Raw genomic sequence first — 144,179 nt, 5'->3', positions numbered from 1 at the left:
AAATGCACTTTTGTTCCTGGGAAAACCTCTTTAAATGTTAAGTTTTACTTATATGGGACTGCATTCTCCACGCTGGATCCGTTTTGATGGTTGGCTGATTTTTTAAGAGTATATGCAATACATATATAATCAAAACCCTCAATAACATCACATTATAAATCAATCCATACATAAAATTGATAAAAAACAACAATTATAAACAGCAAATCAAACTAAGTTTTTAAATAGCTAAGCTAGAAAGAATTCAGATCATCAAAATTTCATACAGTTAAAATTTACCCTGCATAGTATATAATCAGGCCTGATAATTCATAAGCATATGAGTAAATTGTGTGCTCACTAAATATATTTCTCACTCAGTATGTAATTCAGTTTGATGTAATTTACTAGAGTTAATCTTTTTTTTACAAGTAACTGTCATTTTTTTTTCATAAATCAGTTGTACACATGAAAATAAGAAACTTTGTAATCAATCTTGTTAAATAAATCTGATCATTCATTTTCAAAATTCACCCATGAATTGAGAGTGAAAAATCGGTCCAGGAGGAAAATCTAATGTATTGTTCTGTGTGTAATATTGTCAAGTGTTAAGTCCTTCAATTCCTTAGCATCTCTTGAACATTTTAGAACAATTTCTAGATCGTCTTAGATATTGCCCAACTTGAACATCCCAGATTAAAGAACTGGGGTAATGAATTTGGGAAAGTCACAAAGTGTTATTAACCTCTAGTTTTATAAAGATGAAGATTATTGACAATTTATTCAATGTATGTATGAATGTAATGTAATGTATGTTAGATGAATATTAGAATTATTATTGTTCAAAACTCAACAAAGTTATGTATAATGTAGTTGCTGCCACAGGCCCACCCAAATCACAAGCATGCTAATAATATAGCATATCCATACAGGTGAAGATTGCATATGACAGGGCACGATGACGTTATCACAGTGCTTTCCACCTTAAGATAAAAGTCACAAAAGTTTAAAAGTTTAAAAAAAACAGTTATGTATTCGGATAGAGTCAATGCACCTTGAAGGGGTGGTCTGAAGCTAATAATGATTTTCATCCTAAATAACTATTTATTGGAATAATTTAATAGCTTTTCTAATATGCTTTATTTCCTTTTTGATGATTTTCCATTTGAAAATCCCCACTGCATGCTGGGATACTCAGTGCACAACCTCGCCAGCTCTAATGAGAAGTGGCGAGCCAGAAAGAGAGCTCATGGTTAGTGTGCATAGTAAGGAGCAAACGGGGAGAGCAGAGGACAGCCCTGCACATAACAGTGAAGTCACTTTTGTTGTTGGGCCTGGTGTATGCTTGCTGCATTGTTTCCTTGACTGACAGCCAGTAGCTACTGGGAGAAATAACATGTATTTTATCTTGGGTGCCGCACTTTCAGTAGAGCGGCTGGGCACCTCCATAAAGCTATTAACCTCTAGATTAACCCTATATCTGCAGGTAAATAAAGTTATCTGACCTGATCGGTTCCTTTTAAATTTCACAGTGTTATTTTGGCTTCACAGAAATGTCATATATATGACAAGCGATCCACAAAAATCAACGAACATGTATCACAATCATTTCATAGCAAGTGGGCCTGTGTGCTCTCTAATGCCAATGGGCCAGTCCCAGTCCTGCTGATGATTCTATGGATCATGCTGATTCTGCGATGGTTGTGCTTAGGCTACGTTCACACTAGCGTTGCGCCGCCCTGCGTAGGCGACGCAACGCGCGACGCACGGAAAAACGCGCGCGTTTTGCGACGCGTGCGTCGTTTTTTGACAAAATCGGACGCAAGAAAAATGCAACTTGTAGCGTTTTCTTGCGTCCGACGCTAGCGTCTAAAACGACGCACGTGTCGGAAAACGCGTGCAAAAAGACGCACGCGTCCCCTATGTTAAACATAGGGGCGCGTCGCTGCTGCGTCGCCGACGCAACAGCGACGCGACGCTAATGTGAACGTAGCCTTACCTCTAGGGCAATCAATGCATTAATACTGTGGTCCATTCCAAGTCTACTATTTGCTCAGAGAAAACTAGTATACATCTTATAGTGGCTTGAACTATAGCCCAGAAAAGGGGAAGCCACCCTGCTCAGGGCAGGTTTTACTCTTGGTTTCTTTATTCAATTTGCTTATTCCAATTTTCTGTTTCATTTGATTGAATCAAAGATGAGTTGCTAACTTTTTTGCAGTTATTAGGAAGAAGGTGCTCAAGGAGATGGTGCTGGGATACATGGCCAATTATTTTGATGTTTTGTTTTCTCTAGGTTTCCTCTAGGTTTATTTACTCAATAAGAGACTGAAAATTTTTGGTTGATTTATCACATTCCGCACCCTAAGGGAAGTTTAGTATTAATGGGATTGCCAAAGAACTGTCATTCATTTCCTATATGTCCATTGACAGGCCTGTGTCACTGGTTTGTGCATTATTAATAGTGCGCTAATGACAAAATCAGATATTGAGTCAGACTTTTTCTTTGTTTTTTATACATGCTGGCAATGGTTTTGATTTTTGTCATGTGCTTGCCTATGTTGGTTCAAGTTCCTAAAATTTTTCGCAACCTTCTTGAAATGGGTTGGATGTTTTAAGCTGAATTGCTCGTCCCTTCTCTACTAACTAGATAGTTTTTCTATGGTCAGTCCCTTTGGTATCCCACAGTGGTTCAGTTTGGTGCTTAGCTAAGCACTTTTTGTTTCAATTTTGGTTAACAAAACCAGAATCCCATTTATAGTCTTCTCCTTCTTGGGCATCAAAATTTACCCAAAACCACAGTTTTATTTCCATAGGTCTGTTTTCAACCTATGTAAATATGTAGTTAATAAATTACTCCTAAAGAGAATAATTTTCAATAGTCAGTTATCTTAAGCTACTGTAGACGTCAACCACTTAAGCCATTTTATACATTTGACTAAACACCTCAAGGAATGTTTGGAGGGTTTGTCAATACTTCCTTTTTAGTTGCAATGGATATATCATTTGAAAGGCAGAGGTCACTACCAATGCTTATTGAATCTTGTTTTCTGAAGCGGCTGGGTCAAAAGGTTTTAACCCCTTCCCGACCTGTGACACAGCGTATGCGTCATGAAAGTCGGTGCCAATCCGACCTGTGACGCATATGCTGTGTCACAGAAAGATCGCGTCCCTGCAGATCGGGTGAAAGGGTTAACTCCCATTTCACCCGATCTGCAGGGACAGGGGGAGTGGTAGTTTAGCCCAGGGGGGCTGGCTTCACCCCCCCGTGGCTACGATCGCTCTGATTGGCTGTTGAAAGTGAAACTGCCAATCAGAGCGATTTGTAATATTTCACCTAAAAACTGGTGAAATATTACAATCCAGCCATGGCCGATGCTGCAATATCATCGGCCATGGCTGGAAATACTAATGTGCCCCCACCCCACCGATCGCCCCCCCAGCCCCCCGATCTGTGCAGCGCTCCCCTCCGTCCTGTGCTCCGCTCCCCCGTCCTCCTGTCCGCTCCCCCCGTGCTCCTGTCAACCCCCCCCGCACTCCGATCACCCCCCCCGCACAGCGATCCCCCCCCGTGCTCCGATCACCCCCCTCTGCACAGCGATCCCCCACCCCGTGCTCCAATCCACCCGCACTCACACCGATCCTCATCCGTGCTCCGACGCCCCCCACCCCGTGCTCCGACGCCTCTCCCCCCGTGCTCCGACGCCCCCCCCCCCGTGCTCCGACGCCCCCCCGTGCCCTGATCTCCCCCCCCCCTTATACTTACCGAGCCTGCCGGTGTCCATCTTCTTTCCTGGGCGCCGCCATCTTCCAAAATGGCGGGCGCATGTGCAGTGCGCCCGCCGAATCTGCCGACCGGCAGATTCGTTCCAGAGTGAATTTTGATCACTGAGATATAACCTATCTCAGTGATCAAAATAAAAAAATAGTAAATGACCCCCCCCCCCTTTGTCACCCCCATAGGTAGGGACAATTAAAAAAATAAAGAATTTTTTTTTTTTCACTAAGGTTGGAGTTAGAACTAGGGGTAGGGTTAGGGTTAGGGTTAGGGGTAGGGTTAGGGGTAGGGTTAGGGGTAGGGTTAGGGGTAGGGTTAGGGGTAGGGTTAGGGTTCGGGATATGCACACGTATTCTGGTCCTCTGCGGATTTTTCCGCAGAGGATTTGATAAATCCGCAGTGCTAAACCGCTGTGGATTTACCGCGGTTTTTCTGCGCATTTCACTGCGGTTTTACAACTGCGATTTTCTATTGGAGCAGTTGTAAAACCGCTGCGGAATCCGCAGAAAGAAGTGACATGCTGCAGAATGTAAACCGCTGCGTTTCCGTGCTGTTTTTCTGCAGCATGTGTACAGCGATTTTTGTTTCCCATAGGTTTACATTGAACTGTAAACTCATGGGAAACTGCTGCGGATCCGCAGCGTTTTCCGCAGCGTGTGCACATACCTTTAGAATTAGGCTATGTGCACACGGTGGCTGAGGATTCACAGCGGATTGGCCGCTGCGGATTCGCAGCAGTGTTCCATCAGGTTTACAGTACCATGTAAACATATGGAAAACCAAATCCGCTGTGCCCATGGTGCGGAAAATACCGCGCGGAAACGCTGTGTTGTATTTTCCGCAGCATGTCAATTCTTTGTGCGGATTCCGCAGCGTTTTACACCTGTTCCTCAATAGGAATCCGCAGGTGAAATCCGCACAAAAAACACTGGAAATCCGCGGTAAATCTGCAGGTAAAACGCAGTGCCTTTTACCCGCACATTTTTCAAAAATGGTGCTGAAAAATCTCATACGAATCCGCAACGTTGGCACATAGCCTTAGGGTTGGGTTGGAATTAGGGTTGTGGTTAGGGGTGTGTTGGGGTTAGGGTTGTGATTAGGGTTACGGCTACAGTTGGGATAAGGTTTAGGGGTGTGGGGGGGTTAGTGTTGGAGTTAGAATTGAGGGGTTTCCACTGTTTAGGCACATCAGGTGGTCTCCAAACGCAACATGGCGCCACCATTGATTCCAGCCAATCTTGTATTCAAAAAGTCAAATGGTGCTCCCTCACTTCCGAGCCCCGACGTGTGCCCAAACAGTGGTTTACCCCCACATATGGGGTACCAGCATACTCAGGACAAACTGCGCAACAATTACTGGGGTCCAATTTCTCCTGTTACCCTTGAGAAAATAAAAAATTGCTTGCTAAAACATAATTTTTAAGGAAAGAAAAATGATTTTTTATTTTCACGGCTCTGCGTTGTAAACGTCTGTGAAGCACTTGGGGGTTCAAAGTGCTCAGAACATATCTAGATAAGTTCCTTGGGGGGTCTAGTTTCCAAAATGGGGTCACTTGTGGGGGGTTTCTACTGTTTAGGCACACCAGGGGCTCTGCAAACGCAACGTGACGTCCGCAGACAATTCCATCAAAGTCTGCATTTCTAAAGTCACTACTTCCCTTCTGAGCCCCGACGTGCGCCCAAACAGTGGTTTACCCCCACACATGGGGTATCGGCGTACTCAGGAGAAACTGGATAACAACTTTTGGGCTCCAATTTCTCCTGTAACCTTTGGGAAAATAAAAAATTCTGGGCTAAGAAATTATTTTTGAGGAAAGAAAACTTATTTATTATTTTCACGGCTCTGCGTTATAAGCTTCTGTAAAGCACTTGGGGGTTGAAAGTGCTCACCACATATCCAGATAAGTTCCTTTGGGGGTCTAGTTTCCAAAATGGGGTCACTTGTGGGGGGTTTCTACTGTTTAGGCACACCAGGGGCTCTGCAAACGCAACGTGACGCCCGCAGACCATTCCATCACAGTCTGCATTTCAAAAGTCACTACTTCCCTTCTGAGCCCCGACGTGTGCCCAAACAGTGGTTTACCCCCACACAAGGGGTATCGGCGTACTCAGGAGAAACTGGACAACAACTTTTGTGGTCCAATTTCTCCTGTAACCCTTGGGAAAATAAAAAATTCTGGGCTAAAAAATTATTTTTGAGGAGAGAAAACGTATTTATTATTTTCACGGCTCTGTGTTATGAACTTCTGTGAAGCACTTGGGGGTTGAAAGTGCTCACCACATATCTAGATAATTTCATTTCGGGGTCTAGTTTCCGAAATGGGGTGACTTGTGGGGGGTTTCTACTGTTTAGTCACATCAGGGGCTCTGCAAACGCAACGTGACGCCCGTAGAGCATTCCATCAAAGTCTGTATTTCAAAACGTCACTACTTCACTTCCGAGCCCCGGCAAGTGCCCAAATAGTAGTTTACCCCCACATGTGGGGTATCACCGTACTCAGGAGAAACTGGACAACAAATATTGGGGTCAAATTTCTCCTGTTACCCTTGGGAAAATTAAAAAATTCTGGGCTAAAAAATTATTTTTGAGGAAAGAAAACGTATTTATTATTTTCACTGCTCTGTGTTATGAACTTCTGTGAAGCACTTGGGGGTTCAAAGTGCTCACCTCACATCTAGATAAGTTCCTTTCGGGGTCTAGTTTCCAAAATGGGGTCACTTGTGGGGGGTTTCTACTGTTTAGCCACATCAGGGGCTCTGCAAACGCAACGTGACGCCCGCAGAGCATTCCATCAAAGTCTGCATTTCAAAACGTCACTACTTCACTTCCGAGCCCCAGCATGTGCCTAAACAGTGGTTTACCCCCACATATGGGGTATCAGCGTACTCGAGAGAAACTGGACAACAACTATTGGGGTCAAATTTCTCCTGTTACCCTTGGGAAAATAAAAAATTGCAGGCTAAAAAATCATTTTTGAGAAAAGAAATTTTTTATTTTATTTTCATGGCTCTGCGTTATAAACTTCTGTGAAGCACTTGAGGGTTCAAAGTGCTCACCACACATCTAGATTAGTTCCTTTGGGGGTCTAGTATCCAAAATGGGGTCATTTGTGGGGGATCTCCAATGTTTAGGCACATAGGGGCTCTCCAAACGCGACATGGTGTCCGCTAATGATTGGAGCTAAATTTCCATTTAAAAAGCCAAATGGCGTGCCTTCCCTTCTGAGCCCTGCCGTGCGCCCAAACAGTGGTTTACCCCCACATATGGGGTATCTGCGTACTCAGGACAAACTGGACAACAACATTTGTGGTCCAATTTCTCCTATTACCATTGGCAAAATAGGAAATTCCAGGCTAAAAAATCATTTTTGAGAAAAGAAAAATTATTTTTTATTTTCATGGCTCTGCATTATAAACTTCTGTGAAGCACCTGGGGGTTCAAAGTGCTCAGTATGCATCTAGATAAGTTCCTTGGGGGGTCTAGTTTCCAAAATGGGGTCACTTGTGGGGGAGCTTCAATGCATAGGCACACAGGGGCTCTCCAAATGCGACATGGTGTCCGCTAACAATTGGTGCTAATTTTCCATTCAAAAAGTCAAAAGGCGCGCCTTCCCTTCCGAGCCCTGCCGTGTGCCCAAACAGTGGTTTACCCCCACATATGAGGTATCGGCGTACTCGGGAGAAATTGCTCAACAAATTTTAGGATCCATTTTATCCTATTGCCCATGTGAAAATAAAAAAATTGAGGCGAAAAGAAATTTTTTGTGAAAAAAAAGTACTTTTTCATTTTTACGGATCAATTTGTGAAGCACCTGAGGGTTTAAAGTGCTCACTAGGCATCTAGATAAGTTCCTTGGGGGGTCCAGTTTCCAAAATGGGGTCACTTGTGGGGGAGCTCCAATGTTTAGGCACACAGGGTCTCTCCAAACGCGACATGGTGTCCGCTAACGATGGAGATAATTTTTCATTCAAAAAGTCAAATGGCGCTCCTTCCCCTCCGAGCTTTACCATGTGCCCAAACAGTGGTTTACCCCCACATGTGAGGTATAGGTGTACTCAGGAGAAATTTCCCAACAAATTTTAGGATCCATTTTATCCTGTTGTCCATCTGAAAATGAAAAAATTGAGGCGAAAATAATTTTTTTGTGAAAAAAAAGTACTTTTTCATTTTTACAGATCAATTTGTGAAGCACCTGGGGGTTTAAAGGGCTCACTATGCACCTAGATAAGTTCCTTGGGGCGTCTAGTTTCCAAAATGGGGTCACTTGTGGGGGAGCTCCAATTTTTAGGCACACGGGGCTCTCCAAACGTGACATGGTGTCCGCTAAAGAGTACAGCCAATTTTTCATTCAAAAAGTCAAATGGCGCTCCTTCCCTTCCAAGCCCTGCCGTGCGCCCAAACAGTGGTTTACCCCCACATATGAGGTATCAGCGTACTCAGGACAAATTGGACAACAACTTTCGTGGTTCAGTTTCTCCTTTTACCATTGGGAAAATAAAAAAATTGTTGCTGAAAAATCATTTTTGTGACTAAAAAGTTAAATGTTAATTTTTTCCTTCTATGTTGCTTCTGCTGCTGTGAAGCACCTGAAGGGTTAATAAACTTCTTGAATGTGGTTTTGTGCACCTTGAGGGGTGCAGTTTTTAGAATGGTGTCACTTTTGGGTATTTTCAGCCATATAGACCCCTCAAACTGACTTCAAATGTGAGGTGGTCCCTAAAAAAAATGGTTTTGTAAATTTCGTTGTAAAAATGAGAAATCGCTGGTCAAATTTTAACCCTTATAACTTCCTAGCAAAAAAAAATTTTGTTTCCAAAATTGTGCTGATGTAAAGTAGACGTGTGGGAAATGTTATTTATTAACTATTTTGTGTCACATAACTCTCTGGTTTAACAGAATAAAATTTCAAAATGTGAAAATTCAAAATTCAAAATTTTCGCCAAATTTCCGTTTTTATCACAATTAAACACAGAATTCATTGACCTAAATTTACCACTAACATGAAGCCCAATATGTCACGAAAAAACAATCTCAGAACCGCTAGGATCCATTGAAGCTTTCCTGAGTTATTACCTCATAAAGGGACACTGGTCAGAATTGCAAAAAACGGCAAGGTCTTTAAGGTCAAAATAGGCTGGGTCATGAAGGGGTTAAGGCTGGAGTCACATTAGCGTTTAAAAAATAGAGTCCGATGTTGATTCAGAAATGTAGGAAGAGTGTCATGCCAGTACAATGCCATTTTTCTCACCTTGCATCTGGATCGCCCCCACGTAAGGGCAATGGGGTACTCGGTACCGGGTCCTTCAGTTCCCTCAGCGAGGATGTCACGGTGGCCCGACCGGGACTGTGGCCCTATGAGGGGCGCCCAATAAAAGGCAGAGTTCGTAGATAACGGTAGTGTTTGTGACACCACCTGTGGTATTCGGTCAGAGTGACCGATGCTGCTTAGGCGTCCGCTGGGGTGATGGAATGGCAGCTAGATGGTATACCTTCCCACAGGTGAAGTATATCCCCAGGGCTTCCCAGAAATGTAGATGTTGATGGTGGATGGTGCAAGGTGCGGTAAATAACGAGGACACAATGGGTGCAGTCTCTTTACCTTTACTGAAGGCTTCAGCATCCACAGTCCAGAGTGCCGGATGACAGGGTAGGCAGGGTCCGGCCGGTCTGATGGTAATTCCAGAGTCCCCTTATCCAGGTGGAAATCAGTAGCCTTTCCCTTGCGCACAGTAACGTAGTAGGTCCCTACTTGCATTAGCTACCATAAGGTCCTCACTGTTTCTCTCTCTCTGTCCCCCAGATGGATAGGACATACCCGTATGATGGTGGTGGCCTGAGGCTATTTTATAGGGACCCTAGTGTCGCCCCTCCTCCGCGTTGCCACCTTGTCTGCTTAGGTGTTTAGGTCTGACAGCCAACTTGGAATCGACTGCCCTGCCGGTCTCTGAAGTAAAGCGTAGAGTCTATTACTCCCTCGGTGTTCCGGCCACCGGATCTGCGCTTCAGATGGAGGCAGCCTGCTTCTAGCTGGTCTCCCACTGATGTTTCACTCCTGTTGCTATGACTTCTGTGCTCACTCCCTACAGCACACTTCCTTTCTTGTCCTCTCTTAGGAGGCTGCTGCATGGGTTGCAGGCGCAGCTCCGTGTCCTTCTTTCCCACTGAGCCGCTGATGTTCTTGCTTTTTCCTCTGTCTGCCTGACAGGAATTCCCTGGGCCAAGCCCAGTCTACTTCTCTCCCTCTCCTTCTCCTTCCGACTCCCCGACTCTGACTGCCTGACTTCCTAACCAACCCACCAATTTTACCCTTTGTGAGGAGTAGCCTAGTACATAGAACCCTTAGCTCCCCCTGGTGGACCGGCATGTGAAGTGTGTGTGTGGCTGTGATACCTGGCAGGGTGAACTCCTTTGGTACCATCAGACGTAACATCGCTCCCCCTGGTGGAAGAACGACATTACTGCAACGACCGGGACTCTGGGGCGCTGCACATCCGTATCACATGCGTATGCAATCCGTATGCAATAGTTTTTTGGGGTGTTTTTTTACCACGTTCACTAAAGGCTAAAACTGACCAGCCATTATGATTCTCCAGGTCATTACGAGTTCGTAGATAGCAAACATGTATAGTTTTTTTTTAATTTAAAAAAAAATCCAAAGTTTGTAAAAAAAAAACCCAAAAAGACTTGTAGTGCTTCCATTTTTCGGGATCTGGGGTTGGGTGAAGACTTATTTTTTGCACGCCAAGCTGATGTTTTTATTTATACCATTTTGAAGCAGATACAATGTTTTGATCACCTGTTATTGCATTTTATTGCGATCTTTCGGCGACAAAAAAAGTAATTTTGGTGTTTTGATTTTTTTTCTTATCACACCGTTTACAGATCAGATTAATCTTTTTATATTTTAATAGATAGGGTGTTTCTGAAAGCAGCTATACCAAATATGTATATTTTTTATTATTGTTTAATTTTGAATGGGGTAAAAGGGGGTGATTTGAATCTTCACATTTTTTAAATGTTTAATATTTTTTAAAAACTTTTTTTCACTTTTTACTTGCTTTAATACTTTTCATAGGAGACTTGAAGCTGCGATCTTCTGATCACTTGTGCTACATATAGCAGGGCTTCAACCCTGCTATGTGTAGCAAAACTGCTCATCTGTTGACAGGGGCGCCGATGGGCGTGTTGTTGTGAATTCTGTGGTCAAGCTCCCTCCTGTGGTCATGAGTGGTACTTCGGCTGGTTCTGTCTATGAGCTTCCGCTGGTGGATGTGAGTGGGGCTGCGGCTTCTGAGTTTCCTTCCTCAGGTGACGAGGTTAAGTCGTTAGGTGCTGCTCTATTTAACTCCACCTAGTTCTTTGTTCCTGGCCTCCAGTCAATGTTCCAGTATTGGTCTTGCTTTCTCCTGGATCGTTCTTATGGCATGTCTGCCCTGCATAAGCTAAGTTTTGCTTGTGTTACTTTGTTTGCTATATTTTCTGTCCAGCTTGCTATATTGGTTTTTCTTGCTTGCTGGAAGCTCTGAGACGCAGAGGGAGCACCTCCGTACCGTTAGTCGGTGCGGAGGGTCTTTTTGCCCCTCTGCGTGGTTGTTTGTAGGTTTTTGTGTTGGCCGCAAAGCTATCTTTCCTATCCTCGGTCTATTCAGTAAGTCGGGCCTCACTTTGCTAAATCTATTTCATCTCTGTGTTTGTATTTTCATCTTAACTCACAGTCATTGTGTGTGGGGGGCTGCCTTTTCCTTTGGGGAATTTCTCTGAGGCAAGGTAGGCTTATTTTTCTGTCTTCAGGGCTGGTTAGTTTCTCAGGCTGTGCCGAGTTGCATAGGGAGCATTAGGCGCAATCCACGGCTACCTCTAGTGTGGTATGATAGGATTAGGGATTGCGGTCAGCAGAGTTCCCACGTCTCAGAGCTCGTCCTATGTTAGTAACTATCAGGTCACTTTGTGTGCTCTTAACCACTAGGTCCATTGTGGTTCTGAATCACCTGTTCATAACAGCGTGTCTTATGATATGCTTCTGGCATGGCCATGTTAAATTCCACTGTTGGAGATTGACAGCGGCATTTAACATATTAACAGCCACAGGTGGACCGCAATTCCACCCGTGGGTATTAGGGGCACATGACAGCTGATGAAATCAGCTGTCATGTGCCGGAAAAACTGCGGGCTCAGCGCCGAAACCTGCATCAAACAGGGGGTGATGACCTATGACGCAAATATACATCATAGATCGTAAAGGGGTTAAACATAGTTTTCTAACAAAATATTCTTCAATACATATATAGATAGATAGGCAGATAGCTAGAAATATGTGAGATATATAATCATTGCTTTGTGTGTGTAGCTTACTTTACATGTATTTAAGTAATACAGTGGGTACGGAACGTATTCAGACCCCTTTAATTTTTTCACTCTTTGTTTTATTGCAGCCATTTGGTAAATTAAAAAAAGTTCATTTTTTCACATTAATGTACACTCTGCACCCCATCTTGACTGAAAAAAAAACAGAAATGTTGAATTTTTTGCAAATTTAATAAAAAAGAAAAAGAAAAACTGAAATATCACATAGTCATAAGTATTCAGACCCTTTGCTCAGACACTCATATTTAAGTCACAAGCTGTCCATTTCATTGTGATCCTCCTTGAGATGGTTCTACTCCTTCATTGGAGGCCAGCTGTGTTTAATTAAACTGATAGGACTTGATTTGGAAAGGCACACACCTGTCTATATATAAAGGTACCTTCACACATAACGATATTGTTAACGATATCGTTGCTATTTGTGACGTAGCAACGATATCGTTAATGAAATCGTTATGTGTGACAGCGACCAACGATCAGGCCCCTGCTGGGAGATCGTTGGTCGCTGAATAAAGTCCAGAACTTTATTTCGTCGCTGGACTCCCTGGAGACATCGCTGGATCGGCGTGTGTGACACCGATCCAGCGATGTCTTCACTGGTAACCAGGGTAAACATCGGGTAACTAAGCGCAGGGCCGCGCTTAGTAACCCGATGTTTACCCTGGTTACCATGCTAAAAGTAAAAAAAAACAAACAGTACATACTTACCTACCGCTGTCTGTCCTCCAGCGCTGTGCTCTGCACTCCTCCTGTACTGGCTGTGAGCCGGAAAGCAGAGTGGTGACGTCACCGCTCTGCTTTCCGGCTCACAGACAGTACAGGAGGAGAGCAGAGAAGCAGATCGCAGCGCTGGAGGACAGACGGCTGTAGGTAAGTATGTACTGTTTGTTTTTTTTTTACTTTTAGCATGGTAACCAGGGTAAACATCAGGTTACTAAGCGCGGCCCTGCGCTTAGTTACCCGATGTTTACCCTGGTTACCGGCATCGTTGGTCACTAGAGAGCGGTCTGTGTGACAGCTCTCCAGCGACCAAACAGCGACGCTGCAACGATTCGGATCGTTGTCGGTATCGCTGCAGCGTCGCTAAATGTGAAGGGGCCTTAAGACCTCAGAGCTCACAGTGCATGTCAAAACCAAATGAGAATCATGAGGTCAAAGGAACTGGCCAAGGAGCTCTGAGACAGGATTGTGGCAAGGCACAGATCTGACCAAAGTTCCAACAGAATTTCTGCAGTACTCAATGTTCCAAAGAGCACAGTTGCCTCCATAATGGAAGAAGATTGGGACCACCAGAAGTCTTCCTAGACCTGGCCGTCCAGCCAAACAGAGCAATCGTGGGAGAAGAGCCTTGGTGAGAGAGGTAAAGAAGAACCACAAGATCAGTGTGGCTGAGCTCCAGAGATGCAGTAGGGAGATGGGCGAAAGTTCCACAGACAGAGACAGAGTGGCCCAACGGAAGCCTCTCCTCAGTGCAAGACATATTAAAGCCCACATAGAGTTTTCTAAAAAAACACATGAAGGACTCCCAAACTATGAGACATAAGATTCCCTTTTCTGATGGGACGAAGATAGACCTTTTTGGTGGTAATTCTAAGTGGTATGTGTGGAGAAAACCAGGCACTGCTCATCACCTGCCTAATACAATCCCAACAGTGAAACATGGTGGTGGCAGGATCATGCTAAGGGGGTGTTTTTCAGCTGCAGGGACAGGATGACTGGTTGCCATTGAAGGAAACATGAATGCGGCCAAGTACAGAGATATTTCTGGATGAAAACCTCTTCCAGAGTGCTCTTTACCTCAGATTTGGCCAAAGATTCACCTTCCAATAAGACAATGACCCTAAACACACAGCTAAAATAACAAAGGAATGGCTTCAGAACAACTCTGTGACCATTCTTGACTGGCCCAGCCTGACCTAAACCCAATTGAGCATCTCTGGAGAGACCTGAAAATGGCTGTCCAACGTTCACCATCCAACCTGACGGAACTGCAAGGAAAAATGGCAGAGGATCCCCAAATTCAGGTGTGAAAATCTTGTTGCATCATTCCCAAGAAGACTCATGGCTGTACTAGCTTAAAAGGGTGCTTCTTAATTCTGAGCAAAGGGTCTGATTACTTATGACCATGTGATATTTCAGTTTTTCTTTTTGAATAAATTTGAAAAAATTACTACATTTCTGTTTGTTTGTTTTTTTCAGTCAAGATGGGGTGCACAGTGTACGTTAATGTGAAAAAAACGAACTTTTTTAAATTAACCAAATGGCTGCAATGAAACAAAGAGTGAAAAATGTAAAGGGGTCTGAATACTTTCTGTACCCACTGTAAATTTTTTAAAAAATGGCTTGGGGTCCCTCATGATTTTTTATAACTAGCTGAGGAAAAGCTGACAGCTGGAGGCTGATGTTTAAAGCCTTGGAAGGGAGTAATAAACATAGCGGAGCTAGACTTGTCAAGGGACAAATGGATTATCTTCTCTTCGGATAGGTGAGGAATATGGATGTTTGTTATTTTTTGTCTTTTCCAGGGGACATGGCCATCGGAGGATTATCTTCTCGTCGGACAGGTGAGTATAAGTTTGCTTTTTTATTTTTATTTGTATAAAATAAATGGGTAATAGAAGGGGGGTATTTATTTCAAACAAAGGACTTTATTCAGGCTGTGTTTTTTTACAGTTTGACTATGGGTTAGTAATGGGAATGTCTTGTAAAGCCTCTCTATTACTAACCCCTGGGCTTGATGTTAGTTGCCAATACAAGCTGACATCAACCCTAATACTATTACCCCACTTGCCACCGCACCAGGGCAAGTTGGAAGAGTAGAGGCTAAGAGCCAGAATTGCTGCATTTTATGGATGCGCTATGTCTGGGGTGGCTGAAAACTTATATGTTTAGTCTGGGAGGGGGCCAATACCCTTCCTAGGCTATTAATATCAGCCTGCAGCTGTCTTCCTAGCCTTTGCTGGTTACTAAATATAGGGGGACCTCACTTCATTTTTTGGGGGTCCCCATTTTAATGACTAGTAAAGGCTAAATATACAGCTATGAGCTGATATAAATAGCCTGGGAAGCTCCGTGTTTATTACCTCCTTCCCAGGCTTTAAACATCAGCGCCCAGCTGTCAGCTTTCCCTCAACATTTTGAGGGACCCCGTGCCATTTTTTTCTTTAAGTTATTTATCTAGTAGCGAGATACATGAACATTAAACTACACATGCACTGCCCTAATTATATACGGTATGTCACTGACATCTTTTTATCTATTCAATGTGCAGTTATATATTCTATTTTGACAGGTCACACAGTGGATTTTCTGTACTCGGTTGATGAAATGTCATGTTTTCTAGGAGATGGGTGAGTAAAAATCAGATGGCACATGCATGGTCCGTGTGCCATGCGATTTTTTTTGTCACACCCACTGATATGCATTGGCAATTACGATCCAAAATTGCATCATTCACAGCATGCTGCGATTGTTTTTTCAGTCTGATCTTGATCCAGTCCGAGCTGAAAAAAAATCCGCAGATGAGCACATAATCAATGACTAACAAACATTGGTCTGAATTCAATCCGATTTTTTAAGTAAAATGTATTGGAAAGAGAGTGGGCTCAGAATTTTGGGAAGTGACCATTCCCTCTCCCATACTCACATCGCTTTTTCTTTCACCTTTTTCCCGCTTGATTTTTTGACCCATGTAGGGTCTCTCATGTTAATTTCTGTTGCCAATATTGGGGTGAAACTGTTTCTTAGAATATGTCTTATACTAAAGACCAGCATACCTTAATTTTAAGGTGCTCCTTCCTCTCTAGCTAATATAATTTCCACTTATAGGGGATTTGTAAAAGTGTAGCCTAAGGCCGGTTTCACATTTGTGGTTGTGTCCGCAACGTTTCTACCGGATATATCCGCATGCGTTGTGTATTCCTATAATTAACATTAGGGACGCATGCGTTTGTGATTGTTTGTGTTTTGCCGCGTTTGACGACGCATGCGTCGTTTCGTCATCTGCGGCTTGGCGCGGAAATGCAACATATAGTAATTTTTAGAGGCGTCAATTTGCCGCCTGGAAACGTATGCGGTCGATTGCGCAAGAAATGCGCCAAAAAAACACATTGCTGTCTATATGAACGCATGCGTTCACAAGCACATGCGTTTGCTTGCGTTCGTGAACGCATGCGTTCCACAAGAGAAAAACATGTCTAGACACTGATAAGCCACCCCCCACATAATAGGTGATAAAGGAAGGGAGTGGACATTTGCAGGTCACTACTCAGCAGACACTGAAGCAGACGAGACACAGGCTACATCTTGGAGGAAAACAAGACACTGAACAATGTGAGTATATCCTATCCAATGCCTTTATTTTCTATTTTCTTTCTCTACATGTCCTAATTTCTTGCATTTCTTTCTTTCTACATGCATTAGAATGTCTTCTTCTTCTAATGAGGAGCAACGTCCTGGGCCTTCGGAAGTCGAACATGTCAGTGAGGTGAGTACTTGCCTCCTCAGATTGGTACGTATTCACTGTCACATCTACACATATGACAATTTTTCTTTTTAATTTTTTTAGAGCTCTTCTTCTACTGCGGCAGAGACTGGGCAGGAGCAGCGGAGTCAAGGTCGGGTTGGAAGCCAGCAGCGTGTAAGTATACAAGGCTGACTGTTTACTGTATCCTCAGTGTAATATTCTTGAATCTACCTTTCTTTCCATTCCTATTTCTTTACTTTATTCTTCTGGAATCCTTTTGTATGTTGACTTTCCTATTCATGCCATTTCTCAGCCTCTGTTTTCTTTCTTTTCCTTATGTTAATTGACCAAAGTTTAACGACTTTATTTAATTTTTAGGTTCCATAACGGGAGGATCTAATCGAAAATTACCTCCTCATCATCCTGGTCCAGGAGCGAGTCCCGTTGTGGGACACTCGGGATCCACTGCACTCAAACAACGTCACGATCCGGCGCTTGGAATGGGGTGGCCAAAGAGATGTGGGATGGCTGGGACAACGCCCCGACTCGGGTCCGAAGTGCATTTGGTAAGTATTGCACTGCAGTGTGAAGCAGCAGAGACCTTGGCCGTCCTCACTCGACTGTGTGTGATGAAAGAAACTCTCAGGAGTTTCTGTCATCACACACAGTTGTGTGAGCACAGCCAAAAGTCCATTTTCTGACCATAATGGTTTTTTTTTAAGAGTGGCCAAAGTCAAAACACGTTGGCGTTCGATGAAGGACCGCTTCAACAAGGACCTGTGTCAAGAGAGCCGTGTTCCCAGTGGTTCAGGAGCAAGGATCCAAAAGTACAAATACCATCGTGTTCTGGCATTTTTAAGACCGGTCCTTGCCCAGAGAATGTAAGTATTTAACCCGTGCATTAGGTTGTGTTGTATTGCCATAATCTGTATTTTTCTATTCCACAGTATTTTGTGTCTGGTTAATTCTGGTATTAATTTTCTTTTTCCTTTTTTCACAGCACATGGAGCACTACTGTTGGCCCAGGTTCAGGAGCGGTCCTTCATTAGACAGCCACGGACCCGTCCCAGCCATCCAGCAGCGCTGCAGCAAGTGGGCCTGCCACACTAACTGGAGACCAGGAAGCTGGTCCATCAAGTGTTCCCCTTTCGCAGTCCTCTGCCACTGCCCCTTTTTTTTGGAGCTCCTCCAAGCAGTGGCAGAGGGCATTGGACAGGTCCCTCATGCCCGAGTTTTTGTACTTGAGCTCGGTTTTTCATGAAGCAATCAAGGCTTTGGGTGACCGAATGGATATTTCACATAGCCTCTTGAATGCACGTATCCAGGAGGTCAGCAAAAGCCTTGACCAAGTGAAAGCCGACCTCCAGAGGCCAGCACATCATTTTTTTAAACAAATTGAGCAGGGCGTGTTGGAACACCTTACTCCTGATCTCCAGCTGAGTGTCGTGCAGGCCTGCAATGCTGCTTACGTGCAGGCTATGGAGCAGAGTCAGTATTTCCAGCAGACTGTCTCCACTTTTAGATTAATGGCTGATGCAAGTATGCGCCATTTAGAGACTAGAATGCCAAAGGAACACTCTACTGTTCTTCGGGCACTGGTCAGTCTGTAGTTAAAGATCCTTCTAGTGTGGTTCAAGTCCCGACAGGAATTGGGCTTCAGTAGGTTTTCACACATCTGAAAGGCCTCATCCCCAACCATAACAAATGGCATCGGTGGACCTTGAGTGTTGGGTAGCGGTTGTGGCTATGGAAAATTAAAAGTTTTGCCATACACACGGCGGCCCATATCAGAGTTCTTAAAAATCTGGGAATCATTGCCACGGCCAAAAGCTCCAATGTCCACGGCGATGAAGCAACAGTCCGCATCGGCTATTGCCATGAGCACAACCGAAAAATATTTTTTGTAATTGAAGTACTCCGACCCTGTTCTGGCTGGTTTGATAATGCGAATGTGCTTTCCATCAACCGCTCCCAAACAGTTTGGGAATTCACACACAATCCAGAATTTTTCCGCAATTTCAAGCCACATGTCCAAGGTGGGTAGGGGTATAAACTCATCCCGGAGAACATTCCACAAAGCCCAGCAGGTGTCCGCAACTATTCCGGACAGAGTGGATTTTCCAAGCCGGTATTGGAAGTGGAGGGATGATAAACTCTCTCCAGTTGCCAGAAATCTGTAGGAAAAACAAACCAAAAAAAAATACAATCTATTCTATTTATGGTGTGGTTACGCTAAAGACAGAAAGGAAAATACCCAAAACATACATGTCAGAAAACACCAAATTTGGACTGTCATTGGTTTAGGTTTGGAACGTACCTTAATGTAACCAACAGACGTTTCTCGGTTGGAATCGCTCTGTGGAGCTGGGTGTCCTGTCTCCGTATGGCTCCTTGGACACGAACAAGCAAATCCCGGAACGAGTCTTGCGACATCCTTGTATATTCATTGAATTTCTCCGGGTTGGCATTAAGCTCGCCATACAGCGTGTGATAGGCTCCACGGCTCTCACGTAGTTAGATAATGGGGTGTCTCTAAAAACGCCTACGTTGTCTCCTTCTCCATCTTTCGCGATTTCTGTCTTGCTCCCAAGCAAAAGCACAGGCAAGAAACAGCTTGATGCTTAAATCCAGGTTGAAATAAAAGCTCTCCATGCAAAGATCCATCATGACACAGGATACAGGAGCAAAATCTGAAGATTACAGCTGTTCAGGGGTCTATATAAAGAAATCCCATAATACACGCCCTCTGTAGCTGTAGTCCCATTGGCGGTGTCTGGTTATCTAGATTTTTCTCCTGTGAAATTTCTCATCATGCGCACCAAAAACGCAAACGCAGGAAAAAATGCATATAAACGCGTACAAACGCAGCGTTTTTTTTAACCGCATGCGTTCCCGCATGCGTCTAAAAAACACCGCGTTTGTACGCGTTTATATGTGTTTTTTCCACCACTTGCGGATGCGGATTAAACGCTGCGGATTCTAACGCAAATGTGAAACTAGCCTAAAAATGGTTCAGTTAAGAATTTTCTTGGAAGTGTTTAAATACGCTATTTGCTGGACACAATAGAAATATTATCTGAGATTCTGAAACACCCTAAAGTAATTCCAAAATATTGAATAATTAAAGTTCATAAAACGCTTAACTGCAAAACTCTCTTCTATTCTCCACCGTCAAACTTTACAGATTCTCTTTTCATATCATCTACATATTTATATTACCTGGTTGTCAAAATCTCAAATATAAATGACCCAAAGTTGAAGAAAAAAAAGAGTGGGCTTTTTTTATTTATTAAGCAGAAGAAAATGGAGTAAAAATGGCCCACATACAGGGTCCTCCACAAACACTGAATGAAGCCCGTAGAGATAAGTTGATTAATTTGTAGAGATAAGTTCTTCATATGCATTATACTTATCCGCCCTATGGCATAAATCACTAGTGGAAGACAGAGAGGTGGATATCTTTATTTATTTAACGCATTTTACAGATATCATCACTTTCCCCATTGGGTCTCACAATCTATATTCCCTATAAGTATGTCTTTGGAGTGTGGGAGGAAACCCAGACAAACATGGGGACATGAACACCTTGCAGATGTTGTCGTTGGTGGGATTTGAACCGAGGACCACAACGCTGTAAAGCAACAGTGCTAACTGCTAACCACTGAGTGGCTATGCCGCAACATGGTGGATCTAAATCAGGGGTGCACTACTACCTTTTTTGAGTCTGAAGGACACATTGTTATATTTTTCTACTTTAGGAGGTCACAATAAAACTTATGCCTCTTTGTGTCATACTTATATGAAATTGGTACTGAAGTGGAGCATACGAGTAGAACACATATGAAGCACACAGCACTCACACATCAGACGCATGCAGCACACACACCGCTCACATATCAGACAAATGCAGCACACACAGCGCTCACATATCAGATACATGCAGCACACACACCGCTCACATATCAGACACATGCAGCACACACACCGCTCACATATCAGATACATGCAGCACACACACCGCTCACATATCAGACACATGCAGCACACACAGCGCTCACATATCAGATACATGCAGCACACACACCGCTCACATATCAGACACATGCAGCACACACACCGCTCACATATCAGACACATGCAGCACACACACCGCTCACATATCAGATACATGCAGCACACACACCGCTCACATATCAGACACATGCAGCACACACACTGCTCACATATCAGATACATGCAGCACACACACCGCTTACATATCAGATACATGCAGCACACACACACCGCTTACATATCAGATACATGCAGCACACACACCGCTCACATATCAGACACATGCAGCACACACACTGCTCACATATCAGACACATGCAGCACACACACCGCTTACATATCAGATACATGCAGCACACACACCGCTCACATATCAGACACATGCAGCGCACACACCGCTCACATATCAGACACATGCAGCACACACACCACTTACATATCAGATACATGCAGCACACACACCGCTCACATATCAGACACATGCAGCGCACACACCGCTCACATATCAGACACATGCAGCACACACACCGCTCACATATCAGACACATGCAGCACACACACCGCTCACATATCAGACACATACAGCACACACACCACTCACATGTCAGATACATGCAGCACACACACCGCTCGCATATCAGACACATGCAGCACACACACCGCTCACATATCAGATACATGCAGCACACACACCGCTCACATATCAGACACATGCAGCACACCCACTGCTCACATATCAGACACATGCAGCACACACACCGATCATATATCAGACACATGCAGCACACACCGCTCACATATCAGATACATGCAGCACACACACCAATCACATATCAGACACATGCAGCACACACACCGCTCACATATCAGATACATGCAGCACACACACCGCTCACATATCAGACACATGCAGCACACACACCGCTTACATATCAGATACATGCAGCACACATACCGCTCACATATCAGATACATGCAGCACACACACTGCTCACATATCAGATACATGCAGCACACACACCACTTACATATCAGATACATGCAGCACACACACCGCTTACATATCAGATACATGCAGCACACACACCGCTCACATATCAGACACATGCAGCACACACACTGCTCACATATCAGACACATGCAGCACACACCGCTTACATATCAGATACATGCAGCACACACACCGCTCACATATCAGACACATGCAGCGCACACACCGCTCACATATCAGACACATGCAGCACACACACCGCTTACTTATCAGATACATGCAGCACACACACCGCTCACATATCAGACACATGCAGCACACACACTGCTCACATATCAGACACATGCAGCACACACCGCTTACATATCAGATACATGCAGCACACACACCGCTCACATATCAGACACATGCAGCGCACACACCGCTCACATATCAGACACATGCAGCACACACACCGCTTACATATCAGATACATGCAGCACACACACCGCTCACATATCAGACACATGCAGCGCACACACCGCTCACATATCAGACACATGCAGCACACACACCGCTCACATATCAGACACATGCAGCACACACACCGCTTACATATCAGATACATGCAGCACACACACCGCTCACATATCAGACACATGCAGCGCACACGCCGCTCACATATCTGACACATGCAGCACACACCGCTCACATATCAGACACATGCAGCACACACCGCTCACATATCAGACACATGCAGCGCACACACCGCTCACATATCAGACAAATGCAGCACACACCGTTCACATATCAGACACATTCAGCACACACCGCTCACATATCAGACACATGCAGCACACACCGCTCACATATCAGACACATGCAGCGCACACACCGCTCACATATCAGACAAATGCAGCACACACCGTTCGCATATCAGACACATTCAGCACACACACCGCTCACATATCAGACACATGCAGCGCACACATCATATATTTTCATCATTAGTTCATTGGACAGATGTTGGTAAAAGAATGCACATCAAGAATTACAAACATCACTTAAAAAGTTGTCCACTACTCAGAAATCCCCTTCTCTATTGTTATATTCCCCTGTGTAAAATTAAAACAGCCAGCCTATAATCACTTCCGGTGTCGTAGCCGGTGCTCACATGAGGTTGTTATGCCACTTGAGTCCTGCAGCCAATCATTGGTGCTTCATTCTCTGCGGATGTTATTTAGATTAGAAGGAAGTGAAAGTCAGAGCAGAAGCGGTTCTCACTTCCTCCAAATGTCAGTTTTGTCTGTAGGAAGTGAGAGTGAAGCAGTGATTGGCTGTAGGGGTCATGTGACAAACAACATCGCGCCAAACCACTTAGACCCGGTGCCGACGGGAGGGGAAAACAACGTTAACTGTGTCCAACATGATAAACAGGACGTTATACAAGTAGAAGAGGAACATTCCTCCTCATCTACAAGAGCAGCAAGGCGTTCCTTCCCAGCAGAAGCTCCAGGGATGTGACTTTGTGATTGGAGCCTCTGAGTAACCAATCAGAGCTCTGTATTACTATCAGGGAAAGCGCTAATTGGTTAATGCAGACTCCTGCCACACAGTTTCTGCCACTGATAGGAGCCTCTATTAACCAATGAGCGTGCTCCTTTGCAGTGAAGGAAAGCGCTGATTGGTTACTGAGCGGTAACTGCCGTCCCCCAGCGTTCTTCAAGCATTGACATAGAAGCAGCTGATTGCAGAGGTTTGGTCAGCACTACAGATCGCGGGTTGTGCACCGCACCCCTTATCTAAATGGTGCCCAATGGGTAACACTAAGTTATTGTTTTTTTTTCAGGTTCTGTCAATGTTTCCATGATTTTTTGGGCAATGATAGTGCTGTATCATCTACTTTGATTAAAAACTAACGGAAACCCCTTATGGGGCTATCGAACACAGATATTTAAATGTTTTTCATTTACTTCTATCAGACCTAAATACTTATTGATGTGCAGAACTGTTTTTTTTGCATTCAGTATACTTTTTGTCCATCGTCCAAGTATAAACTAATTCTGCCTTCTAGAACTATAGATCTTTTTAAAGCAAATTTCGAGCTGTACTTTTATGAATGTAAAATAAATATTTTTTGAATGTACTCACTAATATAAAATATTATATCTTAGCATTACAATTTGTACAATGCATGTAGGGTGCAAAGGAAAAAGCTGAAATTACTCGGGATATACTCGTAAATGCAAATAAATGCAGATCATAGCTAAAGGGAACATGTAAGACCCTAACTGTCCAAAACCGGTACTATACCATTACATAAATTCTGTGTTCTAATATAGTCTTTTCATTGGCACCGTATCGCTGCTATTTTAAAAAAATTCAGTTTTAATCTGCTACTTGTGATATGCAAATAAGACAGGACTAGTCCAGCCTCAAACTAGTCAAGGCCTTCTCGGCAATATTGACAATCTTCATACAATCCTCGTCCTGGTAGAACTGTCAGATGTCTCCCATATGCACGCAACGTGACGGGACCCTTCGAAGACGAGGCTTGTATGGAGGATGTGAATCACGCCCAGGGAGGTGTGATATGGGGAACTGGACCTCATCTGCACATCACAAGCAAAATATTAAGGCCCTAATTCATCAAGACCGGTAATTTTCATGCCAGCCTTCACTAAGTGCCTTGGTGGAGTCTGACACTCCCTGCTTCATTAAGAGATGACACCACTGTGCGCCACTCCTGATATCTTACTGTGGAACGACACCGCTGGTCATGAATTAGATGAGCTGTGGCATCACCAACCCGTCGAGCCCTGTCAATCACATGCTCCATTCATATTGGCAGAGCTTGGTGAAACTGGATTCAAAATGCACTGAGAAGCGGAAAACAAATTGTGAGTTTTCACAGCTTTTTACGCCAGCTTTCTGGCCTAAAATATTTCATGAATCAGGACCTAAAACATAATTTTTTAAACTTAGCAGCTTTACTGTACCACTTAAAAGACTTTATTAAAATGTAGGATTTGGCAATAGTAGCAGTTCTGAACAGTCAGGAAACCTGGCAGGTTCCCTTTATGTAAAATATAATGCTCCATCCTTTGCACTTCCAGGGATGACTCTTATAAAGCTACGTATTATTACAGTATCATCTGGACACAGCCCCACAGGCTGCACTGCCAGGACAATGTTGCTAGTATAACCAGTCATCCATTCTTCATTTGTATATCAGTCACTAATGCATTGTGCTACACATTTCAAGCCTCCAAGAGATCGGAGAGGAAACACCCAGAAACTTGTTTGCTGTCCAGAATATAAAAAATGACGATCAGGCAGGACACACCTCCACTTATAATCAAGTCCTCCTGCACTTCAAACATTCCTTTCTCCTGACGGCGGTAGCACATGGAACACCCAGTCTATTTTTGACCTCCCGTAACATGAGATTACACTGGAAACAGTCGTGAGACAAGTCAATGTATTACTGCAGATCACAAATAATCATGTATCCAGTGAAAAATAAAACGAAAAATAGCTGAGAGATGAATGGATCAGTTATGACATCAATGGCTATGCATCTCTAATACGCACAGCAGAGGAAGAGTACATGACCAAATACGATAATGTTGAGGACCATTCCTCGTCCATTAGAGTACAGTTTGCCAATCATTTCTGCCTTTGGGTAAAACGGGAAAGAATTACACTCAGGTCACAACAATCAAAAAATATTTTACAAATTACTAAAATAACTTAACCCCTTAACCCCCAGAGCTTTTTTCGGTTTGGCGCTTTCGTTTTTGGCTCCCCTCCTTCCCAGAGCCATAACTTTTTTTATTTTTCCGTCAATATGGCCATGTGAGGGATTATTTTTTTGTGGGACGAGTTGTACTTTTGAACGACACCATTAGTTTTATCATGTCATGTACTAGAGAACGGGAAAAAAATTTCAAGTGTGGTGAAATTGCAAAAAAAAGTGCAATCCCACACTTGTTTTTTGTTTGGCTTTTTTGCTTGGTTCACTAAATGCTAAAACTGACCTGCCATTAAGATTCTCCAGGCCATTACGAGTTTATAGACACCAAACATGTCTAGGTTCTTTTTCATCTGAGTGGTGAAAAAACATTCCAAAATTTGCTAAAAAAAAAGCAAAATTTTTCGAGACCCATAGCGTCTCCATTTTTCAGGCTCTGGGGTTGGGTGAGGAATTATTTTTTGCGTGCTAAGCTGATGTTTTTAATGATACTATTTCAGTGCAGATACATTCTTTTAATCGCCCAGTATTCCATTTTAATGCAATGTTGCGGCGACCAAAAAGTCATTCTGGCTCAGATCGCTCTTATGTAGCAGATTTACAGCATTGCTATGAGCGCCGACCACAGGGTGGCGCTCACAGCAATCTGGCATCAACAACCATAGAGGTCTTCAGAAGACCTTTGGTTGTTATGCCAATGCACTGATGACCCCCGATCACGTGATGGGGGTCACCGATGCGCACATTTCCAGCCTGATGGCCGGAAGCGCTTGTTAAATGCCACTGTCAGCATTTGACAGAGGTACTTAACTAGTTAATAGCGGTGGGTGGATCGCGATTCCACCCTCCGCTATTGCGGGCACATGTCAGCTGTACAAAACAGCTGACATGTCCCGGCTTTGATGCGGGCTCCGGCACAAGGGATCTGCCATCGGACATACTATTCCATCCGATGGCAGAAAGGGGTTAAAATATGACACATAATAACTATAAATTACTATTGTCATCAAAATTGTGCATGAAACACCAAGAGGAGTAGCTTTTCAGTGCAATACATTCTGGGCTTACTTTTTTTGCATAAGACTTGAATCTGCAGCCTGATTTTTTGAATGATACATAGTCAGTTCTTCCTCAGTAGAAAGCCCCTAATTATAACACAAAGACCCAACATACAGTTAATATTCTCTGCCCCTTATAGTATACAATTAATATGCTGTGTCTCCTGAATAATCAGAATAATTCATATAGTGTGCAGTGCACCCCTTGAATATAAAATGAACGCACTGTTCCTCCTGAAGTCACCTGAAATTTAGCAACCTACTTACAGTTGTATATACAGTATATATACATACTGTATATAATACTCCCCAACATTGAAATTGCAACACTGAAAACACTGACAAGTAAAAGTTGTAGAATGATGGAAATCACAGGATCAATAGACAAGTTGATGATTTACAGATGGTGAAAAAATATAAACAACATTTTTCAAACATCTTGATTTATTCAGTATCAAGTATGAGCACCAAGCGCAAAAAAATACACATTTACACGCTATCCATGAGGTTTTTAATGGTTGTGTTAGGTCAGCTCCCTTTGCCATTGCTAACCCACTCCCAATTCATCATTTGTTGTCCCCCATCCTCAGTCATCATTTACTGTCCCCATCCACCATTCTCAATACATCATCATTTACTCCCTCACCCTCAAAATTCATCAGTATTTGCTCTCCGCCAAATCATCATTTGCTCTTCCTACTCCCCCACTTTCAATTCATCACTTGCTCTACCCACTTTTGATTCATCATTTGCAATCCCCTGTCCCCCATCCTCACTTCATCATTTACAGGGCCCTCCCCCTATCTCCATCATTTGCAGTCCCCCTCACTTCATCATTTGCAGGCCCATCTCTAACTTCATCATTTGCAATCAACTCCCCCACTTCATCATTTGCAGTACCCTCCCCACTTCATTATTTGCAGTCCCTTCCCCATTACATCATCTGCAGTCTCTCCTCCCCCCACTTTATCACTTGCAGTCCCCCTCCCCCACTTCATCATTTGCAGTCCCTTACCCCAGTTCATTTGCAGTCCCTCTACTACATCATTTGCAGTCACCCGTCCCCTCCCTCACTTCATTATTTGCAAGCTTTATAAAATGAATTAAATGGGTGAGGGGAGAAGGTGGAGGTAGACTGCAATTCATTTGCAGTCCCCCTCCCACCCACTTCATTTGCAGTTTCCCCCACTTCATCATTTGCAGTCCCCCTCCCATCATTGCACTTTCATTTCCCCCACTTCCGCTCATTCACCCCACTTCCATTCAGGTTAGATGGCTGTGGAACTCCGAGAAAAACTCCCAGCGCTGAGGTGTGAACTTCATTGCACGATGGGGCCAGAGAGCAGACGCATAAGAGGTGGGGCCTGGGCCCCCTCTGTACTGCTGCTCACTGGGCCCCATACAGCAGTAAGTGCAGTAATGCCCTGAGGGCGGCCCTGGTTTGAAGTCAATGGAGCACCTGTAGCTGGACATCTGGCTTGTAGAACAATGTCGTGAAAATGCCTACTGATAGTTTGTATAGACCTGTTTGGTACAAAAACTGCAAGAGAACAAAATTACACAAGACCACAAGTAAAAGGAAGGTGCTCACCTGAAAAGGTTGTGTGCAGGTGCAACTTCTATCAACATCTGAAAATACCAGTTGCTGCTGCCTCGCAGCTGGGAGATAGGCTTCTACAGGATAGGTGACCAATTTGAACAACACCACGATACTAGGCTGTGCTGTTGTAATTACGAGTCCTCAGGACCAAGATGTGTTCAATGGTTTTTATTTCCACAATGCATTTCAACGTTGGACTAGCGTCTTTTTTAAGTGAATAAAACAATTGCACTTGCATTTATCATCCCTATAGACATTGTTTGACACCTTAGACTTGATAAGACAAAGTCTGATTTAACTTGCAGTCAGCATCGGCCTAGGGTGCCAAGAGCCCACCAGCAACACTGACTCTAGGGGCCCACTGTTCAGCAACAAGCAAATATTACATTACCCTCTTTTACAATTGTACATATGCTTCTATACAATAATAAGCTGGGTATTTTTTTGTTATTTTTTATTTTGGTAAATGAATGATGAGATGCTGCCTTTGTTTATAAAGGTGTATTGTGCCAGCAACTGCTCATATTGAAGAGTGGGGGGCCCAATCCTGTACAGGGGCCCACTGGCGGGATTCACTTGTTCACCTGTGGGCCATACGAGCCTGATTACCGTACTAAATTGATCAATTGTGGAACCAATGGTAATTTCTCCAAAGAGCTATTTATTAAAAAAAACAATGCTAGGCATCATGTTGCTATAGTTTTTAGGATACATACTGTTAGGGGTCAAGTTCCTGCCTCTGCATAGAAGGAATCTCGGGCCATCTCCGCTGCGGTCTCCCATTCTTCTCCTACCGCAGTGGAGCCTGCTCAGCGGAGACATCGATCCCAGCGTCTCGCTCAGTCTGACTCTGTGCTAAGAGTTACTGCTGTGTTTCCTGCTTCTCCCATTGAAGTCAGTGCTGGGCAGCGGCGAGCGGACGCTTCTGGGGCTAAGTCCTGCTTTTCACATTCTGAGCATGCCCAGAGTAAGATCTCTCAGTGGAGATCGAGAGTCACATGATCAGATACTGCAGCTAAGGTCCTTGTAGCTGCTAGGACTAAATTCTGCTTTGCACTCTGAGCATGCCCAGGGCGAGATCTCTCAGTGGAGATCTAGGGTCACATGCTCAGGTGCTGCAGCACTCCATTGGTCCTTCTTTGAAAGGTCCTAAACATGCTGCAACTATTTAAGGCTCGCATTGCCGCACGGCCATGCGCTAGTATCAATTCATATATGTGCTTTGCGCCAGTGTGGTTATGTATGAGTGTGTTCAGGGACCCGGCTGAAATAAGCCCCTAGAATACCGGCACCTCTGGTGAGGAGATTGTATGAGAGTGTTCAGGGACCCGGCTGAAATAAGCCCCTAGAATACCGGCTTCTCCGGTGAGGAGATTGCATGTAGCATAACCACTGACTGCTATCAGCTTGGCAGTAAGCTTGTGCTCCTGTGAGGCTAACAGGGCGCAGTGCTTCCCTTTCACGGCTACTCTGTGGAGTAACAGAGCTAGCCTATACCGCCTAACAGTGCCGCCATTCGCTAGCAGCAGGTTCCTCCTGCACGGTGGACCCCGGGCTGCGAACGCACCATTTATAATAAAACATCTCTATTTTCTCGGTGCGTTCCGCTAGCCCTAACATAATACTAGCGCCAGGGTCTGGCTAGTAAATGGCGGATGATCAGCGTCTACAGCGGTACATCTAGCAGCTGGAGGGTAGGTTGGCGGCTCTAGAGCGTGCAACCTCAGCTGTGGACGTTACTGCTGTCGCTGTTCAGGCTGCAAATGCAGCTGCAGCCAGTTTGTCCGCTGCCACCCCTGCTCCGACCTTATCCCATCTCCCGCTTCCAGACAAGTTTGCTGGTGACAGTAAGCTATGTCGGGGATTCGTGAGCCAGTGCTCCATACATCTCGAGCTGCTGGCTGCACGGGCGAAACTTGGATTCATTTTATCTCTTTTGTCGGGCAGGGCGTTGGAGTGGGCAACGCCGCTTTGGGAACGTGGTGATCGTGTGGTACAGAGTGCTCCTATCTTCCTGGACGCTCTAAGGCAGGTTTTTTTGGGACCCTGTGTCACCCACGATACCGCGCTCCAATTGTTGGCAATTACTCAGGGTTCGTCCATGGTCAGCCAGTTCGCCATCCAATTCCAGACTCTAGCTTCTGAGCTGGAATGGCCGGATAAAGTCCTTATTCCGGTGTTCTGGAAAGGACACCTTGGCCACCAGGGAGATTCCCGCCACACTGGAGGAGCTTATTACTATATCTACCCGCATCGATCTCCGTTTTAACGAGCGGAGGTTGGAGCGGACCCAGTGTAGGCAGAGGATTCGGCTGGCTCCCACCTTTGCCAAACCTCTAGAATCTCCTGTTATGGCGTCCGACTCCCATGAGGCCATGGAGGTTTCTCGAGCGGGACCTAGGTCTCAGACCGCTCGAGTACCTGTGGTGTGTAAAAATTGCCAGCAACTGGGACACTACGCTAATAAATGTCCACGGCGGTCGGGAAACGATCGCGTCTAGTGACCATTGGAGGAGGTTCACTGGACACAGCGGCATTTTCCTCCAAATTGTCCTTTAAAGGGACAATCCTGTTAGGCCCATCCATTCATACAGTAGAGCTTTGTGTGGATTCAGGAGCAGAGGGAAATTTTATGTCTTCTACTTTTGCTCTGCGCCACGCAATACCTCTGGTAATGCTTGCCAAACCAGTAACTGTTAGAGTGGTGAATGGGTCGACACTTCCGTTACAAATCACACATCAGACTGTCCCTTTCACGTTAGCCATGTCCCCATCCCACCAGGACATTATTTCCCTTCTTGTCCTTCCCGAGGGAATGGATGAGATTCTGCTGGGAATACCCTGGCTCCGTTTTCACTCCCCACATATTGAGTGGACCTCTGGGAGGATATTGGGTTGGAGTGAATCCTGTAAGGGCAGATGTGTGAAAGAGTGCGTTCAGGTTTCCACCACTGAGATACCCGCAGATCTCTCTTCTCTCCCCAAATACTATTGGTCCTATGCAGACGTCTTCTCCAAAAAGGCCGCGGAGACCCTTCCGCCTCACCGTCCCTATGACTGTCCTATAGATCTCTTGCCTGGATCAGAACCTCCTCGGGGACGTGTCTATCCCCTCTCTCTCCAGGAAACGGAGGCTATGTCCCAATACATCCAGGAGAATTTGGCAAGAGGGTTTATTAGGAAGTCAGTGTCACCAGCAGGGGCAGGGTTCTTCTTTGTGCAGAAGAAGAACGGAGAATTGCATCCTTGCATAGATTACAGGGGTCTTAACGCCATCACCGTTAAGAATAAGTACCCGCTACCCCTGATTTCTGAGCTTTTTGATAGGCTACGGGGAGCTAAGGTATTTACCAAATTAGACCTGCGGGGAGCTTATAACCTGATTTGCATCCGTGAGGGGGACGAATGGAAGACGGCGTTTAACACCAGAGATGGGCACTATGAGTATCTGGTGATGCCCTTCGGGCTCTGTATTGCCCCAGCCGTTTTCCAAGACTTTGTCAACGACATCTTCCGGGATATGCTTTCCACCTCGGTCGTAGTCTATCTGGATGATATTCTCATCTTCTCTCCAGATATTGACTCCCACCGGAGAGATGTTGGCAGAGTCTTCGACCTCTTACGGGCAAACTCTCTTTACGCAAAGTTGGAGAAGTGTGTGTTTGAGCAGGAGTCTTTACCTTTCCTGGGCTATATCATCTCCGCCCAGGGATTGGCTATGGATCCTGCCAAACTACAGGCTGTGATGGACTGGCAAGAACCCCATTCGCTTAAAGCGGTGCAGCGCTTTATGGGGTTCATTAATTATTACCCCAGTTCATTCCCCACTTCTCAACTTTGGTAGCTCCCTTGGTAGCCCTCACCAAGAAGGGAGCAAATCCCAAAGTGTGGTCTGAAGAGGTCTCCAGGGCCTTTTCTTCTACTAAGTCTCATTTTGCTAGTGCTCCCATCCTACATCGTCCCGATGTCGATAAGCCATTTATAATGGAGGTGGATGCCTCTTCCGTTGGTGCTGGAGCAGTCCTCTTCCAAAAGGATGCTCAAGGTCAGAAGTATCCGTGCTTCTTCTTCTCCAAGACCTTCACACCAGCAGAGAGGAATTATTCCATCGGGGACAGGGAGTTGCTATCGATGAAGTTGGCTTTCTCAGAGTGGAGACATCTCTTGGAGGGGGCTCGTTTTCCCTTTCAAGTTTTCACAGACCACAAAAATTTGCTATATTTGCAAACAGCCCAGCGGCTAAATTCTCGCCAGGCCAGATGGTCCTTATTCTTCTCCCGATTCCACTTCACCCTCCATTATCTCGCTGGGGAGAAAAACATTCAAGCTGACGCCCTTTCTCGCTCTGTTGTGTCATCTGAGGAGGAGGAAGGAGAGCCTCGGCTTATTGTACCTTCTGAGAGCCTGAGAACCGTGGCTCCGGTGTCGCTTGAGTCTGTGCCTCCGGGCAAGACTTTTGTGCCCATAAATTTGCGACCGGAGGTTCTATCTTGGGCTCATTCCTCCTGGGTGGGTGGACACTTTGGGACAAAAAGGACATCTGAGCTGCTGGCGAGGACGTACTGGTGGCCGCATATGCTCCGAGATGTCAGAGATTACGTTCTGGCATGTGTCTCATGCGCCAAAAATAAGTCTCCTCGACAACGGCCGGGTGGGTTACTCTATCCCTTGCCAGTGGCAGACAGGCCCTGGGAGATGGTCAGGATGGACTTTGTAGTGGGTTTGCCCAAGTCTCGCGGCTGTACCATCATTTGGGTTATTACCGATCATTTCTCGAAAATGGTGCATTTGGTGCCGCTTCCACGGTTACCTTCTGCACGGGCCTTGGCAGCGCTGTTCATAAGACACATCTTCCGCCTACACGGCATGCCAGACAAAATTGTCAGTGACTATAGGGTACCCAGTTTGCGTCTCAGTTCTGGAGAGAGCTTTGTCGTCTTCTCAGCATTGAGTTAAATCTCTCCTCTGCATATCACCCTGAGACGAATGGGTTGGTAGAGAGGGCCAATCAGACTCTGGTCACATATCTACGACATTTTGTTTCTGCTAGGCAGGATGACTGGGCATCTTTATTACCATGGGCAGAGTTCGCCCTTAACAACGCTGTAGCCGACTCCACCGGTCAGACTCTTTTCCTCCTTAACTATGGCCAGCATCCGCGGGTTCCTGTGCCTATGCCCGTGTCCTCTGCTGACTCCAGGGTGGCAGACTGGGCAGTGGAGGCACGGGACATTTGGGACCGCACTCAGGATGCCATTCGGGCCTCGAAGGAGAGAATGAGGTCCTCCGCCGATGCACATCGGCGCCCTGCCCCGACCTTTGCTCCTGGCGATTTAGTGTGGCTCTCCACCCGTAACATCAGGCTGCGTGTTGAGTCCACTAAGTTTGCACCTCGCTACTTGGGTCCCTTCAAGGTCCTCGAACAGGTTAATCCTGTGGTCTACCATCTGGCCCTTCCTCCACGCCTTGGTATCACCGACACCATGTGTCCCTCCTTAAGCCCGTATACATGTCCCGGTTTTCTGAGTCATCTGCCGGGACATCGGGTTCGTCTACGGACGATTTCGAGGTGAACGCTATTTTGGGGTGCAAGTTGGTACGTGGCAAAAAAATTTTATTTGGTGGACTGGAAGGGTTACGGCCCTGAGGATAGGTCCTGGGAGCCTGCTGAGCACATTCGGGCTCTGCAGCTCATTGCTGCCTTCGAACGTAGCGAGGCCCAAGGGGGGGGGAAGTTGGGGGTCGAGTTCCTGCCTCTGCACAGGGGGAATCTCAGGCCATCTCCGCTGCGGTCTCCCATTCTTCTCCTGTCGCAGTGGAGCCTGCTCAGCGGAGACGTCGATCCCAGAGTCTCGCTCAGTCTGACTCTGTGCTAAGAGTTACTGCTGTGTTTCCTGCTTCTCCCATTGAAGTCAGTGCTGGGCAGCGGCGAGCGGACGCTTCTGGGGCTAAGTCCTGCTTTTCACATTCTGAGCATGTCCAGAGTAAGATCTCTCAGTGGAGATCGAGGGTCACATGATCAGATACTGCAGCTAAGGTCCTTGTAGCTGCTAGGACTAAATCCTGCTTTGCACTCTGAGCATGCCCAGGGCAAGATCTCTCAGTGGAGATCTAGGGTCACATGCTCAGGTGCTGCAGCACTCCATTGGTCCTTCTTTGAAAGGTCCTAAACATGCTGCAACTATTTAAGGCTAGCATGGCCGCACGGCCATGCGCTAGTATCAATTCATAGATGTGCTTTGCGCCAGTATGGTTATGTATGAGTGTGTTCAGGGACCCGGCTGAAATAAGCCCCTAGAATACCGGCTTCTCCGGTGAGGAGATTGCATGTAGCATAACCACTGACTGCTATCAGCTTGGCAGTAAGCTTGTGCTCCTGTGAGGCTAACAGGGCGCAGTGCTTTTCTCTCACGGCTACTCTGTGGAGTAACAGAGCTAGCCTATACCGCCTAACAGTGCCGCCATTCGCTAGCAGCAGGTTCCTCCTGCACGGTGGACCCCGGGCTGCGAACGCACCATTTATAATAAAACATCTCTATTTTCTCGGTGCGTTCCGCTACCCCTAACACATACTGTGCCCCCTTGAGCATGTAATAAAATGAGTAAACACACTCACCTCACATGACATTTTCCTGCCCTCTCTGCTCCCCACTCAAAACGGACTGTCACCAGCATTGCAATGACATGATTGTGCCTCCAGCAATGTCATAGAGGAGACATAAGGATGCGAGGCAAGACGATGTTCGTGGCATCCTGCAGCGCCACTGCAATATTCAACATATCCACAGTTTAACCCTTCCTGGATTCTGAATTTTTTTCTTTTTGGGCTTTCTTTGCACTTTTCTTCACCTTGTTCCAAGAGCCATAACTTCTTTTTTCCATCTACATAGTATAGGGCTTGTTTTGAGGATGAATTGTAGTTTCGAATGCCATCAATTTTACCATACACTAGAAATGGGATCAGATATTTTACCCATAGGCTTCTGCAGGAAATGTAAAATGGCAGAAAACAAATTATAAATGTCATAAAATAGAAGGGCTATGAAATACACTTACATTTTTTTTTTTAAAGGGTATGTTGGTATAGCCTTAAAATTGTGGTTTCTAGTAACTTTCTAGTTTCTAGTAACTTTGTAATCTGAAGGAAATCATTTTTATCAGATTAGGTACTAAGACTGTTTGCTACAGTGTTGGCAGAGGCTTAAAGGTATTGTCACACAAAGTACATTTTAATCAATAGATCTTGGAGTAATAATAATTTCCACAAATGTGTTTAAAAAATGCTTCTGTGCTGAGACAATCTTATAAATGTGCCCCTGCTGTCTACTGTGTAATGGTTGGGTGTGACCGTGTAGAAATGCTGTAGTTCATGGTCAGCATCTACCACAACTCCTGGTCAGGGGGAGGAGCATAATTAATTTATGATAAGTGAGTATACAGACAAAACAGCAGGGGGCCACAGCTGTTTCTCTCTGAGGTAACATTTCCCTGCGTGAAGTAACACAGAAACGTTTCTGCCACATCTCCAGACCTCTTAGTTCATCATAAAGCAAGTCAGTGAAGTGGGAGCTCCAGCAGCTGCTGAGCTTATATATCACTAACATGATTTATTATGAGTTCAGGGGACTGGAGTTGCGGCAGAAACACTCAATCCTGTGATAAATCAGATGTGTATCCTCAGGAAGCAATAGCTGCGAGCGAGCCTCTGCGATTTCATCTCTTTACTCACTTATCATAAGTAAATTATGTGTCCCCCCCACCCCGCCCTGGCCAGAAGCTGTGGTATGTGCTGACAATGAACTGGAGCAGCTCTGCATGGTCATACTCATTATTACACCATGATCTATTGATTAAAATGTACTTTGCTTGAGAGGCAACACCTTTCAAGGTATTTGCTCACTGTATAAAGTGACATAATATCTTAGTTTTACAGAATTGTTGATTTTTATCCAACAAGAGTTTTCCTATTGTTATCCATTAGGGCATTCTTTGCACTACAAGCATTTTTATGTTCTTCTTTTGAAGTACCTTATTATGACTGGCACAAGCAACAAGCGCTGCAGTCAACATTAAAGCATGTCAGAGCCATTCACAGATGCCCATTTGCAGTAATATTTATTGCATCATATTGGTGAATTGTATAATGAGGATGCCACTGATTTCCAGAATACTAGGGTTTTATAGAGCCCTTAAGATCTTTTGAAGCTCTCTGATACTGAAAATCTGATTTAACAAAAGGACAGTCAGACGCTAGATTTTATTATTTACTTTCAGTAACAGAATACAATTTATTGTAAGAAAAATCTGTGTACAAGGGTCTGAGTACTCAATAGAGCCATTCCTACTAGAAATCAATGGTGGTCCTAATTCATAGACTTCACCAACGCATTCTTCTCATATCTATGTCTGACATTAAAAGATAATTTTACCAGATTTCTGCCTTAAATATGAACACCACTATAAGCAGCTATGGGGCTGGACATGAGGCCAAGAAGTTCCAACACTATGGACATCTGTACGCATGTCCCCAACATAAGTAAATATGCGGAAGTTTAACGACTTTTAATTACGTATTTCATGTTTGAGTAGCTTTTCAAACAGTGCCATTGGTTTGTGTACTCAAGTATTATTGGATTTGGAGAAGTCAGAACTGCCAAAGTTAACAATATCTTATCACTTTGTACAATATTAGCTTAGAAGTGATTCAGCTACAATAAAATATCATGACATGGAGCCTGCACTATCCATACTTTCCTCAGAAAACAACCCCATCACATTCCCTCACTCTCTCAATTGTCCCTGCCCTTTTTAGCTTTATTTGACATCTTATGTAGGTTTACATAATATCATTACATGTAGAATATGACTAGCATGGCCGTGTGCATGCCTTTTGATATCCCTACAGGGTGGTTCATAAAGGATGGTGCAAAAGTAAAGGCCTGTAGTTAAAAGGGGTATCAGAGACTTGCAAAAATCAAAAAATGTACCTAAGCACTAACAGGCAGGTAATTGAAACCAGCTGCTTGTGCTGATGCGACGGGGCGGGACTTCCAAGGTCTTTCTGATTGACAGCTGGCTCCCCCAGTTAGGTAGCGGGTATCTGGCTGTCAATCACAATGAACTCGGAAGTCCCGACCTGTCAACAGAGCGGAAAAGAAGCCTCCACTCTGTAGACGTGATGTCAGTGGAGGCTTCTGAAGAACTGCGCTGTGTACAACAGGCAGGTAAGTTTCAGTTACAGGTCTGTTAGTGCTTAGATACAAGTCCAAGATATACCCTTTAAAGTCTACAGTCCCTTTTTCATTGCTGACGATACCATCTTTGGCCACTCCTACCTGGACGTGTCAAAGGAATGTCTTTACAAAGGGGACATGGCCACGGGATTCTGTAAGAGTGTGTTTTTAGGCTGTTTGGCTTTATCCTATGAGCAACGCCCCCCTTGGCGGATTAAAAAAATAAAGTGCAGAGTAGCTGGAATAAAATAAAAGCAAAAAATGGGCACTTTTCTTGGTTACAGGTCCTCTTTAAACCATAGAGTAAAATCTACAAAAATGTAGTCTATCAGCAAGATAGTGCACCTTAACATTTCCTTATAGATGTTTATCGATACCAGAATGAAACTCCAAGATTTTCAAGTCTAACACCTTGCAACTTCGGTGTATCAGCTCCTCCCACCCCACGACCCGTCACAGGATCTGAATAACCTGAGACAATGCATTACTGAAATAGTGTAGAGTCCATATTTGAGGGTACATGCTGGCACTCATCTGGACAGAGCTGGGATTCACGATAGACATCTGAAAAATGTCCAAAATTGTGACAAGACTAAACCTTTTTTTCAACTCAGAACACAAAAGTCAAGATATTAATATAACTTTCATTACAAAAGCTTCACTTTCGCTCGAATTAGTTGATGCAAATTGAGTACACCCCACATCAAAAACTACTACATCTAGTATTTAGTATGACCTTCATTATTTTTAAAGACAGCACCAAGTTTTCTAGGCACGGAAAGAACAAGTTGGTGACATGTTGCAACATGTGTCTTTTTCTATTATTCATGAACAACCCCTTTTAGATCCTGGATGGAGAGTGATGCTCAACTTGTCTCTTCAGAATTCCCCATAGATGTTTGATTCAGGTCCAGATCAGGAGACATACTTGGCCACTGAATCACTTTCACACTGTTCTTCTTCAGAAATGTTAATGTCCTATGAAACTCAGTCTTGTCCAAATTTTAGTTTTTGCTGGCTTCTGGATTGGGTGAAGGAGGAGTTTTTTCAACTGAATGGCCAAATAGAAAAAAAACAATCTACCCATTGATTCAGACACAAGTGTAATTCAATACTGAGGTCACATTAACCACCTATATGTCCTAATTAGGGTTCCTGGCTACAATATTATTCAAGCGCATCTTTTCGGAATCTTTTAAAATGTGCAAGATACGGTAGAAAAATTGCTTAAGCCAATGTAAAGGTCTGTTGTCAGCTATTACTCAGCAGGTAATGGTTGTTTTCATACATGTGCAGCTCCCACCCACTTGACCAGCTAAGTCCACTTTGCCTTCATAGGGCTGAATGCTTTGATCAATCTTTCTCCCCCTCCCAAATATCAACTACGAATTGCAATCAACAGTGTCCTACCTAGTGTAATGGCTTTCTAAAAGGTATTGAACACTAGTGGACACCCACTGCTTATTCATTTAATGGACCCAATTAAAATATAGGGATTTTTGTGTTACTCACCGTAAAATCCTTTTCTCCGAGACGCTCATTGGGGGACACAGGACTGTGGGTGTATGCTTCTGCCGCCAAGAGGCTGACACTAAGTAAACTTGAAAAAAAGTTAGCTCCTCCTCCATCGTATACACCCTGACACTGGCTACCAGAGACTCCAGTTTGGTGCAAAAAGCAGTAGGAGAACAAAACACAAAAAATAATATAACAGCATAAATACAGAAAACTTATGTCTAGAAAAGATCCTACTGACTAATGTAATCAGATATAACCAAAGCAGCCATAAGGCTACCAGGGAGGGAGCTGTGTCCCCCAATGAGCGTCTCGGAGAAAAGGATTTTACGGTGAGTAACACAAAAATCCCTATTTCTCCTTCGCCTCATTGGGGGACACAGGACTGTGGGATGTCCTAAAGCAGTCCCTGGGTGGGAAAAAATAACTCACCAGTCAAAGACATCCAGATGATGGTTGTCTATAAATGCGCCACTGCCGCTTGAAGAATCCTTCTACCCAGACTTGCATCTGCAGAGGTCTGGGAGTGGACACTATAATGTTTGACAAACGTATGCAGACTAGACCAGGTCGCAGCCTTGCAAACCTGTTCTGCTGAGGCCTGGTGCCGAATGGCCCAGGAAGCCCCCACTGCTCTAGTCGAATGAGCCTTGATTCCGGCCGGAACCGTCATGCCCATGGAGTGATAAGCCTCCTGAATGGTCGCCCTTATCCACCTGGCCAGGGTAGATTTTGAAGCCGCGCATCCCTTCCTGCGACCCTGCGGAAGGACAAACAGAGCATCTGTCTGGCGAAAAGGAGCCGTTCGGGAAACGTACCTCCTCAGAGCCCCCCCCAGGTTCAACGTATGGAGAGCTTTTTCTACACGGTGCGTAGGTGCCAGACAAAAAGAGGGCAGAACAATATCTTCATTGATGTGGAATGATGAAACAACCTTCGGCAAAAAGGACGGTGCTGGTCTGAGCACTACCTTGTCCTGATGAAAACGCAAAAAAGGGGGACGACAAGAAAGGGCTGCCAGCTCCGAAACCCGTCTTATGGACGTTATGGCCACTAAAAATACGACTTTCCAAGAAAGAAACATCAAAGAAACATCTTGAAGAGGCTCAAAGGGAGCGTTCTGTAAAGCCCTTAAGACCAGATTAAGGTCCCAAGCTTCCAAAGGAGTCTTATAAGGAGGGACCTTATGAGCGACTCCCTGGAAAAAAGTCCTGACCTGACGATTAGTAGCAATCTTGCGCTGAAAAAGGACTGATAAAGCCGAAATCTGCCTTTTAAGGGTACTTGGAGCAAGCCCAGAATCAAGGCCTGCTTGAAGGAAGGCTAGAATGTTTGGAACGGAAAAACGCAGAGGAGGCAGCCCGCACTCTCTACACCAGGAAAGGAACACCTTCCAAGTGTGATAATAAATCCTGGCCGAGACGGACTTACGTGCACTGATCATGGTATCAGCCACTTCTTGAGAAAATCCTGCCTGAGTTAAAACCCAAGATTCAACGGCCAGGCCGTCAAACATAGGACCTCTGAGTTCTGGTGGTAGATTGGCCCTTGAGATAGAAGATCCGGCCGATCGGGGAGCCGCCAAGGAACCCCGGTGACAAGTTGTACCAGGTCTGCATACCAGGTCCGTCGTGGCCAATCCGGAGCGATCAGGATGGCCGGCACTCTCTCTGATTTGATCTCCTTGATTACCCTCGGGAGCAGAGCCAGAGGAGGGAACAGATAAGAGAGATGAAACTGGTTCCAAGACAGTACCAGCGCATCCACGGCGATTGCCTGGGGGTCTCGGTACCGAGAGACAAAACTGGGCACCTTGGCATTCGTTTTGGATGCCATTAGATCCACGTCCGGAGTCCCCCAAAGATTGCATATCTGCAAAAATACCTCGGGATGGAGAGACCATTCCCCGGAGGCTAGACCCTGACGGCTTAGGAAATCTGCCGCCCAGTTTTCTTCGCCCGGAATGTGGACCGCTGAGATCACAGAGTGATTTCTCTCCGCCCAGAGAAGAATGTGTTTTACCTCCTGCATGGCTGCCTTGCTGCGGGTGCCCCCCGGGTGATTTATGTAGGCTACCGCTGTGGCGTTGTCCGATTGAATTCAGACAGGGCGACCTGCCAGAAGATGGTGGAAATGTAACAAGGCTAGTCGAACTGCTCGAATCTCTAAGATATTGATGGGGAGGGCTGATTCCAGAGGAGACCAGAGCCCCTGAGCTGTGTGATGAAAGAATACTGCTCCCCAACGCAGGAAACTGGCATCTGTTGTGACCACTAGCCAATTGGTTGGGGGAAAGGGCTTCCCCCTGAGTAGAGATGAGCTGTTTAGCCACCAAGAGAGGGCCTGCCTGACCTGGAGAGACAACCAAAATCTGCGGTTGAGAGAGAGAGGATTTCTGTTCCATACTGATAGGATAGCTTGTTGGAGGGGTCGAAGATGAAGCTGTGCAAACGGAACCGCCTCTATAGTTGCAACCATCTTTCCTAACACCCTCATGCCAGACCGAATCGTATGAGGGTACGGTTGTTGAAGATTCCTCACTTCCCGCCGAAGGGCTAGGACCTTGTCCTGGGGAAGGATTGATAGGGCCTGAGAGGTGTCGAAGATCATGCCTAAAAATGAGATCTTCCGTGACGGCTGTAGGGATGACTTCCTTAAATTTACCAGCCAACCTAGACAAGAAAGGGTGTCCAGAGAGATGCCGACATTTTCCCTGCAAGATTGAAAAGTCGGTCCCTTGATCAGCAGATCGTCTAGGTATGGCAAGATAACTATACCTCGGGAGTGCAGAATGGACACTACAGTAGACATGACTTTTGTGAATACCCTGGGAGCGGAGGCCAGCCCGAAGGGTAATGCCGTGAATTGAAAGTGTAGACTGTTTACGGCAAACCGGAGAAATCTTTGATGAGACGGAAAGATGGGAATATGTAGATAAGCATCCTGAATGTCTACTGAGGCCAAAAACTCTCCCTTTTCCAGAGAGGCGGTAACTGACCGTAGAGACTCCATCCGAAAGTGACGAACGCGGACAAACCTGTTTAAGAGTTTGAGATCTAGGATAGGCCTCACTGCTCCGTCCTTTTTGGGCACTACAAAAAGATTGGAATAAAAGCCCTGAAACCTTTCTTCTCTTGGAACAGGAGAAATGACACCGCTGATACGAAGGGACTCTATGGAATTGAACAGGCTTTGACGAAGAGACTTGGACCTGGGAAGACGGGATGGAAAGAACCGGGGAGGGGGCAGCTGAACCAGCTCTATTTTGTACCCTGATGATACGAGCTCTCCAACCCACCGGTCGTGGATTACCTGAAGCCAGACCTGGCAAAATAAAAGTAGACGTCCGCCTACTCTGTTGGAGACACCCAGAGGAGGCCTCCAGTCACTTAGCCGAAAATCTTTGAGTCCTAGATCCTCTGGATCTAGTGGACTGGGGACGCATTCTTCCCCCCTGGCTGGCCGTATAAGGGATCCGACCGTCTCGGTCCTGATTGGGTCGACCCTGCGCAGGAGAGCCTGATGCTGGGGCCCATCTAACATTGCGAAAGGTTCTAAAACGGGCCTGAAATTGGCGACGAAAAGGCTGTCTAGACCTCTGCTGAGGAAGAAACTTACTCTTCCCTCCTGTGGAGTCAGAAATGAGCTGATCCAGCTTCTCTCCGAACAAACGACCACCCTGATATGGTAGGGATGTAAGTGATTTTTTAGAGGTAGAATCAGCCCACCAGGACCTTAACCAAAGGGCCCTTCTGATGGCAATAGCATTAGATGCAGCCGAAGAAGCACAATCTGCCGCATCTAGGGATGCGTTAATCAGATAGCTACCAGCCATTGCTACCTGAGATGACATTTCTGCCAATTCAGCTGACAAATTACCTTCTTGGAGAGCCTTTGATAACGACTCTGACCAAGAAATCATAGCCCTGGCAACCCAAGTTGCTGCAAAGGAAGGAAAAAGTGCCGAACTTGAGGCCTCAAAGACGGAAAGAACCAAGCTCTCTATAAGACGATCCGTAGGATCCTTAATCGATGAGCCATTAGGGAGAGATAGAAACGTGTTAGAGGCTAAACGGGACACTGGAGGATCTACAGAAGGATTTTCTGCCCATTTACTACAAAGTTCCGAAGCAAAGGGATACCTAGCCTTCAGAGCTCTTTGCCCTGAAAAGCGCTTGTCCGGGTGCTCCCGGTTGCGTCGAATCAGGTCCTCAAACTCAGGGTGAGAGGAAAAGACCCTATGGGCCCGTTTAGCCCGCTTAAATGAGACCTTATGATCAGAGGATGAGGCGAGCTCGTCCTCTATCCCCAAAGACTGATTGACAGCCTCAATTAGGCTATCTACAGACTCCTGAAACCCAGGATTCTCAAAATTAAGAGACCCTTCTGACTCGTAGTCAGTCTCAACTTCCCCGCTTTCTGCAGGGGAAGAAGAACGAGATACGGAACTCCAGGATGCGGAAGCACCTGAGTGCCTGGACGACGCTTTGCAAATCCGCTTTCCATGCGTCTGCCTAGTGAGAGCGTGGCCCCTGCAGGCCGAAGACTCCTGAGACCCCGAGGCCCTCTCCGAGACAGGTGGACTACTGGCCCTGACTGCCGGGGTCTGCAGAGATTTGATCGCTTCAGTAAGGGACGCCATGGATTGCGACAAGGACGTGACCTATTCTGGCGGAGTTGCCCCAGCATCTGCTTGAGGGACCGGAGCCGGAGAGACTACTGGAGAACTGGCAGGGGGGGGGCTCCTGGGCGCGTTCAGAGTCACAGGCCTCGCAGAGGCGATTGCTTTGGGCGTGCGGAAAAGGGGCACGACAAGATACACAACTGGTAAAAAGAACAGTGTGAGTCTTAACCCTTCTAGACATAATGATCCGTAAAGCTATACCCAGGGCCAGAGACTGGGACAAAATGAATGCTTCAGCCAGATGGAGGGAGAAGCACTTACCCCAGTCCTGTGTCCCCACGAGTACAGTGATGGATCCTGAAAGCACGATGCGGAGCCCAAATGCGCTGTCTTATATGCACAGCAGGCCTTAGGGGGGAGGGACCGCCAATCAATGCTGCGGCCTGGAGCAGGCCCGAAGCCGGGGCCTCAATTTTTCCCCCTCAGAGAGAGGAGAAGCCGGAACCGGAAGTGATGTGCCGGAGGGGGCGGAGCCTCACAGCGCGGTCTGCTGGACGGAAGTCCCGGGCTCCAGGAAGCTGCCCCACGCCCGCAGGAAGCCGGGCAGGGCCGAAGCCTCTGGGGGGACAGCGGCGCCACATCATACATCCGCAGCGCTGCTCCTAACGCTGCGGCGCCGATGTCCTAACTCCGCAGCGCCGGATCACGCTGCAGCGCCGGATCACGCTGCAGCGCCGCTGTACTAACGCCGCAGCGCCGGATCACGCTGCAGCGCCGCTGTCCTAACGCCGCAGCGCCGGATCATGCTGCAGCGCCGGCCCAGCTCACACCGCCCGAGAAGAAAACGGCGCCGGCCTCAGCAAAGCCAAAAAGGCACCGCACTCCCGGAGGACGCAGCAGCAGGTAATGCCAGGAGCCCCCCTTGTCACACCGCACTCAGCGAGGGGTAAAACAAATGACGGTGCAGGAACCCTATCTCCATTATCCCCAGGATAAGGAGAGGGACCATCCACCACCCCAGCTAACACCGCCGCGCAGGGGTGTAGAAATCAGGGGGGAACACACGGACATCTACGGGCACCTGTACAGCCTGGAGTCTAGCTACCTCAGGGTGGTCAGAGCCAAGTCCGGTGAAGAATCCCACGTAGCGGGAAAGGATACGTGGAGAAAAATCGCAAGTACTTGCCCGTTGATGGTTTGGGGAGATCGGACCCTCAAAAAGGTCCGTCGCCCCTTCAATCCAAAGATGTTGAAAATCGGGTCCAAAGATCCAGGACCCAGAGATGTGCCTCCTTGAGACACTAAGCATAAACTGGAGTCTCTGGTAGCCAGTGTCAGGGTGTATACGATGGAGGAGGAGCTAACTTTTTTTCAAGTTTACTTAGTGTCAGCCTCCTGGCAGCAGAAGCATACACCCACAGTCCTGTGTCCCCCAATGAGGCGAAGGAGAAAAGAACAGTCACTACTCTTCTCTTGGGGCAGCGCCATTCCAGTGACGTTGTGAAAAAAAACATTAGCAATGTTTTTTCGTCCCATATCACAAACTGTTGCAATTTTCACGGGCCACTGATGCTTTGCTTACTATAATTTCCTGATGATTCAGGAAATCCACATGTACGTTAGCAGCAATGATCAGACCCTGACAATATCTTTTGTACTGAAGCATCGCCTGAGCAGCTGTATATAGAAGAGTCACCTGTCATTGTAAACCTGTCTCTGCTGATAAGGAGCTCGCTGAAAACTCTTCCTGCAAGGACAGCAATGATGAGTTTAAAAAAGTCCCAATGGCAAGTGTGAAAATTGCAAGTTTACTATTTTTTCTTTAAATAAAACATATTTTTAAAAAATAACCTGGAACACAAAAAGCTAATTTACACAATATGTAATTTCCTGATGACACATTCCCTTAAAAGCTGCCATGGATGAAGAATGTGAAATCAGATACTTTTTTTTTTTTTTTACTTTTCAACAATCACGGGACTTTATAAAAGTCTTCTGCTAAACATATACCAGGACATAATGAAAGAGACAGATCATTGTTTAATACTTTATTAAGTACAAAAAAACTATTCAATAAAAATAATAATAATTGAGGATAAACAAACTAATCACAAAAAATCTAACAAAACAATCAAATGATATCGGTCTTGTAAATAATGTGCTGGATTAAAAAAAAAATCATACAGTGTTGTGCAAAACATAAATAAATGATGAAACAACATAAATAAAATTGAGGGGAAAAACTATTTAACTTGCGACCATCTGTGACCTAAAATCATGGCTGTTGAGGGGCACCATCTATATTAAATAATTGTCCAATCATATTTGTCTAAATTGACAGAGTATTATAACTTCCAGCATATCCGTAACTTACAGACCTACTCCTCCAACTATGGAATGATTGACACTTAATAGTGTCATATGACTCTCTTGTGCGACATCTCAGCACTGAGCAGCCACCCTCCAGTTACTGGCATTATTCCCGAGTCACTACATAGTAAGATACCATAAATTATTCAACTAAAGGGGTTTTCCATTCCAACATGATAAGTCTGCCATCACTCTGTGTAACTGCAGACTTCGCCATTTTCTGAGCCGGGAACGGCAGATACCTATGCATTACACATACTCCTGGTCAGAGCTCGTCTAGTGGGCGCATCCTCGCTCCATACAAGTGTATGATGCGAGGCCGCTCTCACAAGTCGAGCTCTGGCCAGGAGTATGTATAATGCTTACGTATCTGCCGGCAAAGTAAGCGGCAGATCCCTGCAGCGCACAGTGTGTTCACTGGGGTGATTCATAGATCTGCAGTCACACAGAGTGATTGTAGACTTATTGATTTGGACAGGACAACCCCTTTAAAACAAGGGGAGGCTTTTGAAACCTTATATAAATACCCCCAGAGAGGTGCCATTTTCACATACAGCATTCTGCACACATGTATTAAGAAGGAAGCCAACACAATTTGAAATCAAAATTTTTGCAATACCCTATGTAGGGTAAATTGAAGAAACTGCCAGACAATCATGAGTTTTCAGGTTACAGGATCCTCTACAAGACTCTAACAAAAACAGGGGTCCAACTCCGTTTATCAGTAAATCAGAAAACAATACATAAAACATAATGGAGGTTAACGTCATTATATCAATTGAGGTAATGGTGGAGTCCCAGAAGACGCGATGGCGAAACACACACTGGGATGACACGTGCAAGCTCCGATTGCCTGTATGCACTACTTACTTATGCTTTTATTACAGTGCATGGATGTATCTTACTGACTAACTTCAATGTATGCACAAGCACTTTACAATCTATTTATTTATATGAATTTTGGGTATGATATATTCATATGTAAGTGGCCAGGTGTGCCTGCACTCTAGTTGGTAAACTTATGAAACCTCTATGATGTTTTTTCTTTTATGAATTAGTGTTAGGTCATGTTCACACATTCAGTGTTTGGTCAGTATTTTACAACAGTATTTGTAAACCGAAATTAGATGTGGAACAACCAGAAGAAAAGTATAATAGAAACACGTCACCACTTCTGTATTTATCACCCACTCCTGGCTTTGGCTTACAAATACTGACGTAAAATACTGACCAAACACTGAGCATGTGAACGTGGCCATAAGCTGGATAACTTCTTGACTCATTTTAGATTTAGACCCCTGTTTTTGTAGGAGCCATATTAATTGAAATGGTGGCCATGGATGGGATTTGATGATCCTTAACGAGCAAAGTTACAATGTGACTAGAGATGTCCTTGCTGTTTCAAGAAAATCATATGTTATCTCTGAAACATCAAAAGGCTTGTGAAGACTGTCAGGAGACAGCAGGAAATGAATGGCCCCTTCTTTCTCGCGATTTTGCTTTAGAAAATCAGCAATTGCTTTCCAGCGTTCAGCTTCAGTCTCATCCTCTGCCCATCTCGGTGCCTGAAGGAACGTGGACTGTAGGAGAGGGTATGCGGTGTCATGGTACACTTGGATGAATGCCGTCTTCATAAATTCAACATCTCTCTATGAAAAAGGTAGACGTAGAGTGAGAGCAACTTAAGCTCCATAATACAGAAAACATTTTTGCGAAATGCGGTTGCAGACAAATATAATATTTTGCCCTACTTGTAGTGGGGGTTAGTTTGAAGGTGAGAAATGATATTCAATGACATGGAGATGACAAATCAGTAAATACTGTATTTTTCAGATTATAAAATTCAATTTTTTCCACTAAATTTGGAGGGAGAAAATGGGAGAGTGTTTTATAATCCAAATTGTAGCTGCGAGGGAGTTTACCAGCTGTGGTGGAGCAGGGTCCTAGGGTTGCTGCTGCTGGAGTCAGACGATGGCTGTGGGCCCCAGGCAGGTACGATAAGGTGCTTGGCGGTGCGGGGGCTCTGCCAACATTTTGTGACAGCCCAGAACTCACGTTTCGTACTCTTCCATGCAGTGGACTTTGGTAAAATGGCCACCGTAGGCGATGCATGCGCAAATTGAGATCATGGCACGGAGATCTCATCTGATATCTCAACTCCTGAGATCTCAATTGCGCATGCGTCGCTTCCAGCGACCACTTTCCTGGAGTCCCCCACATTAGAAAGTATGGAAGGTGTGGGGCTCTGGGCTGTCACAAAATGAACACCTTGTTGTAAAGGCCTGAAGACTGCAGCCATGGCGTGACTCCTACTCCCGCCAAACACCCCATCCTTCCAGCCTTGAGCTTGCAGCATCTCCTGCCTCTGCCAGCAGCGACTGTGCCACCTGGCACCCCGCTCTATCACCACTGCCCCCAGGTAAGATACTGCAAAAGCAGATTATAAGTCGCACCAGTTAAAAAAAACATTTTTTTCCTATTTTCCTCTCCAAAATTTAGGGTGCGTCTTATAAACCGGTGGGTCTTATAATCTGCAAAATACGATATATGTTATAAATAGATAAAAACACATCATCACGTCTTAAATACCATGTACTCAAAACCAACAATGCAACCACATACTGTATTAGCACCTGGCTTTAGGGATGCTGGCTCACATACTGATGAGATGCCCAGAGGGCTCACTACCTAGATGTACAGTGCCTACAAGTAGTATTCAACCCCCTGCAGATTTAGCAGGTTTACACATTTGGAATTAACTTGGCATTGTGACATTTGGACTGTATATCAGCCTGGAAGTGTGAAATGCACTGCAGCAAAAAAGAATGTTATTTCTTTATTTATTTTTTTAAATTGTGAAAAGTCTTTTCAGAGGGTCATTTATTATTCAACCCCTCAACCCACCAGAATTCTGTTTGGTTCCCCTAAAGTATTAAGAAGTAGTTCAGGCACAAAGAACAATGAGCTTCACATGTTTGGATTAATTATCTCTTTTTCCAGCCTTTTCTGACTATTTAAGACCCTCCCCAAACTTGTGAACAGCACTCATACATGGTCAACATGGGAAAGACAAAGGAGTATTCCAAGGCCATCAGAGACAAGATCGTGGAGGGTCACAAGGCTGGCAAGGGGTACAAAACCCTTTCCAAGGAGTTGGGCCTACCTGTCTCCACTGTTGGGAGCATCATCCGGAAGTGGAAGGCTTATGGAACTACTGTTAGTCTTCCACGGCCTGGACAGCCTTTGAAAGTTTTCCTCCTGCCGAGGCCAGGCTTGTCCGAAGAGTCAAGGCTAACCCAAGGACAACAAGGAAGGAGCTCCGGGAAGATCTCATGGCAGTGGGGACATTGGTTTCAGTCAATACGATAAGTAACGTACTCCACCGCAATGGTCTCCGTTCCAGACGAGCCTGTAAGGTACCTTTACTTTCAAAGCGTCATGTCAAGGCTCGTCTACAGTTTGCTCATGATCGCTTGGAGGACTCGGAGACTGACTGGTTCAAGGTTCTCTGGTCTGATGAGACCAAGATTCAGATCTTTGGTGTCAACCACACACGTGACGTTTGGAGACTGGATGGCACTGCATAAGACCCCAAGAATACCATCCCTATAGTCAAGCATGGTGGTGGCAGCATCATTCTGTGGGGCTGTTTCTCAGCCAAGGGGCCTGGCCATCTGGTCCGCATCCATGGGAAGATGGATAGCACGGCCTACCTGGAGATTTTGGCCAAGAACCTCCGCTCCTCCATCAAGGATCTTAAGATGGGTCGTCATTTCATCTTCCAACAAGACAACGACCCAAAGCACACAGCCAAGAAAACCAAGGCCTGGTTCAAGAGGCAAAAAATCAAGGTGTTGCAGTGGCCTAGTCAGTCTCCTGACCTTAACCCAATTGAAAACTTGTGGAAGGAGCTCAAGATTAAAGTCCACATGAGACACCCAAAGAACCTAGATAACTTGGAGAAGATCTGCATGGAGGAGTGGGCCAAGATAACTCCAGAGACCTGTGCCGGCCTGATCAGGTCTTATAAAAGACGATTATTAGCTGTAATTGCAAACAAAGGTTATTCCACAAAATATTAAACCTAGGCGTTGAATAATAATTGACCCACACTTTTATGTTTAAAATTTATAAAAATTTAACTGAGCAACAAAACTTTTTGGTTTGTAAGATTTATGCATCTGTTAATAAATCCTGCTCTTGTTTGAAGTTTGAAGGCTCTAACTTATTTGCATCTTATTAAACCTGCTAAATCTGCAGGGGGTTGAATACTACTTGTAGGCATTGTACTTAGCAAATGGACACTAGTCATCTTTTGGAGCATCCGTGCGACATGGACTGAGGGTTGCTCTAATCGCCATTGTGTACACGTGCTAACTAGGCTATTAGTTGTCAGTGGACCCATCCTTTCTAGGGGCATCTCTGGGATGCATTACATCTGATCCTGTGACTCGGGATCATGACATTACATATCACTACATAATTTATGCCTGCAGTTATCTATGAGTTGATAAATATTTGAAGAACTGACAAAGCGTTATTTTTACCCCTGAGGAAGCCATACATTTTAGCAGCGATACACGTGCGATTAAGGTTCTCTTCTTACGGAAGAACCAACTTTGCCTTTTTATGCTCTGTTACGTATCTAAATGAAGATCCTGTTTTTTTATTCTGTTTGTGATGTTTTGTTGTACCGTTGGATTTAAATGATAACTGAAGTCTAGACATGCCAGATTAGGCCACTAAAGATGAACCGATCGCCTTAGACAACCCTAGTCTATGAATCAGGTCAGGGCTCTCCAGCCATAAACAGGAGCTGCACGAATTTCCTTACTCTCCTGGATACCAGGCTCGCTTTATGATTAACCACCTGGCGAGATATCACCTGTGCGCCACACGCTGCACAAATGACTTCAAGCCAGGTTAGCAAATGAAAAACATGCCAGAGAACCTGAAAGCAAAGTAAATTCAAGCATCTCCTGTCCACGTACACAGAGCCCTGACCTGGCAGACTGGGGTTGGGCAAAACAATCTGCTCATTTCTACAGGCCACAGTTAATATATTGATAGTGTATTGTATATTAGTCCTGGATGGAATTGTGGACATTTTTTCAGGTATTCTCGCATTGAATGTGTACGTGGCACATCGGCATTATTATAATTATTGATGTAGTACTTTTCCTACATCTGCATACAGTAGCTGAGAGATGCGCCAGAATCATTAAGAAATGCACGCCTCTTACTGAATTTAGTGCATCTTACTTCAGCGCCACCCGTAGAAGCGCAGCAGCGTGAAACGGCCGTCGTCTCGTGACACCCACGTTCTCCTGTGAGACCTTGCTATACATTTTATGCCACAATAAAGACTGAACATTTCTTCTGGATGGTGAGTGCTCCTTTCTACTTCTCCTTCGTTGTATTGAATTTTGGACTCTGTTTTTCATAAGGAGCACCCGAACCCATAATACTGGCTGAAGAAATGCATGCGGACTTTCACTCTTGGTTTTGATTATCACAAAGAATATTTTTTAAAAAAGATTACAGAACACATGATACAAAAAATACCCAGGGGGCCAGAAAAATACCCTGCAAAAATATATATATTGTTACCACGATACAGCGAATAAGGAAATCTGCCGGATATAGATATAGCCAGATCTACCTGATGCACGCCCTTGCACATATACCAATCAACTGTGCCCCTATGGGGAATCCCTAATACATTACACAGGCGTCCACGGAAGAAGCTAAGGGCGAAACACTCGTCGGGGAGACAGGGGAATGCCGAATTACCTGATACCACGAGTCACGTTCTTCATCTTTCCACGAGTTACGGCGGTGAGATAATTTGTACTTTGCATTTTGTATTGTGTGATATTGGTATGTGCATGCCTGTGTAATGTATTAGGGATTCCCCATAGGGGCACAGTTGATTGGTATATGTGCAAGGGCGTGCATCAGGTAGATCTGGCTATACAGTATATTTTTGCATTGTACATTTAACTTAAACAGCCGCAGATTTCCTTATTCGCTGTATCGTGGTAACAATATATATATTTTTGTAGGGTATTTTTCTGGCCCCCTGGGTATTTTTTGTATCATGTGTTCTGTAATCTTTTTTAAAAAATATTCTTTGTGATAATAAATGGTAATTTTATCAGTATCTTATGGTCCTCTTCATTGGACTCAGAAGTAAATTCGACTGAGTGTCCAAATTGTTGTTATAGAGTTTGTAAGTGTTATCTTTCTTCTGAAGTTGTTCTGAACCTTGATGTGGTCATATATCACCTCTGAGAAGTTAAGAGTCACAAACTCTACCCCAGAACAAGCTCACTGACAGCACGGTGGCTCAGTGGTTAGCACTGTTGCAACGTTGGCGACCTGGGTTCAAATCCCAATAAAGACAACATCTGCAAGGAGTTTGCATGTTCTCCCCGTGTTTGTGTGGGGTTTCCTCCAGGTTCTCCGGTTTCCTTCCACAATCCAAAGACCTACTGGTAGGGAATCTAGATTGTGAGCCCCAATAGGGACAGTGATGATAATATCTATAAAGTGTTGGAAGTTAATGGCGTTATATAAGAGAGTACAATAAATAACCTATTCTGCATAGAGGATACAGAAACCAAATGGCTGACATTTTTCTAATGAAACCCAATTGCAAAAAAATATTTTTAACTGAAAACACATGCATTACATTATTTTTTAATTGCCCCCCAGAAGAAGTTTTTATCCTTATAAATATCAGTTTCATACTGAATTATATTTTAGTTTAGATAAAATTGGGCTTTCTAAAAGTTGATTCCAGGTTTATAAATAGAGATGGAAACAATCATTATTACAGGACACATTACATGCGGTAATAAAGAGCGCCATAATGAGATATTACCTTCTCTGATCTCCTCAAAGAGTTCTCTTTTTCCGCCCATCCACTCTAAAGGGTTACAAGGAAAACAATAAAGATATAAATATATTTCATTGTACATATGAATAATAATATACTGAGAAATCTATAAGATTATGACCCAAAGTGTCATCATAATGACTGTCTCAGGGAGAGGATGGCCAGTATACATTTGTATATGATGGAGTTGGAAATCTGTCATAGGAATTCTGGTCATTCTAAGGCCTCATACAGATGTCCATGGTATTTCACATACGTAAAAAAACGGTCCATGAGTTTTCAGTGTTCCATTAGTGATTTTCATGTATGAAAAAATAAATAAATTGCAAAGCTTTAAAGCTTTTCCGATACATTACAATGTAAATCATGGACAGCAAAAGGATGTCGTCTGTGTGCTGTCCATGACTTTTATGGATCCCTAAAACTTGTTCACGTAATTTTGATCTGATCAAAAATGGACTGGTCTCCGTAATTTGTTTTTTTGGAAACAAGGTCTGTAAAAAATCACGGATATGTGAACAGCTCCATAGAATATTATGAGCCATTACATGAAAAACGGTTGTCTGAACGACCTCTAAAAAAAGTGATTTTCTTAAACCGGTCTTTAGAGGAGGTTCTATACATAGAAGTGTGTGCACAATTACAGGTGTGAGTTCGGCACACCAATGAGAAAGATGTGCTCAGAGAGGTCTGCGTACTGCAATGCACACAGGTACAGGTCAATGGAATTAATACAAAACAGTGACGTGCTCCTAATATTAACCAAAGCCACCGGTCTCATGTACGAGAGAAAAATAATTGGTTTTGTTCCCATACGGTAGGCCTGCATTCCCACAGGTTCACATAGCACCAGTTCACATGTAGCACATAACAGGATGTCCAATAATAATAATAGCAATACAGTGTATTTAGAGTACTAGGAATAATAATAATAATAATAATAGTGAATGGTTGTAAGCTTCTCATTGCCAGTAAGTTGAAGATAGTCCTACACCTTCAATAACTGAGAAATCTCCTGAGAAATCCCCCCATCTCCTGTCATCTGACTGTGGGTAGGTACCTAGAGCTTAATTTCTAGGCATTAACAATTTGATGGTAGACACCGGATGGGCTGAGACAAACAATCACTCTCTTTCAATGGGAGGAAGTAGGTCATCAACATCACTTTGACGATCTGAATTAGGATTAGAATGTGAACAAGGAGGATCTCACAAGCATCTGATCAAATAATGTATATTGGTAAGACACCAAACGACAGGGCAACATATATAACAACTTAGGGTATGTGTCCACGTTCAGGATTGCATCAGGATTTGGTCAGGATTTTATGTCAGTATTTGTAAGCCAAAACCAGGAGTGGGTGATAAATGCAGAAGTGGTGCATATGTTTCTATTATACTTTTCCTCTAATTGTTCCACTCCTGGTTTTGGCTTACAAATACTGACATAAAATCCTGACCAAATCCTGATGCAATCCTGAACGTGGACACATACCCTAACACATTACAAATAATGAGTTGTCCTAGATCTGGGCTTATTTTTTTTTTTACAAAAAAATGTGATATATGGCAAGTAGCAAGTATGAGAATGTACATTAAATAATATATTTCTAAGCACATAGCCTTAACAAATCTGAAAGTGCACCCTTACCCAACTGTGTTACTAGAACCTCAAGGGCAGTACAATACGAAGCCTTATCCTTCAACACTTTAATCATCTGTTCTGCAGTTCAGCCCTTTCTTCTTTTTTTCCTAGTAGGAATTCATTATCATCGTCTGCCATATACAGTAACATTTGGAATTCAATTTGGGCATGGACACTATCTCTACAAATGTGGTAGCTCACATAATACTTGCCGCTCTTCTCCCTCTACCCTGTTAGTACATCATCTGAATAGGTGCAGAGGTTGCTGTAATCAAAGGATTTTATTAACTAGCAAGGCCCCGCTAAGAATTCTCTCAGCATATCAATCGACTTCTGCCAGTTATATAAGACACACACTTCGACATCATGTGTAAAATAACTAAAGCCTTACTATGTGCTAGACTTAATTGCAAATTTTGCAATTGGGAACCATGATCAGGTATGATCATAATAAGTTTTTGTGAGGTATAAAAATTTGAAGTGTTTTTCAAGAGAAATCCCCTTCAGGAATGCAATGAGGGTTTTTGACAAGGTTTTCAGATCCAATACATTTTTTAAAGCCTTTTGTCATGCAAAGTTTTTTTGTGGCCTTTTGACTTGAGAATGTCAATTGTCCATGAGTTCTCATAATAGAAGTGACGTCACTGCTTTTTTTTCCACTACGAGGTTTTCAAAACCTGCTTGAGAAAAAAATTAATTATATGAAAAAAAAATGTACAGGGTGGGCCATTTATATGGATACACCTAAATAAGATGGGAATGGTTGGTGATATCAACTTCCTGTTTGTGGCACATTAGTATATGGGAGGGGGAAAACTTTTCAAGATGGGTGTTGACCATGGAGGCCATTTTGAAGTCGGCCATTTTGGATCCAACTTTATTTTTTCCAATGGGAAGAGTGTCATGTGACACATCAAACCTATTGAGAATTTCACAAGAAAAACAATGGTGTGCTTGGTTGTAACGTAACTTTATTCTTTCATGAGTTATTTACAAGTTTATGACCACTTATAAAATGTGTTCAAAGTGCTGCCCATTGTGTTGGATTGCCAATATGTCCCACTCTTGACACAATGATAGCAACACCGCAGAAGAAATGCTAGAACAGACTTCCAGTATCTGTTGTTTCAGATGCTGCACATAAAAACATAAACATAAAAATAAGCATAAACAATTACCTTCAGATGACCCCAAAGATAATACTCCAAGGAGGTCAGATCGGGAGACCTTGGTGGCCATTCAACTGGCCCACGACGACCAATTCACTTTCCAGGAAACTGTTCATGTAGGAATGCTCGGACCTGACACCCATAATGTGGTTGTGCATCATCTTGCTGGAAAAACTCAGGGAACGCGTCATCTTCAGTGCATAAAGAGGGCAACACATCATCATGTAGCAATTTCAGATATCCAGTGGCATTGAGGTTTCCATTGATGAAGAATGACCCAATTATCTTTGTACCCCACATACCACACCATGTGGAGATAAGAGATGTGCAGCATCTGAAACAATGGCTACTGGAAGCCTGTGCTGGCATTTCTTCTGTGGTGTTGCTATCAGTGTGTCAAGAGTGAGAGAAGTGGGTTGCATTGACAATCCAACACAATGGGCAGCACTTTGAACACATTTTATAAGTGGCCATAAACTTGTAAATAACTCATGAAAGAATAAAGTTACGTTAAAACCAAGCACACCATTGCTTTTCTTGTGAAATTCTCAATAAGTTTGAAGTGTCACATGATCCTCTTCCCATTGAAAAAAATAAAGTTAATCCAAAATGGCTAACTTCAAAATGGCCGCCATGGTAACCACCCATCTTGAAAACTATTCCCCCTCCCGTATACTAATGTGCCACAAACAGGAAGTTGATATCACCAACCATTCCCATTTTATTCAGGTGTATCCATATAAATGGCCCACCCTGTATTCAAAGAGTATTTGAAGCTGCTTCAAAATCTATGTAAAAAACTACATGTGAACAAAGTCTAAGGCTGCAGTTAAACCCAACAGTTATATTTAGACACATTTTTGGTTCTTGCCTGAAGTATCTACAATTAATGGAAGAACCATGCAAGTTCAGTTCAGGAATACCATGTATTCAGTGGTAAAGCAGATGTCACTGACCAAAAATGACTCCATAAGAAACTATAGAATTGTTTTTGAAAATATTTTTACTCCCGCTTTTTTCTACTAGCTAAAGAGATAAGGAACAAGGCTTATTAAGGTTTATATTAAATGGCTTTTAATAAACTGTGTTGTAACTTTCCTAACAATGAGGCACTGTGTCTTCAGGTCGTTCAGAAGAACATCTGAGCTAGCCACCTAAAATGAATTCTGAGGCATAACCGAAAATAGAGATTGCCTGGGCACAGATAGAAAATTAGTGACAAATCCTTCCAGCCATCACTTACCATTTGTAGTACTCTTATCATCTTACCCATGAAAGGGGCCTTTAGGTGTGACTGCAACGTGACTGCAACCTGTGCAAACCCTACAGCCACACCACGGACTGTCAAAACTGACTGACAAAACACAAGTTAATTATATTTAAATGTCTCTTCATGAATACATCAAGACTCTACAAACAAGTCCCGCAAGAACTATTAGTACTGTAACTGCACAAGTCTCCCAGGGTGGAAGCCATACATTACCAGTTTCAGAATCATGCCATCTACTCCTTCATAAACTCATATATAGACGTTTTCAAATAAGCAAATGATGGCACAGTGCCAAGATATACCATCACTTGTTGATCAGTAGGGGTCAGATCCCTAGGACCACTGTCAATTGGTAGAAGTTCAATTGCAAGAAAGTAGTATTTCTCTGCACAGCTCCTGGATGAGAGGTGCTATACATAACACAATGACACTGATAGCTGCATTTTTGTGATTGGTCAGGGTCAGTTTGGTCAGACTTCCACCAATCAGCAAATAATTTTACCATCAATTGCTAATGTGGAAAAAGTCCCGTATAAAGCTATTATGTCACATCTAAGAAGTATTTGGCCGGATAGTTTCTGTTGATGAATATTATCTGCTGTTGCAATGGCAAACCCGAATGACCAACAATACCTGGGGATTACTAACCACCTATAAGCAATTGTTTGAGCAAGTCTTACTTCCTTCTTATTCCTGGAATACGGCAGATTGAAGCGATGAGTAAATGGGTTTTCCTATATAAGCAAATGACGATATATTACTAGGAGATGCAGTCCCAACCAGTTGCTAGAAGTACAGTTGCAAGTAGTTGATAGTATTTCTCCTCACTTCGCCTGGTTAGGTCTCAGTCACACGACTGTGTTTTTAACGTGTTCGTGATAAAAATTTTAACGGTGCCATCAGTGCTATGGATCAGTGTGTCATCAGTGTATGGTCCGTATATCCTGTTTTTACCATCAATGTGTCATCAGTGGATGGATAACACCGAGGAGCAATTTTGAACATCATTTTTATTGAGTTTAATTATTTTGCTGATTTAGACTAAAATTGGCATGCTGATTTCAAAACAGCAGTTAAGATAGTTTTCTTCTATCACGTCGTTTTTTTCTCTACAGTTTATCTTAATATGATCTCTCTAGGCTGAGGGTAGCACTAGCGCTCTCCTGTTGGCTGAAAGCGAACCGCCCTAGAGTGGAGAGAAGTGGAGGACCACCAGGGTGACCGACAACAGGATGTTATTTCAGTTACACGTGAGACAGTGTGGCAAGAGGTTGTGTGCCACTCTGTATAGTAAAACATATTCCAGAAGTCTGTATACAAGGGGTTAGCAGAATTAATTTTTTTATTTACACACTTATTTCCTTTCTTTCAGATCTGTCCGTCTCTGTTATTTCTCATCGTAAGTGCCTAAACAGCCCAGATTAATTTAGCTTCACCAATCCTAGTCAAAGGACAAACATCAACACACTTGTCAAGTAAGCAAATGCATCCAGTATTTCAGAGTAAAACTTGGTGATCAAAATAAGTCTTGGGCCCCTCACAAGATGTTCACGCAGCGTGTCAAGAGTTTACGAATGTGGATGAAGTGAATACGTGATAAGATGCCATTTAGTATACCTACACTGGTTACGAAAAGTATTCAGACCCCTTTAAATTTTTCACTCTTTGTTTCATTGCAGCCATTTGGTAAATTCAAAAGAGTTCATTTTTTTTCTTATTAATTTACACTCTGCACCCCATCTTGACTGAAAAAAAACAGAAATGTAGACATTTTTGCAAATTTATTAAAAAAGAAAAACTGAAATATCACATGTTCATAAATATTCAGACCCTTTGCTCGGTATTGAGTAGAAGCACCCTTTTGCTTGTCTTCTTGGGAATGATGCAACAAGTTTTTCACACCTGGATTTGGGGATCCTCTGCCATTCTTCCTTGCATATCCTCTCCAGTTCAGTCAGGTTGGATGGTGAATGTTGGTGGACAGCCATTTTCAGGTCTCTCCAGAGATGCTCAATTGGGTTTAGGACAGGACTCTGGCTGGACCAGTCAAAAATGGTCACAGAGTTGATCTGAAGCCACTCCTTTGTTATTTTAGCTGTATGCTTATTGTCATTGTTTTGTTGGAAGGTGAAACTTTGGCCAAGTCTGAGGTCCAGAGCACTCTGGAAGAGGTTTTCATCCAGGATATCCATGTACTTGGCTGCATTCATGTTTCCTTCAATGGCAACCAGTCGTCTTGTCCCTGCAGCTGAAAAACACCCCCATAGCAGGATGCTGCCACCACCATGTTTCACTGTTGGGATTGTATTGGACAGGTGACGAGCAGTGCCTGGTTTTCTCCACACATACTGCTTAGAATTATCACCAAAAAGGTCTATCTTCATCTAGTCAGAGCAGATAATGTTATTTCTCATGGTCTGGGAGTCCTTCATGTGTTTTTAACAAACTCTATGCGGGCTTTCATATGTCTTGCACTGAGGAGAGGCTTCCGTGAGGCCACTCTGACATAAAGGCACAACTGGTGGAGGGCTGCAGTGATAGTTGACTTTGTGGAACTTTCTCCCATCTCCCTGCTGCATCTCTGGAACTCAGCCACAGTGATCTTGGGGTTCTTCCTTACCTCTCTCACCAAGGCTCCTCTCCTACGATTGCTCAGTTTGGCTGGACGGCCAGGTCTAGGAAGACTTTTGGTGGCCCCAAACTTCTTCCATTTAAGGATTATGGAGGCCACTGTGCTCTTAGGAACCTTGAGTAATGCAGACATTCTTTTGTAACCTTGGCCAGATCTGTGCCTTGCCACAAATCTGTCTCTGATAATTCTCAGTTGGTCTGACATACACTGTGAGCTGTAAGGTATTATATAGACAGGTGTGTGCCTTTCCAAATCAAGTCCTATCAGTTTAATTAAACACAGCTGGACTCCAATGAAGGAGAAGAACCATCTCAAGGAGGATCACAAGGAAATGGACAGCATGTGACTTAAATATGAGTGTCTGAGCAAAGGGTCTGAATACTTATGCCAATGTGATATTTCAGTTGTTCTTTTTTAATACATTTGCAAGAATGTCTACATTTCTGGGGGTTTTGTCAGTCAAGATGGGGTGCAGAGTGTACATTAATGAGAAAAAATAGGGATTTTTGTGTACTCACTGTAAAATCCTTTTCCCCGAGCCATTCATTGGGGGACACAGACCGTGGGTGTATGCTGCTGCCACTAGGAGGCTGACACTAAGTGATACAAAGAAAGTTAGCTCCTCCCCTGCAGTATACACCCTCCTGCTGGCTCTCAGCTAACCAGTTCGGTGCAAAAGCAGTAGGAGATCAATAACAACATATGAGCGTATAGCATGTCATATTATATATGAGAGTATAGCATGTCAGATTATAAAAACAAGCATAAGATCAGGCCCTGTGTAACCACTACTTACAAGTGTGCCACTGCGGCCTACAGAGTCCGCCTGCCCAGATGCAATGCATGCAGCCTGGATGAATCCGCAAGCTTGCAGGCGTGCCTTGCCGACGCCTGGTGCCTAGAACCCTTGATAGACAGGGAGATAGGCTGACATGTAGTACGGAAGGACTCCAGGATGGTGAAACGAATCCACCAGGCTAACATGGCCAATGAAACGGCTAAACCCTTCCTGAAAGCATCAGGAAGCCTTCCTCTTACCATCAGGAAGCCCAAATAAAGCATCCAAACTTCGGAAGGACGCCGTCGAGACGTATCTACTCAGAGCACTCACTTCATCCAGAATATGGGGAACTCATTCCATTTTGTGGACTGGTGCCGAAAGAGATGAGGGAAGAACTATGCCCTCATAACAGTGGTAATACAATACCACCTTAGTAACAAGGGATGGGGAAGGCCTGAGGACAACCTTGCCTTGAAGGTAATAAGGGAAAAAAATCTGAAAGAACAGAGCAGCTAGCTCCAAAGACTCGTTAGGGTGAGGATATCGCAGAGAAAAAAGGGCGACCTTCCCTGATAGTAAAGTCTGCCCGGATGAAAAGGAGTCTACTGTAAGACTCCTAGGAACAGTAAGGTCCCAATGATCTAACGGTATGCGATAGGGAAGAACTACGTGAGAAAGTCCCTACTTGCAGTTTTGCTACAATAAGGCGGAAAGATACTAGCTCCGCAAACAAAAAATGACGTGGTCAGTGCGGATCTCTGAGGATCACTGGGCCCCTTTCTGCTTCCGAAAGGCTTTCGGAAGTAGTGGAAGGGGAGTTATGGAAACTGGTACCACGGAAGAACCAGAGCATGCTGTGCGATGGCTCTTGGATCTCGAGGCCGAACCACGAACTCGAGTACATTGGCATTGTCTGGATGCCATCCGATCTACAACTGGAGAGCTCCAGTGAAGGCAGATCTGATGGAAGACTTCGGGGTGAAGTTCCCACTGACTAGAGGCGGAACCCTGACGGCTGAATTTGTTTGCCGTCCAGAGTTCTACTCCTGGGATATATACTGCAGAGATCACCGAATGATAGATCTCGGCCCTTCAGAGAATGTGAGGTACCTCGGTCATGGCGCCTGACCGTGGGTACCTGCTAGATGATTGACGTATGGCACCGCCGTGGCATTATCCAATTGAATTCGGATGGGGTGACCCGCCAGAAGGCAGTGGACCTGCTGTAGGACTACCGTTTGGATCTCCAGAGCAATGACAGGGAGAAGAAGACTGGCATTGGTAGTTACTAATAACCATTGAACCGGGAGAAAGAAGGAGCTCAGAGACTATCGTCTGTTTGACTTGCTGAAAACGAGCGGAGCAAAGGAAACCGCTTCCATTGTCATCACCATTTTTCCTCAGAACCCTCCTAGCAAATGGAATGAAATGAGGGGATGAGTAATCAAATGAGCTAGCTCCCTGTTGAAGGGCCATGACCTTGTCTCGAGCGAGAATTACCATCCTTCTGGAAGTGTGCAGGATCATCCTCAAAAAGGAGGACCTTGTCAAACGTTGTTAGAAGTTTGAGGTCCAGGATCAGTCTTACTTTTCGTTCCCCTTTTTGGAACCAAGATCCCTTAGATCTAGACTTTCCTGGACAACCCTTATACAATCCTTTGTCAGTCTCCCGCTCAAAAGATTTGATTGGCCAGTTGTACTGACTTCGGGAAAAGGTTACTGGTGTGAATTAAGGTAGTTAAGGTCTCCAGCCAGGAGACCATTGCTCTAGCAATCCATGCGCCGGCTAGGGAGGGTAGAGTGCTGAACCCAAAGCCGCAAGACGGAACTAACCAGATTTGCTATCTGACAGTCCGTGGTATTTTTAACTGATGATAAATCGGGCAGGGATACTGGTAGGTATACCACAGGAGATTCTACCCGATTAATCTGCCAAGTGGCAGAATGCGCGGCTGCACCCAGCAGATCATAGTCTCTTGCCATCGCCGCTCTCTTTTGACGGTGCAGAGATAAAAAATTAGGAACCCTCGTTCCATCAACCTCTTAACAGGGAAGTGGAGAGGAATTGTCTGCCTTCTTGCATCAGCCGCTAAATAGTGGTGATGCAGAGGGGGGTGCTCGTACGCCAAAAAGGGTACCTCTGTACATCCACAGAGTTTAGGTCTCCGAGTGGACAGGACAGGTTGTTTGGCGTTAGGCCTGGATGCAGAAGAGGATACATGGAGGCGACACTCCGTGTGCTCGTTTGTTGATGGTGTGGGGAGATCGGTGCCCTTTAAAGGACCCGCCACCCTTAAAATCAGACCAGGCATGGCATCCCACGTAGAGGCTTCTGTCCAGTGAATTGCTTATCCGGACTGAATGGCAAATGCTCTACAAAGGAGTTTAGTCTCCTTATGAGGGACACTTCGTAGTCTAGAGCAGAACCAGAATCCTTGTCAATGTACTGAGATTGGTTGATGGTATAAATAGGCAAGTCATCCTTCTCTGAAGCTCTGGCAAGTCCAGGCAATATCCGATCCATATTCAGAGCCTTGTTGTCATCACATCATTGGTGAGGGAGTAGGAAACGAAAACTTCAGTTTTCTAGATGCCTGTATGTTTCTAGACGCCTGTACGTTTCTAGAATACTTGCGGCCACTGCTAGCCGACGGCTCCCATGTAGGATAGGTACTATGTATATCGATCCTGCGAGCACTCCGAGCCACATTGGGTACACGAAGGGATTCAATCTCTTGGTCAGAGAACCAAGGATTGCAGTCATTGACGAAGTCCACTGAGGGGAACTAGGTACTCTAGGATAAGCTAAGGTCGGCGGCGGAGGGCTCCTCGGATTGAACATGCGCCCTTAAGACCAGGGAATACTGGTCATGTGCCTTTAAGACCAGGGGAATACTGGTCATGCACCTTTAAGACCAGGGAATACTGGTCATGCGCCTTTAAGACCAGGGAATACTGGTCATGCACCTTAAAGACCAGGGAATACTGGTCATGCGCCCTTAAGACCAGGGAATACTGGTCATGCGCCTTTAAGACCAGGGGAATACTGGTAATGTGCCTTTAACACTAGAGAATACTGGTCATGCACCTTTAAGACAAGGGAATAATGGTCATGCGCCTTTAAGACCAAGGAATACTGGTCATACGCCTTTAAGGCCAGGGAATATTGGTTGTGTGGCTTTAAGACCAGGGAATACTGGTCATACGCCTTTAAGACCAGGGAATACTGGTCATGCGCCTTTAAGACCAGGGAATACTGGTAATGCGCCTTTAAGACCAGGGAATACTGGTCATGCGCCTTAAAGACCAGGGAATACTGGTCATGCGCCTTTAAGACCAGGGAATACTGGTCATGCCCCTTTAAGACCAGGGAATACTGGTCATGCACCTTTAAGACCAGGGAATACTGGTCATGCACCTTTAAGACCAGGGAATACTGGTCATGCGCCTTTAAGACCAGGGAATACTGGTCATGCGCCTTTAAGACCAGGGAATACTGGTCATGCGCCTTTAAAACCAGGGAATACTGGTCATGCGCCTTTAAGACCAGGGAATACTGGTCGTGTGGCTTTAGGTCAGGTACTTCCTTACACGGGTACTGATGTAGAGTCGATGTGCCTCTTTAATGCAAAAACCGTCGCCCCTGTTAAGCCGGCAGGGTGGACCAATATGGCCACCGGGAGTTGCAGAGTTGATAAAATCTCGCAGAGAGCGAGAAGCGCCAATTCGGGGGGCGGAGTCACGGACACGATGTTGAATAGGCCCAAGCCGGGGCCTAAATTTTTGCAGCCGGCAGGGGCGACACCAGCGGTTGAAGTTAGGGGTGTTGTTGCCAGGCGAGAAGCGCCAGAAAAGCGGGCAGAGCCGCCTTATTGCCATAGTGGAGGCGCGGCTTCCGGGATGCCGCCTACACATCGGCTGAACCCGGGGGGTACATTTTTGCAGCCGGCCGGAGCGTTACCTCAGGGAGGTGGGCCACAGGGAAGTGGCTGAGGCTGCCTGTCAGCATGTGGATATCCCACTGAAGATGGATCCACTCACCATCGGTGCGCGTCCCGTCATGGAGCCGCCGTGGATGTGGGTTTCAGCGCTGTTCTGTGCAGCGTGGACGGTGCATGAGATTTCAGAAATATCATTTTGCCATTTTCAATGTACAAAATCAATCTTGTTTATACACATAAAGGTTATCCTTATGCAGATTGCTGGTCAATGCAGCTGCAAATCGATTTGCTAGGTAAGAAATTAGCTTTTGATATATTTAAGAATTCGGGCATTACTTATAAAAATCCATTCATCAATAAATCAGATGGTAGAAATTGCAAATAACATTAATTCACAATTCTTTTCCTTCATTTGTTATTCAGTCATGCAAACAATTGCTTACTGCAAATTGACTTTTAAAAGAATCTATATATATAATTGTCTAAGTGTCACTTCCGTCTGTCTGTCTGTCCTTCTGTCACGGTTATTCGTTCGCTGATTGGTCTCGGCAGCTGCCTGTCATGGCTGCCGCGACCAATCAGCGATGGGCACAGTCCGATTAGTCCCTCCCCTACTCCCCTGCACTCACTGCCCGGCGCCCGCTCCATAATCCCCTCCACTCACCGCTCACCCAGGGTTAATGGCAGCAGTAACAGCCCGCGGTGTAACGCGCTCCGTTACCGCTGCTATTAACCCTGTGTGTCCCCAACTATTTACTATTGATGCTGCCTATGCAGCATCAATAGCAAAAATAGGTCATGTTACAAATAATTTAAAAAAAAAAAACCTGCTATACTCACCCTCCGCCGCCTTTGCCGCTCCTCGCCACGCTCCCGGGACCGCTCCATTGCAAGCGGCTGGGCAATATACTACGTCACTGGGCAATATACTACGTGGCTGGGCAATATACTACGTGGCTCTGTGCTGTATACTACGTGACTGGGCAATATACTACGTCGCTAGGCAATATACTACGTGACTGGGCAATATACTACGTGGCTGGGCAATATACTACGTGACTGGGCAATATACTACGTGGCTGGGCAATATACTACGTGGCTCTGTGCTGTATACTACGTGACTGGGCAATATACTACGTCGCTAGGCAATATACTACGTGACTGGGCAATATACTACGTGGCTGCGCAATATACTACGTGACTGGGCAATATACTACGTGGCTGCGCAATATACTACGTGACTGGGCAATATACTATGTGGCTGCACAATATACTACGTGGCTGGGCAATATACTACGTCGCTGGGCAATATACTACGTGACTGGGCAATATACTATGTCGATGGGCAATATACTATGTGACTGGGCAATATACTACGTGACTGGGCAATATACTACGTGGCTGCGCAATATACTACGTGACTGGGCAATATACTACGTGGCTGGGCAATATACTACGTGGCTCTGTGCTGTATACTACGTGACTGGGCAATATACTACGTCGCTAGGCAATATACTACGTGACTGGGCAATATACTACGTGGCTGCGCAATATACTACGTGACTGGGCAATATACTACGTGGCTGCGCAATATACTACGTGACTGGGCAATATACTATGTGGCTGCACAATATACTACGTGACTGGGCAATATACTACGTCGCTGGGCAATATACTACGTGACTGGGCAATATACTATGTCGATGGGCAATATACTATGTGACTGGGCAATATACTACGTGACTGGGCAATATACTACGTCGATGGGCAATATACTACATGGACATGCATATTCTAGAATACCCGATGCGTTTGAATCGGGCCACCATCTAGTGTCCAATAATTACCTTAATGCGGCTGAAAATGTATTTCCCAAAGTGGCCATTCTCACTGCGAAAGTTGGTCTGTGCGGCCACCAAACACAGAAATCAATAGGGCAATTGGAAACAATCAGTATTTCAATGTGGTCTCATTCATTTTTTGACAAGTGCAACCATTGAAAAACTAAAAAAGCTTCTTATTCTGGGTGATGATGGGATTGCCTGATGTAGGTTACCCAGTCGTAATACTTTTATGTGTTTTATTAGACATAACAAAATTATTCTGGTTTACAATTTTCTACTTTCTACATACTTTCAAGATTCCTAGCTTACGTCTTGAGGATACAAATCTGTACTGATCAAGTGATGGACACGTGATAGATTTTAGTTAGTAAAAAAGGTTACTTAGAAAGTAATGGCTTCTAGCAGGCTGATTCTGCTCTATGAGGTTGATAGAATGAAGAATAAAAACAAAATGCTGTTACATAGTATGGTAGACACAGAGATGGCAGAAGATGTGAATGAAGGGAAGGGGTACAGGTACAATTGTGTCCAGTGTCTTGTGCAAATTATTGACTGACCCTTAAAGCATCCATGACATCTGTCTGTTCCATAAGTCTGGGAAAAGTTGCCAACACAGGATTGCAAATCAAATCTGAAACAGAAAAAGAAATTCAAACTATGAACATATTCACCCAAGAATAGTTTTAGAAGTCTATCCAACTTTTTTTTTTCACATTTGAATAGTAAATCATCTGTGACGTAAGCGAAGTGATAATGATTACATATGTTCACACCAGCTATTTTACAAACATATGATTTCAATTGCAGGGACAGAGATTATCTACTTACAGCGAAGTCCACATCTGCACTATTTTTTTAAAGTCTTTACTGAACCTAAAGCATAGATAAAGACAAAGCCTATTTCTTGTCATTATGACTTGTATCGTTCATTTTCACAAGTTTACTCCTCGGCAGACTCTATGATTCAATTTTAGTTGTCTCAGAGCTGGTGGGTGGAGACTTGCTGTTATATCTCCCATAAACACAGATATGAGGGATTCCTGCTTTCCTGTCTCTATTTTGCACAATTTCAGAAGCAGCAGTAGCACAGAGCCCATTATACAGGAGTACTGAGCAGTGAAGCTGTGAGCCCAGCACTGAAATGGATTACCGTATTTTTCGGATTTTAAGATGCACTTTTTTCCCCAAAATTTTGGGGGAAAATCGGATATACCTTACTGGCCGCGATGGAGCAGGGTCCCATGGTTGCTGCTGGAGGAGGCAAGAGTGGAGCGTTGCTACAGGCTGCAAACCTGGGATGAGAGGGTGTTTGGATGTGTGCCGCTGCGGGTATTCGGTGGCGCGGGGGCTCCGCCGACATTTTGTGAAAGCCCAGAGCCACCGTACTTACATGGTTTACTATGGGGTGGACTCCGGGAAAATGGCTACCGGGGCGGCGCACGGGCAGATGGAGATCTCGGCACCAAGATCTCGGGAGATGAGATCTCAGCGCCAAGATCTCCAACTGCGCATGCGCCGCCACGGCAGCCATTGTCCCGGAGTCCACCACATAGTAAGCCATGTAAGTGCGGGGGCTCTGGTCTTTCAAAAAATGTCGGTGGAGCCCCCGCAACGGGGCATATCCAAACACCCCCTTATCCCAGCCTATGGCCTGCAGAAACCCTCCACTCTTACCTCTTCCAACAGCGACCCTGGGACCTTGCTTCACTGCAGCCACCACCCCCCGTAATCAATAGGACGCATGGATTGTAAGAAGCACCACTGTTTTATCCAAAAAAAAGTTTTTCTTTCTTATTTTTCTCTTCAAAATTTGGGGTGTGCCTTTCAATCTGGTGCGTCTTATAAACTGCAAAATACGGTAAATACTAGAAAGCAGCAGTAGTGTTTCTCGGCCTCTCTTACTTTACTATTCCCTTTTCATCCCTCTACACACTCCATAAATTTCAAAAGGCAGCAGTAATCTAATCTTCCAGTGAGCTGGCAGCCTTGCCTTGCTTTGATCAAGACAGATTTTAGTCGTTTTTGAGAGTGAATGGTAAATTAAAGGGAACCTGTCAGCAGGATTGTGCACAGTAACCTACAGACAGTGTCAGGTCGGCGCTGTTATACTGATTAAAACGACACCTTGGTTGATGAAATCCATCTTGTGGTTGTTGTTTAATCTTTATTTTCAGTTTTGAGTCAGTGACCTGTCAGAAGCCATACACATGAATACTTAATCAGAGCACCACATGAAGACTCCCCATAGGCCACCCCGGAGCACGAGCATATCATTAACTCAAAACTGAAAATTAATATTAAACAACAACCACAAGACGGATTTCTTTACCCAAGGTGTCATTTTAATCAGTATAACGGCGCTGAACTGACACTGTCTGTAGTTTACTGTGCGCAATCCTGCTGACAGGTTCCCTTTAAGGAGTCTTATAGGAGAAGAAGTTTTTTGTACCTTAAGACACAAGCATATTTATCTGATAAAATACATGACAAATGGCTTTAGATTTGACTGTACTGATTCCAGCAAAAGTTTCTTGAAAGTACATTTAATGATTAATAGTACAATCTGATATTTTTAATCAAATCATAGTGTTGATTCTATAATGTTAATGCATCTGAAACCGAGCACGACTATATAGCAAATCTTCCAGATCCACTTAGTACTGATGACTGGCTACCTTTTAATGTACTGTGTGAACGTAGACACATCTGTGATTTTATATATATATATATATATATATATATATATATATATATATATATATATATATATGTTCCTGAAACGACAGCTGATTTGGGAAAGTGACATTACCCGCAATTGACCAGGTCTGCCGAAATGAGAGCCGCTGCTTAACAGCTCTCTACGCTGTCTCCTAGGTAGGGGACCCCTACATGCCATTCATATACCTTATTAGAGCCCTTTACAATATGAGACAAGGGCTACAGTTGGAAACAATGGTTCATATATTCTGAATTTTGAAAACATTAAACTTTCTATGTAGCGATGACATATTGCACTGAGAAAGCAATGAATGAACGCCTTTGTACAACCTGTTCAACCTACACATAATTATCGGCATAATTATAACCTTCAGGTATCGTGCATTTAAATATTACGTGCATTTTATTTTAATTTTAACTGGTAGTCATTACAAATATCCTGTTAGACGGGATTGTATGTGTAGGGTAAGAGATGTCCGATTATTATGTTATTATCGGCCTTCCGCTGGAACTTATGCCATTCCCGGTGAAATAGTTTATGGCTGAACTAGCGCCACTGTAGAAGTTCATTTCTGCAAAGCCGGCAGAAGCACAATGAATTGGCTGTTACATTTACAATCACAAATCAGACACTTATAATTGACTGTTGTCAGCAAGTTCTATAAAAAAAAACACAACGAAAGCTGCAAATTGTCTGCTGAATGCATAACCTCAAAGTGGAAACCCATAGGGCTTCTCATCAAGTTGTCGATTTTGCTTTTCTTTAAATAACTGTATCACCGACCTAATTGGATAAATTGATAAAAAGTATCTGTTATTTAAAAATATTAAAAAAAATGTATCTATTTACATTTCCATCGCACTAGGGGATCATACATTTACATGTCATAATAAGGAATCATATCATAGCCACCAAAGTCAATATCAGAGGATCTGGTGCCAAATCAATAATAACAATATTAATACTCCCGAGTCCCCTGAGGTGCCACCCAGTACAGGATGGGCGAAACGCATTGAAACAGGGACACGTATCAGCATGCTAGGAAGTGTCATGTAACAGTAATGTGATCCCTTATGATGATATGAGGTGATAGTTTACATTTCAGACGCTGTCAATTTAAAGGGGTTGTCCGGTCCAAATTGATAAGTCTGCAGTCACTCCGAGTGACTGTAGACCTATGAATCCCCCCAGTGCATGCACTGTGCTCTGCGGAGGTTCACCGCTTTCAGACCCTGGACCAGAGAATATGTATGCGGTATATATACTCCCAGCCAGTGGGTGCAGCCCCGCTCTCCATACACTTGTATCGAGCGAGCCCGCGCCCCGTCTAGTGATGCGGCCGGCCAGTGAGTGTTGCACTAAAGGGCACAGTCTTGCTCCATACAGGTGTATGGAGAGCGAGGCAGCACTCACTACGGGAGTGTGTATAACGCAAACATACCTTCCAGTCCCGGTCTGAAACCAGCCAATCCCTGCAGCGTACAGTGCATGCGCTGGGGGGATTCAGAAGTCTGCAGTCACACAGAGTGACTGCAGACTTACCGATGTGGACAGGACAACCCCTTTAATATCTGGCAAGTGCAATTCCATAGTATAATAGTGGTGTTTGATAAATTTGAAGCAGGAATTATGATATTTACTTCCTATAAACAAAATCCTAAATAGAATTTCTACATTAAACTGTAACGTTGCCAAATATATTTTTGAATAAAAGATACTTTTTATCCATTCATCCACTCAGGTCAGTGATATAAAAACACAATGTGTGCACATTATTAAAACTGCTAATATACGAGTCTGATGCTTTTTAGGATATGGACATGAATGTGTTGCTTTCACTACAATATTAATTCAGGCTCATAAAAACGTCTAGCAAGTTTGTCAAATTAAAATTCAGCGCCACTCCCAAACCACCTGCTCTGCTACCTCTCCCTTTTATTAATGTGCCAGGTGGCCACAGCAGCCAAGTGCTGCTGCAGAGGTGACATGCCATCACACTAATTGGCTGATGCAGGGTCATTAAACGAGAACTCACCTTTTGCACTGCAAATACAAGAGAAAGTGGCAAAATACAATGGGAATATGAAAATAATAAAGAAAACTAAAAGCAGAGTCATGCATTTGTACCTGTGCTCTGCACGTTACTTCTTTGTTTCAGAAGCACAATGCCGAGGATTTGCCGGTAGAACACCAACAGTGGAATATGGCACATGCTGCCAACCAATGTCTCAGGAAGCAGACTGCAAGAAACGCAAGTTACTGATTATGTGTTTGTGTGCTAAGAGTCTACAGAATCTCTTCTACAGATTAATTTTTCATCCTTGCACCATCCTTATGTTTTCAGGTTAATGTTGGGTTTACAATGGCCAAATTAGGTTATAAAATGACCATTAATCAACAATATATAAGTGAATCCATGCTCGTTTTCCAGCCAGTAGACAGGCCTAATAAAATTTATGGGAACAAAACTGTCGTAACGCAATCGTTCTGTATTCAGAAAATATCATCGCTATTGGCAGCACATTGACTGTTTATATGTTTATATAGGACTATGCTGCCGATAACAATGATTTTTATGCTGGCATAGGGGATCTATTATCCAAAGCACTTTATGGGTGATTGCAGCAATATTTGCACAGATCTTGTAATTAACCTGTGTAAAGGGGCATTAAAGGAGTCCTCCAAGAATGTAATAAATTTGCCCCATCACATATTTCAAATGGCAACCCGGCCTAGTCACGCGTCAGGACAGACTTGTCTGAAGACATACTGCTCCCAGTAACTGTGTCACAACTGAAAGAAGCAGGACTGTGAGAGGAGAAGTGTTTGAAATAAATCTTCTCCTCAGCCGACTGAGCACAAATGTTTTTTTCTCTAGCTTCAGTTTTCTGTTCTTAGCCAGTTGAGAAGCAGATTTATTTCTTCTCCTGTGACACACTTCTTTTTGGCTCGCAGAGGTATGTGTGCTTATAATCTTGCTACTGTCAGTTGAGACACTGGTGCAGGAAAGAGTTTCTTCAGGCTGCAACCTGTCCAGTCACATGACTAGGACGGCCTGACGTTTGAATTATGTGAAGGGGCCATTTAATTACATTCTCGATTAACCCCTTTAACAATCAAAATTCAAGGTTAACCTAACAAATAATATAGACCTGAAAGAGAGCTGAAAGTCTATGGATACAAGGGAAAATAACAACTAAAACCATCACTCGCGGCCATAATACTTACACAGCATACCTAATCTAAGGTTTATTTTGTTAGTCCTATTAATGTAAATACTTTTATGATAAAAAAAGACAAAAGTATTACAAGAGTGATCTCTTTATTGGCTAACCAGAAAAATTATATTTGTAAGCTTTTCATAGCTTCTTTTTCAGGCGAGTTTACAAATGAACTACTGACAGACGAGCACAACATTTAAGAGATGTTACACCATAACATTTGTGCATGGGGTGGATGGGCGATGCCTAATGTTACCAAAATATAATTTTTTATTCTTCATTGTCAAACCTATTACAAATTAATAATCTAGTTGTAATAGTCAAAACAGCATTATGTGTATGCATACCATGTGAGGGACCGACTACAATGTGTTCTATGTAACCACAGACCCCAGAACCTTCTCTCCTCAATTTTGAAGTCTTTTCCCTCACAGAGTTAATTGATACATCTCAAACCTGACTAAGAGGATTATAATAAACTTTTTCACTCCCCAATTTCCATCCAACGAGTTATTCACTTACTTTAACATCTCTTTTCTTCTTGTATTCAGTGATCTAATTTTCACCAGAAGTCGGGGTTGTCTTCTCTGCGTCATTATTTGATGGAAGACGCCACTGGTTGCTAGAAAATAAATGACAGTATAGTTTCATATTCTACGGAGAACCAATTATGACACAGATTTCAACATATTTACTATTACTACCGTATTTATTATCTGAATTAACAGAAATGTAATGAAAAAATAGTAATCTTCGGTCTTCTTGTAGGCACCGCACATTTGAGATCTAATAAAAAATGTTCAACCATTTTTACGTATGGTGATATTTTCATCATATACCTCGTCTTGAAATAGATGGATCAACTTCTACGCCTCTTTCATGTGGAGTTCCACCATTTAATGTCAATTCGTATGTCCTAAACGCAAAAAGGAAAGCAGAATAATTTTGTGAAAAATGTAAATGTCACTGTTAAATAGTTAAATAGCTTAACTTGGCATTGTAGTAGTAACCCACATTATGGAGCATACTCTATGGGTGTCTTCAATGCTGCAACTTTTTCCACAATTTTCCAAACACAAGGTGACCCCAAGATATCAATACAATGTTATTCAGAACTTTACTTATTATTTGCAATGTAGATGCAGGGACAATTTTAGACAAAGTGGGGCCCTGAACAAGTGTGGCCCCACATGCTAACATATTGAACCATTTTTTGAACCTCACACTTATATTTGAAGCATTCTCATTTGCAGCATTTTTTTCACACCTTTTTAGGGTACCGCTAGTAGCTTTTTAGGAGATACAGGCCCCAGGCAATTGTCTAGCTCGCCTATTCCTCCTCCCACTCCAATGTTGAGTCTGGAAAGGTGACAATAACTAAGACCTCAAAATACGAAGGTCAATGCTCAGACCGTGGGCACTGTGGTCTGATCAAATCATAGTCTTAAAACTCAATCAAAATGCAAATTTGAACTTCTTCTTGAAACCGGTTACTATTTGTAAAGAACTAAATAATTGTATTTGAAATATAATCCCTAAACTGAGATCTCTCTCTGATCAAATTTGCATGGAGGTGCACATACTCATCTATAGGCTGTTAAGGGGTCCAAGTAGACGATAATGCGTAGCACGGTATAAATGCATGTAATCAAGAACCGATCTTCATTAAGAGGTGACCCCAGCATTAGGGTCTTTAGGACTTGGGCACACTTACAATAGTCGAGTGGGCTTGTTATACGCCCACCAATTGGATACATGAAAGCCAATTGGCCTGTTAGATAGGCTGAAATACTCCCGTGCATACAGAACTATTAAGACGTTCATTCTACGCACACGGAACATCATGTTCTCTGCAGCACAACCTGTTTAAAAATAACGATGAGCGGTCGTGAAGGATGATTAGAAAGTCTCCTTACAAATCATTTCACCTGACGAGCAAACATTGTGCTCACTCATGGTGCGATTGCAGGCCTGTTTAGCCAGTCACCAGTCTAAAGTAAAACACCCTATGCTGATAGACTTCGTCTGTATACAAAGACAGCACATGATACATCATGCCATGCTTTGGCTTGGGGTCTTAGAAACCCAAAGAAGACTGCCGCACCAAGAGGTTCTACTAAAGTAAGGGTCTAGTGAGATCACTATGGAGAATTCTAAAGTTTAGGAATGTTACACAGTTCATATGGAAATTGTGTAGTTGTGTAAAAGCCTTTCAATTATCTCCTGTATATCCAATGCCAGCTAATGAGTTGTAAAAGGCTCATAAAATATAATGGCTATAGCAGAATGTAAAGACATCACCAGTAATGAATGAGTAGCCAATAGAGAGAGTTTGCACTTAGCTTGTAGGCAATTAGCTGTGTAGAATTTTTCTGGCTTGTAGGCTCTACTTTACGACAAAATAAAATAGTCTGCCTTTAGGATTACAGACCATGTCATAAAGTTATGGGCTTAGTCATAAATCTCCTGCACACCACCTTCAAATGACTGCATTGACTTTCCAATTACCACATTGCTGTATGTTCTAAGCCACTTTCTATAATTGTAGTCAAGTTGTTCCTCTTTAATACGAAAAGTAATTTTCAGCTTTGAGACAGCAATCAGGTTCTATAGAAACGGATCATGCAGAGCTAACAATACTGGAGGGTAAAAAAAAGTATGTAGGAAATTAGCAGCCATATCTTCTCACAAAAGTCTATCATCCTTAGGTACCAGATATCTGATGCAGCAATAGATGACCAGATTTCTAATGCAGAGTCAAGGACCTAAAAGTGAACGTTGATCTCGAGTAAGTAGGGTCTGGGTCCTTCATTTGGATGGGTCAGAGGTGAAGCATACACACTGCCCACTCCAATTACAGATAGCCAAGTACAGTGCTCGGCTAAGTCCATCACACCTAAGTGCCCAACCATATACCATCTACTGAAATGGCCTGACAGCCATAACCAAGTACAGTCTTCGGCTACCTCCAGCAATTCCCAAGACATTGAATGGCCCAGATGAGAAATTTGTGATTCATTTTGGGATACTAGTAAATACTACATTTATAGCATTTATCAAGTTGAGACAAAGAAAAATGTAAAGTTTGTAATTTTGACATTGATTGCCACCTTTAGTATAAATATTTTTTGTAAATTTAATAGTAAAAACGGAAAGATTTTCATCCTACCTGGTAGATAATGGGATTCCATTCACATCAAAGAGTTTTAAAAAAGTCCAACCACAGCTCAATTCTCCCCTCTCTCCTGTTGACTGCAAAGGAGAAATTGAACCACATCATGAATTGTGCTATACCGTCACTTCTGGCAGTATATAAAAACAGCTTTTTTAAAGTGCATCTATTAGGAACTTATCTGCATGGAGTTCCATGTCTTAAAAGGGCTGTATGGCCTTTGGCTACAAGTCTGCAGCCACTCTATGTGACTACAGACTTGAGAAATCCTCACATTACACGCACGGCACGCTGTGGGGATCCTCTGGTGCCGGTGGGCCCTTGACCCCAAATTTATTGAGCGACACCGGACACAACATGACCGCACGCTACCGGCATCGACACCATGCAATGTGGGGATTCACAAGTTTGCAGTCACATAGAAGACTGCAGACTTGCAACCTAAAGTCAAACAACCCTTTTAACTTTTTCTGCATTTGTTTAGGTCTCCAAGTCGCAAACCACAGAGCTATCTAAAAATTGTCAGCTATTTTTCTGGAATGTTATGCCAGAGTCAGTGAATTTTAGCCTCAAGTATCCAATTTATATGATCAGCTTGACACTACTCATTATGCTGGATGAGGAAGTCTGAAGTTAGGAGTGGGTTCTTTATGGAAAGTTGTTGGTGCAAACTACTGTGCTGCTGGGCAGGAATGTTCATAAAGGCTAAAGTGGTTTTCAGTAGTTTTCTAACGCGTTTCAAGGTCGTACCGACCTCTTCTTGAAGACATCTACAGGACTCCTACAATCAGCACTGACAATTCTCCATAAACAAGCATATCCACGTGCAGAAAAGTATTCACCCCCTCTTCTGCAGGCTGGCTGCAACAGCTGGTATTCTGCACGCTTTTCTAAGAGTTGTGCCTTGTCACAAACAGGGAAGAGTAAGCACACACCAACTCACACTTCTATTTTTTGTTCAATACAATACTGCCCTATGTGCACGTTGGATTTCATCTAGTTTGTTCCAGAAGCTTGGAATTGTGATTTTCACCTTCAAAAGGGCAGTCTGTAAGATAACTGATCAAATTATAGTATTAACACATTACTTGCAAAATTAAAATTTTTACAAGTTCGGATTTTTCCGAAAAGGGCGTCCCAATATTCAATTAAAAATGACAATGACATGATTTCCTATTTTGAAAACATTCATTTTGCAAACAGTACAAAAAATTGGACCTAATTATAAAAATTATAAAATCTTAGTTGCTAGAAGCTAACGATTAGGCGTCCCAAAAAAAGGACATTGGTAGATAATGGGTTAAAGAGAACCTGTCACCAGATCAAAAATGGTCCTTTTTGCGCTTTTTTTTTTTTTGTTGCTTCTCACCATATTGTTTTTTTTAATCTGCTATACATGTTTTAGAGATATGAACCTTTTTATTTATTTTATGTTTTTTATCATGGGCGCGTGGATCACAGGGAAATAAGACAGAGCAGCGTAAAGTCATGCCCCCACAGAATCCTGTGAGCCACAAACCCTTGTTAAAAACCATAAAAATTAGCAATTATGGTACTAAAAAAAAATCTATGATTCTATATGGTGGATTTAAAGAAAAATAAGTGATTACTCAGGTGAGAAATAGGAATACATCAAGAGGAAAAACTGGCTACTTTTGACTTTATGACAGGTCGTCTTTAAAAAGACTGGTGATAATTGGTTTGATGGGTCCAAAAAGGGCTAACAGTACAAAACTATTAATGGTAGAAGGTTGACAGCCGACATGGACACAATTATTATGTACCAATTTACCATAATTGGGAAGTTATAAATCTTCACCAGCTTCCTCAAAATATCAGGTACTGCAGGGCTCAGTTCTATCTCCAATGCCCTAATGTTGGCAGTTTATCTACTATACCAAAGGTACGCAGACAATACCCATCCCTGCCCTTTAAGCCCCGAATCAATGACCCATCTCCATCTATAAATTCATGCCTAGCTGAACTACAGGAACAGATAGATGAATGACCAAAAATAAAGTAAACTTTGACCAGATGTTGCCTAACAGCAAAATTACAACCTGCAAGTCCAATCTCTCTCTTCCTGGAAATCAAGGCCCTTCAAAGCTCGGACCAAGTATACAACTTTGGTGTAGTTATTGATGCGGTACCGGCTCTGAGGAACCAGAAATCTGCCACCATCCTCATACATCCACCTGAGAAACATTTCAAGAATTCAAAATCCCATTCCATTAGATCTGCCAATCCTACAGCTAGACTACTGTAATTCTATATACATTGGCCTCCCTGACCTTCTTCAGTCCTAAATGCTACATCTAGATAGATAAACTATGAACCTCAACATGCTCCCACAACACTAATCCTGGGCAAACTGCTCTGAATGCCCGTACAATGGAGAATAAAGTGTGCTAAAGTGATAAAAAACTAACTGCTGCCCGACTAATCTACCTGTCTCCCCACTACTCCCCAGCCTCTCCCCTATGCCAAGCCCTTCACTGGCTTCCTATCGCCCAGAGACTCCAGTCCAAAACCCTCACAATGACAGACAAAGCCATCCACAACCTGTCTCCTCCATACATCTCTGACATGGTCTCTCAATACCTACCTTCACGCAACCTCCGATCCTCTCAAGATCTCCTTCTCTACTCCCCTCTCATCTCTTCTTCCCACAACCGCATCCAAGACTTCTCCCGTGCTTCCCCCATACTGTGGAACTCTCTACCCCAACACATCAGACTCTCGCCTACCACAGAAACCTTCAAAAAGAACCTGAAGACTCACCTCTTCCGACAAGCCTACAGCCTGCAATGATCCTCAACCTACTGAACCGCCGTACAACCAGCTCTACCCTCTCCTAGTGTATCCTCACCCATCCCCTGCAGACTGTGAGCCCTTGCGGGCAGGGGCCTCCCTCCTTATGTACCTGTGTGCTTTGTTTTTTGTTTTTTTTTGCTCATGTTTAATGTACTTGTCTATATTTGCCCCCTATTCACATGTAAAGCGCCATGGAATAAATGGCGCTATATAAATGTTTATTAATAATAATAACATCCCAGCTACCTGAGGGATCAGCCTTTGGCAAAAAAATTACTAACAGTGCACTAGTTCAGTTTGGAATTTAAGGACAAAAAACTCACTTGCTTTCTACACAGACGTAACAATATACTTGATCAGTTTCCTCCCGGGCCGCACTTTGATTCCCTTGAGACAGAATGTTTGTTGCTGTTGCATTCCTGCACCCGATCATCGAGATGGTGAGACATGAGCATCGCTCACCCCAAAGTGCCTAATAATTCTGTATAACGCAGGACATGCTGAGATATAGGGTGTATATCACCCATTACAGCTCACACACCACAAGCTGAGCAGGAAAGCAGTGCTAGTGTTACTCATTGTTTTTGACAAGTAAAAACAGATTCCTGAGAAATAAAGAAAAGTAAAGCTTTTCGAGAGGTGGATGATGACGCTGTACAAAAGCCATTGACTTACCACAGGATAATCTTGTCAAGTTTAAGGAATATTCCAGTTTCCAAAAATTACAATTTTTTGACTAGACAGATGATCGTTGGGTTATTGGGTACAAAGTTCTTACTCAACCCTTTGCCTCCAAAGCCAATTTTCATTTTTGCGCTTTCATTTTTTTTCTTCTCCTTCTTGCAAGAGCCAGAACTTCACAAGACATAAATGTACAAGGTCTTGTTTTTTTTTGAGGGACGAGTGATAGTTTTGATTGATATCAACCAATTTACAATATAATGTTTTTCAAGATTTGTGTTTACAATGTTCATTGTATGATAAAAATGAGATGAAACCAAACATGCATGGATTTTTTTTTATTTAAGTGGTGAAAAAAAATAATGTTTTTATTTTTCTGTTAATAACGTTCTTTGAAAGCTCGGCAACATGATGCTTTTGCATGGCAAGCTGATGGTTTTAATGATACCAATTTACGGTATATACGACATCTTGATTGCTTCTTATTGCATTTTTTAAGGGACACATGGTGACCAAAAAACTGTAATTCTGGCGATTTGATTAAGTTTCTCTTTATGGAGGTTAACGTTCTATGAGTTAACTAACTTTATATTTTGATAGACCAGACTTTTACGTACGGAGCAATATATTTTCACTTCTTTAATTTTCCTTGTATTTTTATTTTTAATGAGGGCAATGGGGGTGGTTATTTTTTGTTTGCATTTTTTATTGAATTTAGTGGACTTGAAACTGTAATCGCTTACAATATATACTGAAATACTTTAATACTGCAGTACATAAGGAAAATTGCGATGGCCGAGCTTCACAAAATTGACGGAGGGGCTTCAGCTGGCTGCAATAGTAATTCAGTGGTGCCTTGTAATCTCGTTGCAGGGAGTCTATGAGTCCCACACAAGCAACAAAATTTCTGAAAGTGGTCAACAACCATTTAAAAAGGTATATATGTGTGCACATACTCTCAGACTACCATTTACCAGTCTGGGGCTATCCTCTTTATTTAAAAAAAAAAGTTTGCAGCCTCAGACTGGTGATTTTTAAAAAATCATCATAAAGATCCTTTTTGTCCCTTAAATTATCCTACTTTCTAGCAAAAATTGTGTCTGAACTTCCAGATTGCGGAATCCCGGCACACAGAGCGTGATCCAACAACTCTCTGTGGTCCTCCTCACTGGGAAAGAACGAGGTCTCGATCTTTGCACTGACCCTGCACAACCCCAGCCACGTACTTTACAAAGTGGTTACCCGAAGACAAATTGCTCTACTGTTCAGTTATCACTAAATTATTGGTGGGTCCTTTAGGTTGCTATTAGGGACACTGATGACCATTATGGCTAATAGATGATAATTAGAAAAATGACAAGTCTGGGGTTGTCCACTCTTTTCTAAAATAAATAAGCCCCAGACTGGTGATAGACAATATTTAGGGCAATCTAAGCCTAACAAAGTGACAAGACATTTACAGAAAAATACAATATGACTGTGAAAAAGCAGAGCTGCATAGGACCGCTCTTCCCTATGATTCCATGAATCACTTACATTGCGAATATAGGTAACTCCAACTTCAAAGAGGATTCCTAATTCAGGGGCCTGACTTCCAGACCTCACAAAACAATCACCATCCAGCAGACTTGGAAGAATACCAGTGACCTAAAAACATATATTCAGAACAATCTTAAATATACTGTACATGCTAACGCCTTATATCTATGCATTTAGAGCATGCTTTCATGCAGGCGTGGGGACTGTTCGAACCCCCTCGCCTGCATGTCTCGCGCCTGTTCAACAGCCACAACACATGCAGGGATTGTGGCTGCAATGAAACGGCCGCGAGACATGCAGCCAAGGAGACTTGAACTTATTTTCCGAGCACGCCGAAGACACTCGGTTAGCACAAGAGCATGGATAACATCTTATCCGAGCACGTTCACTCATCACTAGGGTTTATTTTTCAACCTGTTTTTGCACTTTTTAATTTGTAGAGTCTTCAATTATTTTTAAAAAGACTCATCAAGTTGAGCATGAAGGACAAGGCGCATCATGGGGAAGGAAGTAAAGGGAGATTATGTTATGTTATTCTACATGTATTGCAGTCTGTCTTCAGCTTGTGGATTATCTTAGACAATCCATTTAAGCATTACATCTTGTTTTGATCTAGAATAAATGTAAAATCCTTTCTTTCATATCAAAGAAAAATAACTACAAGGCAGAGTTACCAATTAACTACAAGGTCTGAAAATGGGCCAAATGTTTCATGGTTCTAACATGCTTTTATATCTTGAGAATGGCGCCAGTCCGGAGCAGAAATTCGTTGGTATTAATAAAAACGGTTTTAGCCTGCCTAAACGTGCCAGCTTCCATTTTTGCCAAATTTTTCACATTAGCTCATACCAGATGATAAATATGTTGCATCTTTAAACACTTTTGTCCAATTTTACAACACTAATCGGTTGACAAATTTTGGTTTCGCCCACCGTGTTGCATTTCAAACCAAACGCCTCCCGCTGATTTACTGATGCCCCTTGTCCAGCAAAGCAAAATATACGTTTAAATAAATAAATGGGAAGTATGGCGTGTACAGCATGAATGCATATACAACTGAATTTTGGCTTACAAACTTTACACGTTTTTAGGCTAGGTTCACATCGCGTTAGTGCCATACGTTTAACGGATCCGTTAAACGGATGTGCTAACACTGATGCCCAAAATCGCTTTTTTGCTACCATCGCGCTAACGCATGGTACCATTGCGTTGGCATGCGTTAGCAATAGAGGTCTATGCACAGCGAACACGTCCGTTCGCTGTGCATTAGACCCAACGTACCGGAAAACGCTGTAAACCGCGTTCGAGGGTGCGCCACAAAGTAACGCATCATTGCTAACGCATGCTGATTTTGACATGCGTCAGGATGTGTTACGATAATGTAAGTCTAGGGGCGGGTTAAGGGATCCGTTACATTGCGTTAGTGCCGCTAAGTAACGGATCTGTTAAACGGATCGCCCTAACGCAATGTGAACCTAGCCTTACATCTAAAGGGTATTTCCAGTTTCATAAGAATGAATAAAATGCAGGACTTTGTAACATAAACATATTTCTAATTCATTGTATTTAGGTATTTTGAATTTTAATTGAGCCGGTAGAGGTCAGTGCTTAACTTGAAAAGGTCCCACATTGGCTGCCAGGCTACTGTCTTGTACAGGAGTCACTTAAGTAGGATCAAATAAAGATAATGGGTAAACAACATCACAATAATCTGTACACAGAGCACAGCTTCCCCAGTATTGCTATATATCTGGTTAGCAAAACTGTCTAATATTCATGAAGTTCGTACATTACTTTTCCTATATTGTCATAAAATAAATTACACAGCACAATAAAAAACTAATACAAACTGCAAGGAAAATCGAGGACACACTTACCCTTGGAGAAAAAGTCCATGTTCGTGAGTTTTTGGGCAGCCATGAAGCTCTCACAGTATGAATGTTGCTTAAGACCTGGAAAAATGAAAACACACAAGAGCAAAATCATGTAGCCTAAAGTATATAAATATATATATGTACGGTATATATATGTGTATATATATATGTGTATATATATAAATATATATATATATATATATATATATATATATATGTTATTGATGGCTCTTAGGGTCCATTATACTGTAATGCGCAGCGGATACGACATGTTTCCTGGCTGATGGTCATTTTAATAAACTGCTTACACAGGCCGACTCCACTTCAGATATGTAATAGATCATTGGGTCCTAATTTTCACGGAAGGACACATCCTCTTTATAGAGAATATGCTGCCAAGAAAGGTGATCCATTGTGCAAACCAAAAGATGATTTCTCCTAACGGAAAGGAGTTTTGCTCATATGGTTCTCATTCACTAGTTAACTTGTCCCCGGTCAGATTTTCCTCTATGATCTTCTCTAAAATGCCACAGCGTTTCAGAGTAAAACCTATTAGTTAGTAATTCAGGAGCCAACCTCTGATTTTTTTCTGCCCATGGTTAAAGTAGCATGAATCATGTGACAGGTTCCCTTTAACTTATGCACCAATGCAGCACGGTATACAATATAAATGCAAAAAATAACACTTATAATTAATGTTATATATCCTTACTATTTAAAAAGTTAAGTCTCCAAAGAATAGAAACAATGACTATTACATACACCGGTAAGTACTCAAGTTGTAAAAGCTCTATTCAGCCATTCTTTAGCTATATCTCTATCTAAATATCAACCAATAAGTTCACAATTACGGGTATCAATGAACCCACACCCAGATTTACAAGGCTCTAAAGGGAAATTATCATCAGAAAATGCCCTATTCTTTAATTCAGGTTCCTGTGTTAAATCAATTTTTTACTTTTTTTTTTGCAATTTTGTTTTCTCACAATATGTATTCAAAGAAAAACAGAAATTCTATAATGTTCACACTGGCCACTGGGCTTGTTACACTCTAACGTTCTGTTGTTTCAGGAAACAACACATGTACATGAGTGTGTGCAAAGATCATTGTGACAAGGAGTGATCCAGGTCAACTGTGACATTGCCTATTGTGATTGGTGGATTCTGTGTTGCCAGATGTGTATAGAGGTGTTATCTGTCATTGAAATTATGTCTCTGACGATAAGGAGCCTGCTGAAAACTCTTCCTGAACGATAGGAATTATAAGTCTAAAAATCTCAGGTGGCCAGTCTGAAAATTGCAAGATTACTAATTTTGTTTTTTTATTGAAAATCGTGATATTAACAAAACGTGCCATTTTTTCAAAACACAATTTTTTTAAATCCATGTAATGAAAAAACCGGATTTAAACAATATGTCATTTTCTGATGATACACTCACTTTAAATGACAAATCCTGCATTCTGTTTAGTGATATACGATATTGTCAGTTCTGGTGAAGCTAAGAGACAACCTTTGTGGACAGGTTAGTTATCACATGGCTTCACTAAAATAAATACAACAAAGAAAGAGCTCAATAAAAGTTTACCAATGTTATAAAACATGTCTAATAGTTAGAGATAAAAAAATTTGTGTTTGGAAGTTATTTCACACAAATGCAACCCTAAAATATAACATTAAAAGTATGCTTATTAGCAATGATTGGAACTAAAAAATAAAAAAAAAATGCTTACCTTACTGCCATCAAATAGACAGAGTCGTACATGTCTGCTGAGAATCTGAATGCTAGCCCCAGGGAGAGGTATCATCTTACAGCTCCATAACGTCAAAAATATAGAGACACGAGAGGTCAGGGGGAGGATCTACAATTATAAAGTAACACACTGTGAATGATAGAACTACTACAGACTATTTACCAATAAGCAAAGAATAAAGCTACATCAAGACGTAATACAACATTACTGAACTTAACCCCTTAGTGACAGAGCCAATTTGCTACTTAATGACCGAGACAATTCTGACCACTCTCACTTTAAGGCCGGCGTCACACTGGCGTTTAAAACGGCCGAGTGCAATGCGATAAAAAATCGCATTGCACTCGGACCAATATTAAGTTATGGGGCTGCTCCCAGCAGCTGACTTTTTGTCGGCCGTTTTCCTCGGTCCGAGACAATCGCAGCATGCTGCGATTGTCTCGGACCGAGGAAAACTCGCGGCTCACTCGCACCCATATAAGCCTATGGGTGCGAGTGACACAACGCACACCACTCGGATATCATCCGAGTGATGTGCGCTATAAGCGGACCCCAGCAATGGAGGAGATGGAGAAATTCATTTCTCCGCCTCCTCCGCAGCTGTGCTCCGATCCTCCCTGTGCGAGAGAATCGGAGCACAGACGCATGACACTCGGCTCCTGCTCTGCTGCGAGCAGGAGCCGAGGGTCATTAGCATATCGCATCCGATGCTCTCGCATCGGATGTGATACGCCAGTGTGACGCCGGCCTAAGAGGTTATAACTCTGGAACACTTTAACGGATGCCACTGATTCTGAGATTGTTTTATAGAGAAATATTGTACTTCATGTTAGTGGTAAAATTTCTTTGAATTTTTATGCCCTTAAATCAGAGAGCGGTGTCACACAAAATACTTAATAACATTTCCCACATGTCTACTTTACATCAGCACAATTTTGGAAACAATTTTTTTTTTTGTTAGGAAGTTAGAAGGGTTAAAAGTTGGACCAGCGATTTCTCATTTTTACAACAAAATTTACAAAACCATTTTTTTTAGGGACCACCTCACATTTGAAGTCACTTTGAGGGGTGTACATGACAGAAAATACTCAAAAGTGACACATTCTAAAAACTGCACCCCTCAAGGTGCTCAAAACCACATTGAAGAAGTTTATTAACCCTTTACGTGCTTCACAGGAACTGAAGCAATGTGGAAGGAAGAAATAAACATTTAACTCTTTTTCACAAACATTTTACTTCAGAACCATTTTTTTTTATTTTCACAAGTGTAAAAAGAGAAAATTAACCACTAAATTTGTGGTTAAATTTCTCCTGAATACACCAATACCCCATATGTGATCTCAGAAGAGGAGCGCCGCTTGACTTTTTCAATGCAGAATTATCTGGAATTGAGACTGGATGCAATGTCACGTTTGGAGAGCCCCTGATGCGCCTAAACAGTGAACCCTCCCCCCAAAAAAAGTGACACCATTTTGCAAACTAGACCCCCACAAGGAACTTATCTAGATGTGTGGTGAGCACTTTGAACCCCCAAGTGCTTCACAAAAGTTTATAACATAGAGCCATGAAAATAAAAAATCATATTTTTTCCACAAAAATGATCTTTTCTACCCCAATTTCAAGGGTAACAGGAGAAATTAGACCCCCATAGTTGTAGTGCAATTTGTCCTGAATATACTGATACCCCATATGTGGGGGTAAACCACTACTTGGGTGTATGGCAGAGCTCGGAAGGGAGGGAGCACCGTTTGACTTTTTTTTAACACAAATTTGGCTGGAATCAATGATGGCGCCATGCTGCGTTTGGAGACCCCCTGATGTATCTAAACAGTGGAAACCCCCAATTCTAACTCCAACCCTAACCACAACACAACCCTAACACTAATCCCAACCGTAACCATAGCCCAAACAACAACCCTAACCCCAACACACCCCTAACCCTAATCCCAACCGTAACCCTAGCCCTAACCCTAGCCCTAACCCACCTCACTTTAGCCAACCCTAACTCTAGCTTTAGCCTAACCCTAACCCTAGCTTTACCCCAACCCTAACCCTAACTTTAGCACAACTCACTTTAGCCTTTATCTAACCCTAATGGAAAAATGGAAATAAATATATTTATTTTATTTTATTATTTTTCCCTAACTAAGGGAGTGATGGGGGGGTTATTTACTATTTTTTATTTTGATCACTGTGATAGGGTCTATCACAGTGATCAAAATGAACCATTAGGAAAAATTTCCTATTGTTGCTGGGTGGTGGCCGGCAGATCTCAGCGGGCGCACAGCACATGTGCCTGCCATTTTCTCCCAGAAGATGCCAGCGGCCCGGGGAACTTCACGGAGGCATGCAGGGACACCTGAGGTATCGGGGAAGAAGGACAGGGGACCCTATTTCTCTCTCCTCTGATGTGCAATCACATCAGAAGAGAGAGAAATTAAATGGAAAATCATACTTTTTTTTTGCGGTTGCCGTTATACCGATAATAACGGCGATCGCAACAATGGTGTCGGTAAAAACCGACCCGAATCATGTTTTCTGGGGTCTCAGATACCCCCAGTAGCCGAGACCCCAACTCTGGGGGACGCTATACATTTAAACCTCAGTGCAGTTAAAAAGCGGCACTGTGGTTTAAGTACCCTTTACTGCCGCCGTTAAGAGGTCTATCGGCGGTCGTTAAGGACTTGAAGGGTTAATCCCATCTTCCAGAATAAAACTGTAAAGTGCTTACAAAAGCAAGTGACTTTACCTGTTATTAAAATTGCTCTCCGTCCTTAATATACCAATTTTTTTTATTATATTATTTACCGCTATTTGCCTCGGTTACTGACCATTGCTGCAAGATTCCTATGCTTACATGATCTTTCCAATGGAGCTTGTAAGCACTGCTCTGCTTTAGCAAAGATCGCTGTAGTGCACTGTTAGCTAATGATCTCGACCAGTTTCATGTTTCATGGCCCCCGAACTGCCGAATCTGAAGAGGGTAAAGCTGCCAGATAAATCAAGTATTCGGTGAGCACAGTCAACCAGTCAATCTAGCAGGCGAGCCAACCCTCCACTTACCACCTTCCCCAATAATAAGAAAGATGGGAGCCTGGGAAGCCCTGTGATCCTGACCTGACCGGATAGTAAAGACCTTGTACTTATCATGTCTTCCATGTACCCAACATTTGGCAACTGTACTTAGATAGTCCTGGTGACCGGCTAATGCAGCTTTATTTGAAAAACCCTATTTATTATAAGCACTTTTGTCTGTGTGACAGCTCTCCAGCGACCAAACAGCGACGCTGCAGCGATCGACATCGTTGTCGGTACCGCTGCAGCGTCGCTTAATGTGACGGTACCTTTAGAGTAGCCATCTTTACACATAACAAACAAACATAATGCAACTTTAGTTGTTTGTTATGTATAGAGATGAATATTCTTAGTTTGCACCTGTACACACCAGCTTCCTGTTTTGAAGTGACGGTCAGTCTTTTGGTATTTGTATATTGGCTCTCTGACTGAGCACCCCACCCTCCAGCCTGTGGCGGTTTTAATTGCAGCAGGAATCTACCTACCCATAAATGTAGGCTTCAGCCTAGGAGAGGATTCACATTAGATAGGTCCCCAGTAACTGGAGATTAACTTGTCATTGGCTGCTGGGCCCTCATGAATTGGGCAACTTATGTGCTAAGTATCTTCATTTTTTGTTTTTATCTAGAGCAGTAATGCAATTCAAATTTCATATATTTCATGTTAACATGCTACCGCACTAGAGTCCAACTTTGTTTGTAATGGCCAGTGTGAACATGCTTCTATTTTGCATGCAAACCAACTTGTACTCCAATTAACTTTTTTGGTTTAATTTTAGGTTTCTGCATTCAGTGCAGGTAAGGGTGCCACCTCCCTTCGTTTGAGCTGGACTTTACATTTAAATAGCTTCCCATTTGCTATGTGCCCATGTTTCGGACTCAGTCCTGCTCAGCCCTTATTCACACACAGATGTCACTATGACACATAGTAAGGTATTGATACCAGAGATTAGGACCATCCTGAAATCGGGTACACCTTGATGATGGTGGGATGGCTTTTACGCTCTGAACTGCACAAGAGACACCTTGAGAATACCCCCTCAACCATTTTTACTTTTCCATTGTTGACTTACATTAGGTCTCTCAAATTTGTTTTTACTGAATAGAAATCTGAAGTATACTACACAATTCTTTCCTGCTATTTTAGTTCTGTATCTCATTAGCAATTTTAATATATTAGTCAAATACACTAGAACTTACCCCTCCTTTCTCAGAGTCCCACAAGAGATCCTTAAAGCCCAACTGTGAAGAAGTGAGGTCAGGCTGGAGGTATCTACTGGCTTTGTATTGATCTCCTGCATAAAAAAATATCGTCCTTTATACATTTTCTATGCTTTTTACACATTGACCAGATTATAGAAATTGGAACCATCTCTAGTTATCATTTGCCAATTGCATTTTTTTAATAAACAAATTCAGAAAATGCATTTAAGGGAACTTTTCACCAGATTCATGCTGCTCAGACTACGGGCAGCATTAATCGGAGACTCGCTGGACGATTGTAGCCAGGTATATTTTCTCTAAAACACTTTGCCGCTTCACAGAAAACATATCTTAAAGATTTAGCCAGAGACCATAGGGAGAGACATGACTAGTCCAGCAGCTACTTCACCTTGCACTTCTCTAGTAACGAACAAGTCTTTCCCAGGTGTACATAGGGAGAGACCCCTCAATCACCCGCAGTGATCCCGGGAGAAGCTGGCTGGGGGTGTCACCAAAATATTCTTATCTCTCCTTATGATCTCTGAAAGGATCTTTGAATTTGGTTCTCTCTGATACACTGGAGCATTTTAGAGGAACACATAAATGGACTGTTCACGCGTATCATGCCCCTACTGTGCTACAAAAGGCCATAGCTTCCAATCTTTGCACCAAGTGAACTAACGTGGCAACCTCTGCCTCCATACTATGAGTGTGATGGCAGTCGCTGCTTGCATGTGAGTAGATACAGGAGATTTTGATGTCTGCATTTGTGCAAACACTGGACATGTTCAATGCAGAGATTAATTATTATGCTTGGTGATAAAGCACCAACATACGGTATTCTGCAGCAGCTTTTTCTATTGTCACCATCACTGTCACCACAGGGGCTCACAATCTAAGTTCTCTATCACTATGTCTTTGGAGTGCAGTTGGCATCCAGAGTACTCAAAGGAAATCCGTACAAACACAGGGAGAACATACAAATTACTTGAAGATGCTGTCAATGGTTGGATTTCAATCCAGAACCCCAGCACTGCAAAGAAAGTGCTAACCACTGAGCCAACATGCACATGTTTGCACTATATGCATTGTTTGCTTCTTTATTGGACGTGATATGCAGGTATCGAAGATATTCCCAGCACAACCTTATGTTTAAAGAATTTTTGATTTGTGTAGATAAAGTGGACAATCCCTGTAAGGTCACTGCTCGGTAAACATCATCTAAATCAATTGTGTTAACCATAAACGAACAATGTATTGCTGTCACACAGAAAACTTACAGTAATTACTTAGCTACAAAAAGTTAAATTATGGCAAACAGACTTCACGACATTGGGCGTAATGGTAGGCCCATGCCGGACTACCCCCTGTTTGGTGCGGGCTCCCGGGCTGAACCTGCACTTTTCCAGGCACATGACAGCTGATCTATACAGCTGACATGAGCCCGCAACAGCTGAAGGTGGAATCACGATTCCACCCTCGGCTGTTAACTAGTCAAATGCCGCTGTCAATCTCTGAAAGCAGCATTTAACTCGCGCTTACCGGAAGTATGTCACTTATCCCGCCCATCGGTGACCCTGTCGCAATATCACAGGTGAAAGATGGGTCGGCATGACAACCAGAGGTCTGCAGCAGACTTCTATGGTTGTCATAGCCAGACTGCTATGCACACCAGCCCATGGTCGGCGGCCACAACACGTGAGCATTTCTGCTATACACAGGCGATCTGATCGTTGCCTGTGTAGCAGAAGTGATCTAAGTACTGCAGCTGCTAGTCTCCCATGGAGACTATTGAAGCATGTAAAAAGTAAAAGAAAATGTTTACAAATTTTTAAAAAAATATAAAAGTTCTAATCACCCCCGTTTCGCCCCATTCAAAATAAAACAATTAAAAAAATTAAATATACACATATTTGGTATCGCCGCGTTCAGAATCGTCTGATCTATCAATATAAAAAAAATAATTAACCCGATCACTAAACAGCGTAATGAGAAAAAAATTCAAAAACGCCAGAATTATGCTTTTTTGGTCGCCGCTACAATAAAATTTAACAACAGGTGATCAAAAGATCGTATCTACACCAAAATGGTATCAATAAAAACGTCAGCTCAGCGTGCAAAAAATAAGCCCTCAATCAGCCCAAGATCCCGAAAAATGCAACAGGTCTCGGAAAATGGTGCCTTTTTTTTTTCAGTACACGGTATGTTAAAACCAATGGTGTTGTTCAAAATTCCAACTTGTCCCGCAAAAAACAAGCCCTCACATGGCCATTTTGACAAGAAAATAAAAAAAGTTATGGCTCTGGGAAGAAGGGGAGCAAAAAACAGAAATTAAAAAACTGAAATACCCTTGGTTGTTAAGGGGTTAAAAGGCTGAAAAAAAGATTAACATTAATGTTTTAAGTGTATTCATTGGTTAGGCTTCAAAAAGTGCTGCCTGGCTTAGCTCATTTTTTGGTAGGCATATGACTGTGATAGAGGAGGGTCCTGAGTACCCTGTCCTGTTAGTCAGAGCATTCATTGTAAGGGTGCTGTCTGGGTTTCAGTCTCACTACAGCAAAAATGAAATTCTTTGACTGCAATCAAGAACAATTCATGTCTACTGCCATCCGCCAATAAACCAGACATCTCTTAGCCGAGGCCATACATAAGGTAGAATTATACATATAGTAAGAAAAAGTTACAGAAGAAATATAGAAGTTCTACCTTGTTCTAGAAAATGTGATAGAGTTGACGTTCGGAACCCAGAGGGGACTGTGCCCATTGTGGCCAAAGCCTCTGCAGCACTAAGCTTCAATTAAAAGAAAATGATCTTGTTACTCATTCCCAGGAACAGAAGGCGCACAGTTGAAATTAAAAGCCTACAAACCTGTGATAAAATTGCAGATTTTGTCATGTAAAAAAATAAATTTTTCCACCTTTAATGTAAAAATCAATTAAGAAACACTCTGAAATCATTTTGAAGGCCAAGTTCAAAAAATTTCAAAACTATAATAATGTGGTTTCGTAAGTGTGAGCACATTCCTATAACTGGCTAATTCTGAATACAGTCAGATCCCCAGTCACATTTAGGCTCATGTTAGATAGTAGTCAGTACACGACTGCCATTACTTACAGCGATTCTAATTAGCACCATATGAGGTTTAGATGTTCTAGTAGGATTTTCCTGACATTTTCCACCACGTAATTTTTATTAACGCTTTATATTTTTACACAGTAAAAAGAAAAATAAATGACAAAATAAAAATCTATCCCCTCCCCAATCCCAAACCCAACAAACTTACTCAACAATTTTCCACTACGAGACAACATATCACAACAAACAGGTATTATATGACTGCAGGACATATTGTACTAGCAAATCATATTGTAGTAGCTAGAGAGTATGCTCAAAAGTTGTTCAAAGATAATAAAAATATACCAAAGGACATGAAGGCGTGTAGTTTACCATCTGCAAACAAGTATAGGTTTATAACAACCGTGAATATACATATCTACTATATAATTGTCTAAGGGTCACTTCCGTCTTTCTGTCCTTCTGTCTGTCACGGAAATCCCAAGTCGCTGATTGGTCGCGGCAAAACAGCCACGACTAATCAGCGACGGGCACAGCCCAGCGGCAAAATGGCCGCTCCTTACTCCCCGCAGTCAGTGACCGCTCCATACTCCCCTCCAGTCAGCGCTCACACAGGGTTAATAACAGCGTTAATGGACCACGTTATGCCGCGGTGTAACGCACTCCGTTACCGCTGCCATTAACCCTGTGTGACCAACTTTTTACTATTGATGCTGCCTATGCAGCATCAATAGTGAAAAGATATAATGCTAAAAATAATAATAAAAAATCATTATATACTCACCGTCCGTTGGCCCCAGAACAGGCCTTTCCCGCTCCTCGCGACGCTCGGGTCCATGCAATGAGGTCTCACGAGATAATGACGTGTGGTCTCGCGAGACCGCTACGTCATCGTCTCGCAAGACCGCAATGCACTCTTGGGAGCGACGGGCACAGTCCAGCCGCGAAATGGCCGCTCCCTACTCCCCTGCACTCAGTGCCCCCTCAATACTCCCCCCCCCAGTCAGCGCCCGCCGCCCACATAGCGTTGTAGCAGTCCATTAAACCGACTGCGCTACACCGCGGCATAGCGCGGTATAATGCAGTCTGTTAACGCTGCTATTAACCCTATGCAACGAACTTTTTACTATTGATGCTGCCTATGCAACATCAATAGTAAAAAGATACAATGTTAAAAATAATTAAAATAAAAATAAAAATCATTACATTCTTACCTTCCATCGCCTCCGCAGCAGCTTTTCCTGCAGCTCGTGATGCTCCGGTCCCACCGCTTCGCTGATTGGTCGTGCCCAGCCGGCGGCTCGACCAATCAGCGACATTGCCGCGGGATTTAAATCCCGCTTCCCTGATTGCTCGCACCCAGCCGGCGCGACCAATCACCGACATTGGCGCGGGATTTAAATCCCGCTTCGCTGATTGGTAGCACCCAGCTGACATTGGCGCGGGATTTATATCCCGCTTCGCTGATTGGTCGCGCCCAGCCAACATTGGCGCGGGATTTAATCGCTGATTGGTCGCGCCCAAAACAAAAAACTTGCTATTCTCACCCTGCGTAGTGCGCCGAGCCGCACTCGTCTGCCGCCATCTTCCGTTCCCAGAGATGCATTGCGAAATTATCCAGAAGATTTAGCGGTTTCGCGAGACCGCTAAGTCATGTGGGTAATTTCGCAATGCATCCTGGGAACGGAAGATGGCGGCAGCCGTGAGCGCATCGCGACAGCTTCGCTGGATCCCGGTGTGCGAGTAGATATAGGGATTTTTGTGTGTACTCACCGTAAAATCCTTTTCTCCGAGCCACTCATTGGGGGACACAGGACCATGGGTTATGCTGCTGTCACTAGAGGCTGACACTAAGCTGAGACAAAAAAGGGTTAGCTCCTCCCCTGCAGTATACACCCTCATGCTGGCATGCAGAGACCCAGTTAAGTGCAAAAGCAGTAGGATAATGAGAACAATATATCAAAAAACATTGGAACATAACATGTCAAACAACAGTCAAAGACTAAAAAAGATAACTAGCCGTAAGGCTATCAGGGTGGGTGCTGTGTCCCCCAATGAGTGGCTCGGAGAAAAGGATTTTACGGTGAGTACACACAAAAATCCCTATTTCTCCTTCGCCTCATTGGGGGACACAGGACCATGGGACGTCCCAAAGCAGTCCCTGGGAGGGAAACAATACAACCACGTAACTTCATGTACCATCTGACTACCAATGCGCAACGGCCGCCTGCAGGATACGCCTGCCAAGGGCCGCGTCCGCAGAGGATTGGATATGCACATTGTAATGCTTTGTGAAGGTATGCAGGCTGGACCACGTTGCGGCCTTGCAAACCTGCTCCGCTGATGCCTGGTGCCGGATGGCCCAGGAAGCACCCAACGACCGAGTGGAGTGAGCTCTAATCCCCGCCGGGATAGGACTGCCCCTGACCCGATAGGATTCCTGGATAGCAGATCGGATCCATCTAGCTATCGTGGATTTAGACGCCGCCAAACCCTTTCTGTGACCCTCCGGGAGCACGAAAAGGGCGTCCGATTTTCTGAAGTGTGCCGTTCTGGAAATGTACCTCCTGAGAGCCCGTACCACGTCCAGAGTATGGAGAGCCTTCTCGACCCTATGTTTAGGCTGCGGACAAAAGGAGGGAAGGATGATGTCCTCGTTAAGGTGGAAAGATGAGACCACCTTTGGAAGAAACGCGGGAGAAGGACGTAGGACTACCTTGTCCTGATGAAAGGCAAGGAAAGGTGCCCGACAGGATAGAGCGGCGAGCTCTGAAACCCTTCTGATGGACGTCACCGCTACCAGGAAGGCAACCTTCCAAGAGAGAACAGAGAGCGGAACGTCTTGAAGGGGTTCGAACGGCGGTTCCTGGAGAGCCCCCAGGACCAAATTGAGATCCCAGGTCTCCAAAGGCATCCTGTAAGGAGGAACAACGTGGGAGACTCCCTGAATGAAAGTCTTGACCTGAAGGTTGGTGGCGATCCTACGCTGGAACAGCACGGATAAGGCTGAGATCTGACCTTTAAGAGAGCTCAGGGCCAAACCGGAATCCAGACCGGACTGAAGGAAATTCAGGATACAAGGGATGGAGAAGCTGAGCGGAGGGAGCCCTCGGAGCCTGCACCAAGAAAAGAAGGTCTTCCAGACGCGGTGGTAGATAGAGGCAGAGGACGCCTTGCGAGCACTTAGCATGGTAGGAATGACCTGCTGAGAGAAACCAGCACGAGCTAGAATCCAGGTTTCAACAGCCACGCCGTCAAACGTAGGGCCCCTGAGCTCTGATGGTAGATCGGTCCTTGGCGAAGTAGGTCTGGGCGGTCTGGCAACCGCAAGGGGACGTCGGCTACGAGCTGAACGAGCTCCGCGTACCAAGCGCGACGAGGCCAGTCTGGGGCGACCAGAATGACCGGGCCTCCCTCCGTCCTGATCTTTCGGATGACCTTCGGCAGTAAGGGAAGAGGAGGAAACACGTATGGGAGTTGAAAATGATGCCACGGAGAAATTAGCGCGTCCACTCCTATGGCCTGGGGATCCCGAGATCGAGCGATGAAGTTGTGGACCTTGGCGTTCCATCTGGATGCCATCAGATCCACGTCCGGGGTCCCCCAGCGAAGACAGATCTGGTGAAAAACTTCTGGGTGAAGTTCCCATTCCCCCGAGGCAAGGCCCTGGCGGCTCAGGAAGTCCGCTGCCCAGTTCTCGACTCCCGGAATGTGCACCGCCGAGATGATGGAGTGGTTGGTCTCGGCCCAACGAAGGATGAGAGAGACTTCCCTCATCGCCGCCCTGCTGCGGGTACCCCCCTGGTGGTTGATGTAAGCCACCGCCGTGACGTTGTCCGATTGGACTCTTATTGGGTGACCCGCAAGCAGAGCGTGGAAGTGAATCAGAGCAAGTCTGATAGCACGAATCTCCAGAATGTTGATGGGGAGGCTGGATTCCCGAGCAGTCCAACGACCCTGGGCCGAGTGGTGAAGAAACACCGCCCCCCAGCCAAGAAGACTGGCGTCGGTGGTTACCACTAACCAGCGGAACGGGAGGAAGGACTTCCCCTGGAGAAGAGATGGTCCCAGGGTCCACCAAATGAGAGAATGTCTGACCCGAGGAGACAGGGGACAAGGGAGGTCGAGAGAAAAGAGACTCCTGTCCCAGTTGTCCAGCAGAGCCTGTTGTAAGGGGCGGAGATGGAGTTGAGCGAAGGGAACAGCTTCGATTGCCGCAACCATCTTTCCCAGGATCTACATGGCGAACCGAATGGTTCGCGGGCGAGGATGGCAGAGTGTACGGACTCCCTGCTGGAGCGCTTGGACCTTGGACCGAGGAAGCAAAACCAGCCCCCTTGAAGTGTCCAGGATCATTCCCAGAAAGGAGATCCGACGGGAAGGAACGGGAGATGACTTGTCTAAGTTGATCAGCCAGCCCAGGCGAGAAAGCGAATCCAGGGTAATGTGGACGCTTGACTCGCAGGCCTGAAACGACGGGCCCTTTATGAGGAGATCGTCTAGGTAAGGTAATACGACGACTCCTCGAGAGTGAAGAATGGCCATGACAGCCGCCATGACCTTGGTGAACACCCTGGGCGCCGTGGCGAGACCGAAGGGCAAGGCTGTGAACTGAAAATGGTCCTCTCGAATGGCAAAGCGAAGGAACCTCTGATGAGGCGGGAAGATCGGGATGTGAAGATAGGCATCCTTGATGTCTATCGAGGCCAGAAATTCCCCTCTTTCCATGGAGGAGATGACCGATCTGAGCGATTCCATCCTGAAGTGCCGGACTCTCACGCACCTGTTCAGAAGCTTCAGATCCAAGATGGGACGAACGGTCCCGTCCTTCTTTGGCACGACGAAGAGGTTTGAGTAGAAGCCTCTGAACCTCTCGTGTTCCGGGACCGGCACGATGACCCCGCTCTGGCGGAGGGAGTGGATGGCGCAAAGAAGGGCGCGAGACTGAGCTCCCGAACTGGGAAGACGAGAGGGGAAGAACCGAGTGGGAGGGGGAGAGGAGAACTCTATCTTGTAGCCAGACGATACCAGATCTCTGACCCATTCGTCGTGAACGACGGAGAGCCAGGCTTGTTGAAAAAGGAGTAGACGACCGCCTACTCTTCTGGGATCGACTGGCGCTGTTCCCGAGTCATTGAGAAGGGAATCTGGGGGGTCTGGAACCTCTGGTTCGGGGCTGCCTCGGTTTCCCGCGCCAGGAGGGATTAGGTCTGAAGGATGGACGAACGTCTCTGTCTGCGCGGGCGGAGCGGTCCGATCTGGGAAGGCCAGAGGGATTGGACCAGGCAGAGTTGGTACGAAAAGGCCGAAAACGAAAGTAAGGCTGGCGCTGGAAAGCCACCTTGGGCCTCTGTTGGGGAAGAAACTTGCTCTTTCCCCCTGTGGCGTCGGAAATAAGCTGGTCAAGCTTTTCGCCGAAAAGACGCCCGCTTTGAAAAGGGAGAGAAATCAGGGATTTTTTAGAGGAAGAGTCTGCGCGCCAATCTCTGAGCCAAAGGGCCCTTCTAATAGCGATGGCGTTGGAAGCCGCCGAAGCAGCGCAATTTGCCGCGTCGAGGGATGCGAACATAACATAATCGCTGGCCATGGCTAGCTGCTTAGCCAGGTCCGCCATCTCCGAGGGGAGGTCCTGCTCATTAATGGATTTCGCTAGGGCATCCGCCCAGGAAACCATAGCCTTGGACACCCAGGCCGCGGCGAAGGAGGGAGACAGGGACGAGCCAGAGGCTTCGTACACCGAGCGAGCTAGAGAGTCTATCTGGCGTTCGGTGGGACTCTTAATTGAAGCGCCCTCCGGGACTGAGAGAAGAGTCTTAGAAGCCAGGCGCGAGACCGGCGGATCTACCGTGGGGGGATCCGTCCAGTCTTTCACGAGATCAGCTGAGAAGGGATACTTGGAAACCAAGACCTTCTTACCCGTGAAGCGCTTGTCTGGGTGTTCCCTGTGACGCCTGACTATGTCCAGGAAGGCTGGATGAGAGGCAAAAGCTTTGTGAGAACGCTTGGTTCTGGAAAAGGAGACCGCATGTTCCGGAGCGGAATTAGAATCGTCATCCACCTTTAGTGCGTGATTGACTGCTACGATGAGGGAGTCAACCGTGGCTCTGAACTCCGGAGCCTCCGGATCCAAAGAAATTTCAGACTCATGTTCAGAGTCCTGAACGCTTCGAGCCCCCAAAGAGGGTGAGCGAGAGGTGGAGCTGCCAGAGTCTGAGTGACGAGGAGAACGCTCCGGAGAGGTAGTACGGGTCCGTTTTCTGGACGACCGTGCCTCTTTAAGAGGCGAGCGGCCCCTGCTGGCCGACGATTCCCCTGCTATGGAGGGATCCCTTAGCACCTGTAGCGGATTGCCCCGTTCCCCAGGAGGATTTTGAATGGACTTGATGGCGTTAGCTAAAAAATCCACGGACTGAGAAAGCGAGGCGACCCACGGGGGGGGGCTAGGTACTCCAGGGTCGGCGGCGGTGGAGGGCTCCTGGGCACATGGGGCATCGCAGGCAGAGCAGAGGGGAGAGCTTTGAGGCCTGGGAAGAGGGGCCTGGCAGGTGGTACACGCAGAAAAGAAGGTTGTATGCACCTTAGAAGATTTTTTAGACCTTGACTGCGACATGATGCTAATGCAGACAAAATTACAGGGTCTATATAGAGGTGACCAGTGACTGAGAGGGCGCTGCAGAGGGGAGCTAACGATGTCTCCTTACCCCGGTCCTGTGTCCCGCTATCCAGGAGAGACGAACTGCTGGGGTGTTCACTCTGAGAGGAGGAAGCCGGCTGCACGTGGACCACTGACGCACCAGAGATGCGACAGGCAGGAGCTGCGGCGCTGAGGAGAGGGACCAAGATGGCCGCCGAGATCAGGAAGAGAAATCTCGGCGGCTGTGAGAAGCGCCAGGAGCGGGGGGCGGCGCCACAGACACTGGCTGGAGTGGGCGGAGCTTAGCGGCGGCGACCAGCGGCTAGGCCGAAGCCGGGGACTAAATTTGCGGCCTCGGCCCGGCGCGCGGTCGCGAGCGCCGGAAAGGGACAGGGACCGCCCAAAAAGCCTGCAGATGGAGCCCAGGGATGAGGAGCCCTCCTGACCGCCGGCGACACACCCCCCCAGTCCCCCCACCGGGCACTTACCCTGAAATGGAGGTGAGAGGGAACCATGGTGCCATATATAGGAACGGTGCAGGGGTTGGGAAGCCTTCTATCCACCTACCCCACATGGGGGGTGGAGAGGAACCGTCCACCACCTGAGTCACAAGTCACATTGGTGATGCAGTGTGGTCTGCACGGACGCCACTGGGATAAAGCCACTGTACAGCCGAGGGTAGAACCTGGTGGACAGGGCATATGTCCGGCAATAAAAAGGCCTGGCTGCAGAGGAGGATACTGGAGGTAGGAACACCAGTGCTCGTCTGTATAAGGGGAGATCGGGGCCCATTAGGGGAGAAACCGTCGCCCAAAAAAAAAAAAAAGGACAGCTCAGGCAGTGGCTCCCACGTCGCAGGAGAGGATACGGTGAGGTGAAACTCCCGTGCTCGCCTGTTGTTGGTTCGGGGGAGATCGGACCTTAGAAGAATCCGTCGCCCCCTTCGTCCGGAATAGATGAAAAAAGAGAGAAAAAATCAGTGTGCCTCCTACGGACACTAAGCTTAAACTGGGTCTCTGCATGCCAGCATGAGGGTGTATACAGCAGGGGAGGAGCTAACCCTTTTTTGTCTCAGCTTAGTGTCAGCCTCTAGTGACAGCAGCATAACCCATGGTCCTGTGTCCCCCAATGAGGCGAAGGAGAAAACTATTTTTTATTTTAATTATTTTTTTAAACAGGGATACGGTGCCCACACTGCTGTATACTACGCGGGCTGTGTTATAAACTATGTGGGCTGTGTTATGTACTGCGTGGGCTGTGCTATATATTACGTGACCAGTGTTATATACTACGTCGCCTGTGTTATATACCGCGTGGCTGCTATATACTGCGTGGGCTGTGTAATATAGTACGTGGGCTGTGTTATATAGTACGTGGGCTGTGTTATATAGTACGTGGGCTGTGTTATATACTGTTTGGCCTGTGTTATATACTGCGTGGCCACTGTTATATATTGCGTGGCCTGTATTAACGCATCGGGTATTCTACAATATGTATATATATAGCAGCCACATAGTATATAGCAGAGGCCACGTACTATTTGTCTGCTATATACTACATGACTCCTATATACTACGTGGCCTGTGCTATATACTATGTGGCTGCTATATACATACATACATATTCTAGAATACCCGATGCGTTAGAATCGGGCCACCATCTAGTCTATATTTATAATTATATTTATAATTGTCTGTATGTAACCGAAATCCCACGTCATTGATTAGTCGCGCCCGGCCGGCCTCAACCAATCAGTGTTCATAAATAAAGTACATACATATACTAGAACGAGACTAACATGAAGGACAGTCTCTGAGGGAGAGAATAACATGGAGGACAGTCTGTGAGGGAGAGAATAACATGGAGAACAGTCTGTGAGGGAGAGAACATGGAGGACAATCTGTGAGGGAGAGAATAACATGGAGGACAGTCTGTGAGGGAGAGAATAACATGGAGGACAGTCTGTGAGGGAGAGAATAACATGGAGGACAGTGTGTGAGGGAGAGAATAACATGGAGGACAGTGTGTGAGGGAGAGAATAACATGGAGGACAGTGTGTGAGGGAGAGAATAACATGGAGGACAGTGTGTGAGGGAGAGAATAACATGGAGGACAGTGTGTGAGGGAGAGAATAACATGGAGGACAGTCTGTGAGGGAGAGAATAACATGGAGGACAATCTGTGAGGGAGAGAATAACATGAAGGACAGTCTGTGAGGGAGAAAATAACATGGAGAACAGTGTGTGTTTGAGAGAATAACATGGAGTACAATCTGTGAGGTAGAGAATAACATGGAGGACAGAGTGTGAGGGAGAGAATAACATGGAGGACAGTCTGTGAAGGAGAGAATAAAATGGAGGAAAATGTGTGAGGGAGAAAAAAACATGGAGGACAGTCTGTGAGGGAGAGAATAACATGGAGGACAGTTTGTGAGGGAGAGAATAACATGGAGGACAGTCTGTGAGGGAGAAAATAACATGGAGGACAGTCTGTGAAGGAGAGAATAAAATGGAGGAAAGTGTGTGAGGGAGAAAAAAACATGGAGGACAGTGTGTGAGGGAGAAAAAACATGGAGGACAGTTTGTGAGGGAGAGAATAACATGGAGGACAGTCTGTGAGGGAGAGAATAACATGGATGACAGTCTGTGAGGGAGAGAATAACATGGAGGACAGTCTAATTGAACCACGCTTCGCTGATTGTTCGTGGCCGGCCGGGCGCGACCAATCAGTGATATTGGCGCAGTCCGGACGCGAATTGGCCCGGGATTTGAACCACGCTTCGCTGATTGGTCGCGCCCGGCCGGCCGCGACCAATCAGCATTATTGGCTTGGGATTTAAACCCCGCTTCACTGATAATGTATATATTTTACCGGGAAAATCCTGTGTATTCATTGCATTATTCTTAAATCTTCATAAATAAACAACATACATATTCTAGAATACCTGATGCGTTAGAATCAGGTCACCATCTAGTAACATATAATTTCTTTGCATTAAATGACCCAGCGGTAAAACAAATAGGATCTTAGATTCAATAGATTTCTCTTAATAGTTCAAATGTCGCTAATCCTGGGGTACTTAACCATACGTCCTATATTTTTCACATTGATGACACCTACCCATGTAGGTATATACTCCACTCTCCATACGAATAATATTATTAACACTTGTAATTAATACCCTGTGTGTAGGTGGACTTTCAGTTTTCTGCTAGTAGACAAGAGTCTAGAACGATTCAATGTATCCCACTGATTCTGAGAATGTATTGTTTGTATGTTTATTTGATATAATTTGCATTTATTTATGAAAAACTGAAATTTGTCAAAAATATTTAAAATTTTGCAATTTTTAAACTTTTAATTTTTGTACCCTTAAGTCAGAGAGTGGTGTCACACAAAATAGTTAATAATAGTTAATAAATAACGTTTTCCACATGTCAACTCTACATCAGCACAATTTTGGAAACATATTTTTTTGTTGTTGTAATGTTATATGGGTTAAAAGTTGACCAGCGATTTCTCATTTTTCCAACAAAATTTACAAAACCTTAGGGACCACCTCACATTTGAAGTGAGTTTGGGGGGTCAACATAACAGAAAATACCCAAAAGTGACACCTTTCTAAAAACTGCACCCTAAAGGTGCGCAAAGCCACATTTAAGAAGTGTATTAATCCTTCAGGTGCTTCACAAGAACTAAAGCAACATGGAAGAAAAAATGAACATTTTACTTTTTTCACAAAAAATTTACTTTGGAACCAATTTTTTTTTTCACAAGGGTAACAGGAGAAAATGGACCACAAAATTTGTTGTGCAATTTCTCCTGAGTATGCCAATACCCCGTATGTGGGGGAAAGCCACTGTTTGGGCGCATGACAGGTCTCAGAAGGGAGGGAGCACCGTTTGACTTTTTGAACCAATGGTGGTGCCATGTCGCGTTTGGAGACCCCCTGATGTAACTAAACAGTGGAACCCCCCAATTCTAACTCCAACCCTAACCTAACACACGCCTAACCCCAATCCCAACCCTAACCATAATCCCAACCACAAACCTAACCCTAATCCCAACCATAACCACAACCCTAAACCTAGCCCAACCCTAACTTTAGCCCAACCCTAACCCTAATGGAAAAATGGAAATAAATAAAAAATGTTATTTTATTATTTTTACCTAACTAAGGGGGTGATAAAGGAGGGTTTTATTTACTATTTTTTTTATTTTGATTACTGTGATAGGGTCTATCACAGTAATCAAAATGAACCAGTAGGTAAATTTTCCAATAGTTGCCGGAGCACTGCGCCTGCCCATTTTCTTCCCGGAAGAAGTCGTCGCCGGCAGGGGGACTTCACGAGGGATGGACAGACACCGGACGTACCAGAGGGGGAATCGGGGACCCCATTTCTCTCTCTGATGTGCAATCACATCAGAGGAGAGAGAAATTAAGTGGGAAATCTGACTTTTCTTTGTGGTCGCTGTTATTCCGTTAATAACGGCAATTGAAAACACTGGGGTCGGTAAAAAACTTCCAAAATCATGTTCTCTGGGGTTTAGGCTACCCCGGTAGCTGAGACCACAGAGAAATTCCGACGCTGGGGGGCGCTATACACTTCTTTCTCAGCGCCATTAAAAAGTGGCGCTGAGGCATAAGTACCCTTACCTGCCGCCATTAAAAGGTGTATCGGCGATCGTTAAGGGGTTAAACTTTTGACTTTCAGGCTCCATTTCTCACCATCCACTAATGCTTTGATTGTGAGACTACTATCAATTTATAGACAATCATCTTGGCTATCTCATACATAAATTTGACTTGCAACGATTTAGCATATTATTAGTTATGCAGATTCTTGTCATGTCACTACATAGTTACTCTTTTGCTTCTAGAGGTGGAAAAATCTTTTTCTTCCTGTATTCTACAAAACACAACCTGTTCACACATTTCCTAACATTGTATTATTAGGTTGATTTCTAAGTGAAAAGTCACTGGTTCAAATCAAGGAGCAGCCATGTCATGTTATCCTTCGGAATGTACAGTATTCTAGAATTAAGGACCATACTCCGTCTGCAATAAGTGCTATATTATTAACAATTTTTGTTTTACATTTTACAATTTTTTAAAAACTTTTGTGCTCTGAGATTTGAAGAGACTCTGGAAGAACAGAGTTTAAGCCAGCCAAATAAGTTAATTAGGCCACATCACGGATCTTACTGGCATCCATTTGCATCGAGCCAGAGGAGCGGTTTTTTCTAACCCTAGAAGAAATGTATCCAACCTCCAACCACAACCTTCAATTTGACAGGACACATCATAGAGTGTGGAACATGTATTTCCCGCAGCCTCTGCAAAATACCAATGAATTTAGCTCTTTGTTTCTGTATTTTTATTGAGTTATTCATGAAAAAAATTGAAATTTTGGGTCTGTTATGGCGAGGTCTGAATGATCTTTTGCTTGCTTAAAAAAATTATCTCTATCCCAATCATCTAAAAGTTTGACCAGGACAGGTCTTGGTTGGTGTCCTGGAAGAAAAGAATGAGTCGGCACCTTATGTGCACATTTCACAGCATATAGTGGGGTGACAGGGGTGGAGACAATCTTTAATTTCAGCCACATTTCAAAGAGTTCAGTAGGTGAGGAGCCCTCCACTTTTTTAGGCACTCGGATCAATCGCAAGTTATTGTGCCTTTGATAGTTTGCCAGGTCATCCGTTTTTGCCAGTAGTACATATATTTGATGTGTTGAGTGTTTGCCATCTTTTCTTGCCCTAGCCAGTTGGTTTTCTGAGGTAATGACTCTGTCCTCTACAGTTCTCTTCATGTCTTTTACTTTATGAAAGTTACAATTGATACCTGACTATTCTTCTCTGAGACTGCAAAGTTATAACGTTTAAGTAGACAAAGAGGACCTTTACTGAGCCAACGCTAGAAAGACATCTTTCAGAGTGGGTAACTCTGGTATCTGATCTGTAGGTGCTGTTGGGCAGAGGAATGAGCATCACCATCAACATATTCAGTGTTTCTGTGGCACCTCTCCAGTATCTGCCTCCTCTGATCTCTACGGAGGTCGTAGTACCATCCTTCAGACATCAGGGACTCTGCATTAGCATTGCTTTCCTTATCAGTAGGAACCTGTGTCATGGTACAGACAAATCTCTCAAGCCACGTGCCACCTCTTTTCTCTTAGTTTCAATGATTGCCATGGTATCAATCACGTTGGCCACGTCACCATCTGGGATCTGCAGCCCCATCTCTCCTGCAGTCTTTTTTGGCCTTTGTGTGGCAATTTACCAGTAAATCCAAACATAGACTGAGTGTGAACAGGTGCTGAACCCAGAGTCGCCAACTCGTATATAGTTAAATAAATAGGGCAGCACACTGCAGCGCCAAAACATGCAAACTTGAAAAAACGAAATTTGAACTGCATTACTGCACTAGAAATATGAAAAATGAGAGCTTTTAGCGCACAAAAATGGCCAATTTTATGTGTACCTCGTAGCCACGTTAAGGCATCTCTCTTATACGAGGTCCTACGCTTGACCTACCTCACTGAGAATAAACGTCTCCATCTGAATGGGTACATGTAAAAACCTCTTCTTGGACTCAAATTCTCTCTCTATGTGGAGGGGTATTGGACCTACTATAATTAAAACACCTGAAGCTAGGAGGCGGGGAGTGCACGATCAGAAGGCTAGAGAATACATTTCAAAAACCTGACCTGCACATCCAAACATAGACTGAGTGTGAACAGGTGCTGAACCCAGAGTCGCCAACTCGTATATAGTTAAATAAATAGGGCAGCACACTGCAGCGCCAAAACATGCAAACTTGAAAAAACGAAATTTGAACTGCATTACTGCACTAGAAATATGAAAAATGAGAGCTTTTAGCGCACAAAAATGGCCAATTTTATGTGTACCTCGTAGCCACGTTAAGGCATCTCTCTTATACGAGGTCCAAGAGAATTTGAGTCCAAGAAGAGGTTTTTACATGTACCCATTCAATTGGAGACGTTTATTCCCAGTGAGGTAGGTCAAGCGTAGGACCTCGTATAAGAGAGATGCCTTAACGTGGCTACGAGGTACACATAAAATTGGCCATTTTTGTGCGCTAAAAGCTCTCATTTTTCATATTTCTAGTGCAGTAATGCAGTTCAAATTTCGTTTTTTCAAGTTTGCATGTTTTGGCGCTGCAGTGTGCTGCCCTATTTATTTAACTATATACGAGTTGGCGACTCTGGGTTCAGCACCTGTTCACACTCAGTCTATGTTTGGATGTGCAGGTCAGGTTTTTGAAATGTATTCTCTAGCCTTCTGATCGTGCACTCCCCGCCTCCTAGCTTCAGGTGTTTTAATTATAGTAGGTCCAATACCCCTCCACATAGAGAGAGAATTTGAGTCCAAGAAGAGGTTTTTACATGTACCCATTCAGATGGAGACGTTTATTCTCAGTGAGGTAGGTCAAGCGTAGGACCTCGTATAAGAGAGATGCCTTAACGTGGCTACGAGGTACACATAAAATTGGCCATTTTTGTGCGCTAAAAGCTCTCATTTTTCATATTTCTAGTGCAGTAATGCAGTTCAAATTTCGTTTTTTCAAGTTTGCATGTTTTGGCGCTGCAGTGTGCTGCCCTATTTATTTAACTATATACGAGTTGGCGACTCTGGGTTCAGCACCTGTTCACACTCAGTCTATGTTTGGATGTGCAGGTCAGGTTTTTGAAATGTATTCTCTAGCCTTCTGATCGTGCACTCCCCGCCTCCTAGCTTCAGGTGTTTTAATTATAGTAGGTCCAATACCCCTCCACATAGAGAGAGAATTTGAGTCCAAGAAGAGGTTTTTACATGTACCCATTCAGATGGAGACGTTTATTCTCAGTGAGGTAGGTCAAGCGTAGGACCTCGTATAAGAGAGATGCCTTAACGTGGCTACGAGGTACACATAAAATTGGCCATTTTTGTGCGCTAAAAGCTCTCATTTTTCATATTTCTAGTGCAGTAATGCAGTTCAAATTTCGTTTTTTCAAGTTTGCATGTTTTGGCGCTGCAGTGTGCTGCCCTATTTATTTAGCAATTTACCAGTAAATGACAATATTTCAGCAGGCAATGGGGTGTGTATTGCAGTAGGATGTTGAAAGCAGATTTTGGGGCATATAATGAACTAGATGCTATGCAGGAACTACTTCAGTGGCATCCTATCAAATACTGCACTAGGCCACGACTCCTCCTGACATTTTCTTAGTTGTATTTTACAGCAAAAGCCAAGGTCCGTAAACTGCTTACAACACAACAAAGGGATCATCATACATCATACAGTGAAGCATAGTGGATGCAACATTATGTTTTGGGGCTGGATTTTTTAGATGTGCCATGCTGACAGACTCCTACCCAAAAAGACCAAATACTGTCAGAAATTCAAGGGGTACTTAGACAAAATATTAGTTTAAAGGTGTACATATTAACGCAAGCACATTATTTTTCTATTTCCACCCCAAAATATTAAATTTTATTTTTCAATGTGTTTGTACAGATTATGGGTGACATTAAATGTAGAAAACATTTGGAAATTATTAGTCTTAGTATGATTTTGTTTTACATGACAAATACCTGGCAATTTAATAAGGGTTTGTTGGCTTCGTATATCCAGTGTATATGTACTATGTAACGTATAAAAAGAAATTGAATTCTGACACTTAAACAATCACATATTACCTACCTCTTGGGTTTTCCTGGAAGAGCTTATTTGAGATATGGTGTCTTCTGCAGGCCTATTACAATTGAATACAAAAATCAGAATACATTTGCCCAAAGTTACAATTATAGAATCCAAAAGTGCAGATAAATACATCACCATCCAAATGAACTACAAAGTAGAACGATTGTATTTATTGTCACATTTTTCACCTTGAAGTATTTGTATTAAAGTTCTTGACAATTTAAGATTTGGAATGCTAAGAATTTTAAACTTTTGTATTAATATATCTACAGTAACTAAATAATCCTCATAAACAGTTGGGTAGCCCTGCATTACTTATTTTGCTCTATTCCTAATTTAGAAGAGCATTAACAATTCAGAGCTGAAATCCTCAAGCATTTTTTAGGGCTCAGTATGTGAACAAGACTTGTTCTGGTGATTTGCATACTAATAGCTTTAGGAAAAACAAACTGAATTATACAAACTCAACTAAACTGTGTGACTGTAAAGCTAATTAGTAGTTTTTGGCAATGATAACCAGCACCATTGTGAATACATTATGACTGCAAGACAAGCGACAATGGGAGGCACTGTGTTCCTTACTAATCTGCAAGAAGTTAGGTGATCACTCTTCAAAGTGTCAGGTAAGGGATTGGTAATGGTGGAAGATCTACAGTAGTACCTCTTTGTACTGCCAACATTTTCTTCTGTTGACTCTTCCTCATTTTCAGTTTCTTCATCAATGGCACTCTGACTTTGTTCTGCCACCTTGTATAACTGTGAATTAGATGAAACATTTTGTAATCAAAATTATCTGCCTATATTTCTTAAGAACAAAAGGCAAAGGCATTAATCTTATTTAAATTAAGGCACAAATCTGATTCTTCCATCTACAGAAATTCTTGGGAAGTAACTCAAAAGCAAATTATGAAATAAGTAATTATATTCGCCATATGCAGCTCTTTACCATATGCAAAGTAAGAGCTAGTTACATTCACAGAATCCATGATAAAATGTATTACTTCAGCACACTGCGGAATGGACAGCAATTTGGCAAGTATGTAATGATTGAATTTGGGGCTTGCCTGCAAGTAAGTCTTGGGTACCAGACCTTGAACTCCCTTTGAGTTTTGGGCCATCCACCAACCATCAGGTTTTTTGTCAAGAATCTGCAACACTTCTCCTTTCTAAAAAGACATAAAAATACTTGTCTAGTGAATTTATCTTACTCCACAGTGACAAACTGAAAAAGGACAATAACATTATACATCTTTTCTTAGTCTCCACTTATTTTCTATGGCCAAAAATATGGCATTTGTACTTCAAAAGGCAGATGTTAACTGAGACATATAGAAATACATGAAGTAGGTAAAAAGGTTATCTGAAGATATAGTATAAAGAGCAATCCTGGCGGCTTTGTGGGAGGGTGGGGGCGTTGTATTTATTAAAGGGAGTCTGTCGCCCCAAAATTGTATATGAGCTGCGGCCACCGGCATCAGGGGCTTATCTACAGCTTTCTGTAATGTTGTAGATAAGCCCCCAATGTAACCTGAAAGATGAGAAATAAAGGTTATATTATACTCACCCAGAGGCGGTCCCACTGCGATCCGAGTCCGATGGGCGTCGCGGTCTGGGGCTTCATGCGATGACATCCTCTTCTTGTCTTCTTGCCGCGGCGCGGGCGTACTTTCTCTGCCCTGTTGAGGGCAGAGCAAAGTACTGAAGTGCGCAGGTGCCGGGCCTCTCTGACCTTTCCCGGAGCCTACGCACTGCAGTACTTTGCTCTGCCCTCAACAGGGCAGACAAAGTATGCCTGCGCCCGAGACCGCAGCAAGAAGAGGACTTCATCTGATGAAGATTGAAGGCGCTGGACCGGACCGCAAAGCCCATCGGACCCGCACTGCAGCCGGACTGCACTTGGGTGAGTATAATATAACCGTTATGTCTCATCTTTCAGGATACATCGGGATTATCTACAGCATTACAGAATGCTGTAGATAAGCCCCTGATGCCGGTGGTGCAGCTCATATATGATTTTGGGGGTGACAGACTCCCTTTAAGATTGACAGTTCAGACCAGTTGCATGTTCGTGCCTCCCTTCCTTTATGAGCGCTCCACCTGGCTGTCAGCAGAAGTAGCTTTGCCTTTGCAGCATGAATGAAGCACAGAAAACTAATGCTGGTGTAATCGGGTGTTTTAGCAACTTCAGAGCAGGGTGAGGAGGCAGTAAAGTATAGAGTCTGATCGGGTCAAGTAAATGGCCACCCGGAACTGCAAGGTAGCTGATAACCTAAGAAAAGAGCTGTAAACTACAAAATTAAAAATCCCTCCATTTTTGAGAGAATTTTTAACAAGCGGTATATTGCAAAGTTGCGCTGTTCTACAAGCACTTTTCAATTTTACCCTTTTATGAACTTGTGACAACACCTATAATGTGACTTTTAATGCCAACCTCTGCATTTCTTTCTTTCATTTACCAATCCCCTGTACTTGGCATAACTGAGTGTGATCAGTTATTGAAGATAGAAAAAACATGAGGCGACTTTACAAATAGTATCAATTAAAATATCCTGTTAACCTTCAAATGAGTAAAGCAGCAGCGTGCGTGGTCAATGCAGCTCTGTGCTATTCATACTCAGCATGTAGTACAGTATGTTTGTTTATTTTACTAACTTATATAGCTATAGTGCCATTAATTCCACAGCACTTTACAGACATTGCCAGTACAGTTGTGGCCAAAAGTATTGACACCCCTGCAATTCTGTCAGATAATACTCATTTTCTTCCTGAAAATGATTGCAAACACAAATTATTTGGTATTATTATCTTCATTTAATTTGTCTTAAATGAAAAAACACAAAAGAGAATGAAGCAAAAAGCAAAACATTGATCATTTCACATAAAACTCCAAAAATGGGCCAGACAAAAGTATTAGCACCCTCAGCCTAATACTTGGTTGCACAACCTTTAGCCAAAATAACTGCGACCAACCGCTTCCGGTAACCATTAATGAGTTTCTTACAATGCTTTGCTGGAATTTTAGACCATTCTTCTTTGGCAAACTGCTCCAGGTCCCTGATATTTGAAGGGTGCCTTCTCCAAACTGCCATTTTTAGATCTCTCCACAGGTGTTCTATGGGATTCAGGTCTGGACTCATTGCTGGCCACCTTAGAAGTCTCCAGTGCTTTCTCTCAAACCATTTTCTAGTGCTTTTTGAAGTGTGTTTTGGGTCATTGTCCTGCTGGAAGACCCATGACCTCTGAGGGAGACCCAGCTTTCTCACACTGGGCCCTACATTATGCTGCAAAATTTGTTGGTAGTCTTCAGACTTCATAATGCCATGCACACGGTCAAGCAGTCCAGTGCCAGAGGCAGCAAAGCAACCCCAAAACATCAGGGAACCTCCGCCATGTTTGACTGTAGGGACCGTGTTCTTTTCTTTGAATGCCTCTTTTTTTCTCCTGTAAACCCTATGTTGATGCCTTTGCACTAAAAGCTCTACTTTTGTCTCATCTGATCAGAGAACATTCTTCCAAAACGTTTTAGGCTTTTTCAGGTAAGTTTTGGCAAACTCCAGCCTGGCTTTTTTATGTCTCGGGGTAAGAAGTGGGGTCTTCCTGGGTCTCCTACCATACAGTCCCTTTTCATTCAGGCGCCGACGGATAGTACGGGTTGACACTGTTGTACCCTCGGACTGCAGGGTAGCTTGAACTTGTTTGGATGTTAGTCGAGGTTCTTTATCCAACATCCGCACAATCTTGCGTTGAAATCTCTTGTCAATTTTTCTTTTCCGTCCACATCTAGGGAGATTAGCCACAGTGCCATGGGCTTTAAACTTCTTGATGACACTGCGCACGGTAGACAAGGGAACATTAGGGCTTTGGAGATGGACTTGTAGTCTTAAGATTGCAATTGGTTTCTCAAGTCCTCAGACAGTTCTTTGATCTTCTTTCTTTTCTCCATGCTCAATGTGGTACACACAAGAACACAGAGGTTGAGTCAACTTTAATCCATGTCAACTTGCTGCAAGTGTGATTTAGTTATTGCCAACACCTGTTAGGTGCCACAGGTAAGTTACAGGTGCTGTTAATTACACAAATTACAGAAGCATCACATGATTTTTCGAACAGTGCAAATACTTTTATCCACCCCCTTTTTTATGTTTGGTGTGGAATTACCGTATATACTTGAGTATAAGCCGACCCGAGTATAAGCCGACCCCCCTAATTTTGCCACAAAAAAATGGGAAAACTTATTGACTCGAGTATAAGCCTAGGGTAGGAAATGCAGCAGCTACCGGTGAATTTCAAAAATAAAAATAGATGCTCCATACCGTTCATTATTGCCCCATAAGATGCTCCATATAAAGCTGTGCCCCATATAATTCTCCATATCGTTCATTGTTGCCCCATAGATGCTCCATATAAAGCTGTGCCACATATAATGCTCTGCACCATTCATTATTGCCCCATAAGATGCTCCATATAAAGCTGTGCCACATATAATTCTCCATATCGTTCATTGTTGCCCCATAGATGCTCCATATAAAGCTGTGCCACATATAATGCTCTGCACCGTTCATTATTGCCCCATAAGATGCTCCATATAAAGCTGTGCCACATATAATTCTCCATATCGTTCATTGTTGCCCCATAGATGCTCCATATAAAGCTGTGCCACATATAATGCTCTGCACCATTCATTATTGCCCCATAAGATGCTCCATATAAAGCTGTGCCCCATATAATTCTCCATATCGTTCATTGTTGCCCCATAGATGCTCCATATAAAGCTGTGCCACATATAATGCTCTGCACCATTCATTATTGCCCCATAAGATGCTCCATATAAAGCTGTGCCACATATAATTCTCCATATCGTTCATTGTTGCCCCATAGATGCTCCATATAAAGCTGTGCCACATATAATGCTCTGCACCGTTCATTATGGCCCCATAGATGCTCCATATAAAGATGTACCACATTTAATGCTCTACACCGTTCATTATGGCCCCATAGATGCTCCATATAGAGCTGTGACACATTTAATGCTCTGCACCATTCATTATGGCCCCATAGATGCTCCATAGAAAGCTGTGCCCCATATAGAATGCTCTGCACCATTGATTATGGCCCCATAGATGCTCCATAGAAAGCTGTGCCCCATATAGAATGCTCTGCACCGTTCATTATTGCTCCATAGAAAGCTGTGCCCCATATAGAATGCTCTGCACCGTTCATTATGGCCCCATAGATGCTCCATAGAAAGCTGTTCCCCATATAGAATGCTCTGCACCATTCATTATTGCCCCATGGATGCTCCATAGAAAGCTGTGCCCAATATAGAATGCTCTGCACCGTTCATGGCCCCATAGATGCTCCTTATAAAGCTGTGCCATATAGAATGCTGCTGCTGCTGCTGCAATAATAAAAAAAAATCACATACTCACCTCTCTTCGCTCAGGGTGCCGGCTCTTTCAATATTTACCTGCTCCTCGTTCGGCTCCGTCTCCAGCACTGACGCTCAGCAGAGGGCGCGCACTGACTACATCACCGTGCCCTCTAACCTGAGCGTCACAGCCAGGAGACGCTGCAGACGGAGCCGCACCGGAGCGAGGAGCAGGTAAATATCGCGCAGCGCTGCGCTCCCTGTATACTTACCTGCTCCCGGCGCGGTCCCTGCAGTCCCTGGCTTCCCCGGCGCTGCATCTTCTTCCTGTATTGAGCGGTCACAGTTACCGCTTATTTACAGCAATGAATATGCGGCTCCACCCCATGGGAGGTGGAGCCGCATATTCATTTCTGTAATGAGCGGTACCATGTGACCACTCAATACAGGGAGAATCTGCAGCGCCGGGGAAGCAGGGACCTGCAGGGACCGCGCCGGGAGCAGGTAAGTATAATTACACAGCCCCCGTTCCCCCTCCCCTGCTGACCTCCCGGTATATGACTCGAGTATAAGCCGAGAGGGGGACTTTCAAGCCCAAAAAAATGGGCTGAAAATCTCGGCTTATACTCGAGTATATACGGTATATCCAATTTGGTTTTAGGACAATTCTTTTTGTGTTTTTTCATTTAAGACAAATTAAATGAACATAGTAACATAGTTAGTAAAGCCGAAAAAAGACATTTGTCCATCCAGTTCAGCCTATATTCCATCATAATAAATCCCCAGATCTACGTCCTTCTACAGAACCTAATAATTGTATGATAAAATATTGTTCTGCTCCAGGAAGACATCCAGGCCTCTCTTGAACCCCTCGACTGAGTTCGCCATCACCACCTCCTCAGGCAAGCAATTGCAGATTCTCACTGCCCTAACAGTAAAGAATCCTCTTCTATGTTGGTGGAAAAACCTTCTCTCCTCCAGACGCAAAGAATGCCCCCTTGTGCCCGTCACCTTCCTTGGTATAAACAGATCCTCAGCGAGATATTTGTATTGTCCCCTTATATACTTATACATGGTTATTAGATCGCCCCTCAGTCGTCTTTTTTCTAGACTAAATAATCCTAATTTCGCTAATCTATCTGGGTATTGTAGTTCTCCCATCCCCTTTATTAATTTTGTTGCCCTCCTTTGTACTCTCTCTAGTTCCATTGTATCCTTCCTGAGCACCGGTGCCCAAAACTGGACACAGTACTCCATGTGCGGTCTAACTAGGGATTTGTACAGAGGCAGTATAATGCTCTCATCATGTGTATCCAGACCTCTTTTAATGCACCCCATGATCCTGTTTGCCTTGGCAGCTGCTGCCTGGCACTGGCTGCTCCAGGTAAGTTTATCATTAACTAGGATCCCCAAGTCCTTCTCCCTGTCAGATTTACCCAGTGGTTTCCCATTCAGTGTGTAATGGCGATATTGATTCCTTCTTCCCATGTGTATAACCTTACATTTATCATTGTTAAACCTCATCTGCCACCTTTCATCCCAAGTTTCCAACTGAAAGATAATAATAACAAAGAATTTGTGTTTGCAATCATTTTTAGGAAGAAACTGAGTATTATCTGACAGAATTGCTGGGGTGTCAATACTTTTGGCCACAACTGTATATCCCTAAGGAAACTACTGAAAGCCCACAGAACTATCAACTTGAAGATTCAAACACACCTGATCAGATTAAGCTACTATTGAAAATAAAGGAAGAAATTCAGAAATCAGCAGTACAAAAAAAATATTCACACTTGCTGTAATTTGCAAGTTGCATAAAGTTTCTACTAGTCTCAATTATGGGGAAGGAGAACTTTTACAGGACTTTGCTAAATATTTAAATTTTCTTTTTTTCTTACATTAAAAAAAAACCCATGGTGCTTTAGCCATATTCCAAAGTGATAAATACAGGATTGTATATATGTTATTATATGTAACCCCCCAAAAATGGTATTTCAACAAATTACAAGCCATTACTTGAAATGTTAAATCTTCTTTCTGCTGTGCCTGAAAATCTCCAAGAGTGATAAAATGTTTTGCAGTTGCATCTAATTTGTCTTCTTCTTCCTCCTCGTCCTCTTCTTCTACCTCCTCTTCATCCTCCTCGTCTTCGCTTTCCTCTTCATCACCACTCGTTTCCCTATTAGTAAGTCAAGAATACGGCGGTGTAACCAAATGCGACAATAATAACAGCAAATCATTACATGATATAAGATATTAATACAGGACTGTAAAGTATATTAGTACCATGTACTACAACGTAACAAAAAAATATGAATCTTGAACTACAGAGTTCAGGGGCACTTCGTTTTTGCGCTCTTATTTCTATTTCCTCAATAAGTGCAGGTGCTACAATACTACCTCTGAAAACCACCATGTACTTGTTAGACCCAGGAGCAAAATAAAACGAGGCCTGTAATACAGCACAGCATGTCTTGGCGAAAAAATGGTCAGACGGATGGAGGAGCTTTTCAACTAGGATATGTGGGGAAGGAGGGTAGCGTGCAAAAAGGGGATAGAGTAGACCGCGAGAGTGAGACAGTAGGGGTTAATGAGGATTTGGGGGGGTAGGGGCATGCACAGAACATAGGAAGGTGAGGAGGAGTAATAACTGTGACTTCCATAGATATATTGTAGAGAATAATATAATAACTGACAACCAGCATGGATTCATGAAACATAGGTCGTGTCTAACTAACACGTTGGGTTTCTATGAGGAGTTAAGTGCAAATCCGAATGTTGGCAATGCAGTTGATGTGATTTAGATGGACTTTGCAAAGGCATTTGATACTGTACCACATAACAGCCTTATACTGAAGCTACAGAAGAAGGGACTAGGGGAAACCATATGCAGATGGTAATGAATTGACTAAAAGACAGGAAACTGAGAGTCGTCATAAATGGTACATTCTCTAAATGGGATATAGTCAGCAGTGGGGTCCGCAGGGATCTGTGCTGGGACCGATCCTTTTTAACCTCTTTATTAACGACCTAGTAGATAGACTCGAGAGTAAAATATCATTCTTGGCTGACGACACCAAACTATGTAGGATATTAAAATCTGACCTTAAACAGTAAGGAAAAAACTGAAAATGTCATGGAGAGTGTCAAAACACCTAAATCCTTGGGCATTTCCAGCCTTTAAGTTGGGAAGGGAAAATAAGCTATTCATAGAATGGTCTAGAAAAGGAGTACAGACGTTAGATGATTTACTACATTTACAGGAAGGTCGTTGGCTAACGGGATCTGAGGTGTTAGACAAGTATGAGCTACCGGGATTCCATTTGATGCTATAGAGTCAATTAAAGCATTATGTACTAGACTTCTTACAAGATGTAAGGAAAGAGGTTGACTCAGATGTTTGGGGAGATTTAGTTACCAAAGACATTAAGGAAATATTGATCTCCTCGATATATGGGACGTTGAGAGATGTATTACGACCATCAGGACCAGACAAAGTGTTTTGAAAATGGGAAAAATACATACAAGATGAAGAACGTGAACATAAAATACTACATGGATGGAAATTGGTAAGGGAGCATATCATAAATGAGCTATGGAGGGGTAGCCAATTTAGAATAAGGCACAAAATAATATGTGGCTTTACTATACCGCCAACTCCACAGAACCCTCATAGGCAGATGAGTTGCCTCAAATTTAACACATCCAAAATAGATATGGAGCATGGCATATGGTCGTGTCCCAAGACACGGTTCAAGATACGTATCTGCAGATGTGTGGGATCTGGGTGGACTCTAACCCATTGTGCTGGTTGTTTCGTTATACGACAAGCAAAAAAGAGGGGGACAATTACATGACTTGTTTCACACTATTGCATTGGTAACAAAACGTTTAATTTTGCAATATTGGTTGGCCAGTACACTCCCAGGGATAAAAGACATTAAAGCAGGACTAAAGGCCCCTTCACATTTAGCGACGCTGCAGCGATACCGACAACGATCCGAATCGCTGCAGCGTCGCTGTTTGGTCGCTGGAGAGCTGTCACACAGACCGCTCTCCAGCGACCAACGATGCCGGTAACCAGGGTAAACATCGGGTAACTAAGCGCAGGGCCGCGCTTAGTAACCCGATGTTTACCCTGGTTACCATGCTAAAAGTAAAAAAAAACAAACACTACATACTTACCTACAGCCGTCTGTCCTCCAGCGCTGCGCTCTGCTTCTCTGCACTCCTCCTGTACTGTCTGGGAGCCGGAAAGCAGAGCGGTGACGTCACCGCTCTGCTTTCCGGCTCACAGCCAGTACAGGAGGAGTGCAGAGCGCAGCGCTGGAGGACAGACAGCTGTAGGTAAGTATCTAGTGTTTGTTTTTTTTTACTTTTAGCATGGTAACCAGGGTAAACATCGGGTTACTAAGCGCGGCCCTGCGCTTAGTTACCCGATGTTTACCCTGGTTACCAGTGAAGACATCGCTGGATCGGTGTCACACACGCCGATCCAGCGATGTCTCCAGGGAGTCCAGCGACGAAATAAAGTTCTGGACTTTATTCAGCGACCAACGATCTCCCAGCAGGGGCCTGATCGTTGGTCGCTGTCACACATAACGATTTCATTAACGATATCGTTGCTACGTCACAAATAGCAACGATATCGTTAACAATATCGTTATGTGTGAAGGTACCTTAATGCCTGTCCTATATTTAGACAAAAGAGAAGCAGAGAGGAATAAAGATAAGATGACGAAAAGATTTTTTTTTAAATGGAGAGTGTTCATAGACTCGTTATTGTCTACTGGGGAAATTCAGGAGATAATGAGGTCTTTTGTTAACTCAGATTGGTATCTGTTAGAAGACTGAAGTGGTAGTTTGGGTAAATTAAAATTTGTCACATGATAAATGCATCAGATGTTGTATGTTCAGGGTCTGATTGTCGGATTACAATTATTGAAGCTGGATAGGTGTGGACATTAGGAGGTTTGTTAATAGTATATGTGTTATAAAGATTAACGATTGTTTTGTTTTTGTGTAACGATCTAAACCAACATTTGCAATACGTATTTTGTTTAAAAAAAAAAAACCAATAAAAATGATGTTTAAAAAAAAATATATATCTGACCTTGACATTACAATATTGCATAACGATCTGGATAAGATGTCTGCATGGGCAAACACTTGGAAAATGATATTTAATGCTGATAAATGAAGAGTAATGCACCTAGGACAGAGTAATCCTATTACTGCATATACAATAAATGGGAATATACCCGGGACTACAGTACGGGAGAGGGACTTGGGTTGGGTATTCTGGTTACAAGTAAGGTGAGCAGCAGTACTCAATGTGAAGCCGCAGCCGCAAAAGCAAGCAAGATTTTAGGGGGCATAAAATGAGAGATAAAATCTTAGGATCCCAAAGTATTGCTACCTTTTTATAAATCACTTTTGAGGCCACATCTAGAATATGGGATCCAGTTTTGGGCTCCACATTTTAAAAGGGATATTCAGTAGTTAGAGTCAGTTCAAAGGCGGCAACTAGATTATTATAAGGGACGGAAGGCCTCTTGTATGATGAGAGGTTGGAAAAGTTGGGCTTGTTTAGCTTAGAAAAAAGACACCTCAGAGGAGATCTCATTTACATGTATATATGATATAATAAATATATGTGTGGTCAGAACAAAGGACGGCACATGACTTGTTCCTTCCAAGGACCACACTAAGGACCAGGGTGAACTCACTACAGGTGGAAGAAAGACGATTCTGACTGCTAAATAGGAAAGGTCTTTAGAGTTAGAACGGTCAGACTGTGGAATGCCGACCACAGAATGTAGTAATGGCCGACACTGTAACAGCTTTTAAAAAAGGGAGGGACAGACATAACATTGCGGGTTATAGTTAATTTAGAGCAATTGGTGGACTACGGTTGAACTTGATGGACCTAGGTCTTTTTTCAACCTATGAAACTATGACTTCTATACTAAATTTCTGACTTTTTTATGGTGCACAATGAAGCTTTTCTTAAGCATGTGAATAAAATTAGATGTGCAGCCTCAAACCACATGCTTTGCGCTGCTGAAAGACCTCTGATTTCGTGCAGTCCAGATGTGACATTTACTACTAATGACTGGCAGTTATAAGTTATGGGCCCACCCAAGAAAAAGAGCAGGATATAAAGAGGCAAAAAAGTATCTGGGCAGAGAAAAGTGCAGAAAAAATGGAAAAACAATATGAAACAAGGATCTAAGGGGTATCGTTTCTTCTTATGGAGAGTGACATACCATCTCTGGTTTGTCAAGGTAAGGAGGTTTATTCGCCGTGCAATGCTCCATTGGGAAATATAACAGGTGGCGCTATAGAGTTTAGGTCCTCTTTTTCTCAGAAGAGGCAATTTGCATATGAAACAAGGAGGAAATTTTGCAAAAAGGTCATTTTTGATTAGAGGAAAAAGGTATGAGGCTTAATTTATGATGAGGGATTAATGAAGGTATCTTTAATTTTGGGGGAAAAAATTATGTAAAGTATTTCAAGGGATTTTATCTCCTTTGTTAACTTTTTCAAATAGTCCTCTTGTGGTTAAAAAAAGAAGTAGCATATACTCACCTTTTGCTCCCTCACCATTCCTCCATCCCGCTGGCTGTGAGCAGTCAGCTAATACTTGGCTGCAGGGATTGGCTGCAGCTGTCGAACGCCAATCATACCAGTAGAGAAGGAGAGGAGTCTGCCCAGGGAAACAGCTAGCAGGACTGAGGAGCAGTGGTGGACCAATAGCATATATTAAACTATTTCTAATTTTTTAACACACTGAAGCCATATATGCGATAAAAGAGGACATACCACCACTTATTGCATATTAAATTGTCTACTTTATGATAAAGAGAATGAAGAGCTGAATATAGTGTAATTTTCCTTTTTCAGTTTTCTGCTCAGTTGCTGAGAATTTGGCTTCTAAAGTTTTGGGAGCCTAACATACTAATTTTCCCTTAAAAGAGTGGAAAAAATTTTCTCTGGGGTGTTTAATCATGTAATCTTATTACCTACAATACTCTGGATCTATCCCAGGTATCAGGTAATAATTCCCCGCACATGGGATAGCTCCAAGGCGTTGTGTGTGACAAACAATGCTTGGTCGCTGCAGCTCTCATCTCCCAGCACTGTCATGTTATTCATAATATAATGACATGACAGCGCCAGCAAAGGAGAGCTGCAGAGTGGAAGCAATGTTTGTCACATATTATTCACTGATACCTATTCTCCTTCACCGATACCTATTTTCCTGGGGCTTGTAATGTCAATAAACTTCAGAAATGAGGAGTGATCACAGTGAAAAAAAAATTATTTCTGAGCTTCTCTGGGGGAATTTCCCTTTTTTCTACCTGTGTGAAGGGGCGTTTCCTTTTTTTGCTCCTTTGCCTTCTTATGATTGGTCAAAGTCATAGAGAAGAGTAAACACCCCCAGAGAAGAATCTCTGCTATCGCCCTTTTGCTTGAAGAAGAAACTAGCTCAGTAGGCGTCCTAAACTTTAGAAGACAATATCTCCACTACGGAAAGCTGAAATAAAAATAAAAAAACACAAACTGTATTTAATTCAGGTCTTCAGCCCATTTATTATGAACTAGTCAGTTTTACTTTTAAACGATAGTTCAAGCTCTGCTTTAAAGAAAGGGGCAGTAAAATAAGAAACAGATAACTAGTATTTATGATTTACTTGACATCTTCTCCATGTGCTAAAGTCTTTGCCAGATTCCCCAAGTGGTGAGACAACTGCTCCAATCTCCGATCTTCCTCATCTTTCCTCAGGTCATAATTCCCAACAGGCCCTGGTTCATCACCCTTTTAGAAAGAAGTACTTAAAATTACAATACTATTGAAGACAATGTGGGTGTAAGTATTGGACATAAACTACGTGCTGTAATTCAATGTCGGTCTTCTGCACCAAGAAGAAAAAGTGTTGCGTGTTATAAGGGGCCAGTAGACATTACAATTACGGTATATTATGGAAGTGTGGAAATTCTCAGTTGTAAGGAAAGGATGACCAATATAAAGATATTTACTAAATATATTAATAAATTAACTGATTCTAAACAAGATCTAGGGTTGTCTTGACCAGATACACTTTAGAGATGTAAATAGGAATATTTCCATTTATTGGCAGCACTCCTAAAGGGTTGTCCAAAATTAGAAAAGTATGTCTGCTTTCTTAAAAACTGCATTACACCCGTCTATTATGTCATGAATTGTATTTCACCTCCGCTCCTTTAATGTGACTACGGATGAGCTGTGAGTGTAGACAGGTGAAGTGCTGTTTTTGAAAAAAAGTGTCCATGTTGTTCTAATTATGGAGAAAAACCACTTAAAGTACCGTTCCAGCCTATTCTTTTTATTTCCACACCAGAAAACTATTTTCAGGGTGTGCATTAAAATAATTACCGGTCGCTATCTTCTGTTGTTTCTAGCACTCTCCTGCATCATGTGACCAAAGCTATTTCTTGACGGCTGACACCACGGACCGATACTTACTTTCTTAATGGAAATCTATGAGAGTCTCAGAGACTTAAATAGAGGAAGTGTCTTCCAGCTCACACAAAAACTGTTGTGAGCCGGGGGGGGTGTCACAACTAGAGAGGAACAAATTTGTTTGGCTCTCTCCTTATTCGGAAAGCTATAGCACTTACCGAATGAGCTGCAGAGGGAACCCGGATACCTGGATCGCATCGGCTGATCAGCTGTCACGGATGTTTCACAGTCACAACACATGCATGGAGAGTCTGTTTGTTGGGCTCTCCATGCATGTGTTGTGACAGTGAAACAGCTGCGACAAATGTAGCTGCGGCGCCGAACAGCTGATCAACCCGCACGATCCATGTATCCGGTCTCTCTGCAGCTTCTTCGGTAAGCGCTATAGCTTTCCGAATACGGAGAGAGCCAAACAAATTCGCTCATCTCTCACAAGACCCCATGACAGATTCGAGCGGCACTGGAAAAGGCAGAAGACAGCAACTGGTAAGTATTTTAACACACACAATGAATACACATTACTGATAGCTAACAAATTGTGAAATTAAAAAAAAACACTAAAGCGGGACTTTACAGATTCTTCATTCATAACACCTCCCTTCACTCAGCTGTAGTAATAGCCTTAGTACTGAGAACTTTATACAAAATGACTTGATATGCACATGTATCTAATACAGAATAACATTTGCCCACCTTTTTTAGCCTTTGAAGAGCATCTCTGTTTTTTTGCACTAAATTCTTAAGATGAAGACATCTAAAAGATAATAATTAGCATATAATTTAACAATCCATCAGAATAAGACATTACAGGCAAATTTTTCCTAAGGTTAAACTGTGTCTGACCAAAGCAACTCACAGACATTTCAAGAAATTGGAATAGTTGGAGGAGTGGTGAAAAATATGGGAAATCCAGAAATAACTGAGTAAACGCTCTTGACTTCTCCCATTGGCTATACTGAAGGGCAATTGTGTATAACCTGCAAATCCCGTCTGAGAATAATACTGGTTACCTGGAAAACACAGGTCAGCAGCCTAAAAGGGTTTGTCCGGTGTTGCACACATCCATATTGGGAGGTGATCGGTATCGATGGCTTCACGTCTATACGTACATTCCATACTACATTCATGATCAACAGATATCCAGCACTTGTCCTATGTGTAGTTGGCATTGAAGAAACCCTTTAATTTGCTTTGGGCACTGCCTATTATTGTTAGGCTCGGGTCACATAACCGTATTGTCTCTCATCTGAGAATATTGGTTCGATTATTCTCCATTTTCTCTATTGTGCCAGTCGATGAAAATCGGACCACACTCGGAAGCTATCTTGAATGCAGTCTGATTTTTTTTGATGGACCCATTTACTTGTATGGCCAAGTGCAGTCCAATTGGATCCGATTCAAGCATGCTGTGATTTTTTCCATGGACCAGCTCAGTCCAAGAAAAAAATTCGGGCATGTGCATGTCTCCTTCGAGTAACATTGGTCTGTGAGCAATCCGATGTTTTGTCAGATCACACTCGGATCGAAAATATAGTCATGTACATGAGCGTTTTGAAGGGGCTATCTACAGTATTTCTATAATTCAGTGATCACCAGTTGCCACAATGCTGCAACTCCCACACATCAGATGTAATCTAGGGGGCAATACAGCATGCTTTAAGTGCCTTGCAGCAGCATCCAAGGGAACTGATCCATTATACCTTTCCCATTGAAATCTATAAACATGCTGCATTCCCCAGAGGTGCTCTCCTCTCTGACTAATGGATGAAGGGTACTAGACGGGAGACTACTCTCTATTAATTCAGCCTCTGCTACAGAGTATAAGAAAATTATTCTTCTAAACCAGTCAAGAAATGTAAAGGGGTTTCCAGCAGTTAAAACCATTTTTTTTTTTATCAACTTTTTTTATTGATGATTTTGAAATTTAAGGACAATTACGGACAAAAGGGAACCAGACCTCACCTCCCGAACCGTACTCCCAACACAGTATAACAAGTCATATTAAAGTGCAAAAGATAAACCACAGTTCGGTAAAGGTGAAAATACCATGCTTCGTTGATTACTGCTGGAACAGAGCTTATTTAAAGAAGTTGTCTACTTCTAATATCCCTCACATAGCCCCCATAAAATAATTAAGCTTATACTCACCTCCTGTGCTGGCGCCATTCCCGCAATGTCGGCACTCTGTCTCCCGCGGCTCCCATGCTGTTGTTGCGACACGTGACGCCAGTGCCCAATCAGCGCTGGCGTCACTGTCCCCGCCTCCTGTCGAATTGAGAAGGAAGAAGAAGTCCAAGATCAACTGCAGCCCGGACTTCCTCTTCATGTTCGATTTGTCAAAAAGTGGGGACAGTGACGCCAGCACTGATTTGGCGCCGAGGTCATGTGTCCCAACAACAGCACTGGAGCCCAAGGGAGAGTAAGTGTCGACATTAAGGGAACGCGTCAGCACAGGAGGTGAGAATAGGCTTCACTATTTTATGGGGGCTAAACAATTTGATAAAGAAGGAGTTGTCCTAGTAGTGGACAACCCCTTTAAGTGTTGTACCAAGTTTACCTACCCACAGAATAGGAGATAATGTTCCGATTGCTGGAGGCCAACCACTAGGAACCCCGTCGATCATGAGAAGAGGGTTTAGTAGGACCTTGTCTAAAGGGAGCAAAGATCCAGCATGTGCACATTCACTCCATTTAGTCTTAATGGAAGTGCTAAAAAGAGGTGAGAGTAGCACTTTTATCTTCTGGACTCCTATTGGAAATGGATGGCGTAAAGGTGCTCATCCTCAACCTCAGGCCCCTATAAGATAATAAATCTTATACTCGCCTCCCATGCTAGTGCCATTCCCGCGATGTCGGTACTCTGTCTCCCGGGGCTCCCGTGCTGTTGTTGTGACATGTGATGTCGAACTGATCAGGAAGAGGAACTCCGAGATCAGCTGCAGCCCGGACTTCCTCTTTATGTTCTACTAGATGGCAGCCCGATTCTAAAGAATCGGGAGTCTAGAATCCATATATACTTTATTTATTCAAATGTAAAAATAATACAATTAATAAATAATAGTAAGAAAGAACAAAAAATGGCTGCACTCACCAGCTCTTGACAATTCTTGTTATTTAAGGTACAGTTACACAGGATCCATGAACATGCTTATGAGGGGAGGGATGAAAGACATCAGACGACAACTTTGCGTGTTGTGGCAAATGCCACAACAACGGTTCTTTGCTTAAGAACAATGTCAAGTAGTAGGAAAATAGCCATTTAATAATAGGCAATAGTTCTTTGCAGGAATGCAGATATTAATAAATAGGCAGTTTATATTGCAGAGAAATTACTGGGCAATAATGGACAATGTCCTTATGTGGCAAATAATAGAGCAATATACCCAATGTGGCAAAGAAGAGGTTAATAAACGGCAGTCTCTCAGTATAACAGTCAGTGAATAATAGGCAGTATATGGAGAAAACACCAAACAAAAGTTCAAAATTGGTGTGAAAATGTCACTGAACCACTTCACAACTAAATATATATAGTTTTGGTAAATGGTATTATCATTTTTTTGACGAAATTCGGCAGGAGCTTGAAGAGCAACGTCACTGGGCCCGCCTCCACGCAGTAGAAACTTGCTGTGAGGTAAAAATTCAAAAATCACACCAAAATGGCGGGCGGAGTGTGTCACAGTACGGCACGTTTCTGATTGGTCGCTCGCAGCAGGCGGCAACCAATCAGACACTGGACACTGTTGACGTCACTTATCTCCGGACATTAGCTCCGGACATTATCTCCGGACATTAGCTCCGGACAGGAAGTTGGCACAAATTGCAGGAAGTAGTATTCTAGGCAATTATATATTAGATTTGTCTGAAGGCGGGGAAAGTGACACCAACACTGATTGGACACCAGGATTCATGTGTCATGCAACTGCACAGGAGCCCCAAGAGAGCGAGTGCTGACAACGCAGGAATGGCGCCAGCACAGGAGGTGAGTATAAGCTTTATTATTTTATGGGGGGCAATCATTTTGATCAAGAAAGGGTTGTCCTAGTAGTGGACAATCCCTTTAAATACTGATGTAAGGGTATGTTGGAAGAAATATAATGTATATGGAATTGATGTAGTATAAAGGCCTAGTATTCAGAAAAGACCTAAACGGTATCTCTGTAACTCTCTTGATGCAAACCCTGATCCATCAATCCAGGGGGCCCAAAGCTTTTGTCATGTTCCTGGATTCGATCCCTTGAGTTTGTGTTCTGTGGTTGGCTTGTCTTTCTGCCAAACCACAGGACTCACACCTTTATTCTGGGTGTTCTGTTTTTCTAGCTGCAATCTGCTTAGCTTAAAACAGGTATTTTCATTTGTGTGCCTATCACCTTTTGGGTGCAGCTTTATATTCTGTCTCCCTGCTGGTGATAGATTCATTTGGATGTTCTGATATTCTACTGATGTTTAAGTCTATGAGATTCCAGCTAAGGATTTTCGCTTTCCTGTTTCTTTGCTATACTTTGCACCTATCTTCTGATTATCAATAGGACGTACAAATAGAACAAGACCAGCACATCCAAGCTAGTGTGAACAGGCGCCAACCAAAAAACCATATACGTTGAAAAAGATCATCATTGCATCACTATTTACCAAAAATAATTAAATATTTACCAAGAATAATTACTCTAGAACATTGAAATTGCATTACTGTCATAGAAAATAGGAAAAAAGCGCTATATAATGTACACATGAAATATTTATCTGCAAAAATTGCTATGAAAAAAGGAAGGTACTTCGCGCATAAATTGGCCAATATATGTGAGCCCAATTGCCACGTTAAGGCGTCCTTCGTAATTGGGTCCCTGTCCTGTTTTTTCACCTCTCCAGGGCAAAAAAGCCTACAATTTATGGGTCAGGAGTGGACCAGCTAACTACTTAAAATCACCTGTGGCTATTGGGAGTGGGAGTGCACATGTCCAAATAATAATAATAATTTTTATTTTTATATAGCGCTAACATATTCCGCAGCGCTTTACAGTTTGCACACATTATCATTGCTGTCCCCAATGGGGCTCACAATCTAAATTCCCTATCAGTATGTCTTTGGAGTGTGAGAGAAAAACCACGCAAACGCGGGGAGAACATACAAACTCCTTGCAGATGTTGTCCTTGATGGGATTTGTACCCAGGACTCCAGTGCTGCAAGGCTGCTGTGCTAACCACTGAGCCACCGTGCTGCCAAAAAGGTTTAATACAAATAGAGAACAAGACCACACATCCAAGCTAGTGTGAATGTACCTCTATTAATAAAGTTACTGGCCCTTATATACTGGATATTAATAAGGTGTCGGGTATAACCTGTAAATTGTCACCCTATATTTTTTACGTTGTAGATATTACATTACCTTTTATAAACATCTTTTCCGGTTCTGGGCTCCAGAACATCTTTTTCTAAGGTCTCCTGAAGTAAATTATCAAACTAGAAGACAAAAGAAAAAGTCCAATTATATTATTAGACTACACAGATAAAAGTAGAATTTCCGAAGGAAAAGGTGGTTCTATACAAAAACCACACAGTAACCCAAAAGTGGGGATCGATCAGGATGCAACTTTGTAACATACATCCCATACTAATTCTGACTGTGCACTAAAGGGGTTTTTCCACAAACAATTTTCATTTTAATTAATATATTTTGCAATAATAATAATTTTCACAACTGGATGGGTTTAAAAAAAATGTTCCTGTGCCGAGGTAATCTTATAAATGTGCTCCTGCTGTGTACTGTGTAATGGCCGTGTCTGATCATACAGGGACATGGTCTGGCCATACCACAGCTCCTAGTAAGGTCCAACCTCTGACAGCAGTGTGAACATATCCTTAGAAAGGCTAAAAAGTAGACATCTTTACTGGTCAAGCCTCTAAAAACTTTCCAAAGTTGTTGGTTGCTGCTACTCCTGGAGTCCGAGATAGCTGGCTGATGGCCATGACAACTTCTTCGCGAGCTGTAATGGACTAAACGTAAGGCTACATTCACACTACATTATGCCTTATATACAGGGAAAGTTCCCGATGCATGCATCAAACATATTTTCCTGGTGAAGACCTAAAGCATGTCCTCCTGGCCTCCATTGAACTTATATACTTCAGTAGACAATATTTTTTCACCTGTATAAAATATTGCAGTCTGCTGCGCTATTCCATCTAGAAGCATCCCGCAAACAAAACCTGTACAGCATGGTAGAATTTTATTTAACACAGGAGTGTATTGAGAATGCTGTAGGCACATGTCGGGAAAACCTCCTGACACACACTGCAAAGGACCCGAATAACCCCATACATTTTTTTTAATCAGAATCTTTTTACTATACATTTTTCAAATAATTACAACCATGGGAAACATTATTTCCGAATAAATTACATACAAAACCAGAAAGAAATGATAACCCACCCACCCCCGTCACATCTCCAGGAGAGCCCGCTCCTGCGACTTCTGCTTTTGTCGCCAGGCACCAAAGTATTCACTCTGCTGGCATTGCTGGTAAAAGAAAAGTCAGAAGCTCTGGATGGCAAGATCTGTACAGCCACTAAGGTTAGAACCGCTGGGACCTGTTGTATCGCTCTGTCTGGCATTATGGGTGTATGTGCGGTCAAGCTGAAGTTATTAACTCCCTGTTCCAGCCAACTGGAGAGCACCACACCCTACTAAGGCTTCCAGCTTGCTGCTGGAGGATGCCAGATATAGCTTAGTGTTTCTTGGCTAGGTGTGCATCTTCTGCAATTGCTTTGCTTAGTGTTTTGACCCCGCTTAGTGACCATTCCTACCTCTGGATGGCAGCCTTTCCAGGGTAGCATTCTACTGGGTCCTATTGTAAAACCAGATCCCTGTACAGGTGTCACAGGGTATTGGGATGTGGCCTCAGGCAGACATTACACCCCCTCCTCTCTCTTCTGAAACACCCCCATACATTTTAGACAGCTGTCCCCAGAACAATTGTTCAGCTGATCGTACAGTTGATAGTCATCTCTCCCGAACTCCCATACACAGAGCGCTCAGATGGCTGAGACCTCCCATGCTCTCTACGAGAGAGCCACCGAAAGACACATTTGGCATCAGCTTACTTCTATGATAAAAGGATGGCAGTCTGAAATCAGACATGCCAAACTCTTCTCTCCCCTGACATCATCCTTCCGGACAATGGGGACATTAGACTGTTGGCCAAACCCGTTGATATCGGCATGCTCGGTCAACATTGAATGTGTATATGGGCCTTTACATAACACGTGCATCCGCTTTGGACATTACCTATTTCCTTTAGAATGACCTTTTGATAACACCCAAAGAGCAGCTGTAATTTGTCAACTTTTACTTACCAGTGAGTTTTTCTTTTTTTTTTAAGGAAAAACCCCCTATAAACACAAGATCAACACTCAAATTGAAAGCCGTGTTCTTAGTTCCAACATCCCAGATTGCTAGCATTTTGGAGTCACTTCATGTCAGGGGTATGAATAACATGTTGATTCCACAGTCAGTTTTTCACGTGTCTAAGAAGGTGGAATACCGAAAAGGATTTCAGAAGCTATTGTGCAGGTAACACAAAGGTGTGGCCCGGTGTTCTCATTAAGCTGACACTCCTAGTATCATATGAATTACAATGACTCAATAGTCCTGAACATCCTTAAAACATCACACCCCAAAAAAATACTTGATCAATGCAAATGACAATTAGGCAGAGCAGACATTGGTTTCACTTTATTGCATAACTGCCCAGAATTCATTAATGCAATGCAAATATCTAAAATGCTATTTGTGGTTTATCCTGTTTACGAAAGTAAAAATATACAAAAGGTGAAATATGTCAGATACACGTGAGAGAACTCTGAGAGTTGATTTCAATTTTCAGAGGTAATACTTTTCTGAAACAACTTAATGGCAGTAAAGTCCAGTTGACAGCGCGGCTGACAGTCAGTGACCTCAGTGGCTCTGCCAGGCTACACGTAATGTCCCACTCGGAGTTGCCAGGCTGACTTATTGGCTGTCGCCCTGTTGATGTGATGCCAGGAACCAGGAGCAGTGGCAGAGACTTGTTGTTGGTCCTGAGGAAGGTGACTACAGAGCGGTTCGTTTCTTGTATTTTTTTTTATACCAAACTTCGCTCAGGAACAAACATTGACTGAAAAGAGACACGGCCTTAAATGCTCTGGGTGTGACAGGTCACTTAACTATCCCCTGTCACCCAAGGGTGTTTTACTACCCAGCTTGACTGGTAGCTCACGTGTGACATTATGCACACGATCAGTGAGCTACCAATCAAGCTAAAGATGCTGGGGATGGTAAGGAAAGAACCTTGGGAGGAAAGAGCTCCTTAAGTGCTCTATCGTGACCAGAGCACTTAACACATCATTTGAACATGGACTAAAAAGCGAATTTCTCAGGAATGCAGCAACAGAAAGAAGATGTAAAGGTGTCAATGGATTTACATTTCATATACCTGCAAACCCATATATGGAGTTTGGTGGAAAGTTAATCGGCAGGTGCTGTTTAAAAATGAATGAATATTAAACACGGCTGATTAATTAAAATGGGTATGTATTTTTTTCTATACTAGAAAATAATCAACACTGTGTGAATAAGGCTTACTTGTAAAAAAAAAAACTTTGTGGCATATCAATTCATGTCAACATACCATAAAATTGTGATAACAGTGATATGACCACTGGGACTTCCACCAATTCTTTTTCACTTACAACTGATGAAAGTAACCCACCGATTGCACTTTTATGGAATGGTTAATTGACATGCCATAAAAGATGCCAATGACGGATCTGAAATTATTAGTTTCTAAATAGTGTTTGGTAGTGACTGGGCTGTGGGCCTGATTGGCGTAGTAATACCATAATTCCCCTGCAGTTGAATTATTTCATACCAGATTGCTCAATGTATGCAGTCCAGCGTCTCAGAAAGCCCCCGATGCTTAAATAGTGAACACATAGTGAATACAGTCACCTGGTTCCTGCAGCCAATCACTGGTCTGATTTGGTCTAGATCAGTGGTGCACAACATTTTTTGGTCCAAGAACCATATTGCCATACTGAACCAATACCAAGGGCAACAAAAAATTTTAAGGGGTATTTACATGAATATATCACCAGAACCGCCATCAGTACATTAATTCATCACCAGAAAAAAAATTTCAGTATTTTATGAGGATTTGCAAAGTTTCTGTTCCAAAAAAACCCTCTAACTACGGCTGGTTTCAAACGTGCGTACGGGAGTGCTGCGGATGGCAGCGTACTTCCTCCCTTCTTCCTCCCTGAAACCATGCCTACACTCCGCCTACGCCTCCTTGCATCCTGCGGTGCCCTGCGTAACTATCTTTAACATTGGATAGGCAGGGACGTACACTGTATGTGGATGCCTACGCATGTGCCGTTTTGGCGCTGCGTCGACCGCAACATAATGCAACATGTTGCGTTCAGTGCAGCACCAAAACAGCGCATGCGGAGGCATCCACATACAGTGTACGTCCCTGTGTACCCAATGTTAAAGATAGGTACACAAGGCACTGCAGGACGCAAGGAGGCGTAGGCGTCTTTTCAAGGAGGAAGAAGGGAGGAAGTACGCTGCCATCCGCAGCACTCCCGTACGCAAGTCTGAAACCAGCCTTAAACTGAGTTTTGGGAGCAGAAACTGACCAAATTCTCCTCATAATCTCAAATCTCTAAAGCTAGGTTCACATTGCGTTAGGGCAATCCGTTTAGCGCATATGCTAGCGGATTGCGCTAACGCAATGTCCCAAAAGGGATCGCGTTTGCCGATCCCGCTAGCGCAGATGCCCGATCTGCGCTAGCAAGGAACGGACCGCGAACGCTGCAAGCAGTGTTCGAGGTCCGTCACTCAAATGACGGCACATCGCTAGCGCACGCCCAATGTGGGCGTGCGCTAGCGATGCGCTCGCCATTACAAGCAATGGCGGCGTTAACGGACTACGTTACACCGCGTTATGCCGCGGTGTAACGTAGTCCGTTAAACGGGTTCACACAACGCAGTGTGAACCTAGCCTAACTTTTGAGGATTTTTAAGCTTTTACATAGCTATTAAGAACATTATGGATTGCTGTATGTGTAAAAAATCAGAACCACTGCCAGCACATGAGTGTGGTGCCAGAACCACAGTCAGTACATGTATGTAGAGCGAAAACCACTCTCAGTACAAAAATGCAGCGCCAGAACCACTGTCTGTACATTTTTGCAGTGCAGAACCACCATCCGTACATGAATGCAGCACCAGATTAATCGTCAGTAAACAAATGCAGTGCCAGAAGGACCGTTAGCACATGAATGCAGTGCCAGAACTACCATCCATACATGACTGCAGCGCTAGGACCATCATCAGTACATGAATGCAGCGCAAGAAGCATCATCAGTACATGAATGCAGCCAGAGCTACTATCAGTACTTGAATGCAGTGCCAGAAACATCATCAGTACATGAATATAGTTCCAGAAACTACGGAAACTACTGGAAACTATCGTCAGTACATGAATGTAGAGCCAGAACCACCATTAGTACATGTATACAGCACCAAGCTTAGTACAGCGATTCATTGCAATGTCAGGACCGCCCCATATACAATTGTATCGCATGAACCTATAAATCCCAATGTGTCCTTAACAATGGTAAGAAGATACTGGGAGTTGTTATCAGTCATCATCAGACTGCAGATCACACAGAAACCACAGTACTGATGAGACAAAGTCCATATCACAAATGAACGACATTTTCTCTGACTGGAGTCATTCTCCTTTTTTACTTCTCTATTTTGTCCAGACGGCATGATAAGATTCCATGCCCAAAGCTCGTCTCTGCAGATTTCCCTCTTTTCAGTCTTCAGCAGCACTTCCCGACATAATGCCCTTAAAAATAAATGTATCATTATACTGCCCCATAAACTAAAAGATCTCCCATGCTGCGCTCCTGAATAAATAATTGCCCCTCACCGTGCTTCCTGCACAAAATATCTCCCCACATTGCCCCTTTCCATAATGGCCCCTCACACATTGCCCCTCTCCATAATATCCCCCAAAGTACCTCTTTTCATATAACACCCACAATGCCAATCTCCATAATATCACACCAAACTGCCCCTTTCCAAGTCTCACCCACAATACTTCCCTGCATAATGTCCCTCCTGCCCCTCGCTCTGCTATACCTCCTTTTACAATACTCCAATCACCCCATAATGTGCTCCATTGCCCGGTAATGTATCTTTTCAGTAACCCCACAATTCATCTTGGGCTCCTCCTGGAGCGTTAACCAGTTCTGCGGCCCCGATGTCCAGCAGTGTGATGAGGTCAGTGGTGTGCTGGCGCCATCACACCAACGCACATCGGGGCCTGGGCTGACAGCCACTCTATTCTGACAAAGTCCCAGCGCAACAAAGTATTCAAATGTATTAGCGTCTTTTTGATGCAAATACAATTGACTATATGAAGAAGTCTCCCGAGTAGCTCCGCAGGCCACACACCATCCTTCAGAGGGCCGCATGTTGTGCAGGCCTGGTCTAGAGTACTGTCTGCTAATCTTCCCCACCGTAAAGGTTGAGGGGTCTTCCTCAAAATGCTACAATAAATATTACTCTGTGAGTAAATCACAGTTTGTTTTTATTAACACATTCTCCGCTTGGGAATAGGCATTTTCTAAAACTGGAAAACCCCTTTTAGCAGAGACTTTGGCATATGATACGATCACGCATTGTGAACACATCTGCTCAAGAGGTTGGATGGGATGCAGAGATGGGAGCAGGTGGGGTTCTTTTAGGGTTTTATTTGTTATAATCTTGAAAACTTAATAAAAATAAATAAAACCTTATTATATTTTTAGATTAAATAACCTTGTATTTCCTGCCACTGAATGCTGTGATCCGTAACTATCCTGAGAACGGCACCCCATTATACGCATCTGTTAATAAGGAGGCGCCATCATGAGCTCCTCTCTTTCTCCATATGAATAGGAGATCTGAATATCTGAATATCGCCCAGCACTTTAGCTGGAACATTTTTGGACCTCCTATTTAACAGAATAGTAAGATCAGAGCATGAAAGTCAACCTCTTCATTCCTGGCGGCACCAGACTCCATACTACTATTTCAACAGATACAAGCTATAGGGGTGGGACCTACATGTTTTGGACATTTATGGCATATAATGTTCCAGATGGGAATAACCCTTTCATTTAGGAATTTGCGGGACCCCTTAAGTGTAGATTCACCCTAGGACGTACATTAAAGGTAATCTGTCAGCAGGATTTCATTTGCCAAACTATATATATATATATATATATATATATATATATATATATATATATATATATATATATATATATATATATATATATATATATATATATATATATATACATACAGTGGGGCAAAAAAGTATTTAGTCAGTCAGCAATAGTGCAAGTTCCACCACTTAAAAACATTAGAGGCGTCTGTAATTTACATCATAGGTAGACCTCAACTATAGGAGACAAACTGAGAAAAAAAAATCCAGAAAATCACATTGTCTGTTTTTTTAACATTTTATTTGCATATTATGGTGGAAAATAAGTATTTGGTCAGAAACAAAATTTCATCTCAATACTTTGTAATATATCCTTTGTTGGCAATGACAGAGGTCAAACGTTTTCTGTAAGTCTTCACAAGGTTGCCACACACTGTTGTTGGTATGTTGGCCCATTCCTCCATGCAGATCTCCTCTAGAGCAGTGATGTTTTTGGCTTTTCGCTTGGCAACACGGACTTTCAACTCCCTCCAAAGGTTTTCTATAGGGTTGAGATCTGGAGACTGGCTAGGCCACTCCAGGACCTTGAAATGCTTCTTACGAAGCCACTCCTTCGTTGCCCTGGCGGTGTGCTTTGGATCATTGCCATGTTGAAAGACCCAGCCACGTTTCATCTTCAATGCCCTTGCTGATGGAAGGAGGTTTGCACTCAAAATCTCACGATACATGGCCCCATTCATTCTTTCATGTACCCAGATCAGTCGTCCTGGCCCCTTTGCAGAGAAACAGCCCCAAAGCATGATGTTTCCACCACCATGCTTTACAGTAGGTATGGTGTTTGATGGATGCAACTCAGTATTCTTTTTCCTCCAAACACGACAAGTTGTGTTTCTACCAAACAGTTCCAGTTTGGTTTCATCAGACCATAGGACATTCTCCCAAAACTCCTCTGGATTATCCAAATGCTCTCCAGCAAACTTCAGACGGGCCCGGACACGTCTGGCACTGCAGGATCTGAGTCCATGGTGGCGTAGTGTGTTACTTATGGTAGGCCTTGTTACATTGGTCCCAGCTCTCTGCAGTTCATTCACTAGGTCCCCCCGCGTGGTTCTGGGATTTTTGCTCACCGTTCTTGTGATCATTCTGACCCCACGGGGAGGGATTTTGCGTGGAGCCCCAGATCGAGGGAGATTATCAGTGGTCTTGTATGTCTTCCATTTTCTAATTATTGCTCCCACTGTTGATTTCTTCACTCCAAGCTGGTTGGCTATTGCAGATTCAGTCTTCCCAGCCTGGTGCAGGGCTACAATTTTGTTTCTGGTGTCCCTTGACAGCTCTTTGGTCTTCACCATAGTGGAGTTTGGAGTCAGACTGTTTGAGGGTGTGCACAGGTGTCTTTTTATACTGATAACAAGTTTAAACAGGTGCCATTACTACAGGTAATGAGTGGAGGAAAGAGGAGACTCTTAAAGAAGAAGTTACAGGTCTGTGAGAGCCAGAAATCTTGATTGTTTGTTTCTGACCAAATACTTATTTTCCACCATAATATGCAAATAAATTGTTAAAAAAACAGACAATGTGATTTTCTGTATTTTTTTTTCTCAGTTTGTCTCCCATAGCTGAGGTCTACCTATGATGTAAATTACAGACGCCTCTCATCTTTTTAAGTGGTGGAACTTGCACTATTGCTGACTGACTAAATACTTCTTTGCCCCACTGTATGTATATATATATATATATATATATATGTATATATATATATATATATATATATATATATATATATATTCGCATGTAGTTCTTTCACCTGCTTTATCCCCCAACTTCAATATATATATATATATATATATATATATATATATACTAGATTGTGGCCCGATTCTAACGCATCGGGTATTCTAGAATATGCATGTCCCCGTAGTATATGGACAATGATGATTCCAGAATTCGCGGCAGACTGTGCCCGTCGCTGATTGGTCGAGGCAACATTTATGACATCATCGTCGCCATGGCAACCATTATGACATCATCGTCGCTGTGACCGTCTCTGATTGGTCGATGCCTGGCGGCCTCGACCAATCAGAGACGCGGGATGTCTACGTCCTTTATGACATCATCGTCGCTGTGCCCGTCGCTGATTGGTCGAGGCCTGGTGGCCTCGACCAGAGACGTGGGATTTCCAGGACAGACAGACAGACAGAAAGACAGACAGACGGAAAAACCCTTAGACAATTATATATATATATATATATATATATATATATATATATATATATATTCGCATGTAGTTCTTTCACCTGCTTTATCCCCCAACTTCATGGCCAGGCCAAATTTTACAATTCTGACCAGTGTTACTTTATGAAAGGACGTTTCAAAAGATCCCACTGATTCTGAGAATTTTTCTTTGTGACATATTGCTTCATGAGAGTGGTAACATTTCTTCCATATGACGTTTATTTGTGGAAAAATCAGAAGTCTGGTGACAAGTTTGAAAATATTGCAACTTTTTAAACTTTGAACCCCTTACTGACATCGGACGGGATAGTACGTCCAATGGCAGTACCCCGCTTTGATGTGGGATCCAGCGGTGAGCCCTCATCAAAGCCTGGACAGCTGACATGTGCCCGCAATAGGCGTGGGTGGAATCGCGATCCACCCGCACCCATTAACTAACTAAATGCCGCTGTCAAACTCTGACAGCGTCTTTTAAAGCGCGCTTCCTGCCATCGGGCCAGAAATACGTGCACCGCTGACCCCCGTCACATGATCGGGTGTCATCAGTTCGTCGGCATAACAACCAGAGGTCTCCTTGAGACCTCTATGGTTGTTGATGCAGGACTGCTATGAGCGCCACCCAGTGGTCGGCGCTCACAGCAATGCAGTAATTCTGCTACATAGGAGCGATCTGAGCATCGCCTCTATGTAGCAAAGCCAATTGAGCTATGGCAGCTTCTAGCCTCCCATGGAGACTATTGAAGCATGCCAAAAGTTAAAGAAAAAAGTTTTTAAAAATATAAAAAAATAAAAATAAAAGTTCAAATCACCCCCCCCTTTCGCCCATTCAAGATAAAACAATAAAAAAAAAAATCAAACATACACATATTTGGTATCGCCGTGTTCAGGATCGCCCAATCTATCAATAAAAAAAAGGATTAACCTGATTGCTAAACGGCGTAGTGAGAAAAAAAATCGAAAAGCCAGAATTAAGTTTTTTTGGTCACCGCGACATTGCATTAAAATGCAATAACGGGCGATCAAAAGAACGTACAGTATCTGCACAAAAGTGGGATCATTAAAAAGGTCAGCTCAGAGTGCAAAAACTAAACCCTCACCCAACCCAAGGCCACGGATAATGGAGGCGCTACGGGTCTCGGAAAATTTAAAAAAAAAAAAAATTTCCCCAAAGTTTGAATTTTTTTTTTCACCACTTAGATAAAAAATAACCTAGACATGTTTGGTGTCTATGAACTCGTAATAACCTGAAGAATGATAATAGCAGGTCAGTTTTAGCATTTAGTGAACCTAGCAAAAAAAACAAACAAAAAACAAGTGTGGAATTGCACTTTTTTTGCAATTTCACCACGCTTGGAAATTTTTCCCCGTTTTCGAGTACACGACATGGTAAAACCAATGGTGTCATTCAAAAGTACAACTCGTCATTCAAAAAATAAGCCCTCAAATGGCCATATTGACGGAAAAACAAAAAAGTTATGGCTCTGGGAAGAAGGGGAGTGAAAAACGAAAACACAAAACTGAAAAAAGCCCGAAGGGGTTAATGTGTATGCCCTTAAATCAGATACCAAGTTTTTCGGCACATTGTTTTGCTGAGAAGACGGAGCGGAGTATTTCTTCCTTTTTTGTCTGTCCTGTGTTTATCTCTTCCCCTGTGTGTTACCATCTGCAGTGGTGAGGCTGGCGTCCTAGCCGGCCAGTGCACTAGGCAGGGTACATTGAGGTGACAATCGGGGACTAGGCGCATGATGGAGGCGGTGGGAAGGACATGCATAGGGTGTTAGGGGAGCTTAGGGACAGGCACAGGTTGGTGTCAACAGGTGTCCCATCCCTCGCTCCCTACCTTTAGGGCCTTCGTCTCCCTTTTCCATCCCATCGAATTTCTATGCTGTGTCTTCCGCCGGCGTACCTGTGTCTGTGCGTGACAGAGAGTGACAGAGGCTTTGTGCTTCTACATTCAAAAAGCTATTCAGCCTCATATGCATATAATTTCAAAAGCTGATTTCTCAGTAATGGATTTTTTCAATATACTGTTTTTGTGTAAGTTGCTTTCTTTACCACCAAAGCTGGAGATACATGGACAATCTAAATTCCAAGACGTTGTCCAACAGTTGTGCCGAGCTCGGACTGACATGAAAATTGATGTGAATTCTCCAGCTACCTTGTGTCTAAGAGAGCGGATAATTCTTTATTCTAAAATAGCTTCAAAGGTTTATCCAGAAGAGCAGAAGACTGGAGATAGAAGAAGCATTTACCCAATGTAAAAAATCATCATAATTAAACTATGCTAATAGCAGCCCGGTCAGTGTGAAAGGCACATGAGATACGCATAATTACCAACCTGCAATATAAAAGAATGGGGAAGGGATTCCTCTAAATGCTGAGGATTACATACCAGAAAGCTCCTCACATGGCTGTATTCCATAGTGACTAATGAATGATAACCTGCATTGGCATGGATAGCAAGATCATCTCATCATCTGCTGTGGGGAGTATTCAGTAATGAGAAGTCATTAAAAGCATACAGTGGCATGTAAAGGTTTGGGCACACCTGGTCAAAATTACTGTTAATTCAATGGAAGAATGGGTTCAATGAAATTTCAACAAATTCTTGAAGGAAACATAACACCATCTGTAAAAAAAGCTGAAGATGAAAACAGGATGGCTTCTACAAATGGATAATGATCCTAAGCACTACCTCAAAAGGCACAGGCTGAAGGTTTTACAATGGCCCTCACAGTCCCGTGATCTGAACATCATTGAAAATCTGTAGCTACACCTCAAAATAGCAGTGAGCACAAGACGACCCTGGAATCTCACAGAGCTGGAAGAATTTTCCTAGGAAGAATGGATGAAAATCCCTCAGACCAGAATTTAAAGACTCTTGTCTTTAAATTCAGCATTTGCAAGCTGTGATAGTTTCATGAGGGGGTGCCATGCATGTAGAATACCAAAACTTTTGCATCAGCCCATTTTCCTTTTTGTAATTTTTAAAACGTAAAAGATGAAAATATTTTTGTTGCATAAAATACAAAGAAAATGTGTCATCTTTAACGTTAGGCGTTTTAGAGTTCATTTCATCTTCAACTTTCTTAACTTATGCTTTTCACGTTAACAAAAGATAAAAAAAAAAAAAAAAAAAAAAAAATTTTACCTCTAAAGCCATACTAAGGCTACGTTCACATTTGCGTTCTGCCGGGCTGCGTCGGGCGCAGCCGCGGCGACGCATGCGCCATGCACCCCTATATTTAACATGGGGGCGCATGGACATGCGTTTGCATGCGTTTTGCGATGCATGCGGTTTTTTTGCCGCAAGCGTTAGGGCGCAGAGGACGCAGCAAGATGCATTTTTTTTGCGTCCAAAATTCGGCAAAAAAGGACGCATGCGTCGCAAAACTATGCGTTTTAGCGTGCGTTTTTGTTTGCGTTGTGCGTTGCGTCGCCGACGCAACATCGCACAACGCAAATGTGATTGTAGCCTAAGAGCGAATTTAGATTGTGAGCCCTAATGGGGAGGGTGATGATGATGATGTCTGTAAAGTGTTGCGGAATATGATGGCGCTATATAAGTGAGTAAAATAAATAAATACCTGACGCTTCAAGTCATTGGTCACTGTTATAACGTTTTGCAAAGGTCCTCTTGTCTTTTTTACGGACATTGTCTTGTTCAGCAATTTACCTAGAAAAAAATAAAAAAATATGTAGACAGCTGGATGGAGCTCACATAAAAAAGAAACCGGCAAAATTGAAAAGGGTGCTGCCGAAGCGCCATGGTCTTCCATTCGTTAGGTCATATTCACACGGTCAGTATTTGGTCAGTATTTTACATCAGTATTTGTAAGCCAAAACCAGGAGTGGAACAATCAGAGGAAAAGTATAATAGAAACATATGCACCACTTCTGCATTTATCACCCACTCCTGGTTTTGGCTTACAAATAATGATGTAAAATACTGACCAAATAGTGACCGTGTGAATGTGGCCTTAATGGAATTATCAGCTCTCCACAGGTTGAGTATCTTGATAACTGGTGGTCCCATTGAGTGAGGAGGGTCTCTGGAGTCCTGGATCTGTACTGTTACAGCACAATAGCAGTCAATCATCTCCGCTGCAGATCTCCAGTTTGGTTAATACAAAGGGATCATGCACAACTAACATTTTACAGAAAAATTGGAAAACTAACACCAATCATATAACCTACTAATATCTCATAGTTTTTTATTACATTTTTTTCTGGCTTATAAGAAACACCATTATATTCATGCATTTTTGCAAATGTTTTCTGGTGTTTTTTTATACATATTTCTTCATGCATTTTTTATCTCTTAGAGAAGCCTTTGGGAACATGCATGAAGTAGACACCACAGCTGGAGAATACAGTGCATGGAAGAAATGACAGGCACCCACAAACGCTCCAAAAGTGTGGGGGGAAACATCATGGCAGGGTTTTGTATTCCCATCTCCAATATCCAATCTCAATATGTGGTAAGTGCAATAATAATTGTAGCAAATATATCCAATTAGAAATGTAGTATAGTTTTTCTGATTAGCTATGTCTCTTTCCTCATGTGCAGGCATTGCAGGATCTTAGGTATCCATGGTAACAACCACTAGCAAGTAGCTACCTGTCACTATACCAGTGGCTGAAACCATGAATACCTAAGGTCCTGCAATGCCTGCACATGAGGAAAGAGACATGGCTAATCAGAAAAACCATGCTACATTACTAATTGTAAGTATTTGCTAATATTATTATTATTACACCTACTATGTATTGGGATAGGAACCTGGAGATGGGAATACCCTTTAATGACTTACAAGTAGTGATGAGCGAGTATAATAATAATAATAATAATTTTTATTTATATTGCGCCAACATATTCTGCAGCACTTTACAATTAAGCGGGGACATGTACAAACAATTAATTCGGTACGAGTTAAGACAATTTAAACAGTGACATTAGGGGTGAGGTCCCTGCTCGCCAGCTTACAATCTACAAGGAAATGGGGGGACACAATAGGTGAAAAGTGCTTGTTATTTCAGGTCTGGCAATTATAATAAATAGGGATTTTCATACAAAGCTGCATGATCCGGTCATCAGCCCGTGTGTTTAAGTGCAATAGTCAAGTATCAAGTGCAGATATCATGTGCATGGAGGGTGTGGAGACAGATGAATAGTAGGGCGCAGATTCAGAGTAATACTCGTTACTTGAGATTTCCTGAGCATTTTGGCGTGCTCGGAGATTTTGTTTATCTCGAAACAGCTGCATGATTTGTGGCTGCTAGACAGCTTGAATACATGTGGGGGTTGTTAGGGAATCCCCATATGTACAGTCATGGCCAAAAGTATTGACACCCCTGCAATTCTGTCAGATAATACTCAGTATCTTCCTGAAAATGATTGCAATCACAAATTCTTATTATCTTCATTTAATTTGTCTTAAATGAAAAAAACACAAAAAGAATTGTCCTAAAGCCAAATTGGATATAATTCCACACCAAACATAAAAAAGGGGGTGGACAAAAGTATTGGCACTGTTGGAAAAATCATGTGATGCTTCTCTAATTTGTGTAATTAACAGCACCTGTAATTTACCTGTGGCCCCTAACAGGTGTTGACAATAACAATCACACTTGCAGCCAGTTGACATGGATTAAAGTTGACTCAACCTCTGTCCTGTGTCCTTGTGTGCACCACATTGAGCATGGAGAAAAGAAAGAAGACCAAAGAACTGTCTGAGGACCTGAGAAACCAAATTGTGAGGAAGGATGAGCAATCTCAAGGCTACAAGTCCATCTCCAAAGACCTGAATGTTCCTGTGTCTACCGTGCGCAGTGTCATCAAGAAGTTTAAAGCCCATGGCACTGTGGCTAACCTCCCTAGATGTGGACGGAAAAGAAAAATTGACAAGAGATTTCAACGCAAGATTGTGCGGATGTTGGATAAAGAACCTCGACTAACATCCAAACAAGTTCAAGCTGCCCTGCAGTCCAAGGGTACAACAGTGTCAACCTGTACTATCCATCGGCGTCTGAATGAAAAGGGACTGTATGGTAGGAGACCCAGGAAGACCCCACTTCTTACCCCGAGACACAAAAAAGCCAGGCTGGAGTTTGCCAAAACTTACCTGAAAAAGCCTAAAACGTTTTGGAAGAATGTTCTCTGGTCAGAAGAAACATAAGTAGAGCTTTTTGGGCAAAGGCATCAACATAGAGTTTACAGGAGAAAAAAAGAGGCATTCAAAGAAAAGAACACGGTCCCTACAGTCAAACATGGCGGAGGTTACCTGATGTTTTGGGGTTGCTTTGCTGCCTCTGGCACTGGACTGCTTGACCGTGTGCATGGCATTATGAAGTCTGAAGACTACCAACAAATTTTGCAGGATAATGTAGGGCCCAGTGTGAGAAAGCTGGGTCTCCCTCAGAGGTCATGGGTCTTCCAGCAGGACAATGACCCAAAACACACTTCAAAAAGCACTAGAAAATGGTTTGAGAGTAAGCACTGGAGACTTCTAAGGTGGCCAGCAATGAGTCCAGACCTGAATCCCATAGAACACCTGTGGAGAGATCTAAAAATGGAGTTTGGAGAAGGCACCCTTCAAACTTAGTTTTTCTTGCCGCAGTTGAATGATTTACATCTCTTAGCCAGCTTGATTACATGTGGGGATTCCGTAGCAACCAGGCAACCCCCACATGTACTTATGCTGGCTAACAGATGTAAATCATTCAGATGCGGCAAGAAAAACTAAATCTCCGAGCACTAAAAAATACTCAGAGGACCCCCAGGCATGCCTGAGAAATCTCGAGTAACGAGTATATTCGCTCATCACTAGAAAGCACCTTTTTATTGTGAAAACAAATAGTAGGGGATTGAGGGGATCACCTGACATACACGGCAATCGCTGCATGTTTTATGGGCACCGGGACGCGAACATGTAACTCGAGCACCCCCAATACTCGGTGCGTACCCGAGCACCCCCAATACTCGGTGCGTACCCGAGCACCCCCAATACTCGGTGCGTACCCGAGCACCCCCAATACTCGGTGCGTACCCGAGCACCCCCAATACTCGGTGCGTACCCGAGCACCCCCAATACTCGGGGCGTACCCGGAGCACCCCCAATACTCGGTGCGTACCCGGAGCACCCCCAATACTCGGTGCGTACCCGAGCACCCCCAATACTCGGTGCGTACCCGAGCACCCCCAATACTCGGTGCGTACCCGAGCACCCCCAATACTCGGGGCGTACCCGGAGCACCCCCAATACTCGGTGCGTACCCGAGCACCCCCAATACTCGGTGCGTACCCGAGCACCCCCAATACTCGGTGCGTACCCGAGCACCCCCAATACTCGGTGCGTACCCGGAGCACCCCCAATACTCGGTGCGTGCCCGAGCACCCCCAATACTCGGTGCGTACCCGAGCACCCCCAATACTCGGTGCGTACCCGAGCACCCCCAATACTCGGGGCGTACCCGGAGCACCCCCAATACTCGGTGCGTACCCGAGCACCCCCAATACTCGGTGCGTACCCGAGCACCCCCAATACTCGGTGCGTACCCGAGCACCCCCAATACTCGGTGCGTACCCGGAGCACCCCCAATACTCGGTGCGTACCCGAGCACGCGCACGCGTCTCTAGTGTCCAGCAAGTAGTTATTACAGTGAAATCTTTATGTTCAAGTCATCTTTGGAGCATTTTGTTGGCGTTTTATCCACCATTTCTTTTAAGAACAAGCGCAATAACTGATGGAAAGAGACGCCGTCTGAACACAGCCTTAGAATATTCTAAGTGGGCATGATGTCGTTGTGGAGGATTCTGGAGCGATCATCCTCAGTCGTCGCAGTGTGACCTCTGCTTATAATCTATCCTGTCACCCTGCCACCCAGCTCCTGTGCCCACAGCCTAATACTGCACCATGGCTCACGTATTTGGTATACAACGCACATGAGAAGAGAAACAGCAATAATAAGTGCAAGACTAGACACAATTCAATCACCGCTCACATGTAGTCATGCTGAGACTTGTAGTTCCTTAGTTACTACAGCCCCTCAGCAAACTAATGGCTCTGAGCACACTACAACTATGAGGCGTGTTAGGAATACCCGGTGTCCTGCAGGTTCCCAGCTTCTGCCAGCCGTTGGTGCCCGGAGAGGCGCTGCCTACGTCATCACAGTGCGCCGCGGCTGTAGCTTCTGTGTTACCATAGAAACAATCTCGGCTATTACTGCAGAGAACTATCTGACTGCAGTTCCGTTCTCTACCACATGGAGGCGATAGAGATACGTGCTGTAAACTGAATGCCTGTAAAATCGTGTCTGGCGCCATGAGACTGTTCCTGCTTCACTGCTGGGGCCAAAGATTTAGCTAAAAGTGGAAATTATCATTACAGTTTCCCTTATACTGGTCTTATTGGGATCATACTGGGAGAGAAGGAGATTCTTATATTCTGATTATGGGACACTGGGGTGTCTGGGGCCCATAGGGGGAATGGACTCTAGGGGCCCACCCTTCAGATATATGCAAATATCTGTTTTCCCCCGATATAGTGGAGCACAGACTGTAAAACACAGGCGGCTCCTGTAATCTGCTGTGCTCCACTATAAGGTCGGTGTCACACTTGTGAGTGTAATGCGAGAAACTCGCATTAATTCCCGATACTCGGGACCAGAGTGTGCGGCTGTATGTATTTCTATGCAGCTGAACGCTCCGGTCCGAACCGCCGGCAGCAGTGCCAAGAATTGATGCGAGAGACTCACGCGAGTTTCTCGCATTACACTCGCCAGTGTGACACCGACCTAACTGGGATTTATAATTATGGTAGTTTGCATTAATGGATCTTTGATAAAAACAAGTTGTCACCGATCCACAGGTTAGGTAGGTGATAACTTATTGATCAGCGGAATCCGACCATTGGAAACCGCAAAGATCGGAAGAATGGGGAACTTTTCTCGCTTTACACCTTTATCCCTAATTTAAAATGGAGCTGCAGGTAGGATGTCTGACTACAGCTCTTTTCATCCTCTCTGGGGGCTTCTACTAAAAACCAATTGCAGTCACTTAGGGAATGAATGGATCAGTGATTGAGTCGTACATGCAGCACCATACTAAGGCCAGGATCACACTTGCGTGTGCAATGCGAGAAATACACACGAGTCTCTCACATCAATACCCGGAATAGCCACCGGCACTCAGGATCGGAGTGTGCGGTTGCATGTATTTGTATGCAGCTGAACGCTCCAGTCTCGAATGCCGGTGGCTGTGCCGGGTATTTATGCGAGAGACTCGTGCGAGTTTCTCGCATTGCACATGCAAGTGTGACCCCAGCCTTATGGGGATAAAAGCTGCACATTCTGCACATCAGTGCAGGTCCCAGCAGTCGGACCCCCACCAATCTA

At 43.6% G+C, this 144,179-nt stretch overlaps 1 protein-coding gene across 1 annotated transcript; it reads right to left on the bottom strand.

Moving 5' to 3' along the window:
* Positions 1–45,427: 45,427 nt before the first annotated feature.
* Positions 45,428–142,944, bottom strand: NPHP1 (nephrocystin 1). Its single transcript, XM_069768995.1, has 21 exons — positions 142,887–142,944; positions 138,371–138,459; positions 125,672–125,745; positions 120,981–121,041; positions 119,479–119,603; positions 113,798–113,960; positions 107,478–107,579; positions 107,075–107,169; positions 106,414–106,465; positions 90,703–90,787; positions 87,994–88,088; positions 83,699–83,827; positions 81,970–82,044; positions 80,090–80,200; positions 75,056–75,138; positions 72,726–72,802; positions 72,409–72,508; positions 70,793–70,905; positions 66,504–66,577; positions 52,651–52,695; positions 45,428–47,413 (listed from the first exon to the last, which is right to left on the bottom strand). The coding sequence occupies exons 2-21, from the start codon at positions 138,437–138,439 to the stop codon at positions 47,135–47,137; spliced, it is 2,007 nt and encodes a 668-aa protein (XP_069625096.1). The 5' UTR covers positions 138,440–138,459; positions 142,887–142,944; the 3' UTR covers positions 45,428–47,134.
* Positions 142,945–144,179: the final 1,235 nt, after the last annotated feature.

This window comes from Ranitomeya imitator, chromosome 5, assembly GCF_032444005.1.
Source record: "Ranitomeya imitator isolate aRanImi1 chromosome 5, aRanImi1.pri, whole genome shotgun sequence".
Lineage (NCBI taxonomy): Eukaryota > Metazoa > Chordata > Amphibia > Anura > Dendrobatidae > Ranitomeya > Ranitomeya imitator.
Note: the sequence above shows the minus strand (reverse complement) of the source record. Positions and strands in the feature narration are given on the sequence as shown.

Coding starts and splice junctions, on each gene's coding strand:
- NPHP1 (XM_069768995.1), bottom strand. CDS start 138,439: ATGTCCGTAAAAAAGACAAGAGGACCTTTGCAAAACGTTATAACAGTG. Junction 125,746..138,370: donor CCAATGACTTGAAGCGTCAG/GTATTTATTTAT, acceptor TTTGTCTTCTAG/TTTGATAATTTACTTCAGGA. Junction 80,201..81,969: donor CATGGACTTTTTCTCCAAGG/GTAAGTGTGTCC, acceptor ATATGTTTTTAG/GTCACTGGTATTCTTCCAAG.